Source organism: Manis pentadactyla, chromosome 4 (genome assembly GCF_030020395.1).
Source record: "Manis pentadactyla isolate mManPen7 chromosome 4, mManPen7.hap1, whole genome shotgun sequence".
Lineage (NCBI taxonomy): Eukaryota > Metazoa > Chordata > Mammalia > Pholidota > Manidae > Manis > Manis pentadactyla.
The window spans coordinates 146,032,440-146,176,618 of record NC_080022.1 but is presented as its reverse complement, the minus strand read 5'-3'; the positions used below and the strand labels follow the sequence as shown (position 1 = coordinate 146,176,618).

The 144,179-nt window shown below is 41.7% G+C and overlaps 3 protein-coding genes and 2 pseudogenes across 3 annotated transcripts; 2 read left to right on the top strand and 3 right to left on the bottom strand.

Annotated features, from left to right (window-relative positions):
* Positions 1–10,167: 10,167 nt before the first annotated feature.
* On the top strand, positions 10,168–16,056 carry LOC130683231 (acyl-coenzyme A thioesterase MBLAC2-like; annotated as a pseudogene).
* Positions 16,057–30,888: 14,832 nt separating this feature from the next.
* LOC130683679 (C-C motif chemokine 13-like) lies at positions 30,889–32,604 on the bottom strand. Its single transcript, XM_057501941.1, has 3 exons — positions 32,287–32,604; positions 31,605–31,718; positions 30,889–31,168 (listed from the first exon to the last, which is right to left on the bottom strand). The coding sequence occupies exons 1-3, from the start codon at positions 32,357–32,359 to the stop codon at positions 31,101–31,103; spliced, it is 255 nt and encodes an 84-aa protein (XP_057357924.1). The 5' UTR covers positions 32,360–32,604; the 3' UTR covers positions 30,889–31,100.
* An 8,182-nt stretch (positions 32,605–40,786) lies between these two features.
* Positions 40,787–42,823, bottom strand: LOC130683678 (C-C motif chemokine 8-like). The gene is made up of 3 exons (XM_057501940.1): positions 42,693–42,823; positions 41,767–41,884; positions 40,787–41,349 (listed from the first exon to the last, which is right to left on the bottom strand). The coding sequence occupies exons 1-3, from the start codon at positions 42,766–42,768 to the stop codon at positions 41,244–41,246; spliced, it is 300 nt and encodes a 99-aa protein (XP_057357923.1). The 5' UTR covers positions 42,769–42,823; the 3' UTR covers positions 40,787–41,243.
* Positions 42,824–63,326: 20,503 nt separating this feature from the next.
* On the bottom strand, positions 63,327–116,119 carry LOC130683230 (serine/threonine-protein kinase TAO1-like). The gene is given in 18 exon segments (XM_057499496.1): positions 63,327–64,158; positions 64,161–64,421; positions 74,294–74,476; positions 75,388–75,729; positions 77,014–77,217; positions 79,731–79,859; positions 87,934–88,158; positions 91,797–92,132; positions 93,968–94,084; positions 96,634–96,715; positions 98,297–98,390; positions 101,684–101,778; positions 104,208–104,321; positions 105,855–105,951; positions 106,518–106,563; positions 107,822–107,923; positions 110,497–110,568; positions 115,955–116,119. Coding segments are annotated over 18 exon segments (2,817 nt in total). The 5' UTR covers positions 116,087–116,119; the 3' UTR covers positions 63,327–63,972.
* Positions 116,120–118,915: 2,796 nt separating this feature from the next.
* Positions 118,916–131,245, top strand: LOC130683229 (transcription initiation factor TFIID subunit 10-like; annotated as a pseudogene).
* Positions 131,246–144,179: the final 12,934 nt, after the last annotated feature.

Sequence of the window (144,179 nt, the reverse complement as noted above, 5' to 3'; positions counted from 1 at the left end):
TCATGGATGGAGCTGAACCAGGTGGGGCCTCAGCTGGCTTATCAAGTGCCTCACCATTCCTACAGGGACAGTTATGGCCTAGAGAAGAAAATTCTCTGGATCCAAGATTAAATAATTATCACTAAATGTTTCTTTTTCCTTCTTATCTCTTACTGGTTTAAATCCAAAAAGCTCATATAGTGAAGAGCAAGTCTTTGTCCTCACAATCACTGCATCCTCCCCTGGTTGATAGTGTCTGGCAGAGCCTCCCAGAGGAATTTTACACATGGTCAAGTCAATATAAAAATCTGAGTGCATATGATTTCACATGAGTGGTTTCATGCTATAAACGCTATCCCATCCCTTACACTTAGCACTTAATATATTCTGGATATTATTCTACATAAGAACACATAAAGTGACCTTGTTCCTCTTAACAGTTTTAGGACATTCTAGCACAGAGGTAGTATGTGCTTAACCAGTTCCTGATTAATGGATATTTAGGTTGTTTCCAATCTTTTGCTATTACTAAAGCTTTCTTGAGTGTTCAAAAGATGATACATCTTTGGGTCTATGTACAGGGCTATCTAGAGGGAAAATCTGGGAATTTTTCCCCTTTAATTTTCCTATGGCCCTTCTCTGGATCAGAAATACAGTCCCTCTCTTCACCCAGAAAGCAGGCAATCAGGCGAAGGTTCTAGAGTGAGCGAAGAGTCCAGTCAGCCTTGAGACTCAGATGCCTGGCCCCCCAGTCCAGCACCGACTCTGCCCGAGTCCCTGTGGCCTCTGGTTCACCAGAGAAGCAGATGACAGTTTCTGAGATGGGGAAGGTGCAGGGGTGGGACTGGGGGAGGAAGGATGGTCACACCCAAACTGTTGATAAGTGGGGTATCAAGGGAGAGGCCCAGCCAGGGTGTGTAGGACCTGGGGAAGGACAGGCTAGTGACACAGAGCCCAGAAAGTGAATTTAGGTGTGAAAACAAAAGGCAGATGGCCATTTTTCTCTTTTTTCACTGTAACAGAACTTCCAGCTGGGGTCACAGCCAGCCAGAACAAAAATTACATTTTCCAGCCCCCAACTTGACCAGGCTCTGACTCCAGGCCTATAAAGAGATGTATCATGTGACAGCCTCCAGTATCCCCTGTTAGAAGGCAGGGGTGCACCCATTGCCCCCCTCTCCCCCATCCTGCCCTGCTTCTAGAGTGCAGATGCCCCCAGAGGCTGCAGGATACAGGCCACACCTTAGGGATGGTGGAGGGGGCAACTTTGAGGAGTGCAGCTCTCTTATAACCTGGACCTCAGGCCTCCAGACTTTTACTGAAGAGATCAAAGACTACTGTGCGTAAGCAGGGTTTCTGGATGAACTGAATCTTACTGATACAGAAGGCTGGCATGTTGAGTATGGTGAGTTCTGATGGTTATAACAGTGCATCTGTCCTGGGCTATCTGGGCACCCTTTGCTGGGTCACCTGTCAGAGGCATAAATGGAATCATGACAGTGCTGAGGGTGGGCCTGAGCAGTCGGGAATCCTGGGTCCTCACCTGGCTGTGCTGACCCCAGTAAGTTATGTGGCTTTGTGCAAATAATTCCCTTTCCCTGCCTGTGTTTCCTCATCTGGAAAATGAAAAAGTTTGAACCAGAAAATCTCTAAGATCCCGTCCCGCTGTGATGATCGTAGCTCTGGGTCAGACACATGCCCTGGATCTCTTTCCCTCCCCATCTCTGTCCTCCTAACTCCCCACGGCATCTCAGGGGTACCCACCTTGGCGCCATGGTCATATTTTCATCTGTCTTCTCCACTAAGTTCTCTGAGGTTGGCTCCTGGCCTTCATATACGCTTGTCTAGCTTCTGGAATAGAGCCTTGGGTGTAACGAGTACACATTTGTCCAATAGGTAACCTGTGGATATAAGACATGTGTGGCTCAAGATAGAAGGGAGACAGAGGTGTAGAGAAAGGTCTGACAGTGAAATCACCCTGCGGGTTCTGCTTCCCCTTGCATGGCTGGTCTGACAGCACCGGCCTCCCAGGGTAACGAGGTGGATCCCCTGGGTCCTGTGTAAAGGGGAAAGTGTGGTAGTCGGGCCACTCTGTCCCTGGCCAGCTGGGGACCTCAGCACTTGGATGAACTTCCCAGAACTTTCATTCTTTCCTTTCCTGAGGGAATATCATGCTGGCCCTTCAGGCTGCCTGCCTGGGTGAAGCCCCAGCATGCAGAGGGAGTGTGGGGGAAAGTCCATTTCCTTTCCTCCTGCATCCAAAGTAGACTTGCAACAGCCTGTCAGGGAGGGCAAAGACCCAGGGTGGCTTGCTTTCTCCAGTGGAGGGTTAGGGTCTGAAGCTGTTTCTGCCTCTGTAAATGGGGATGAAAGCATTCACACAGCAGGGGTGTTGAGAGAGTTAGTGAAAACTGTGCGCCCTGGCATACACCAGTAGGCTCTGTTCTTAGAGCTGTATTTTCTCCTCCCAACTACTCAGTGAGGTAAGTATCATCACCTCATCTCAGAGATGAGGAAACAAAGGCTTAGGAAGGTTAAGTCTCGCCTGCAGCCACACAGCTGGAGCAACAATCCTAGACACTGCATGCCTCACCCTGCTCCCCAGCCCAGGCTAGCCTCCTTTGGCCCTGTGGAAACGGGGAGGGAGAAGGGGGCTGAGGAGCAGAGCCCTTCCTCCCTCTGTGCTGTGAGGTGGAGGCAGAGCTGCGCCCACAGGGTTTGCTTGCCTGCACCTGCTGCTAAGTTTGGTCTCTGTGGCTCGGTCGCCCTCAGTCGCCCCTTCCTGTGAGGTCCTCCGGCCAGAGCCAATGCGGGGGATCCCACTGATTGCCCGGCTGGGAAGTTCCTAGCTGAGGGCTTCTCTCTCCATCCTTCCCAGTAGCTTAGCTCTCTCCCCCTCACCCCTCCCACCCTGGAGCTTCGTGGACGTCCTAGTGCCGATGTCAAAAAGGAAAGCACAGAGTGGGTGAGTGCCTTCCCCTGGGTTACACAGCAAGAAGGTCTCTGTGGGCAGTCAGCTCCTTGAGCAGAATGGGGCAGAAAAGGGTAAAGACCCCAGTCCCAGAATGTTCCCACCCATCTTGGCTCCATGCATCTCAGAATCTCTCTGCTGCCTGAGGAAATGCCCACCTTGGTTTTGCAGGAGGGGCTGGGCCTTTCTGGGCATCGGAACCTTCCTCCATGCCCCTTCCCCTCTCCCTCAGTGTTCCCAGCACCTCAGGCCCCGCCACCACAGGGAGACTGCAGCCTGCCTCCTGGTCTCTGCTCCACTCCGATCCCCACTAGGGGCTGCCATACACACAACATCCCACCATTACTCCATGCGGTCAGCAATATTATTATCTTCATTCTAGGAATGAGGACGCTGAGGTCCAGAGAGGCCTAATGCCACATCCAAGGCCCTGTAAGGTGTGGAGCGGGGCTCTGAGTGCGGGTCCTTAGGGCCCAGCCCAGGGCTGTCTCCACCACAGCTGCTTGGGGTGGGGGCAGCCACGCTTTCTTCCACTCTCCTGAGGCCTGGCGTTCCCTGTGAAGAACACAAGCCCCCCAGTCGACATAAATCGAGCACTGACTCTGTGCCAGGCTCAGCTCTAGCTCCTTCAATCTGCATAGCACGTATGTGACAGGCAGTGCTCCTTTCTATGGTTTATAGCCAGGGAAACTGAGGCCCAGAGAGACACCGACATGTCCAAGGTCACATATCTAGTAGTTGGCAGAAGTGTGCACTTGAACCTCGGATGACAGCCCCAATGCCTCAGGGACGTGCTACCTACCTGGAAGGGAAAGCAGGGATTCGAGAGTGCAATAAATCTGGGTTTGAATTTCCCCTCTGTGGCCGTCCAGCTGGTGAGGAATCTCTCACTGGGCATTCTAGATATGCCATGGGCAGAGGGGGGACCACCCCCTGCAATGCTGGGTTGTATTGAGGCAAGAGAGGCATCAGAGATAAAGCTTATTATAGTCTGGTACTGGGTGCAGGGTCTGGGATGAGTCAACCCAAGCTCCTTCTCTTTCTAGGCTTCAGCAAGGCCCTGTGGCCTTAGACCATGGGGGAAGGATCTTAGATCCAAGCTGCTGGAGTGAAGCAGACTCCTTCCTGAGTCCCACACAGCCTGCTCTTTGCAGCTCCCTTGTGCCTGCTGCATGGGCTGTGGGGGAGGCTGTGACTCTGGCCCCCTCTCTCTTTTCCAGCAGGACCGTAATCTCCTTCTCATTCTCTAGCACGCTGCCCATGGGTTTCCACCCTGGAAAGGCCCTTCTGCCTAAGCTCTTACCGGCCTCCTGTGGTTGATATGTGGACAGAGGTTTTGGGTGGGCACCTCTGTCTGAGTCACTGTCCCCCCACCGGCTCCCACTGACTGAATCAGCCATGGGTCCCTCTTGGTCTCCTTCCTGTCCTTACCTCCTGCCAAGGCGAGCTGCCCCTGGTCCACTTTGACAGCCTTGCTCTTCCTTCGCCAGCTGCTCGGAGACTCTGAGAGAGGGCAGGGTTCAAGGCCAAGCCACCACTCACTCTGAGCACCTCCTCAGAGCCAGGCACTGTGCTAAGTCCTTTCCATGCGTTATCTTATTTGACTCTCGCAACATCACTGTGTGTTCATGATCAGTTAGAACTGTTTCCTCTTAGAGGCTCAGGAAGTTAAGGAATTTGCCCCAGATCACGTAAGCGGCAAGTGTTGGAGCAGGACTCACACCCATGTCTGCTGACTCCAGATCCAAGCGTCTCATTCACATGGCCCTACGTGGTCATGAAGCAGACGGAAGGACAGACAGGAGTCCTTACAGCCGGGAGAGGCTGAATGTCCCTTTGCTCACTCAACTTTGGGGGAAAACACTTTGAGTCCAAAAACTGCCCTGGGATTTCCCAGAGCCCCAAGAGGGCCACCATGTGTGGGAGGGAGGTGAATCTTAAAGGGCCTGAGGCATTCTAAGAACTGCAGGCCACAAAACCTGGGGCCCACAGTGGCCTGGACTGTGCAGTGGGGCTGGGCTGCTCAGTCCCTAGCAAACCTTCACCAAGGGCCTTCTGTGCTCATGCCCTTTGGTGTTAAGGACCCCCAAGGAGTGGGGGAGACAGACATGGTGACAAGCATCAGCAGGACTGGGTAACAAGGGCTGGGATGGAGGCAGGCAAAGCAGGAACTCTGGTAGCTTGGAGGAAGGCTCTGAAGAAGAGCAAGGGCCCATTGTCCCCAAAGGCCACCAAATCTGGTGCAGTGTGATGGAAGGTCGCATGGACCTGGGTCCAGATCGAGACTCTGCTACTTCTGAGCTGGGGTATGCCCAGCAAATTTTCTCTGAGCCTTAGCTTTGCCATCTGTGAAGTGGGGATAATCATATCTACCTCTTTGGAGTGACTATTAAATAAGGTGCTGTTATAGAATGTCGAGAGGCATCAGATGGTACTCCCCTGCCTCCAGGCCCATCTTGCCCTGCCATCAAGCACATATGCACAGGAACACCAGCAGCCATGGGTGTTGTCAGTGTTAGTGGCCTGCTACTCACTTAGGTTAGACAGTATCTCTGCTCTGATCACATTGGGGTTTAGGGAAAAGAATGAGGATAATTTGGGACCATTCCCATAGCTATACTTAAAAGCAAAGCAAAGCAAAACAAAACAAAACCCCCCAAAAATAGAAAAAGGTGAGTGTCACAAAGTCTCTTGATGAGGAATTGGGAAATTTAAGTCCAAAAGATGCCACTTACCTCTCAAAACTGGCAGGCTTTACAGAGTAGGGCTGAGGACACAGATTCAGACCCAGACTGTCTAGGTCTGCTTCTGGGCCCTATAATCTACAAGCTGAGGGAACCTGGACACATTCTCTATGTTGCCCTGTGTCGGCCGTTATATTCTGTGGCTGTAGAATGGGGATCCTAATAGTATTATTAGAATCTTCCTCCTGGAGAACACACGAGGATAGAATGAGATCAGGTGTGCAGGGAGCGGAGCACACACCTTGGCACAGAGAAAGCTCTTGATAAATGTCAGCTGGTTTTGCTCTTGCTGCTTGGAAACCATGATCTAGCCTTGGAGCACGGCAGTGCTGGCAGGGACTCCAGGGCCGTCCAGATGCAAGGCTGTCACTGGGGGAGCTATGGGGTGTGTGGGTGCTCCAGGAGCCCCTCAGCAGAGCCCAGGGAGGGAGAGGGGGCAGCCCACCCAGCCTCTGCCACTGTCTCCAACTGTGTCATAGTTGGGGTTCCCCATAAGGGTTTTATGGATGCAAGTGTAGGGAGGAGAGAAGTTCTGCTGGTTTTCCAAAAGTTTGGAATATACAGATTTGTCCTAGTGATTCCCAACTCCCTCCATCCATGAGGACCTTTTGACTGTCTTTCCCCCATGGATCCCGTGATTTGAAGTTCCGTCTGCCCCCTGCATGTAGTTAGCAATGGTGTGTGAGCTTTGACATCTCATCAAGCCAGACTTTTGCAGAGACTTTTGACAACCCTTCGCCCTTCAGAGTCTGAGAAGAGATGGGCTCTGGGACAGGACCTGGCTCTCCTCCACTCCTTGCCCTGTGGGGCACACCCCGTCCCCTGATACCTTCTGTGGTCCATGTAACTTTCATAGTCATCCTTTCTTATGATCCCCACTTTAGCCTCAGAAAATAGAGGTGTGGAAGGGTGGTATGTGACCTGCTCAGTATCACTTGCCTGATAAATGGTTCTCAAAGTTCCAGCCTACTCAGGATTATCTATTTTCTACATGAAAAGTCTCCTCTGTGTAGCTATCTGCTTTTTCTGGCAAAAGGGCCCTAACTCCTCTAAATATTAAACTCATTAATTTGTCCATTCATTTGTGGAGACAGCTATGCAAGAAAGTGATGGTTAACAAGAAGCACAGATGGAAGGATTGTGTTAAACCATAAATGGTCTGTGTTTGATTTCATTCATGACATTGCCATCCGTGATCCCACAAAACAATGTATTCATACATACATGTAAGCAAAGTCCAAGGAATGCATGCTCAGAAACACAATGTCTGCAGCAAAACCTCAGATATAGGCACTCCACATGTGTGCTCTTTGAGGCATACACAGGTACCACACAGAGATGATACAGATACATATATGTATGCAGACACATACACATATACAACATGCAGGCACATACACGTACACACTATTGAAATGAATTTTTTTTGAAGTCGGTTTGACCACCTCTGTCTTTGGAAAGAAGAAGGGATCTGGGATTTATAAAAAGGAAAGTCACACCCATAATAGCATATGATTGCATTTTCGCTGTATTGGCGACTGGAGTGGGAAGAGTGGAATGATGTCGCCGGTGCTGAGGACCATTCTTTGTGAAACAGGTGTATTTATGCATTGCTACTGACAGAGTAAACTGTTATGCTCCTTTTGGAAACATTTTTCCTATATGTTCCAGTAGTCCTATTCATACCCTCTTTTCCTATAATTCCACTTCTAGAAATTTAATCTAAAGAAGAGCATCACATGACAAAAATGTCACTTATATAGAAAACTAGGCCCAACACTCTGATTGAGGAAATAGTGGTAGCCAGCCAAATCCCTGTAGTTAAATTACATCAAATCAGTTTGAAGGCCTGTTTTTCAGTCATCACAATGGCAATTTTGAAGATGAGGGGCATCACTGAAAATATTTACGATGAAGTCAGTGAGAAAAGGAAAGGATAAAATTGGGATGATATAAAGATTTCTCTACAAAGAGCTAAATAATGCAGAGTGAGAAACAAATAGTTCTTTGAGAGTGACATGACATCGATTTCTTCTGTGTGTTTAATGTTGTTATAATAATGATTTTAATTCTAAAAGCTTTTTGTAATATAAAAGATAAACTCAATCTGAGCCAGCCTGATGACAGTAGAGATTTAGCCCACTTGTGGATAATGGGATTAGCAACTCGTATGTATGAGGGGCTATATACACAGACATGTGCAGATGTAAGAATGGCATGTGCACATTTGACTTTGCCAGCCTCCCAGCCTGTAAGAGTCTTAAACGATACACCACGTATGAAGTGTCCATGGCATTTCACATGCCTAAGGCTCAGTCCTGTTATTTTTCCAATCCTGAAACTTGAATATTTTCAGGTGATCTCTACTTAACACCATGTCTGACCTTATACCAATCCTCCCAGATATGCCAATCTCTTTCCTACGTGATAAGATTATACTTGGTGGAAAAAGTTGTCTAGAATCAGTAGGACAAGACACCAAGTCTTTGACTTTCCATGACTAGCTCTGTGACCTTTGGCCAAAGTTGTAAGTATTCATTGAGAATTCACCCTGTTGGGTGCCAGGGTGGATTCTTCACGTCAGTGGTTCTCAAATTTTAGGAGCACTGGGAGCCCGGGGGTCAGCTAATACAGAGGTTGTGAATGCAGAGATTGCTGGGCCCCCCAAATTAAGACTCAGTATTTGTGGGGGGAGGTCCAAGAATTTGCATTTCTAACAAGTCCCCAGGTGGTATTGAGAGCCACTGCTCTACACATATTATCTCCTTGTTCAAAATAACCCAGCCAGTGAAGTACCTTAAATATTTCTCCTACTGACTAAGGGGATAGAGATCTTGAGTGACTCCACAAGCCTTTTAACCCTCTTTGCTTCACTGCATCTAAGAGTAACAAGATTATCTCCTTCTCTTTCAAGGACTGAAGGACAGAATGGGTGTGAAAGGGACAATCCAAATCCTAGTCAAGTTTGCTGTGCTGTGTATACCAACACACACACACTTCTGTTGTTGACTGCCTTCCTTCTTGAAATATGAACCATCTCCAGGTGTCAGGCCCCTGCTCTTTTTTCTTTGCAGTCGGTGAGAACGAACTGAGTCAGACGAAGCCTGCACAGCTTCTCCTGTTACCGGGGATCCTCAGTAAAGTGACAGCGTGCACCGCTAGTGACTCTGCAGATGCACCAGGCTTTGTGGTCTTGGGCCTATGACTCCACCCACCGTGCTGCCAGCCTGAGGTGGGTGGGGGGAGCACGCAGACAAGCAGAGGAAATGCCGGGCGTTTGATGAGGCCCTTGGCAACCTCTCTTTTCTTGTGGGAACCAGAGAGCAGGCTTGATTCAGCACCTCCTAGCTGAGCTCCTCCACCCCAAACCGTGTGATGTGGGGACTGCAGGGCTCTGGCGTCGGATGGGCCTGGGTTTGAATCTCAGAGCTATTTGTAACTGTGGGTCAGCCTCACAGCACATCTGTTTCCTCATCCATAGTTTGGAAATATGTAGTGTAGAAAATAACACTGGCCCTCCTTGGGTAATTGTGAGGGTTCAGGGAGCTAGTAAACGCAGAGAGTGTAGGGACCAAGGGCAGGCTGCCCCGACATGTGCCAGCTTGGCATTTAGAGATGTTGGAGCTGAAAATGTTCAAAGCCCATTGGACTCAGAAAGAAACTTTGACTTCTCATCTGCCTCCTTCCAGCTGAATACAAAGAATTTAGATGGCAGACCTGCTTCAGGAAGACAGCTGTCACCATAGTTAACTACTTTATAGTATGAACCAGGAATGGTAGACAGGGAGGAATTTAGCAAAGTCTGTTAAAATTCCTCTGAGCCCCATTGTTTCTGTACGGCCTGGCAAACGTTTGTTTACCATTTACTTTTTCATATTCCTGTAAACTGCCTTCCTTCCCTACCCTGGCCACTTCATCCAAAATGACATATATACGTCACTGTCCCTGACTGTCTTTAGAATCTCATGTCTATGGATTCCCCCTATGTACACCATTAAGCTTTTTTTTTTTTTCCTCCTGTTAATCTGTCCATTTGATTCTTAGACCACCGGAGAGAGAGCCTTTTAGCCCTTGGCAGACGCGGTAGTCGTCCAACAGGCTTGAGCAGGTTCTGCACCGGCTGGAGAGAGCGCATCGCGGCGTGCGGAGGGCGGGCGGGCTTGTGCCTCTGGGGCCTAGCTGCTGGCCTCTGCAGTCAGACCCCGGGGATGGGGAACGTGTCGACTTCCCCAGTGTGTCTGCAGTTTGCTGCAGTAGCCCCTGCGTTAACGCTCCCTCTCCTGCGGCTACAGATGCTGCACTGCTCCAGCGCCCCGGTGCGGACAGAGCCGCCGCTGCTCTCTGCGGTCCTGGAGAGCGCGTGAAGGCGCACACTCCGGGCAGCGTCTCCGTGCGTCCCCGTCACCGCAGTTCTCCTCCCACACCTCCCGCGTGCCCCGCCCCTCCTCGCTGTACGCCTTCTCCTTGGCTGCGGGCCGACAGCTCCGTACCGCCGCAGCACCTCGCTTCTGGACAGCCTACAGTTGGCACACAAGCCCACACCCACTTCGCCCAGCCGCAGCCCTGCCAAGCATGTCGGCGCTCGAGTGGTACGCTCAGAAGTCCCTGGGCGACGGCATCTTCTGGATTCAGGAACGCTTCTATGAGTCGGGCAACCGAGCCAACGTCTGGCTGGTACGTGGTTAGGAACAGGATGTGGTGATTGACACGGGCCTGGGGCTACGAAGCCTTCCGGAGTACCTGCACTCCTTCGGCCTCTTGCAGGACCGCGGCGTGAAAGAGGACGCTGCGTGCAGGCCGCTGCTGGCCGTGGCCACACACGTGCACTTTGACCACTCCGGCGGCCTCTACCAGTTCGACCGGGTGGCCGTGCACCACGCCGAGGCCGAGGCATTGGCTCGCGGGGACAACTTTGAGACCGTGACCTGGCTGTCCGGCAGTGAGGTGGTTCAGGCGCCCAGCCCTGGCTGGAGGGCCAGGCAGTTCCGAGTGCAGGCGGTGCAGCCCTCCCTCATCCTGCAGGATGGTAATGGGCCTTCCTGGGCGCTCGCGCTCTCATTAAGGGAGGGAATTGGGGAGAAACTGTACGAGGGATGCATGTTGCAGACGTTTGTGGCTGTAAGGGAACTTGTTTTGTCACAATGCAGAAACACCACTTACGTTTCTCCTTTCCCTGAGTAAAATCCCGCTTAACTGGAGCCAAGGCCATCCAGACTTCACTACCAGAAACCGGCTTTGGCACCTTGTAGCAATGCTGAGTACTGGAATGAAAGCCAGCCTCAACTCCCTAGTCCGTTTCCTGTGTAAGGTACAGTAGTAACAATACAGAGGCTTGTGAGTAGGCATTTCCTAGCCTTTTCCCCGAACACCTGTGTGATACTTCCATGCGCTTTTCTAGCAAGAAGACTTTTAAGGAAAAACGCCTAACGGAGAGTGCATGTCATGTTCTATGCTTTTGAGAATTGCTGACTTCATCCACTGTCAGCGGTCACTGCCGAGTATGAGCAGGTACCACCTGTAGGCTTAGAAAGCCATTAGAAAGCAGTGATTCCAGTCTGCTTGTGCATCCTCATCTTCCAGATAGGTTTGTGTTCTTGATGTTGCCTCATCAAAAAGCTTATCATTGAACATATGAAGTGCATGTCAGAGGCTTACAGTAGAACAGGTAATTTGGTCTGGTTGAAAGCAAGGCCTGACAAAGATTAATAAGAAGGTTATTTACAGTGATGGTGAAGTGCGTGGACTAATGTATAGGTGGTGGTGGGCCTCTGGCTCTGTGAAAGACAGGATGGGAATTAGAGAGAACTAATGGAATAAAATGAAGTAGAATAGGGCCCCAGCCCTCCCAATCTCATGCAGGCACTTAAATAATTAATCAAATAAGCCACAGCAGCAGTATTTGTATATTAACTTCCTTTTTTCTTTTTAGAGTGCATCTGTTGATTTCATTTTATCCTCACAACCTATTTGATGTAAGGCAGCTGACCCCCGATTAAATGGCTTGTCTAGAGTCCACAGAGCAAGATTTAGGACAAAAGCTAGGATTTGAACCAAGGCAGAGTAGATCAAGGCATGCAGATTGTACATATATCCTATTCCATAAATATATTATGGTAATTCTGAGTAGAATGTGAAACCACCTTCATTCCTTTCTATCTTAAAGCCATTTTAACTGCCAATTTAATTTAATTCATTAAAGTGTACCTCTAAAGAGGTAGAGAAATCCAGTTCCTGCAGTACAATAATGCTCACTTTATGACTGATCCATATGAAATAATTATTTTACAAAAATTATTTTATCTTACAGATAAGATCTTGATCACCTGAGATATAAAAAATAGAAAGGAATATTCCATACCTTATACCTCATCCAAAAAGTCTTTTCATTAAAATTTTAAATATAAAGATAAAAGAAAAATACTGGGTTAGATGAGAGTATTACATTACCTGACAATTTGAGATGATTACTGTATTTCTTAATAAAATTAATACTTCTAGAGGTAGGGTTTCCATGCATTTGGTGGGTATTCAGACTAAATTAATTCTGGCACTCTGACCAAAAAATGTTGACATTAGTGTTTAAGATATATTTAAATTGTCTAAAAAAATGACTTCTGATTTATTTACTTTTGCTCCTGTGCCAGCAATAGGATATTAATGGTGAAACAATGATAGGAATTACTTTTCTATAAGTGAAGCATCCAAGTAGGCCTGAATATCATGCCTGAGGTTTCATAGCCAGTTTGGGAAAAAGCTGGGACTAGAATCCAGGTTTCCTAAATCCCAGTTGATGAAAGAATGAAAGCATTTTAGAACTGTAAGGGGCCTGCAAACTACCTGTATGGTGCTTTAAGCCTTTGAAGGTGTGAAAAGAAACCTTAATATTTACCAGACACTTTGAAGGTGATAATACTGTGTTAAATTAGAAGTTGTTTTTCATTAGGAGCTAGAAGAACCTTGAAGGGTAGAGGGAAATTTTTTCTCCCCACAAGGGCAGAGCCTGACTCCCAGCAGAATAAGAAAAACAAAAAGCAGACGACAAACAAAAAAACACAGATGGGGACTGACTTTGCTGAATAACATGACTTGCTATGAGTTATAAACCAATTCAGTGCTTGGCATGTTGACCAATGAAATGAAATAAGAAAGCCCAGACACAGAACCACATATGTATGAAGCTGTGGTATGTGCATAGTTCATGTGTCACAGAAGTGGGCAACGGAGAGACTGTTCAGAAAACTGGGCCTGGCAAAATGGCCATCCATACGGAAGAAGAGATTACATTGTACCCTTACATTACACCGTATACAAAAATCAACTCCAGATGCTTAAATGTTAAATATAAGTCTTCAAAATGTTTAGAAAACCGTAATAGAAATATTTTTAAACTTTGAGGAAAGGAAAAAAATTCTTAAACAAGACAAAAAAAGTTGACTATACAAGCAAAGATTGATTAAAATGATTTTTTTTCTTAAAAAGACAACTTGAAAATAAGCTACAAATCAGAGAATATATACACAATAAACATATACTCAATAAACACACTAACAGAAGACAAGTATAAGAATGTATTAAAGGCTCTTTTTTATCTGTGGGAGACTATATTCTTATTTGAAATGATTCAGGACGTATTTCCCTACATCACTGGTTTTGGGGCTGGCCACTAACTTCCTTGAGCCCACAGAATGCGAGCAGATACGATGTGATACCCCAGCCTAGCGGAAGCTTTAAAAGCATTGCAAGTGTCTGCCGATCCTCTGTCTCCTGCACCCTTTGCCAGGAGAACGACATGTCCTAGTAAAACCTGTTCTTGTAGTGTGGTCCCAGGGATGGGAAGACAGAGCCAGACCCCAACCACAGGTTAGAGCAGAGAGGCAGTTGACTTGCATGCTTGAGAGAAAAAAAGAAATGTCCCTTGTTATAAGCCACTGATATTTCAGGTTGCTTATCACTGCAGCAAAAGCTGACCAAGAAGGAAACTAGTGCCTAGAATAAAATGTGTGGTTTTGGCTTTGAGGCTGAGTGGCCAGCAGCAAGGAAATTATTATAGGGGACTAGAAAAATGGCAAGCTATATAATGCAGTAGTGAAATACTTAGCAAAACTGTCACATATGATAATTTGGAAGGCAGAAAATATACCTACTGAATTTATGGCTCTGGAGAAATTTGGAGACAGAGTGTTTGTGTGAGTGGGTAGTTCCCAGCTACATTTCGGGTTGAAGATAGGGATGATAGCAGAAAACAACGGGCTTATTTGCAAGCAGAATCGAAAGGGAACACGGGAAGTCTGGAAATTATAGGGCTCACAGGGTTGGAAGGGGTAATCATCTGTCACTCCTAAACCTCTCCAGCCTGTAAAGTGTTCTCAAAATAGGACAACTTTAGGGGCAAAGATCTAAACAAAGGCAAGGCTTTGAGCAGGGGAGACCAAATTGAGGGCATGACTGTCACTCCCTTTGTTAAAACCTCTGATGAGATTAAAACAGCTCCAGGGAATCCCATCCATTGGGCAAAATGACTCCTGGGAAGCTCCCGTAAAGCCTGGTAGCGTAAAGCACCTGACATGTTATGTAGCGGGACAAAGAGCGGCATGTCTCAGTGAAATGTGAGTCTGGCTACTGACACCTCAAAAAAAAAAAGCTTTTGAGAGAGTTACACTGTCCAAAGTGCTGTCTGTCTAGATTAAATAAGACTGACTTTACAGGACACAAAATGATCTTGAGCCCCAGCATTCAACAGGCAGGAAGCAGGCTGATGATACTGATAAGAAAAACAAAGAAAATGTCAAAAAAAACGGTAGACATTTCACAGAAGAGGAAACACTTACGGCTGATAGACAGATGAAGAAATGTTCACCTCATTATTGGTCAGGGAAATGCCAAGCCAGACCAGAAAAGAGATCTCAAATTTGGTAATTTGGTAAGCAAAGATTGCAAACTCCGACAATACTAAGTGTTCAAGCTAATGCAGATCTATGTGATCAATATATTGTTGGTATTTTTATGCAACTAATTTGGAAAATCATTAGAACCATCTCATAACAGTAAATATTCTAAGTCGGCAATTTCATTTTTTTAAGAAGTCTTGCTTATACAAAAGTGTTTATAGCTGTATTGTTTACAGTGGTAAAAAGATGGAAAAAACTCAAAATCCCATCAAGAGAGTGGATGAGTAAATAGTACACTTAACCAATAGGATATTGTACAGCAGATGCAATGAATGAAACACAGGGCACTCGATCTGGTCATATATTAAGAAAATATTATTGGGCAAAAATAAGTGCCTACAATTATGGGCAGTATGATATCCTTTTAGTAATTTTTAAATAGCTACAGCAAAAAAATACACATTTTAGAAACACATGCAGATTAGAACTATGAACCAGATTAGAACTAAAGGTAAGCATGGGAATTCAGGGTGTTTGTTATCATGGGTTGAAGAAGTCAGGTGAAATAGAATGGAGGGAAGGTAGAACTAGAAGTAGATTATAGACAAGCTGCCAGCTTTCACTTTGAGCTGTGGTTCACATGGGTTTATGGTATTATTAAAAGAGGTAAAACTTTAAAAGAAGAAGTTGTTTTGGTTGTTTTTTAAAAGTCACAGATCATTAGAATTAAAAGCATCCTTAGGAGTCAGTTAGTTCTCTGCTCCCTTATTTTCCAAATGAGAAAATAGGCTGAGAACAGGGAGTGACTAACCGAAGTTACTCTGTTCTTGAGTGGCTCAGCCCAGCCGCTCCTGCTGTGATCCTCCCATCTCAGTACCAACATACCCAAGCCAGGGCTGCATCCTTCATTACTTCCCCCACATGAACCCACTTGTCAGTCCCGCTCTGCGGACACACCTGGGTCCACCACTTTGTACACCTTCTGCCAGCCGAAGCCATGAGCACCTCTTGCTTGGATCTCTGCTTTTGCCTCCTGAGTAGTCCTCTTACATTCTCTCTTGCTCCTCCCCAAACCTGTTCTCCACACAGCTGAGGGAGAAATGTTCTCTCTGATGAAACTTCTCGGCTGTCCTTCAAATGCACTTAGAACACAATTCAAATTCATCCTGGCCTACTCGGCTTCAGGTGAGCTGGGCCCTGCCTTCCTCTCATACTCATTTCCTGTCATTGCTGCCCTCACTGGCTTTCTTTCTCGACACTCCAGGCTGGTCTCTGCCTGCAGCAAATGCTGCCAGTACCCCGTCCAGGTCTCTCGGCCAGGCATTCCATCTCTGCACACCAACTGGATTCCGCCATGGAAGACTCTTCTGCCCATGAGCAGCCCTTGGCAATGATTGGCAGGAGCTTGAGGGTAACTGTCCCGGCTCCCTCACTCCTGGATGGGATCCCTCAGGTGCTCTACATGTTTGCCTAAGTGTCCCCTTGAGGCTCAGTTTGCGTCACCCACAGTTGCGTTGGCCTGATAACATATCCTTTATTAAGTCCTTTCCTTTCCTTGTTTTGTTCCCCACTCGCTTAATCATCCTTACTTCACTTTCCAAACAAACTGCTTTCACGTAGTTCTTTGCCTCAGGTCTTACTCAAAGGGTAGTGTAAGCTAAGATACCGCGTCAGGCCTTTGCACTCATGTTTTCTCTGCCTAGAATATTCTCCTCCCCTTCACATCTCCTTGTCATTCAGGTCTCAGCTCAAATGCCCCTCGGGTCTATCCCTTTGTTGTTATGCTCCCTCACTGACTTATTCTGGTTGAAATTATCTTGTTTACATAATTAACTTGAAAAGTTCTCTCTCTCCCCCAGGGTGTTATCTCCACAAGGGCAAGTAGTTTCCAGCACAAAGGAGAGTGCCTGCACATAGTAGGCATCCTTTAGATATTTGTTAACTTAATTAATGACTGATTTTGCTGGGAGGGATGTCGAATCCTGCATCAGCAGAACGATTTACAGTAGCTGTTTGTGTGTATGCATTTCTAATTGACACAGCAAATACTGGTCTGTAAATGGATACAGCTATTGTTTTTGAGTAGCTGATTCTCTTTAGTGGGTTTAATCTGCTTCCAACTACTTACAAGGGCTCACGATTGCTCTGCTAATTACAAATCCCGATAAACTCTCCATTAAAGTATAGCTTCTAAGTACCTTCCACCCGATAATACTGTTAGGAGGAATTACATATGGTTGAAAGTAAGAGAACCAGATTTATTTAATAACAGTCTTAACTTCAACTTGCCTTTCCGTCGATGTACCTGAATTAGTAAAACCACACTGTCTTTCTCTGCTTGTTTACCCACGTGAGATACTGATGGAGGTTTACCCTGGGGAATACAGATGTGGAACCAGGAAGAAATGCTCCGTGTGTGGTTCTTTGGAGAAAACTCACTTTTTTGTGTGCCTTGGCCCACCCCATGTTCACCTGGCATGAACCTGCTTTGACCTGGGACTCAAAGGGCACGTCCCTTTGCTGAGGGCATTCAGGCAGAGGCCTGTGGTGGGGGGGTCATGAGGCTTAGATTTCCTCATTTGTAAAACAGATTTATAATAATGACTCTATACTGTCGCTCTGGGCTGGAGGGGTTTCCCAGCTCCTGGCAAGTTCACTCTGGATTCTTTGAGACCTAAATACAACAACGGAATGTTGGGGGTGGGAGTAAAAGGTTTAAGTACCAAGTTTTATTCTCACCGTGGCAGGTCAAGTGCTAGAGTCTCCTCTGCATCTGGCAAGTCCATCTCTGTCTCTGTCTCTGTCTCTGTCTCTGCCTCCGCGCCAGCCTCTCCTCCACCCCTCTGCTCGACCCCAAGCACTGGGCGGAGCTCTTTATATAGCACCACAGGCAGCATTGGCTGATTGCCAACGGGTGTGTAAGCTCCAGCCTATGCAGTAAGCTGATTACATCATCAAGCAGATTAGGGTGAGCTGAGGATCCTGGCCATACAAACTTCCATTTTCCCTATACATACCCTGATGTGAATGTTGTGGGCTAAAGTGTCTGGGGACATCCAGGGGCAGGTATCTGCCCAGAGGCTGTGCAAAATACTAGTTCAGAAGTGGAGCCCGACTGCTTACGGCTGTTCCACCTGCCTGGTGGCTAGCTGAGTAATCTTGGGCAATTTCTCTGGGCCTCCATTTCCTCATCTGTAAAATGGGGGTATTGTCTCCTAATTCCAGAGCTTTGAGGAAAATTAGACAGGTTAACACATGTGAAGTGCTTAGAGCAGTGCCTGGCACACAGTGATGTTGGCTCTTAACTATTGTTATTCCACGGAGGGCTAGGGGAACATCAAGGTTAAGGGATGGATGGAGGGTAAGGAGCCTCTAACAAGTCCTAGAAGTAACAGCCATAGAGTTTGGAGGAAAACTAGGAGGATCGTGTGTCATAGAAGCCACAGCAAGAGGAAGTTTCCAGAAGGAAGGGTCAACAAGGTCAAGGGTGCTGAGAGGTCAGACAAGGTGACAGCCAAGGGTGCCATGGATTTAGCAAGAAAGAGGTCCCTGGTGACTTTAGCCATTGCAATTTTGGTGACATGTGAGGGACAGAGGCCAGTCTGCAGTATATTAAAAACATGGGAAGGGAGGAATTGGAGAGCATGGGGTGAAATATTTCAGTTGCTCGGCTGGAAAGGGATGCAACCAAGAAACAGCAGTGGCAGAGGGACAGTCAGGTCAGTAGCCGTCTGTTTTGCCAAACACACATTCCATCCAGCCATCATCTCCTATGAGACTCATGACCTCTGGTCAGCTAAGCAGGGGAAACGTTAGAATTCATAACTTATCCACGCAGACACTTATGTAAATAGAACTCAAGAGTGGCAGGGCTGGGACAGAAGCCAGGCTGCTCATTTCCTCTCTCTTTTCATGATGCCGGTACAACTGTTAAAGAAGGGACTGAGCAAGAGGGCGTGGGGTGCTCAGTGCCATCCACCTGCTTTATCACACCTGTATCTCAAAGGACCCATCTGTGGAAGGTGGATGGAGGAGGTGGCAGAGGAGGGTGGTGACAGGTTCCTTTAATGAAGGAGGACCTGACATCGGCTGGGTGCCCAACATGTTCATCCGATTAAATCACATATCCGGGGGTAGGCGAAATCTTTGGCTGAGATTTCTAGTTCTGGCTAGAAACAGGGGGGCAGGATGGACTCAGGTCAGTGGAAGGAACACCGTCTATTTTTCATATCTGCCCTCCTCCACAGTCCTTTCTCTGCCGTCTTACATCTGGCTGGCTGACAACAGCACTGGCCCTTGATTCTGCTGCAGGGCAGTTGGGGGTGTGTGACTTGAAAGAGGATGTGTCACTTAGAGCCGTGCTTGTGGGAAGTGAAATGCATCCTTCTGGCTCATTTGGGAAATGTCTTTATGTCAAGGACTTTGGAACAAGAAAACCGTAATGGTGTGATTTTGGAAAATCAGGGCAGAAGAGACCCAGTGTGGGCTGGAGGAGTGTCCAGGGAGTAAACTGATGGATGCCCATCCAACATGAAGCAGAAGCACGGCCGGAGGGCCGATGGGGCAGGACAGCCTTCATGGAGCACCGCCTGCGAGGTCTCTGCTGTTGCCATTCTGACATTCTTAGCTTTTGAATGCAGATCCCTCGTTTTCATTTTGCCCTGGAAGCTGGAAATGTTGTGAACTCTCCTGGTTGTGGGCACGGGCGGGTGGAACGCAGACTGCGGACTTTGGCTGGGTCTGGCAGGCAGCAGCCCTGACTTCTGATGCTCCCCATGTGAACTTGGCTCCTGAGACTCACCCACCTCTGAGCAAGCCAGGTGAGAAACAGGACTTGGCCGATTTGGAATCAACTCTTCAGAGCAGCTGTAAAGATGCCTCAGACAAACCTAGCAGGGAGGGAGGAAACACAGGAACCCTCAGAAACCGCAGTAGGTAAGCTGGGCTGTGCTGGAAGCCTTTGCACACATTTCCATGTTAACCTCACAGCGATCTTAAGATAGAGTCACTGTGAACCCAGGTTTAGAGGACATGACTCAGAGGTTTAGCAAGATGATTAGTATTTGCCAGGTGCTACAAACTGCCAACCTGGGCTAAAATGCAGGTGTCTAGACCTCAAGACCATGCTCTTTCCACCACACTAGAGGACAGAGGTGAAGGCCAGGAGACCTGGCTGTCTGGGTTCTGGTGGCTGGCACATCTGAGGCCCAGCTCCAGTCTTGAGGGGCAAGGAGTGTGAGTTCAGTGTGTGAATCTGTAGTTGATTCAGCTCACTTGAGCCCAGGAGGCCAGACCTGGCAATGGCAGCATTTCTGGGGTGTGCCAGCTCTGAACTGAGCCCTGGAACCAGGCCTGAAGACACAGAAAGAAGGGCATCCTAGCCTAGACCAGCCTGGGCTCCCATCTTGTGGGCACAGGATGCACTGGAAAATGGGCTGTGGGCCGAGGTGGGGCTCAGGCTGTTCACCTACCAATCCAGGAAGAGAAAGGCTCTTCAGAGGTCTTTTCCAGCAGCCTATGGGCATGTCACCTGAATCATAGGGGGGCTTGCTTTAGGTGGGCATATTTTGGAGTCAAATTACTGCTACTTCCTGCCCCTGCTTCCTTGCTCCACAGGGTGGAATTGTGGGGGCTTTTTTCTCACTGTTCCTTGCAAAGCCGGCACCATGCCCTGGCTTTCAGGTGGGGAACAGAAATCCCACAGGGCTTCCCACCATCCTAGGGGCCCTGACTTGCCCACCTTTCTCTGACCACAGCCCAGCTCTCCAGACAGGAGACATTGCCAGAAAATATCACAGAGGAAGAGCGCTGCCTGGGTGTTAAGAGGCAGAGCTGTCTTAAGGGCTCTGTCACTGGGTTCCATGTGACAACATATTTTTCCTTTCTGGGCCTCTGGCTCCTCATCTGTAATGTGAGAGGGCCCACCCCCCATTTGTCCTGCTCTGTGGGGACTGGGGTCCAAAGGGAGAAGGACAAAGGGCCGCCGGTGTCCTTCTGGTGCCAGTCTGTGCACACCCAACCTACACCGACTCCTCGGGTAACTCACAGTTGCTTGGCAAGGTGGACATTTTTGATTCGGGGCCAAACAGCTCAAGAACCACAAAACTGAATCTGCGACACTTCTGGATCCAAGCCCATGTCTTGGGCTTCTTTGAACATCTGGCTTCCTGGGTGTTAGAATCTAAGTTTTAGCTGGAAGCATTTTAAATGTGGCTTGGCTCTTAGGGTGGGGAGGGTCTAATGTCTCAGGGGTTGGGATCAGCCCTGTTAGGCTCTGTTGCCTTGATCCCCTTTGGAGAGGGAAGGGTGACCCACCCAGCAGGCTCCTTCAGCATCATAGGCCTGACTCCAGGGGCCAGTCACACAAGGGATGGCTGACGGGCTGTTTGGGGCATGGTTTGTGGGCAGGAGTCTACCTGCACGTGGAGGTCCAGACAGTCACTTAATGCCAAACCAGAGAGGGTCTTGGTGGTCATCCAGGCTAGGGGCTTCTGATGGAGGGAAGCAGTAGGGGTGGATTACCCGGGGAGGCTTTTCAAGATACCCCACTGCCCTGGATTTAGAGTACAGAGGTCCAGAGTGAGGTTTAAGCACATGTCTTTTAGTACAAGTTTCCCAAATGGTCCTAATAGGATCCCATTTCCAGGGAAACAGTCACTGATTTAGGCCACCTCCCAATCTTTAGGTGAGGACACTGAGGCCCAAGAGGGGGTGAAAGATGTGCTCAAAGGCCCACAGAAAATGAGCAGCGGGGCCCAGAGAGTCTGGCTCCTGATTCTCATGCTTTCTCCCCTGAAGAAACCCACCTCCTCACCTGTCAGCCCACCTAGACTCTTTCAAAATTCCCAGCCCGACTGCCTTCCCTTCATTCTGTCCCACAGCCTCTAGCATGAGCCCCTCAGTCCACACCACACATCTGGCCACAACCTTGTCCTGAGCAAAAGATTGCGTAGGGCCCTCCGCTGCCAGCAGGGTCAAGTCCCAGGGCCGGAGCCTAGAACCGGGATCCCGTGAGACCTGGCCCACGGTCCTCCTGGCTTCACTTCTGGCCACTCCCTGCGGGCCGGGATCCTTCCCCCGCACTGCAGCGACACCAGCCTCCACACTGGCTAGTCTCGTGCTATAAAACAATTGTTCGATTTTCCTTAAGAAATATGTCACGTTTGTTTTCACAAAAGCCTATAAGCAGGTGTCATTATTATCCCCATTTGGACATACAGCCCAGAGGTTAAGCAAGTGAAGTCACACAATACATACCAGGGGCTGGGGCCCCGAGCCAGGAGGTCTCCCCGGAGCCCACTCTCATAACCACGGCTCCCCATCCTCTCCACCCTGCCACTGGGGAAATCCCACCTTCAGCCTTCCAGGCCCAGTGGAAAGGCCATGCTGCACCCCAAAGAGCCCCCTCACACTGGGCATGCACCACCTCTGGCCTGCGCATTATGGCGTCCTTACCTGTCGCGCCCACTCCCTGGTTTGTGTGTTCGGTTCCCTCTCCAGGTCCTGGATCTTGTGGTCAGGTCTCTTTGACCTGACTGCCATGCCGGAGCTGGCACCAGTGGCCCTAGGAGTATGTTTGCTGAGTGAATGAGTGAAGGAATGAACTAATGATACCTGAGACCTGGCACCAGGATCCCGCACTGCAGTGCCCCCACCAGCACCCTCAGACACTGCAGGCAGCCTGGTCTCCACCGGGTGTGCGAGGCGCAGGAGACAGTGTAACATAATCAGGACTTGGGCCTGTGAGCAGCAGAGTATGTGGAAATCCTAACCAAGGGGCCACTTAGTCGATGCTCAATGAAACAGTACTCTGCTCCCCTATTCCCCTCAATCCTGGACCATCTGAGGCTTCATCACATGAATTCGGCTGCATAGCCATGTCCCCCATCTGGTCTCTTTCCTGTCTAATCTGGTGCTGCCCAGCTTTCTGTTGGCACCTGTGAGCACAGTGTCCTCTCTGGCCCCTTCCTTGGCACCTGGCCCCAGCTGCCTCCTGGAAGTGCAAGCCTAGCCCCCAGCACAGTGTCCCGGCTCCCCAGTGCCTTGGAATGCACAGCCCTGTCTTACGTTTTCCAGGGCCTCTTGCACTGCACAGCCATTGAGCTACTGGGCTGACAGCAACTCAGCCCATCGTGCTCGGTGAAGTGTGAATGTCTCGGCTGGGCTTACAAAGTTCTGCAGCATGTGGCCGACAGGGCTCTAGCTGCACGGCACTGCCACTGTGCCGCTCACTCGCGGGGGCCTCCCCGTGCCTTCCACCTGGTCTGCTTGTTCCATCTTTATCGGCCAACTTCCTGCAGGCTGCCCTGCCTGAGCTCCCAGGGTAAAGCAGGCTCGCGCTTCGGAGTAGGCACCCTGAACTATCATCACTGCTTGGGGGCCCGCACTCCTCCCTTGTCTGGGAGCTCCTGGAGGGCAGGAGTCCCTGTGTCGTGGTCTGCATTTCTGCCCCAGGAGTGCAGTGACTGTTGGCTGGAGAAGAAGGAAGAAGAGGCCTTAACATCACTATTGCTGTCCTCTGCCATGGATGAGAAGCAGAAGGCCTGGAGGTTAGGGGAGTCACACAGGCAGCAAGTGGCAGAATTAGGATGAGCTCCGGCCCAAATCCTGTGCTTGTTTATGCTGCACTCCACTGTCTCCAGCACCTCGCACACCTCGGTGGAGACCAAGCTGTGTGCAGTTTCCAAGAGTGCTGGTCGGGGTGCTGCTGTGCGGGATCCTGGGGCCAGGTCTCATTCCTGATGCATTCATTCATTTGTTCATTCCTTCACTCATTCACTCAGCAAACATCTTCTGAGGTCCAATGTGCCAGCCCCCGTGAATTTCTCTGTCCTGATCTGTAAGGATCAGGCTGAATTGTAACTGGCAAGCAAGCAGGGAAGGCCAGGCTCCAGTCCACACCAAGGCAAGAGGCCTGGGAACCCCTGGGACCTCTGGAGGAGAGGCTATCAAGTTGAATCTGTACCTGAGCTCTGCTTGGTCTCCACCAATCCTCAGTAAATTGGTGCGTGTTTCACAAAAGATGACTAATACAAAAACCCTTCTACAGGTACTTTCTGGTTTTCTAACTGCTAAGGAAAAGTGTGTTCATATGAATAATGGTTCAGCATGCATGCTGAGAGCAAATCTTGTTTATCAGTCCATCCTCTGCCGTTCTGACCCATCTCATGCAAGTCCACACGTATTTTTTGAGTTACTTTTGCCCTCACCTTTGTGCAGGGCCTAGAGAAGAAGAGGCCGAGTTGGGGTGGGGGAGATACCCCCAGGGAGCCCTGGGCTTCTGTGCAACAGGAGCCGTGCCTGGTCCTTCAGGTGCTGAGGGAGCTGAGGAGAGGGCGTGACTAAGTCTTCCTTCTCCCCCTTTTCCTGTCCTGGGCTCGTGATGGCAGAAGTAAAGGGGAGATAGGGGAGGTGATATCCTGGAGAGGCAGCCCCATCCCCTTCTTGAGTGAGCCAGGCTGCACCCCCAGGAGGCAGGGACGAGTGAAGTATTTCCTGAGTGGCCCTATTGGCCCAGCACCAGGTCCCAAGTGAGCCTAAAACACCGACAGTTACACTCAGCAGTTAAAGCACACACCTTTATCTCTTTTAACCAAAATGACAGTAGACGAATAAAAAAGACTCCAGCTGCAAGGACAAAGGGCAGTGACAATGGCGGGTTAGTGGTTCCATTACTTCCAGTCCTTTCGGGTGGCAGGAGCCGGTGGGATGGATGGGCATGGCTGGAGCAGAGCAGCAGGTGGTGAGGGCCCGGCTGAAGGAGCATCTCAGAGGCGGCCGCGTGGCAGTCTGATCACCAGTGTTCAAGTCCATCACCTCGTCTCTGCAGTGAATTCCCGTTATGACCTTGGGAAAGTCAGTTCCCTCCTTCTGAGATGCCTTTTTCCCATTTGTAATATAAACATATGTCGCATCTATATCTGTAAAATACACTGGATACCTGATTCTCATCTTCTGGTGCCTGAATTACCGGGGGTTTTTCCTCCTAACATGTGTAGGCACATATGTTTTGATTCTGATTCTGGAACAGGGCCAAAGCATTTGCATTTTTCTAAAAACTCTCCCAGGAAACTTTAAGAGCCGTTGTTGCAAATGGTTTTCAGGGATCTTTCAGCCCTGACGTGAGGTGTTAGGCTGGAGAATACACTGAAAAGAAGGGCTGCAGGGATACAAGGCCTGCATGTGGGTGACGCAGGGACAGGGGGTTTCCAAGGAGGCTGAATGACTATCTGTTGGAGAGAGCAGAAGGGGCTTTATGGAGACAGTGGCATTTGGAATGGGTAGAAAGTTCTCAGAGGAAGGCAACGAGGAGGGCCCCACAGGTGATAGAGTAGGAACAAAATCTTAGAGATAGGAAAGCGTGCAGCATTCTCAAGGGACTGCAAATATTCAAACATGCAGGAATCAGTGGAGACGTTGCATGAGGAGCCAATGAACACCAGGGTGAGCAGCTTGTACTTCATCCAACTGACAAGGGGAAGCCATGCAGGTTTTTGAGCCAGAGAATATGCCTTCGGAGCAGATCAGCCTAGCCAACCCTCTATGGTTATATGATGCATGTGGGCCTCATGACTTTAATACATGGATGCGGCCCAGCCAGTTATATTTTCTTGAGCACCTACTGTGTGCTATTTATTCCAAGCACTGCGTGCAGTGTCTTCACGACTTGGCCCTTCTGTAGCTGTATAGTCGCATCCCTCTCCAGCCACCTCCCACTCCTGTCACTCTCCTGACCTCACACTCCAGGTCTTTCTGACCTCTCAGAATGAATCTGCTCCTTGCTGCCTGTCTGTCCTGACATAAGCTCCTTCCTCTATTGTCACGCCCCCTCCCATGTCAGCCCATCTGCGGGAGACTCTGCTTAGACAGCATTCCCCTGGGAGGCCCCCAACACCTGTGGACAGTGCCCCGTTCTCTCTGCCTTCCACATATCCTCACAATGGATGGTTTTACTTGTTTATCTGAGTGTCAAAGGGCAGTGAGTCAAGGTCAGACACCACACCTCACTGGGAGCTGTCTTCCCTGGGCCCATCCAAGGACCTAGAACACTGTTGAAGTGTGGAGTGATTGAAAAACTAGAAATACCAAGTAGTGGGCCAGGCACTTGACACAGCAGATCTCATCTAATTCTTATCCACATCCTGAGACACATGTTACTATTTCCATTTTGCAGGGCTTGTGACTTGGGTGGGTTTCCTCAACCACTAATTTTTAGAACTGGGGTTCAAACACCGGTGTGTCTTGGTCCTGGTCCAAGGTTCTGCTGCTCTGCCATTTCCTGGGACAGTAGCTCCATCTCCGCATGGAAAGACGTGGGGTGGGAGAAGCCCCAAACAGGCCACTTCCTCTCACCCACCTCTCTCCCTGGCTCACTCAGCAGGGACAGCTCCTACTCGTTTTCTCAAGATCCTTATCTGCTCCTCCACTCAGGGAAGTTACCCCACACCTTGCACACCACCCAGGAGAGGTGGCAGGAGTTTTCCATGTGGTCACTGGACACGAATAACATTCTCTTCTCTCTGTGACTTCCCCACCTCTGCACAAGGTCTGGGAAACCCCACCGAGGCCTTCTAATAAAAAGCTCTGGCACTGCAGGATGGGTCAGGGGGAGCTCTTAGCTCCACCAGATGCATTGAGGCTGCTCCACAGGGGCCTGCGCCGCACTGCCCAAGATGAAGCTCGTCACTACGGCCCTGGCATGTCTGCTGCTGGCTACGATGTGGCCGCAGGATGTGGACAGCAAGAGCAGTGAGTGGGGCTGGAGGCACCTTGGGGAGGGCAGAGGTGCAGGCAGGCACTCTGGGGTTGGAGCGGACTCACTGCCTCCCTCTCCCCTCCTCTGGGAAGAATACTTGCAGGAGAGGCAGAATGGAGGACTTGGGTGGGGTGGGGCAGGGGCGCCAATCCGAGAACCGTGAGTCTGGGGCAAAGCCAGATGGCTGAGCTGCTAGCTTCAGCAAAAGGAAGCCCTGCCTCACCCAGGCCTTGCAGACTGATGGAGGGGAACTGGGAGGTTACGTAGGCCAAGCCTGAGGTCCAGAGCAGGGACTGGGTTTTGTTTCCACAGTGTAGCAGGCAGAGTTGGCAGTCAGGACTTGGGGCTGTAACAGCTGGCTCACCGTGGGCAAGTGACTAACTCTCAAATTCTGGGTTCTCCATCAGTGAAATGGGATCGATAATGCCCACCCCCCGAGGCTGTTGAGAGAATACTGACCTAATATGAGGCACACGAAAGGGGCTTTGTAAACAGTAGAACTAGGAGGAAGGAACCAGGATTGGAACGCAGTTCTCTGGGGTTGCGGGTGGGAGAGAGCGTGCTCACGGCTCACAGCACAGTGGCTGTGAGTGGGGCCCGGGGGCCCGGGGAGGAGGGCCTCGTGGAGAGGGAGTGGGGAGCTGCCTGCTGAGTGTGTGGACGCTGTTGCCTGTCATTCCATCAGTTTGAACTCCTTGAACAGTTCCTAATCCTGCCCCAGGTCCATGGATCACAGTTGCCCTGCATGTACCAGACTCACTAGGCCCCCAGAGTGTGGGGTCTAGAGCCCTTGAGCCCCAATATTGGGGTGGAACTATACACTCATGGTGGGCTGTCAGAACTGGAAGGGCTTTTAGAAATCGGTCTAGGAAGTCCTATTTCACAGATGGGAGTCTGTGCTCATCTTGATCAAGGCCACACAGCTCGTGTGTGGGGAGCAGGGATCTGAATTCCAGTGTCCCGACTCTCCCTGAATATAGAACTAGGTGGCTGGTGACACAGTGCTGCACCAGAGCCCCCTGGATGTGGTGGTCCCCAAGCCTGGGCCTGTCCCAGAAGGCATTTTTTTAAAACAAAGTCCTGGTTGAGAAATGGATGCAAACCATTTTTGTGCTTCTTTCCTAGTGATTGTGTCATCCTCCAACTGTTGTTACACATTTGTGGAGAAAAAGATTTCCCAGAAGAGAGTTCAGTGTTACAGAAACACCAGTTCCTCCTGCCCCTACCATGCTGGTATAATGTGAGTGGCCCTCCCTGTCAGCCCCCAACTCCCTCCTGCAGGGAACAGAAACCGGCCCACATGCAATTAGAATGGCAGACACGAGATGGAGCTATTCACCACCAGATTAAGGTTTCCAAACCCAGCCCGCGAGGCCGTCAAAACCTTGGGTGCAGAGCCGGGCTGGGCGCTTGGGGGAGCGCTGCGCTTCCTCGTAGGTGCCAGGAACTGGGCTCCCCCAAGTGACTTGCTTCTTGGAGCGCCAAGCTATCAAGAATTATATCTTAATACTTTGTACCCAGGGGAAGGAATTGTTTAAAATCTCCAGGAATTACTGCGTAGTGGAAAAAATAAGGGGTAGGGGTCACAATTAGTGCCTGCTTCTGGATTTGCCAACCTCTAGCCTTGGGCGACCGTGGGCACGTAACTCGCCTGCACCTTATTATCTGGACATTCCTCTGCATCTTTAGCTGGGGAGAGGCTTCAACATGAAGTTTGACTGACGTCGCTTACTCTTGCCACTCAGTGTCTTTAAGGCACTTTCAGTGTATTATTTCTGCTGAGTTTCTTGAGGCACACACTTTCATTATCATGAAAACTGAAGTTCAGGGAAGCAGAGAGATTTGTCTGAGCTCACTCAGATAATAAGGGCAGAGTTGGTCTATAGCTTAGATGATAGCCATATTTAGGAGGTGGGCAGTCCAGAAAAGAAACGCATGTACAAACACACACAGGGACCCCAAAGCAATGACTGAGGATCCCAGATGGACACAGACACATGAAAAGATGGAGCAGGAGTGGGGGCCCTCGGAGATATTCTAGGTGGAAATTTTCCGGGCTAGCTAACCCTCAGAATGTCTCCAGCCTTCACTCCACGCTTGTACACTGAACTGTGCTCTCCAGAAAAGGGGTTCAGGAAACTCAATTTGATAAGTTCCCCCTGAAGCTTGGGTGTCCCTCCCAATGTGTGAGCCACACGTCTCATGCAACGACTTCATTTTACAGGCCCAGAGAGGCAGCTTAGGGGCACCCAGCAGCGAGGAGTGGGAGGTGGGACTTGTGTGTGGCACCCAGGGGTGACTCAGATGACTCAGCTCTTTTGTTCTCTGCCCACAGAGTCGAGCTGAAGGGAGGCCAAAAGATCTGTGCCTTGAACACAGCCCGATGGATTAAGAATGTGTTAAAAGGGATAAAAACCTGCCCGTGAATGCACATGTGAGCAGATTCTTTTCCACCCTGGACTCCAGAGACCTCATGGTGTCACCTGTCCCTCCAGCCTCTAACCCCACATCAGTCCTTTTGCCCAACTTTGCCAGGTTGTGGAGGGTCTGCTTGGTCTTGATAAGCTATGTTGTTGCACTTTACATATTTAAATTTTGGAATCTTCATCTCCTGCTTCCCTGGACCTCTTGTACCACAGGAATTCCGGGGTGCAAATTTGATTGGCACTGGGGGCCCGGGGACAGGGGCAGGTGGGTGGGGGAGAGCGGGCACACTTGTTGGACTTGGTGCCAGTCCTCCTTGTCAATAGGATCCAATAAATGACTGACATCTCCCAGCTCACTGCCTTTGTCCTGGGGGGTGAGCGTGCATTCACAGCTGTGATGCAGATTCTCTGCTTCTGGGTTTGGCAGTGGGGGTAGGCTCAGTGAAGCAGCAGGCAGGGAGCTGGACTGAGTCCATGTCTGGGTGCAGGAGCCTCTCCCTCCCTTCCATGCCCAAAGGGGCTGTCATCCAAAAGTCACAGCTGCCCTAGCGGGAGGGGATCTTGTGAGTTCTTCTGCCTCTAAGATGTTGTTAGCCCCACTTGATAGATGAGGTGACTGAGGGCTGGAGAGGGACACCAACAGGCATGAGGATACAGAGCAAGTCAGGGAGAGATCTGGCACTCAAGCCCAGGGCTCCTGCTTCCCAGGCCAGAACTCCTTCCCATGTTCCAAACTGCCAAGTGACCACCTGACCCAGCAGGGCTCAGGTACCCTCTCTCCACTGGAAAGACCCTGCAGAGTTGGTTAGCAGGAGCTTGTCCTGGGAGGGAAGGGTCCTGGTGAGTGTGCAGGCCCAGGTGGGTCCTAGATCTTACAGAGGTGCCAACGCAGCTCATCCTCTCACCTGGGGAAAGGCAGCTTTGGGAAGAGCAGGAGAACCCTTCACGAGCAGGAAGACGAGGCCCTGTCCCTTCCAGAGGGACAGTCAAAGGCTTTAGCTTGTATAATGCATGACTCTAGGGAGACTAGCAAAGGAGGGAAGTAAATTCTGGATCTCAGGACTGGCACCCTTTAAAGGCCAGTGTGCTGGCTTTAGGGGAGAAATTCCCTGCTTTGCCCCATTTCCTCTTGCCTGGACTATTGTAGTAGGGTGCTCTCAGTTCTCCCTTGACAGCTTTATCCTGCCCATGGCCACAGGCTTCTCTTCTCGGCCTCCCCTGCCCTGGCATCCCCCTGCCCTCCTGATGGCTCCAAAGCCTTCAGTACATACCTCCTGCCTTCAGAACTAACTCCAAACTCCCCATCTTGGTATTGCAGTTCCTCTAAAACCATGCCTCAACCTTCCTTTCTAAGCAACTCTAACGTTTCCGTTCTGGAGCCCGAAGTGACGAAATGGGGATTTTTCCTCCAGGCCTCCTCCTCACTTTTCTATTCTGCACCTCTTCTAGAGAATCTTTGCTATGACTATGCTGTGCTATCCTCCAAGGCCAGTTGTGCCCAAGTCCCACCCTCTCTCTCAAGTCCAGGGCTAACTAGGACTGGGGCATCTAGTGGTCCCCTGGGGGTCAGGTGCACGTAATGTCTGTATTACTCTGGGGACTGCTCAGTGCCGGGAGGCATATGGGTAGAGGCCAGTTAGAAGCTGATGCTAGCGACTGGAACACTCGTTCTAGAATATGCTGGGATGGCAAGCCAGGCCTTCCCTGACACATTCAGAGGAGCCCAGGTTGGCCACTGGAAAGGCCTCGCTATATCCTCATTCCTCTGGCGCCCCTGCCATCCACCTGCACCTCGGAGCACTGCTTACTGGTCGGGCTAAGAAACACTGTTAGAGATTTTAAACAAAGTGTATTTTCTGCAAAGAGTCAGCAGGCTTATGAATTGCATTCTTCTGTTACATATTTAGTAACACCTTCCAATCACAAGGCACTCTCCTCCCTAGACTGCCTTCATCTCCATGATCCTCAGGGAATGCTCACAACCCCTGGAAAGTTAAGCAGGAGGGAGACCTGCTCCCTCCAGGGGAAAGATCTGGGGCTCATCAAGGAACCAATTGGCTTGAGCTCTTGCTTTTTTTTTTTTAAAAAAAAGATCACCAGTATTCAAAATAAACACCAAACCAGCAACAATTCAAATACTATTAAATATTACTTATGACATAGTACGTTTTATATCCCAAACAGAAACCACCCTACTTGAAAATGACAGCAAAATTAGTCCAGGGTATAGACAGGAAGGCTGGAGGAGAATAAACAGTCATTTCTCATACTCCAGCTTCGTCTCAGGGGTTGGTCGAGTTCTAGTCTTCTGGGTATGAGATTGTTGATCTAGGTGTTTCATGTAATTCTGGACCCACATCTCCTTTGGGGAGACACAGATGTCCTTGCCCAGTTTCGTTCTGAGGCTGAGGGTGAAGGAGTGCCATACAGTTAGATGGAGCTCTTTGAGGGTTTTACCTAAGAGATGACTCACTGGATTCCAAAACCTGCTTGGCCCACATGCTGTAGGTAAGGGGGCCACCCTGGGACAAGAGGAAGTAGGGGTGTGGGAAGAAGGGGCCTGTGGAGGTAGTTGCCATTTTTGCCACCCTAGGAGGAGCTGGCCTGGCATCTGCCAAAGCGGCGTGGGGGTGTGAGCTAGGCTGTTTAGGGAGTGAGGTGGCCCTCTCTGGGCCAGTTTATGATGTAATAATAGATGGCTTTGGATTACATAGTCTGGGTAGATCTTATCCTCTGATATAAGATCCCAAATTAGTCTGACGTCTGTCTTCTGGGGCAGAACTTTGAATTGGAGGTGGGGAGGGAAGGGGAGGGGGGAAGGAGGTCGGGTTTTCTACCCACATGACAGCTTCTGGGGACATTGGCTGCTGGTGATTCGATAGCTCTTCAACTTCTGCAAGGGGATCCTCTTATTATTAAATGTAAAACAGCAAGTGGACAGGGCAATGAGTGCATCTAGAAATAAAGTCACAAAGAAAAGGCCTTTTAGGAAGTGCTTGGGTTTCCTCAGCATGAATGCAGCAGGACGTGTCTGTGGGGGAAGGAAAGCAAAGAGTTAGGAATGGATCTGATGTGCCCCAGGTCCAGTGCTTCCACCCCGGTCCCGAGGCAGGGTGGGACCTGGAACATGTGGCTTAAGATTTTGAAGTCCCTTCTCTCAGCGGCACGGTGGGGATGCCTCACTGCTGAGCAGGAGAGGCCAGTGTGACAGGTCCTGGATATGGCCCCCAATCTGCAGAGTTTGGGAAGATCAACTGGAGTCAAAGAAAAGGCCCTGGATTTGGAGAGGGCAGCTTAGGTTTTATTCTGGTTCTGGGATGACTGCAGGTGTGGGGGTAGGACCCCTCCTAGGCCCCACCTGGGCTTCAGCTGTCTGTCTATAAAATTAGATGTGTTAAGTGCAGCTCTGAGGATCCCTGGTGCTCTGATAGGCTCAGAAGTGGGACAGTTTGACTTAGGCCTTCCAAAAAGGAGAGAGAAATGGAAGAAGAGGGAGGGAAAGAAGGAGAGAGACGGAGCTTACCTGGCTGAGCGAGCATCTGGGTGCTGAAGGTGGCTGTTGTGAGCAGCAGGCACAGAAGCGCTGCAGAGACCATCAGGTCGGAGGCTGGGCGTGGGACCTTCAGGGCGAGATGGGTTCTGAGGTTGGCTCAGCCTGTCTGCTCCTCCAGCTGCTCTGCCTGCCTTTTATAGGAAGCAGTCGGTGGGGGAGCTCCCAGAGGGATGGACAGGGTCATGGTCAAGTCCAGATGGAGAGGGGTCCTGAATTTGCTGAGCTGGAGGCTGGGCTTCCAAGGAGTTTTCCAGGAAATGCAGGCGGGAAGCTGTGGGCTGCAGCAGGGCGGGCACGGTTTCCTTCCAGCTGCCCAGGCCAGAGGAAGCGGGAACACAGATGTGCCGTCACCACCCCAGGCAGTGATCCAAGGAGCTGTTCCATGGCCTTGCTTTCTCCAAAACGAAAAACAACCCCCGTAGAGAAAGAGCACTGTGCAAGGGCTTCACACAGTTTGTATTTAGTCCTGACAAGGTGTCCCCCATTATCGCCACACCCATTTACAGATGAAGACGCTGACAGTAAATAACTTGTCCAAAGTCTCTTGGGGAGTGAGTGGTGACAAGGGAAGAGAGAGCCGGTGTGCTTACATATGAGTACAGGCGACTTCACGCTTGCATTGAGCTGCAGAACCCTCTTTCCACCCAAGTTTTATGAGGAAGTCCAATGCTTGAGACAAATCAAAGACACATTCTGATGACAGGGGCTCCTCACATAACATGCTTGTGCGATGTCCCCTTCTGCCTCTCAGGCCCATGGAGATAGAGTTGAAAAGCACTGATTTGCCCAGGCTCCTTGTTTTCCAGAAGCACTATTGAGTTTCTAGAGCTGTTGGCAGGAGGGGGTGGGAGAGAAGGGCAAGGACGTGGTTCCTTGCTTCTGTGACTGGCTCCCTCCTGTGACGGATGTGTGCCCTAGCCAAGAATGGGGGCTGCAGTGGGCATGGTGGGAGGCCAGGAACAGCGGTGGACTCCCACTGGAAACCTACAGGGCCCTCTGCCTGAGTGACCCACTCCCCGTCTCAGTCCCGGCTCCCAGACTTGGCTCACTTCTTGCACCTGCCTGGAATACCCTCCCCTCGGTTTTCCATTCTGGTGAATCCTTTCACTCTGGCAAAACTCCAGTGAGAGTAAAAGCAAGGAAATAAAGAGCTACGATGAGCGAAATAGAAAGTGACATATATTAGAAAGGCTGGACAAATCCCAAAGTTGATTCTTTGGCCAGTCAATAGTGAAGCTAGCGCTCTCTTGAGACTGACCATGAAAATAGACAACAGTAGAAATAGAAGAGGGTGTCACCACTCAGCCTGCAGACACCAAAAAGAAAATGAGAACCTTATGCCAATAACCAGAATTTGGATGAAATGGATGAATTTCTAAAAAAATATAATTTACTATATTGCAGGAAAAAATGAAAGAGCAAGTCACTCTAAAACTATTAAAGAAATTGGATCAGCAATTGAAGATCACTCTGAAAACATTCAAGAGTTCTAACAGCTGGCTTTTCCAAGCATTCCAAGAACTCAATTCCAACTTCACACAGTCTCTTCCAGAGTATATCAAGAGTGTACACTCTTCAGATTGTTTTATTTATGAGTCCTACATAATTTTGATACAAAAACTTGTCAAGAACCACATGAGAAAAGACTGCAAGCTGTCCTTCCAGATGCATTCTATTCTCGCCCATCCTCTTTTCGGGAAGCCAACCTGTGTGGATCACGTTAATGGGACTGCAGGTCTTCTAGCTTCAGGTTGGGCTCGGACACTGGGAGCCTCTCAGGCACTGGAGAGGGAGAAGAGAACAGCTGAAGCACCCATTTCTCTGCTATTCCTCCTGGATGCAGCCCTCAACCAATGGCTTTCTCATCTAAGTGGCCTTTTTCATCTAGTTTCGGGGAACCAGTGCCTGTACTTTAGGGGTGGTCACCACACTGTTACTAGCCTCTGAGGACTGAAGCACCCCTCTGGTTTCTTTACACCCAGACCACATCTTGGTAAATAGGCTCTTAGGACACCTTCCTCAAATCATTCAAGTGTTACCTATTTCTTTCCAGGATCGTGACCAACATAGGTTTAGGTACTGGAAATGGCTCCTGGAAGTAGACCTTCTAAGGGGAAAATGGAAGTTCCTATGGCCAGGATCCTCACCCAACCCTAAACTACTTGATGATGTAATTGGCTTACTGCTTCACACCCAGAGGCAATAAGCTATTATTGACTGAGTCACTATATAAAGAGCTGTGCCCAGTGCTCTGGGTAGAGGCAGAGATGGAGGAGCATTGTGGACCTGCAGACTGCTGGATGCAGACATGATTCTTGTGCTCAACCTATCACCAGGAGAATAAAGCACAGGTATAAATCCTTTTACCCCAAGAACATTCCATTGTCATTTCTCAGTCTCACCGAATCCATAGTGAACTTGCCTGGGGCTGAAACCTTCAAGCAAGACACCTTCCAAACAGGGTTCTGGGGTTGGGTTGCTTATATGTTTTAGAAGCACCACAGTGGCATCTGTTAGCATCATGAATACTTAAGCTGTTACCAGTAGTTGTACAGCAGACTGTGTTTTGACAAGCCCTCAAGATGATTGTGATGTGCACTAAAGTTTGAGGATCATGGAATTACAGCATATCCCCTGGCCTTCTCTGATCTAAAATGAAGCCTCCAGAGAGCTCTTAAGGATGCTGCTCTTTCATCAAGGCCTCATCAAAGCATCCCTTAATGCCTTGGTAAAGGAAGTGTGTCTGGCCTTTCCTGGGAGTGCATCTTGCATACAATAGATCCAACCAAACAGATCCACTTTCCTGAGCCTTTGGACTCCTTCCTAACATCCCAGGGATGTTTCAGCATTTCAACTTCATTAACCGTAGGCTTATTTTCCAGTCTAGACTCCAATCAGCCAATCTAGCTGAACATTAACATCACTCCCAGGCACTAGTGCCAACACATTAAATCCTGAATCCTGGGCAAATATGCCCATGTCAATGAATTTGACCAATTGCACCTTGTATATTATTCTTACCTCGGATCTTCCTCCAAACTGAGTAGGTGAGACATTCAACCCACACATATGTAAGGGCTCCTGTCTGTCCTTCCCTCTGCTTCAGGACCTAATATCTCATGGGAAAGTGTGTTTAAGAGCCTGTAATCTGGGTTCAATCAGACATGGGTTCTAGTCCCATATCCACCATTTACTGATTATGTGATTTGGAGGAAACTGCTTGGTTCTGTTAGAGGAAACTGATGGCTAATTATTCCGGCCTTGTGATGTGAGAATTGAATAAGACAATGTGTAGAAAGTACCCAGCACAGGGCCAATGACATCCATTTCTGACCAGTTCCCAGCTGATGCTCATGCCTCTGGTCAGGCTCATGCCACTGTTGTAATGGAGCTGGTTTGGATCTCAGTGGGAGGAATGGGATCCGGGGGTTGCAGAGGCTGGACGATGGTGCTTACCAGGCAGCAGAGACAAAGTGGGCACAATTACTCCGAGGAGCCCCAGGACTGGAGTGCCAGTAAGTGTTTTGATCAGCAGGAATCTGTGACCGTGATTATGGGCTCCCTAGGCATGAGATAGATGAGGTGCTTACTAAGATACTGCTTCACTTTAGCAGAAAATTCTAGGTTTCATGGGCAGAAACCTAATGTAAGTCTATAGAACAGAATCATGGCCTTTCACCCAGTTACTAGATTTAAGCCAGTTCATAGATCCGGAGTGCCCAGAAGGGTGGGACCCAGTTCCCTTTTAGGAAGGACCATGCAATGCTAGGTTGCCAGATAAAATATAGGACACTTAATTAAATTTGAATTTCAGATTAACAATGAATACATTTTTAGTATAATTATACCCTTGGCAATATTTTTGCTAAATCTAGAAACTCACAGGTTTATACTGTAAATCTTCCCCAAGCCTTCCCCAGAGGAACCTGCTGCCATATAACCAGGGTGACTCTGCACTGGGGAAAGAAATACTGAGACCTGGGATTATCTGATATTGGCTTTAAATGGATGGTATTCTCTGGATCCCTGAAAATCCGGTCAACCCACCACTCAGAGTGAGAGTTTATGGAGGTTCTATACCAGTTGCTCAGTTATGCCAGGGCAGAGCTCAGCTAGCTCTTCTCCGGCTCAGTCACCTTTATACAATATAAGTCTCCTAGAACTATAGAATCCTGTGATTTTGGAACCATTAAGTTGCTGTGGCATCCTGCAACGTGCCTGTAGCCAGGGGAAATCTTAGTTCCCTGCTGTCTTAGATGAGAACATGTAAAGTTGGCTTCACTTGACAATGTGGTTTTCAGAGGCTTGTTTACCCACTGAAGTCTGTTCTCATGATTTTTCGGGAAGCCCTGATGTGTAACAGATTAAAAGTAAAATTGCTCAGGGAAGCAGAGCTGGGCCACCTAGTGCTTAACACTTCTCCCTGTCCATCTCACTGTACTCTTCAGGGTTCTAAGGATTATTGAGCCACAGCAACCTTTGAACTTTATAGAATGGATACCCGACCACTGGAGTGGCTGATGGAAAGGGAGGGGGCCAGCACTGACTGGCCTTCTCTGCCCTCAGACTCGGTCTCTCCAGAGAAAGGCAAAGACTGCAGAGGAAGAGGATACTGTCATTTTGACCCTGGAGGAGGAAAGTCCATCTACCAGCCCTGAAAACAGTGCAAGACTGCTTGCCTTCCTTCTTGCTTCTGACCACCTTCTCTCCCAGATCCATGTTTGCTTCTAATAGCTCATCCCCAGTAACATTCTTCTCATCTGGCCCAAACAGGAATTACTCGAGGCCTGGCTTACATTGTGTGTCACTCACATAGGCTTCCAGCTGATGCCAAATCTTTCTCTGAAATGGTTAAAAAAATTTTTCTTTAACAGAAAACAAAAGCACTAATAAAAAAGGAACATATTGATAAATGGACTATATTAAAATTAGGAAGCTGTTTTCATCAAAAGGCATCTTTAAGGGTGTGAAAAGGAAAATCACAGATTATGAGAAGATACTTCAGTTAACACACTTGACCAAAGATTCCCATTCAGAATATAAAAAATGCTTCTAATACATGAGAAAAAGATGCCAATCTAAAAAATCTTAAAAAATGGACAAAAGACAACATGGACTAGGACCCAATAAAGGAAGATATAGAATAAACATTTGAATAGATGCTCAACTGCACTAGTCATGAGTAAAAGGTCAACTTAAACCACAATTATCTGGATTACATGCAACTATCCTCATAATCAGAATGGCTAATTTATAAAGAATGACAGTATGAAATGTTGCAGTACCAAATGTGGAACAACTCTACCTCTCATACACTGCTGGTGGAGTGAATGTAAATTGGTGCAACAGCTTTGGAAAATATTTGGCAGTATTTTGGAAAATTATTGGGTGGTTGAACGTATGCTCAACTTGCACATATCTATGATCCATGTATGTAGTTCAATCTGTCAATTATCTATCTATCCATGTATCTATTATCTACCTTTAAAACCTTGAGTTCACATCAATACCTCCAGTTTCAGGCCAACACAATAGTATTTTTTCTAGCCTTCCAACATTCCATTTTTCCTCTATGGAAACTTCTCCAACAGCAAGTGACTTGGCATCCATTATCTTCAACACTTTTACTTATTTACTAAATTCCTCTCCATGTCACCATTTCAGTAGCTATGTGGCTGACTCAGTCCCAGTTCTGTTGGTCCTGACTTGTAAGCCACCCTCATACCCAGTCCGGCCAAATATGCTGGTTGAGTCCATGGTCTTGGCCCCACCGTTGGCCCCAAAGGGCTCACTGGTCTGATCCCCATCCCAGCCCCAGTGCTGGTGAATGCATCCACCCAATGCCCAACTGAATTGCTGGCCCCGACCAATGAATTTGCCCAGTGATATCCAGAGATTGACCAAGAGGAAGGAGAACAAATGTTGACTGTATCAAACAATGAATCAGTAAGACAGAGCCTGAGACAAGGACCAGTGTGTAGATAGTTTCATTTGGTAATTGTCCCCAGGGATCAGGACTAAGAATGAGATGGAGAAGGTGGAGAGGCCAACACAAGTATACATAGTCAAGGTCAGCATCACGGGCAACGGGAGGGATTCTCCTAGGACTACCTGAGAAGCCTACAGATGGCTCCCAGAGTCAGCCTGCGGGAGGATGGGCGGCAGAAGTCTTCACTTCTCCATCCTTCACTGGTGGAAGGTGGTCACCCAGAGAGTTCCCTCCCCAAAACATCTGAGTCTCATGATGTGCCTGCCAAGCCAACCCCTGACCCTAGATGGCACCCAAAGCAAGAAGCGAGGAGACACAGAGAGCAGATGTCAAGAGAGTGAAGTGAGTCGTAGCCTGTAGCAAACCATCTGCCTGAGCCAAGGGCAAAACCAGAGGTGAGCCCAGGAGAGTGCCTGTCGGCTTCAAGTGACTTTCCCAGTTCCTGCTCCCCTTGACAAGGGGATGAATCGGACTCACAGATATGAACCAGTCAACGTAAGGGTGTTGATTTTCAAAACACCAATATTCTAATTAAAGCACATAAAACAATAATGTAAATGAAATGACACATTAGTTAGGACATTGGTGTTTAATGTAATTAAACAATGTTCATTGTGATTTGAAATATAATGGCATAATGCCAGAGTGCAGATAGCTGGGCAAAGCTCAGAGCAAACAAATGGGCCATGGCCTGGTGTCAGTTTGGAGTGAGTCTTCATGCCTTGGATTTGTGGTCCAGCTGCTTCATGAAACCCTGGGTCCAGATCTCATGGCCAGCTGGGCCTTGAGGCTGTGGAAAAGAGTAGTTGGAACTGGATAGAGCCTTTTGTGGCTGGGAAGTGTTCCTCTTACCCAGCGGACACTTAGCTGCCTTATTGTTCTTGGGCTTGGGTCACTCTGCTGGCTTTTAGTGGAAAGCTTATCTCCAGGCAGTTGACATATCTGACTTACAGGTTTAAGGCAACTGGCTGGCTCGGTGGTTTGAGTCACAAGCACTTTACCTCCCCACCTTACTCTAGCCAACGGGCTTGACCAAGTTTCCAAGAGATGTGGTTCTGGAGCTGGAGGGGGCTTGTAAGGTCACCTGCCAGATCCCCTCACTTCCTGCCTGTGACGCAGCATTAGCTCCAACCTTGCGCGGCATCTTAACACCAGAGAGAGATGCGCCGGAAGTGACAGTGAGCGTCAGGATCAGTTCTGGGATCAGAACCCGTCTCCCGCCTTGCCATGCTTCCCAGCGAACTGGAATTGTGGCATCTCTCCCTGTGACCACAGTGACAGGCGCTGAGGAGCTGGATCAGCAGGGCAATGATCCTCTTTCCCTTAGAGTGAGGGGTGTGGCCTTTGGGCCTCAGAATGGTGGCCCCATGTCTCAAAAAGAAGCCAGCAATGCTCAGAAAATACAAAGGAATCCTGACTTTAAGAGTCAGTTAAGGAAAGGAGGTCCCATGCCTTCAAATCAATGCTTGAGAGTTTTTAGGATTTAGGGGTTAGTTTTTAGGAGTTGGGGGCACAGTAATGGAGATTGACTCATTCTGTGCCTCAAGGACATCTGCCCCGTCCGTGGTTGCTTTGTGAGATCTTCCTAGAAGGATGTATGTCCCGGGTCAATTGTTCTCCCCTTTCTGTAACATTTGACTTACCGCTCTGTCTGGCCTATTCTTCCCAGCTTTACCCTCATGACTCATGACCCCCCTGTTCCAGAGCCCCTGCCTCTCCCCCGCACCATTTCAGTGGCCTGCTCTCTCTCGGCCCTCCCTCCCACACTCCACCCTGTCCTCAGACACCAGGTTACTCCTCCTGATGCCCACCTCTGCCCATGGCCCTTCTTTCTTGCCTAGCAAACCTCTTACCCACTGACTTCTGAATCTGAAATTCAAGAGCCCCTGAAATCTGGCTCCAGCCATTATTTCTAAACCCCAAACTCCTCCATCTTCGCATAGTACGGCCAGATGGAGTTCCTTCCTCCAGCCTACAACCTTCCTCTCCCTCCTGCACCAGCTCTGAAGAACACTTTCTATTTGCCACTGCATTGCACAGACCAGTCCTATTAAAGACTCATCTTCAATGAAAAGCCTTAAGTGGGCTTCTAGGTGATAGACATCTAATTTCCCCTTAGATTTGGCTTCACTCCTCGGATATTACAGGTTTGAGAATTAGTTAGATGGAGACAACCTGGGGTCATGGAGAAAAGTGTGAAGACTCCTGCAAGAGATCAAGAGAGAGCCTGGGCAAAGAGGTGTGGCGAGAAAAGAAATGGGCTTCAAGCTCCTATTGAATAAAGGCAGGTGGTATTAGGGGCTGGAGCCAACGGGCTGAACAGCCTGGTCTGTCCTGCTAGATTCTCCATGAACCACAGTTGTATCCAAAAGACTTCTTAGAGGCTGGCTTCCAAGCCCTGAATTGCCAGCCATTGCTGCCTTCCTCCCTGCCCGGTTTAATGTTACCCCATGAAAAATAAGACCAAGTTGTTTAAAACTATGTATTTTTTCTCTTAGAAAATTCCACAGTCGTCTAATAATAATAATTTCAACAACAACACTGCACAGTACACCTTTGACATACAGGAGCCCTGATTTCCTAAGAATACAGACGTGTTTTCCTCTGATGACCCACAGAGGGTCTTACAGCACTACGGACAGGTGTGGAGAAACAGTGACATCACGCCATGAACTTAACTGTTTTCACAGAAGAGAAAACATATCACCGGACTTTGTATTTCACATTCATTAGGATTTATGGCAGGTACAGTCAAAACATCAATAATTTAAATATAATTAAATATAATTTAAGGAATATTGTTCCTTTAATTATTAAACGAAGTACCTCTTTTTGGATATTGTAATAAAATAATATCGCTCTGCACCTAGGCAAGGCAGGGGAGAATAAAGAGAATTTTCCTCAGGCTCTGACTGTCTCTCAGTCCAGGTATGAGGGTTCAAGGCTTCAGCATTTGGGACTTTCGGTCCAGATGCTTCATGGACTCCCGGACCCATTTCTGCTTGGTGTCAGCACAGACCTCCTTGCTCAGTTTAGTCTTGAAACTGTGAGGGGAGAGGGCACAGTTAGATGGAGTGCATTGAGGATTTTGCCCCTTGGCCCCTAAACCTGATCAGCCCTTGCTCCCTGGGTGACGGGCTTGGATTAGGACCAAAGTAAGTGGGGGTGGGGGATATGGGAGGTAGAGGCCACAGAAAGCAGCTCTGCTCTTGTTGATCCAGGGAAAGCCCCCCAGGCTCCTGGCTGGAGGAATTTGGGTGATCTGATCAAGCCCCCAGAAGGGGACCACAGAGTATGGACTCCTTCTGTGGGCTTTGTTTCTCTATGGGGTAAAGGGCTTTTTGCATTAGGTGGTATATTTTTCTGACTCGTTTGGATGTGCATCCTGACGTCTTTCCCTTGTATAGAACCCCAAAGTCTGACAACTTTTGGCTGTGGGCACCAGGGGATGTTCTACTTACATCACAGCCTCCTGGGGACACTGGCTGCTGGTGATTCGGCTGTAACTCTCCAGCCTCTGCATGGGGACCTTCTTACTGACCACACCGAAGCAGCAGGTAATCGGGATGGACACAGAATCTGCAAAACATTTCACAAAAAATGAGTGATATATGATGTTTCGTAAGCATGCATTTCTAAGGGAAGGAGGAGAAGGTGGGAGAAGACAAACACATGAGCTCTGTCTAGGACCCACCACTCCCACGTTCAGTGCCTTATTCTGATCCCACAGATAAAATGTTGCCCTTGAGCTGGTTTCCTCTATTGAACTATGGGGCCCCTAATTGTTGACAGGGATGGAGAAATCTTGAGTAACAAGGCGAATCACTAGAAGGTCTCCTGATCCCAAACCTCTGACACTGAGCCTAAGTTCTAAGACCTTGTTTCCCAGCTTCTCATACCCATGGGTTTTAGAGCCAACCTGTGTCACATGCTGAGATGCCTCTGGGTCCTTCCCTCCTTACACAGCCACTGTTCTGGAAGCTACACTGGACTATAATCCAAAATATGAAACCTCAAGCAATTGTTTATTCCTCTCCACTACTGCCTGAAATGTCCTTCACATCCCTGATGAGAAATGGTGCTTCCTTCTGTGACACATTCCCATGCAATGTGAGTGCCATTGAGATGGTGGCTGCATTCAGTGTCTCTTCCCAAAGCTGGTGCCAGGACTGATCGTGGGGACCAGCCCCAGCAGCCTGGGTGTCTGGCTCTGGCTCTGGCCTGACTAGCTGTGACACGGTGGCTCTTCTTATTTCCCATCTTAGTCTCATTTTCTTCGGCTTTGCCATGTAGCCTATGCAGCAGGCACGGGGTGACTCCTGCTGGGAGCTAGTATCTGCCCAGATGTCAGTTCAGACGTTAAGCCTTAGGAAGAGAGGAGCCTTACCCGGCTGAGCGAGCACCTGGGCGCTGAAGGTGGCTGCTGTGAGCATCAGGCACAGCAGGACAGCAGAGCCCTTCATGCTGGAGGGTGAGCACGGGAGCTGCAGCTGAGAGTGGGAGGTTTCAGGGTTGGTCTCAGCCGCTCTGCTGCTCTGGTGGCTCTGGCCATTTTGCCCGCCTTTTATTGGGAGCAGAGAGCGTGGGCAGGGTCCTGATCAACGAAGGATGAAGTAAGACCCTGAGTATGCTGAGTAGGCACCAAGCTGGGGTGATTTCCCAACACCGAGAGAGGGACGCTCTGCAGTTTCTATCATTTTCTTAGACTATGTGGAGCAGCGGTGGAAGGGTATGTGACTGTGTCCAGCAAAGTATAGGAAGTAACCTCAATGGACTCTTAAGGACAGTGATTTCTTTGAAATGGAAAATGATCTGTCAGAAAGGAAGAATGGAAGCTAAGGTCGTAGTGGAGTACCGAGAACCGAGGGCCTGACCCTCCCCAGGACCCAGGAGGCCCACGATGGCACCTTTTGTCTTAGCACTCTCTATCAGACTCTAGTCCCTTCCATCCTACAGTCAGGCTCCTTTAGAAGCCCACACAGGTGGCTTGCAGGAACCTGGGCAGAATGGGAGAATGCAGGAATCTTCAAGTCTCAGTGCCCTGGAATCTTGTGGCATGCAGCCTAAGAATGACAGCACGTGCTGATCGTGTGGGATGGTGGTTTCCAAATATTTATTCAGGCATTCAAGTTTCTCTCCAAGTGAAATCATATAAAGAAGCTAATATTTCATGCAGATCCAGGTAGAAATGGTTTATCTGAAAAATGCCTCCCAATTCCCTTCGTTCACACACAGTGGAGCAGGGAATGGGGGCTCAAAGGGAAGAAGTTAGGTTTGCAAATCACTGACCTTTTCTACTTTCCTCCTCTACGTATCTACCATTATAGAATATAGAAGTTCTACTGCCCTAAAATCCCCTGTTTTCAACCTGTACATCCTTTCTCTTCTCCCCCACCCCAAATCTCTGGCTATGACTGATCTTTTTACTGTCTCTGTAGGTTTTCTTTTTCTACAATATCATATAGTTTGGAATTATGGAGTACATAGCCTTTTCAGACTGACTTATTTCACTAAGAAATAATTCATTTAAGGTTGCATGGTGTCTTTTCATGGTCTGATAGCTCAGTTCTTTTTACTGTTGAATAATATTCTATTCTGTGTATGTATCACAACTTGTTTATCCATTTGTCTATTGAGGGACGCCTTGGTTGCTTCCAGTTTGGGGAAATTATGAATAAAGCTGCTATAAGCATTCATGTGCAGAATTTTGTGTGGACATAAAATTTCAACTTATTTGGGTAAATACCCAAGAATGTGACTACTGGATCATATGGTAAGGACTATGTTTAGCTTTGTAAGTTGCCAAATGGGCCTCCATTTTGCATTCACTGCTAGCAGTAAATAAGAATTCCTGTTGCTCCACATCTTTGTCAGCATATGCTATTATCATTTTTTTATATTAACCATTCCAGTAGGTGGGTAGTGATATCGCATTGTTTTGATTTGCAATTTCCTAATGACATGATATTGAACATATTTTCATATGCTTACTTTCCATTTGCATATCTTCTGTGAGATGTCTTTGGTGAGATCTTCCACCTGTTTTTAAATAATGTTGTTTGTTTTCTTGTTCTGGAGTTTTAAGAGGTCTTTGTGTATTTTGGATACAAGTCCTTGAAAGGGTATGTGTTTTACAAAGATATTCTCCCAGCCTGTGTCCTGTCTTATTCCCCAGTGGTGTTTTTCACAGAGTAGACATTTGAAGAAGTCCAGCTAATCAGTTATTTCTTTCATGAACTATACTTTTGGTGTTGTATCTATAAAGTCATCACAAACCCAAGGTCACTTAGGTTTTCTCTTGTTATATTCCAGAAGTTTTATAGTTTTGAATTTTACATTTAGGCCTTTGATCCATTTTGAGTTAATTTTTGTGACAGGTGTAAGGTCTGTGTCTAAACCCATTTTTTTTTTTTTGCATGTGTTTGTCAAGTCGTTCCAGAACCATTTGTTGAAAAGATTATTCTTTCTCTATTGATTTGCTTTTGCTCCTCTCTAAAAAACAGCTGCCTATATCCATGTGGGTCTTTTTTTTTTTTTTTTTTACCAATACCACATTATTTTGGTTAGCATAACTTTAAAGTAAATCTTGAAGCTGGATAGTGTCAGTTCCCTTTGTTCTCCAGTAGTGTGATAGCTAGTCTGGCTGTTTTGCCTTTCCACATAAGTCTTAGGATCAGTTTGTTAATATACACAAAATAACTGGGTGGGCTTTTAATTGGGATTCCATTGCATGTATAGATCAAGTTGGGAAGAACTGATATGTTGACAATATTGACTCTTCCTATGCATTAACTGGAATATTTCCCCATTTATTTAGCTCTTTATTCTTTCTTCAAAGTTTTATAGCTTTCATCATATTGATGTTGTACATATTTTCTTGGATTCACTCCTGAGTACTTTTTGGTGCTAATATAAATCGTATTGTGTTATCAGTTTCAGGTTGCAATTATTCATTGTTGGTATATTGGAAAGTAATTGCATTTTATATATTAACCTTGTATCCTGTAACATTGATATAATTACTTATTAGTTGCAGGAGTTTTTTTTTTTTTCTTATTTTTCTACAACGACAAGTGTGTCTTCCACAAAGACAGTTTTATTTCTTTCTTCCAAATCTGTAAATATTTTATTCCTTTGTCCTGTCTTATTGCATTAGCTGGGATTTCCAGTATGATGTTGAACAGGAATGCTGAGAGGAGACGTCCACATGTTGTTCCCAATGTGATGTGTTATTTAGAATTGTTTAACCTCCAAATATTTTGGGATTACCCAGCCATCTTTCTGTTATTGATTTCTACTTTAATTTCACTTTGATCTGAAAGTAGACATTGCACAATTTCTATTATTTTAAAGATTTTAAGCTGTTTTATTACCCAGTATGTGGTCTATGTTGGTAAATGTTCTATGTGATCTTGAGAAGAAATTGTATTTGTTTTGTTGGATGAAGTAGTCTATGGATGTCAGATCCAGATGATTGCTTGTACATATATTCTTTTGGCTTTTCCTGTTGGATCTGCCCACTACTGATAGAGGTGTGTGGAAGTCTTCAATGTGATAGTTGGATTTGGTATCTGACATTAATTTTGGTAAATTCTCAGCCATTATTGCTTAAGATATTTCTTCTGTTCCTTTCTCTTTTCCATAATCCTTTTGGTATTCCCATCCCATGTATGTTATACCTTTTGCAATTGCCCCACGGTTCTTAAGTATTCTGCTTCATTTTTTTTCCCATTCCATTTTCCCTTTGCATTTCAATTTGGAAAGTTTCTAATGACATATCTCCAAGCGCACTGATTCTTTCCTTAGCTGTGTCCACTCTCCTGGTAGGCTTGTTGTTTATTTTTGTTGCAATGTATTTGATTTCTAGCCTTTTGTTTTGGTTCTTTATTAGTGTTTTCATCTGTATGCTCATATTTGTCTGTTCTTGCACATTGTCCAATTTTTCCATTGGAGCCCTTAGAACAATAATCATGATTATTTTTAAGTCTGGGTATGATGATTCCAAAATCTCTGCCATTTGGTTCTGTTGCTTGCCTTTTGCTTTCAGACTGTTTTATCCTAATCTATGGCTTCTTTTCTTTTTTTTTTTTTTTTGAGTCTTCAAATTCATAAACACATAGGTCACTTCATTTATTTAGTATTTAGGTCTTGATTTTTTTTTTTTGTAGATAATTATTTTTTATTGAAGGGTAGTTGACACACAGTATTACATTACATTAGTTTCAGGTGTACAACATAGTGATTCAACATTTGTATACATGACAATTCTGGGTACCAGCTATCACCATACCAAGCTGTTACAATATCTTGATTATATTCATTACATCCCGGTTACTTATTATTTTACCATTGGAAGTGTGTACTGTATTTTTTTGTTGTTGTTGTTTTGTTTTGTTTTGTTTGTGAGGGCATCTCTCATATTTATTGATCAAATGGTTGTTAACAACAATAGAATTCTGTATAGGGGAGCCAATGCTCAATGCACAATCATTAATCCACCCCAAGCCTAATTTTCGTCAGTCTCCAATCTTCTGAGGCATAACGAACAAGTTCTTACATGGAGAACAAATTCTTACATAGTGAATAAGTTCTTACATGGTGAACAGTACAAGGGCATATGGCTTATTTTCTTAACAGTGTCTTTCACAGAACAAAACTTTTTAGTGTAATAAAATCTAATTTATCATTTTTTTCTTTCATAGATCTTTCTTTTGGTATTATATTTAAAATTTCATCATCAAACCCAAGGTTGTATATTGTCTTTTCAATGAACATTTCTATATTTTCCACAAGTTATTTATTATTCCCCAATAATCCTGAATGCTAAAGGTACCATAGGATTCCGTATATAAATGCACCATAATTAATTTAAGCATTTGTCCACAGCTGGGAATTATACAATTTCCATTCACAATAATAAACAATACTTGTGAGATAGCTGATGTAACATTATCATTAATATCTATATTCAATTCCACAGCTAAGAGATTATCAGATAAAATGTGTGCATATCATAAAGATTCTAGAGTTTGACAGAATTGAAAATAGAATTGACACATTGGAAAATGGACATTTGAAAATTCTGCATCTTCACTAAAAATGTGAATTTATTATTCTTAGAAATATTTGAAAGTTGCTAAGGGATGGTGTTTATCTTGTTAAACGGTAAAACTAGGGGTTAACATCCAAAATATATGAAGAACTCACATGCCTCAACACCCAAAAAAACAACTATTCTGATTAAAAAATGGGCAGAGGGATGAACAGACACTTCTCCAAAGAAGAAATTCAGATGGCCAACTGGCACATGAAAAGATGCTACACATTGCAAATTATCAGGGAAATGCAAATTAAAACCACAATGAGATATCACCTCATACCAGTTAGGATAGCCAACATCGAAAAGACAAGGAACAACAAATGCTGGCGAGGATGTGAGGAAAGGGGAACCCTCCTACACTGCTGGTGGGAATGTAAACTAGTTCAACCATTGTGGAAAGCAATATGGAAGTTCCTCAAAAAACTAAAAATAGAAATAACGTTTGATACAGAAATTCCACTCCTAGGAATTTATCCAAAGAATACAAGATCCCAGATTCAAAAAGACGTATGCACCCCTATGTTTATCGCAGAACTATTTACAATAGCCAAGAAATGGAAGCAACCTAAGTGTCCATCAGTAGATGAATGGATAAAGAAGATGTGGTACATATACACAGTGGAATATTATTCGGCCATAAGAAGAAATCAAATCCTACCATTTGCAACAAAATGGATGGAACTAGAGGGTATTATGCTCAGTGAAATAAGCCAGGTGGAGAAATACAAGTACCAAATGATTTCCTTTATTTGTTGAGTATAACAATGAAGCAAAACTGAAGGAACAAAGCAGCAGCAAACTCACAGACTCCAAGAAGGGAACAGAGGTTACCAAAGGCTGTTGGAGGGGAGAGTGGATGGGGAGGGAAGGAGAAGGGGAGTGAGGGGTATTATAATTGGTGCACATGGTGTGTGAGGGGGTCACAGAGAAAACAGTGTAGCACAGAGAAGACAAGTAGTGACTCTGTGGCATCTTACTATTCTGATGCCACAGAGGACAGTGACTACAATGGGGTGGGGTGGGGATTTAATAATATGGGTGAACGTAGTAACCACAATGCTTTTCATGTGAAACCTTTACAAGAGCGTATATCAATGATATGTTAATAACAAAAAAAAGCGAAACTAACCAGTGGAATAGTGGTTTCCTTTGTGGTTTTGACATCATGAGGGAGTCTTTTGAGAAGGAGGAATGTTCTATATTTAAAGTGGAGCTTAAATAGTTGTCTATATGCAAAGTTCATGAAATTGTGTACTTAAACTTTCTACACTCTATATAAATTATACTTCAATATAAAGTAAGTAAAATAAGAAGGCAAAGCTTTATTTTGCTTACATTTCAATTTATTTGCTTTTTATGTGTATGTTGGTTTATTTTTTTCTTGTGATAAAGGCTTCGTTTTCTTATATCAGATGGACTTTTATTTTTCATATTGATTCACAAGAGATTTTTGAACATTTACTTCATGCATTTCCATTTATTGCAAATATTGTGTGAACTTGTAACAGTAAAGAATTTGCAAAGCGTGGGCTGCATCAGTGTCATCAGGATTTCTTCTGGCCAAAAGGGAAGTTGAACTCTTTGGGTGGTGGCTTTTTAATCACTTTGGGGACAGTCCCTCTTCCAGGTGTCCCATGTAGCACTGCTCCCTGTGCAGGTATGTTCGCTAAAAGGCCAAGCTTGCATCAATTATGCATCAGAAATAAAGTCACTTTCTTACAGAATGCCCTCCAGAGCTCATTAATGTCTCCTCTGAGCTGCCTTCATGCGGAAAGTTCATCTCTAAGCAGATGACAAATATGTGAATCATAGTTATTGGGAGTCAAAAAGGTTTTTCAAATGATCCCTTTTAGTGGGAAATGATATTTAGAAAACAAGATCTAGGCATTAAGCATCCTTTGCCTCTACTCTAACTTGAAAGAAAATAGGGTTTTTAATAGTAACTCTACAAATTTTACAGTGTTGAGAAAATCTGACTCACACATAGTAGGCACTCAATAAACATTTACTGAATAAAATGAATGGAATTAATAAATCAAGGTAGAATGACTCTGCAAAGTGTTCAAGACCAAAGACCAAACTTAGTTAAATTTGGCAACAGTCAGGAGGCTGAGGCCAGTACACATTACATGGGAAACAACAAAGATGAATTTTGGGGCAGGAAAGCAGTCATATTTCAGCCCCTGGGGGAGAGGAGAAAAGGTACATCTGAGAAGGCAAGCTCTTGGAGAATAAGAGGGATGGTATTGATGCCGGGGTTCTTGTTTGCGGAGTCAAAGAATGAACTTAGCAAACAGTCAAGGTAGGAGAGCCAGGGAGAGGCTTTCATTGAGAGATACAGTGAGAGGTCAGAGCTCCTGGCTCACGCCAGGAGGGGACAAGAGAGCCCATGGTGGTGCTCTAGGGGTTTTATAGGCAGTTAAATATTTTGGGGAATTTGATAAAGGGCTTAGGGGTGTGGACTTGTTAAGTGGTCCCTGAATATTTCAAATTAACTTAACACAAGAAATTTACTTCTTTGATTTCTCTCTGAGATACTGGTGTCTCGGTCTGGGAGCATATCAAACAAGACTGCCTGCCCAGCCCCCAAGGTGGGCTGAGATATTGTCTGTTTGCTAAAGAGTAAGTTAAGAATCTTACTTCTTAACTTCCTGGGTATTAAAATGCAATCTTATTTTTAAGATGGAATCCTTCCTGCCTTTTACTATGTTGTTTATGGCTGGGCTTGCTTGCCATTAATTGCCCATATTGCAAATGATCTTACCAGGTCTGAAGGAGGAAAAACAGCACATAGGCCTGGGCCTTTTAGCATGCTAAAGTGAATCTTACACATGATTACAAATGATTAGCGTAATAAAAAACATGGGCTACTTTCCTTTATCTGGAGAATATTAACTGATATTACTGAAGAATGACTCTAGAGGTTAATGTTCAACACAGAGTTTTGGTAGGGGGCTTCCCTGCTCTGACTGTAATTATCTTGCTTTGCCTTTTCCGGAGGCCCTCCCCCTACTCTGACTGCACCCACGGTCCCTGTCTCACTGCTATGAACCAGAAGAGTGGAATGTTTGGGGGCTTAGAGAGGATGTGGGGGTCAGATCCTGGAGCTGACACAACGAGGGGCACCAGGGCCCTAGTTCTACCAGGAGTGCAGAGATCCCAGTCGGTAAATCACTTTGATTATCCAATTCCCCTCTCTTGTTTTGTTTTTAAACTGAATTCAAGAAATCCCAACATAAAACGTTAAAATGAAACTTTAGGTCATGCAAAATCCTGTCTAGCTGCTTGGCCGTGCTGTTTAAGGAAGTGGCTATTCTGCCTCTTTTTTTTCCTCTTGGTGTCTTCCAATCAGCAGCTTCCTAAAGCAGCTTTGAGAACACCCCCCACCCCCCCACCCTCCGCCCCCGACCCAGCTCAGTGGTTGTGAAGCGTAGCCTGAGGTCAGAAACAAGTGTCTGTGAATAGAGGGCAAGAGAGGGTATTTTGCTGTGGAGCTAGATCTGGGTTCTTACTTCTTACGTGGTTCTAGAGGAATGTGATTACATGAGACCACATCGTGGGTATCACAACCTCTGCTTTTGTGTTTCAGCTCTGTCCCAAATATCCTCAATGGTCACAAAACTATAGGATGCACTGGAAGAGACGTTTGTATTTAATTTATTCAACCCTTTCCCTTTACAAGCGAGAGAAAGAATTATAAAGGTGAAACCATTTGTCAAGGCAGTGCAGCTGCTCCATAACAAGCCAGGACTGGCGAGTGGCTGTGTCAGGACAAAAGCCATTATGAGATTCCAGGTTAGATGATAAGAAGCAGACAGAAGCTACAGTAAGGGGCCCAGAAGCCTCAGAGACTATCCAACACATCTTTTCCTCAGATCTCCCTGTAATATCATGATGGGCAGCTATTAGTAAGAGAGGCCTTAACCCACTCCAGCAGAATGACTCAGAATCCTTAGAGGTGATGCCTCAACTCACGCTCCAGGTCAAACGATGGCCAGTTTGGGAGCCACTACCTTTGTTCAAATTCCTCATTTACAGATTTGTAAATTGAGGCCCAGGGTGGGAGAATGATGTGCCCAGAGTCCCTCTGACAACTTAGTAAAGAACTAAAACCAGAGCTCAGAGATGCAATCACCATGCCCATTTATGCACTAGGCCCCTTTGCTTGGTCCCTGGCGGGACAGGCCCTAGAAGCTCTAATGTTTTGTGCCTGAAAATTCATGTTACAGGGAGAAGCAATTGTGAGCCCAGTGGGAATGTAAATAATTTCACAAAGGATTACTGATACGTCTCCCATGGGTTGCACGAGCAGATTCTCTTTTGGCTTGGGGACATGTAGTTTATTCCACCAAGCCCTGGCATCATCTTGCCCCACTCAATGCCTAATATTTGTGTGGCACAGAGCACTTTCTGAGACTCAGGAAATTATCTCCTAATGTCTGTTGTTCTTGTTCTTTATAACTTCATGGAAAAAACTGGAATGTTAGGATAAACTTCTCAGTGGTGTTGGGGGATACCGGGTAGGTGCAAGGAGGAGAGGTAGGCAGGGTTGCTCGACTTAATGGGGCAAGTCCACACTATTATGAGAACTTTGTGTTGATGGCAGCAGGCAGGCTGTTCAGTTGCTCCTGCCCTTTTGGGGTGTCATTGGGGTGTGGATGGAAGCCTCCTGGCCTGCTCTGAGGTCATGTGGGGTCATTTGTTGTGATCCTGGGTTTTTGGCTGGCTTGGTAGTGTGGACTCTAGGCACTGCCTCACCCTGCTCTGTCTCCTCTGGTGGCTGTGGAACAGTGTGGAACAGCATGGCACAGCATATCATAGGTTGTTCTTAGCCATCTTCCAGTAGTTTCCTCACTATAACTGAGTGGAGGGCTCTGGTTCTGCTCTAGTCTTTATTCACTTGGGCTGTTAGATTTCTTTCATCAGGAATATGCCTGGTCACCAAGGCAGGTCAAAGAGACATGGAGATTCTTATATTAACTCTCAAAGGCCTCTGCCTGGAGTGACATATGTCACTTCTGCTTATGTTTTATTGATCAAAGTGGGTCAGACATCTTGCCTGTCTTCAAGATGGCCTGGGAATATAATCCAGCCATTCTGAATAAGAACTGGAAATATCAGCTGGGATTTCTAGTCCCCACTGCATGCTCTATGTTATCCATATTGGTTTACTAACTGTTAAGCATTGTAAAGAAGCCACAGTTTTACGTGATATTCCTCGATTAAACAATTTCTAATATTTCATGTTCAAAATAGCCCACTCCTTTTTAGAAAAGACTTTTATGTTAACTCAAGGCCGAGTGGTGAGTCTAAATAGTTTCATCATATTTAGGGCACTCCCATAGCATTCTAAATTAAGCTGTGTTATTTTTGCTCCCCCACCCCGCTGCATAATTGACTTTACCTAAATGTCAAGGAACTATATTAATGACTACCATGTCACGTTATCTACATCAACTCAGTAAAAGGAGGAAATTATTACAAAGCCCTTAATGGATGCAGATGTTCCTTAGGGCAATGCTTTTATTTCATTTATGAAGTCACGATTACACTTAGGAAGGCTAAGAGCCTCCAGGTTACACACTGCAAGAAGTCATTGTGCTATGAAATGTTCTTTATCACATGCAAAATAGTCACTGTTTACATCAGTGTTCTTTTAAGTTTTGACCAGTCTATCTGATGTAATACTATATATTATACTCCAGAACATTCTGAACCAAAATGTTCTATTATCTTTATGTCAGAACAACTGTTTTTTTTTTAAATTTTTAATAATACCTTGTTTATTAAGTAAGACCTCATAGTTATTATGTTGGCTAGAAGCCAGTTTTAGGGGCTTTGATTCCTTCCTCTTTTTAATTTAATTTAATTTTTGAGAGGGCACCTCTCATATTTATTGATCAAATGGTTGTTTAAGAACAACTGGTTTTTATTCTACATTTTTAAAGATAAGAGTGTGTAACATTAAGTAGATGGTAGAAACTTTAGGCCAGAATAGTAAACATTCATGTATTCTAGCACAGGAACGACTGGAAAGCTGTGCATCTCTCCAGGCGCCGCCCGCTTGGGCGCCCAGCCCCGGGGCTCCCGGCCTGAGCACCTTGGGGAAGTGACCTCGTTCTCCGCCTGCAGCTGCCAGGCCAGCCTCATTCCGCACTGGGAATCTCCGGTAAGAAACTGTGACTGCAGCGTACAGCTCCAGAATGGGCAGCTTTAGCTCTGTGGTGTTTAATTCTATTGCTTTTCTCATTGCAGTCTCCGAGGTTGCGCTAATCACACCCAATCAGAGGAGAGGGGCCTCGGGTGCTTACGGAGGGGAGGGGAGGGAGAAGGGAACGGGGAGGGAGGGGACAGGGGGAGGGGTGGGAGGGGAGGGAAGGGGGAGGGAGGGGACAGGGGGAGGGGTGGGAGGGGAGGGAAGGGGGAGGGAGGGGACAGGGGGAGGGGTGGGAGGGGAGGGAAGGGGGAGGGAGGGGACAGGGGGAGGGGTGGGAGGGGAGGGAAGGGGGAGGGGAGGGGAAGGGAAGGGGAGGTGGGGGAAGAGGAAACTGCAGCCGGGTTCAGGTGGGTTTCATTTGAGGAAGGCCTTCCTTTCTTTCACTTACTGGAAACGTTGTGAGGATTTGTGACACTTCTAAGAACTTCTGAAATGTTTCCCTGGCATTTCCCCTAACTCAGAATAAGATGCCAGAAGAACTTCCAGTGATTTTTGAATGGTGGCACCCTTATTGTAGGAAACATAAAAATACACCAAATGCCTAAAGGAAAGGACTGAGTACATCTGCATTTAGGGTGACTGGTTCTTTCTGAGGAAGCCTGGAATTACTCGCTTTTGGCATTAGAAGTCCAGCGTCCCAGGAAATCCCTCAGTCCTGGGTAAACTGGGGTGGTTGGCCATCTTATCTGCATCTTAAATACTAAGATTGAATCTGGCTATTTTTACTTATTTTATCCCTTTCTTCTCTCTTCATTGCACTATGTGTATGTATACATGCATAAATTTATGTATATTGTGTTTTTTATATCACCCTTATGCATATATGTGGTGTATACATATACACACAGACATAAGGAACATTTGTTGATATTTGTATCTTTTATCACTTCACATTGATCTTTCAAGTCTTGAATTGCTTGATATTTTTCAATTGCTTGAATTGTAAAGGCTTCATATATATACCACATATATACCATAGTTAAAGCATGTGGTGTCCATCGTGACAAAACTCCCAGGCCAGATGAATACACCGTTGAATTTTATCAGACATTTAGAGAAGACATAATACCCATTCTCCTTAAACTTTTTTAAAAAATAGAAGAGGAGGGAATACTTCCAAACCCATTCTATGAAGCCAGCATCACTCTACTACCAAAACCATACAAATACCCCTCCAAAAAAGAAAATTACAGACCAATATCCCTGATGAACATAGGTGCAAAAATACTCAACAAAATATTAACAAATTGAATTAAAAAATACATAGAGAGGATCATACACCATGGTCAAGTGGGATTCATCTCAGGGATGCAGCATTGGTACAACATTCAAAAATGCATCAACATCATCAACCACATCAACAAAAGGACAAAAACCACATGATCATCTCCATAGATGCTAGAAAAAGCATTCGACAAAATTCAACATCCATTCAGAAAAAACTCTAAACAAAATGGGTATAGAGGGAAAGTACCTCAACATAATAAAGCCCATATATGACAAAACCACAGTCAACATCATACTTAACAGCAAGAAGCTGAAAGCTTTTCACCTAAGATTGGGAACAAGATAGGGATGCCCACTCTCCCCAGTTATTCAACATAGTACTGGAGGTCCTAGCCACAGCAATCAGACAACACAGGGAAATAAAAGGCATCCAGATCGGTAAAGAAGAAGTGAAACTGTCACTATTTGCATACAACATGACATTGTACATAAAAAACCCTAAGGAATCCACTCCAAAACTACTAGAACTAATATCTGAATTCAGCAAAGTTGAAGGGTACAAAATTAGTACACAGAAATCTGTCGCATTCCTATACACTAACGATGAACTAGCAGAAAGAGAAATCAGGAAAACAATTCCATTCACAATTGCATCAAAAAGAATAAAATACCTAGGAATAAACCTAACCAAGGAAGTGAAAGACCTATACCTTGAAAACTACAAGACACTCTTAAGAGGAATTAAAGAGGACACTAACAAATGGAAAATAATCCCATGCTCTTGGCTAGGAAGAATTATTATTGTCAAAACAGCCACCCTGCCTAAAGCAATCTACAGATTGAATGCAATCCCTATCAAAATACCAACAGCATTCTTCAACAAACTGGAACAAATAGTTCACAAATTCATATGGAACAACAAAAGACCATGAATAGCCAAAGCAATCCTGAGAAGGAAGAATAAAGCGGGGGTATCTCGCTTCCAACTTCAAGCTCTACTACAAAGCCACAGTAATCAAGATAATTTGGTATGGGCACAAGAACCGACCCACAGACCAGTGGAACAGAATAGGGAGTCCAGATATTTATCCAAGCATATATGGTCAATTAGTATACAATAAAGGAGCCATGGACATACAATAGGGAAATGACAGCCTCTTCAACAGTTGGTGTTGGCTACCACCAACAGGACAGCTACATGTAAGAGAATAAAACTGGATCATTGTCTAACCCCATACACAAACGTAAATTCAAAATGGATCAAAGACCTGAATGTAAGTCATAAAACCATAAAACTCTTAGAAAAGAACATAGGGAAAAATCTCTTGGATATAAACATGAGCAACTTCTTCATGACAATATCTCCCTGGGCAAGGGAAACAAAAGCAAAAATGAACAAGGGGGACTATATCAAGCTGAAAAGCTTCTGTACAGCAAAGGGCACCATCAATAGAATAAAAAGGCATCCTACAGTATGGGAGAATATATTCGTAAATGACAGATCTGATAAAGGGTTGACATCCAAAATATATAATGAGCTCATGCATCTCAACAAACAAAAAGCAAATAATCCAATGAAAAAATGGGCACAGGATCTGAATAGACACTTCTCCAAAGAAGAAATTCAGATGGCCAACAGGCACATGAAAATATGCTCCACATCCCTAGTCATGAGAGAAATGCAAATTAAAACCACAATGACATATCACCTCACACCAGTAAGGATCGCTACCATCCAAAAGACAAACAACAAATGTTGGCATGGATGTGGAGAAAGTGGAACTATCCTACGCTGCTCGTGGGTATGTAAATTAGTTCAACCATTGTGGAAAGCAGTATGGAGATTCCACAAAAAACTCAAAATAGAAATGCCATTTGACCTAGGCGTTCCACTCCTAGAAATTTACCCTAAGAATGCAGGAGCCCAGTTTTAAAAAGACATATGCACCTCTATGTTTATCACAGCACTACTTACAATAGCCAAGAAATGGAAGCAACCTATGTGTCCAACAGTAGATGAATGGATAAAGAAGATGTGGTACATAGACACAATTTGATATTATTCAACCATAAGAAGAAAACAAATCCTACCATTTGCAACAGCATGGATGGAGCTAGAGGGTGTTATGCTCATTGAAATAAGCCAGGCAGAAAAAGATAAGTATCAAATGATTTCACTCATCTGTGGAGTATAGGAACAAAGAAAACACTGAAGGAACAAAAGAGCAGCAGACTCACAGAACCCAAGAATGGACTGTTACCAAAAGGAAAGGGACTGGGGAGGATGGGTGGGAAGGGAGGGATGAGGGGAAAAAAAGCCGGGGGTGGGGGCATTACTATGAGCATTCATAATGTAGCGGGATCATGGAGAGGGCTCTACAACATAGAGAAGACAAGTAGGGATTCTACAGCATCTTACTATGCTTATGGACAGTGAATGTAATGGGGTATGGAGGGAACTTGGTGGGTGGGAGTCTAGTAAGATAATGTTCCTCATGTAATTGTAACTTAATGTTACCAAAAAAAAGAAATTAGAGATTGGAAATATGTTACTAATAGAAGCTATCTTTGAACAGGAAGATAATAGATGATAACCAATTTATTATTTTGGATAGAGTATTCTTGGTTCAAGGCCCTTCTGTTTCATTAAATATATCATGCCATTCTCTTCTGGCCTGTAAGGTTTCTGTTGAGAAGCTTGATGATAGCCTGATGGGTTTTCCTTTGTAGGTGATCTTTTTCTCTCTCTGGCTGCTTTTAATACCCTGTTCTTGTCTGTAATGCTTCTCTGTATTCCTGTTCTCTGATTTCTATTCCATTAACAGTTTCTTCCACTTCATCCAGTCTGCTCTTAATTCCTTCCATTATTTGTTTCATTCCTCTTACTGCCCTCTGGAATTAATCCCTTAGCTCTTGCATATTTCTCTGCAGCTCCATCAGCATGGTCATGACTTTTATTTTGAATTCTTTTTCAGCAAGATTGGTTAGTTCATTCTCACCACACCCTCTATCTGGTGTTTGAGTGATTTTGGACTGAATCACATACTTCTGCCTTTCCTTGGTGATGGAATTGATTGCTGGCATGTGGCGTGTGTGTCAGCTAAGAGCACAAAGTCCCTTCCTGCTTGCTGATCGCCTTGCCCATCTCTGCTGTCTGTGCAGGTTACCTGCACACAGGTAGCAGCCTCTGGTTTAATTCCCTGAGCTGTCATGGGCAGGGTGGTCCTCGGGATTGCCTAGGGCACTGGCAGGAGTTGCAGGCAATCTGCATGTGTTTGCTGCAAGAGCAGAGCCCCTACATGCCTTCTGGACTTTGCACTGGATTCCTCTGCCTGTGTCAGTCAACAGGGTGCAGGGGGAAGCTTCTGGGTTAATACTCTGAGCTGCCCTGGGCAGGGGGCCTTTTGGATGGCTTAGGGCACTGTGGGGGTTGCAGGTGAGCAGCACGTGCTCGCTGTGAGAATAAGCCCCTTTGTGCCTTCCAGCTCTGCACTGTCTCTCTGCTGTCTGTGCCCGGAAGCTGCACACAAGGGCAGCCTCTGGGTCTGGCCTGGTTAGCTGCTTGCTGGGAGAAGACTGTGTGGTTGCTGTGGGCAGGGTTGCTCCCCGGCTGCTCTGCAGCAATGGCGGGTCAGCCAGTTTGCTTGCAGTGCTGGCAAGGGGCAATCAATGGCAGGCTGCTTATCACTATGAGGGGCTTCAGAGCTGCATTGCCACCCAGGGGATTAGGGCACCTGAAGTTCCTTAAAATTCCCAGCCTGCTGGGATGAGTGTGCCAGGACGATTTTGTCCACCTGTTAAACCCTTGTCCCTTTAAGAATTTTTTAAAAATTAATGAATTAATTTTTTGGTATCATTAATATACAATAACATGAACAACATTGTAGTTACTAGATTCCCCCCATTATCAAGTTCCCACCACATACCCCATTACAGTCACTCTCCACCAGCATATTAAGATGCTATATAATCACTGCTTGTCTTCTCTGTGCTATACTGCCTTCCCCATGACCCCCCCATTATGTGTGCTAATCATGAGGCCCCTTTGTCCCCTTATCCCTCCCTTCCCACCTACCCTCCCCAGTCCCTTTCCCTTTGGTAACTGTTAGTCCATTCTTGGATTCTGTGAGTTTGCTGCTGTTTTGTTCCTTCAGTTTTTTTCTTTGTTCTTATGCTCCCCAGATGAGTGAAATCATTTGATAGCTGTCCCTCTCCACCTGGCTCACCTTTAAGACTTTTAAAGTGCCCGCTTTTCTTTTGTCCCAGGGCAGCCGGCTGTGGGGACCTATTTGCAGTCTTAGTCTCGGATTTTACTTTTCTTTTTCTCTAATATCCATTACACCATGCAATGTGGCCGTGCTCCCAGCGCAGATTACTAGGGTTGGTCATTTAGCAGTACTGTGCTTCCACTCCCTCCCCACTCTGACTCTTTTCCTCCCATGGGTGAGCTGGGGTGGGGGTGCGTGCTCAGGTCCCGCCGGGTCATGGCTTTGTATCTTACCCTTTTAATGAGATGCTGAGTCCTTGTAGATGTAGATGTAGCCTGGCTGTTGTACTGTATCTTCTGGGCTCTCTCTTAGGAATAGCTGTATTTGCTGTATTTTCAAAATATATATGGTTTGGGGAGGAGATTTCCACCACCCTACCCACACTGCCATCTTGAGAAGCTCCTCTTCACCGCTGAATTTTATCAAACATTTAGTGAATACCTAATACCCAACCTCCTTAAAGTTTTCCAAAAAGTAGAAGAGGAGGGAATACTCCCAAACTCTTTCTCTGAGGCCAGCATCACTCTAATACCAAAACCAGGTAAAGACACCACAAAAAAAGAAAATTATAGACCAGTATCCCCGGTTTGGGTCAGGCCGTTAAACACTACAATTGGACATCTAAGAGCTTTGCCATGAAATTTAAATTAGTCATTGAGAAAGAGGGCAGCTGCTTTGACAGGAAGCTCCATCCTGGCCTCGCAAACAACAACGAAGCAGTTTAAAGAGGCGAGATGTTTACCAAAAGCCATATCCTAAGGCTTGGTATGGGGAGTTCCTGGGGTTACAGTTTGAGGTTTGGATAATCTTAACCTAGCCTTGTTCTTATAGAGCAAATGAAAAGAAAATGAACTATCCAAGAATCTAAATTGAAATGCAAATAACACTCAGTTGTCTTAGGCAGGTTATTCTGTCCTGGAGAAATTACCTAGCTCCTCCTCCCCACATTCCTCACCTAACATTCTTTCACCATTTCTGATCAGGAGAAATAACAAAAAAATGAAATCCAAAGAAGCCATTCTACTGCTGGGTAACAGCCTCTGCATAAGGCTTGATGAGGAAGAATGTCTGACACCCGGCCCCCCTCCCCCAGCACCTGGTGCAGTGGGGATTTCATTAATTAGGGTCTCCTGTCCCATGTGCAGGACCGCAGGATTATGCAGAACTGCCAGCAAAGTGGAAGCAGCCCCGTGGTGTTTTAACACCCCTCACCTCCCCCCTCCCCACCCTGCTGAAAGGGCCCCTAAGGACTAAATCTGGATCATGCCTCTAGGCCAGATACCATGGGACTCTGATTTTTTAAGATAATATCTTTTGGAGAAATTATGGTTGGTTTCCTTTCCTTTTTCATAGGAAAGCAAGCTTGCAGGGGGTGGGTACACAGACATATACCTTTTCGGGTATAGTCTTGAAGCTCTCAGAACAGCAGAACAGCCCTCGTCCAGGTTCCACTAATTCCCTTGGACCCACAGCACTAACACCTAAGCCCTCAACTATTTCTCCTCCGTGGCCCTTGGGCTCACAGGCTATCTCAGGAAGCTGCTTCTTTCTCATCTCCTCATTACTTGATGGCATCACTACTTTTTCAGTCCCCTTTGGCCAAGAAAGTACAGTTCCTATTCAAGCAGGCTTGGGTGACCATGTCCTTTAGTCTAGCAGTGAAGGAATCACCTGAATTGGCTCTGCTTTGGTTAATAGCAAATCACATGACACCAGTTAGAGAAACCCCAGCTACACTTTTCTGAGAGAATGTGAGTCCCTCCTTGACCAGAGTAAGATACAAGTTTGAGGAAGCAAGGAACAGACAAACCCAAAGTACCACTGACTTGGAGTTTTCCAGGTAGTGAGTCTTCAGCGATCCTCTCAGGCCTCATTTGCCACCTCTTGGTCTCCTCATTACTCATAAACACCTCCAGGCGGTGAGGGGGAACACTCCAGTGATGTAATTAAAGGAGGCATTACTTCTGAAGTAGAGACTGGGTCCTCTGTCTACACCAATGAATCAGAATGCAGGAAGCAGACAGCTGCCTCTGCAGGCTTCTTTGAGTTCTGCTGAGTTCTGATTTCTGATACCTAAGTGTCTTGCCAATGGGTTTCAGTCCTGGGCAAGTTCACTATGGATTCAATGTGACCAAAGAGATTGACAGCAATACGTTCTTGGGGTGAAAGGGTTATTCCCAACTTTATTCCCAGGTGGCAGGTCAGTCCCTAAAGTCCTGTTCACTCAGAGTGAGTCTGCATGCAGCAAGTCGGTCTCTGCCTCTGGGCCTCTCAGCCTGCACAGCCATCCTCTGGGCCTGTCTGTCCACACAGCCATCCTCTGGGCCCCTCTGTCCACACAGCTGTCCTCTGGGCCTCTCTGCATAGTCGTCCCACACAGCCATCCTCTGGGCCTCTGTCCTCAGTGCTGCCACCATTCCAGCCTCTGCTCTGCTCTCCTGCAGCCTTGCAGCCCTGCCACTGTGTCACACCCAGAACACTGGGCAGGGTTCTTCATATAGAGTCAACAGCCATGTATTGCCCACAGGTGTGCAGTGAGCTAGTCAACCAACGCCAGGTGAGAATCCTCGCCACAGGAACTCTCATTTTATCCACACTAAGGCTGCTAAGTGATAATTTAACTCTCTCAAAAATATAGTATTTTATATACTTATACATAGGTTTCCAGGGTGAGTTGGCCAAAGATGGTAGTATGAAAAACATATCACCAGATCCTTGCTTTGAGATTTGTCATCTCTCTGTGCCACTTGGCACAGATCATGGGAGGACATGTGTGGGGAAATAAGGTGGCCTAGATTAGATATAAGTTCTCTTCTCATCTGAGAGCCGGTGAACTGAAATAATGCTGTTGAGCTCAGTGGGTTTAAAATTGTCTGGTTGGTTTATGGGCTTGAAGATCAGATCACAGACCTGATCCAGATCCTGGGAGTTGGGAGATGACATAAAGATTTTAATTAAGATAACTCTGCTAAAGTGATGAGAGAGTAATTTAAAATAACCAATAATCTTGCATTAAAGTGTCCAGGAAGAGCTAAAAGTTTGAAAAGTGGAATTTCATGAAAACAAAGAATAAAAGACACCAATGCATCAAAAAATAAACATCTCTAGCCTTTCAGTCATCCTGTGTAATCAGAGAGTACCTTGCCCTAGTGTTTATCACTAGTGTGGCTGAGAAAAAATCTCCAACTCGTTCGCCTCTGAATAATATATAAATTACAGTTTCCCTGCAATGATGGCATGTCATTATTTTTTGAATGCCCAGAAAGAAATGTTCTGTCTGTCCTCTGAAGCTCTGTGTGCTGAGCCATGCTCGCCCACCTGTGGAGCTGGCAGAGCCCCCTGTCCACCCTCCATCCTCTAGGTGCTGCTTTGTAGATCTAGCCTCTGTGCCCAACATTAACCAGTAGCGGCTCTGTTTAATCAACAACCTGGCCTCCTGCTCTGGGCTAATAATTTGCCAGCAAGCTCAAAATTCCCTGATTATCAATGGTATCTATGTAGAGATATTTTCCAGAGGGCAATTAGTAACTTGTGTGGGGGATAGAGCACTGAGGTAGTTTGGAGATGTGGCTTCTAGTTTCTACTTCATCTGACTCATGACCTTGGGAAAGTTATTTCATGAGTTGTTCCCTATGAAAAGACTGAGACTGTGAATAGACCTTAATTTGGTCTGTTAGAATATAATGAAACAGTCAAAGTAGCTAGATCCTGTTCTCCGAGTCTATTAAAGACTTCTATGATGAAATGGCATCTACTTTCTGATCCGAATCTATTCTCCAGTTCTTACAAAGCCAGACGTCCCAGTTATTAATTCCATTGCAAAGTTGGGAAGGGCCTGCAAGATGGGCATCTCTGAGGCTCTCAGGCTGGGCCCTGGGCTGCCCACTGTACACTCCCCACACACAGACACACACACTCTGAGAACCATAATATGGCTGATGAGTCTCACACTGGTTCATTTGTTCCAGCCAGAAACCACCTGTTTTCCTATTTCTTTTGAATCATGGTCAGAGAAGCTGTGCTTAAGGTCTCACAACTAGTATTGATGGGGCTGAAGATGACCCAGATCAGTGCTGTGAAGCAATTCCCACAAAACGTGTGACCCCCTGAAGCACCTCAATCTCACCATGCCTCAAAGAAGGCACAATTGAATGGACCAAAAAAAAAAGTCCCTGACAAACTTGCAGCATTGAGAAAAAGAATTAGGTTGTCTTCTCTCTGAAAAAGTCAATGCAACCCTTTAGTGTTCATGGATTTCTACTTTTTTTCCTACTTCAAATGAGGCCAATTTAATAAACAAAAGTCAGACAAAATACATTTATTTAATAAACAAAATACATTGGTGAGGGGATACAGGTGTTTCCATAATAACTTGTTCTGGCACATGCTCCCTGCTGTGAGTGGCTCATAAGAATCTGGGTGGGGTATACGGAGAAAGGCTTTAGATCTTTTCACAAATTTCTTAGGATAGAGTTGCCCAAAGGTGATGATGACTCAGGCCACTGCTGAATTCTGTTTTTGCAGTTTTCAGAAAATACCCTATCTAACCAGTTTCTTTTTCCTACGTGCATTATGTGTGTGTGTGTGTGTGTCTGCATATTTGATAAATACACATACACACCAATTCCCCTTTTCATAAAATTTCCCCAAAAGTTAAAAACAAAAAACACAAAACCCAACAGCTAAATACTATGACATCCCAATTAGTAAACACAAAACAAAACGCTTTACAAAAATGAGTAAAATATACCACATGCACTCAGCTTCCACACGGTATTAGCCAAGTGAGGAGGCTGCTGGGGTGATGTCTGTAGTGGCGGCCAGCTCAGCGGAATTGCCATTCTCAGTTATTAAGTTACGTGTAAGACATGTGTGACCCACTGGATGTTTGTGAAGTGACGCTCGTGCTTCTGCTCATGCCCTGTTCGGTCCATCCCCCGGCAGCTGTCCGCCTCAGAGCCTGAGGGCCATTGCCAACTCCCATACTGCTACCTCGGGGTACCCAAGGCATTGGCGTGGAATGGTGACCTCCATGACTAGGGACCCACCTTGCATTGGATGGCCGCAGGCTTGTGGTGGGCCACCTATGGGATGCCCCGAGTGAGGTCCTGGACCCCCAGTTGGACTGTGAGGCAAATCAGAAGCTCTGGAGGAGCTGTGGCTGAATGCGTCAGGGGCAAGGTTACTAAAACCTAGTCTTTCGCTTTCAGACTTGAAAGCGTTCAATTGTGTTGCTCGACGCTCCAGCAGGCTTTGTATTCGTTCCGTAGATTCATTCTGAAACGTCAGTACCTCTTCTTCTATCTGTTGTGGTTTGGGGGGGGAAGCAAAAAGAAAGCTCATTTATTTTAAAAAATCTATAAACTACAGAAGCAATAATTATTGTGGTTTAAAGTGAATCATAAAATGTCCACTCAGGCTATTTTAAAGGATGTACATTTAAAAATCAAAGAGATGTACTGTAGGAATCATATATAACTTATATTGCTAAAATATATAAAAACAAGTTCTTAAAAGCAAAGGTCTTAACCTCTATTAAAATAATAAATGAAGGCAATTATCATCAATGGCTACTAAATCCACTAGGTAAAAACAATGAAAAAGAAAATGTATAAGGAAAATCTAGCCTTATTAGACATACCATCATGTCAGTCTAATAAAATAAATATGGTATTGGTGTAGGAACCAGCAATTAGTAAAACAGAAACAGAATGAAGCTTGTAAGTTTTTAATGCAGAACGAAAGCACTAATTAATTTAATGGGAAAAACAACACAGGCACAAGTGGCCAACCACCTGGAAAAGAATAAAAATGGAACCTCATCTGATACCATATTCCACACAGATCAGAGCATTAAGGGATTAAGAGTGTAAGTGAAGGCACTGAACAAACAAAAACTATAAAGTTTCCATTAGAAAGTAAGGACACTCTATGTACTTAGAAATTAGTGGTTGGGTAGCCATCACAATCAGTTCTGGACAACTCACAGGCTTACAAATACATACAGCTGACTATAAATTTTTTTAATGTGAAAAAATACATAATAAAGTCAATGACAATGGGAAGAAGCTGATGGAGAACTTGTTAATGAATGAGAATACCTGAACCCACTCATCAAATATCACTTCAAAGTGGGACAACTAGACATTATACATCTTTTGATGTGATGCAAAAGGAAGTGTAACAGAGTAACCCTTACGAAAATTCCTCACCAAAATTTTTAAAAGGAAAAAAACTTTTTAATATAATCATGCCCCTAGATCTAATTACCAGATTACAGGAAATATAAAGTAAAGAGGAATGCATTGAATGACACCATGAGGTTGGAATCAGCCAAATCCAAAGGTGAGAATTCCTACAGAGCAAATGACCCAGTCCACAATAATACAAGAAAGGGCAGGGGAGACCGAAAGGCTTAAAAGACAATCAAATGCAATGTCTAGACCGTGTTTGGGCCCCAGTCTAAATAAACCAAGAAGACATTTTTTAGATACAAAGGAAAATTTAAGTATGGACTGAGTATTAGGTAATCTTAAACATTTATTATAATTTTGTTAGTTAACACAGTGGAATTATGACTATGTTAAAGTAAAAGAGTCCTTATTTCCTTATCTGTGTTTGGAGTGAAATGATTCTATGCTGGGATTTGCTTTAAAATATTCCAGATACTCTGCCCCATATTCTGCCCCCCTAAAAAGCTGCATGTGGAGTGGGGAAACACATGAAATATTAGCAAGATACTGGTAACTGTTGAAGTTGGGTAATGAGTATTTGGGGACTTCATTGTACTAATTCTTAATAATTCCACTAATATTTTTGTGTATGTTTGAAAATTTCCATGACACAAAGATTTTTAAAAATAGGAAATAAAGAGTATTTTAAATAAATATTCAATTAGGTTTCAAGATATTTGAGGACTTAAACCAATAGTCATTGTTCTCTACAGAAACCTAGCTCAACGGATATGTTTAATTTTTGTGTATTTTTTTTTTACTAAGTTATCACTGATATACAATCTTATGAAGGTTTCACATGAGCAACATTGTGGTGACAAAATTCACCCATATTATCACGTCCCCTCTTATATGTCATTTTTTAAAGTGCCCTTTATAAAAAACACAATTTAGCATGGAAACACATGCAAATAAAAAACTACCACATAATGTGATCAGAAGTAATAACAGATTTATAAGGTGAAGCAGAAATACAAAGGGATGGAGTAAGTCACTGTATAGGGGAAGAAGAGTAGGGCAAAGAAGTCTTCTCAGAGAGGGTGACAGAGACTGGATTCTGAAGGAAAAGCACAAGTTTACCAGAAGACAAGGGAAGGGAAAGATATTTTCAGCAGAGGGAACATGGGCAAAGGCATGCAAAATGATAAAATGTGTGTGGGGAATTACAAATAGGACTTTGGTAGGGTGAATTTGAAAATTATTAAACTCTAAGTGCTCAAGTGTTACAAAGGTTTAAAGAGGGCATTTCGTAATGAAGGTTGAAAGAGAACTTAGATTAGACACAATGCTTCTTTTAAGGGAAAGGTATTAAATTGTCTGTGGTGACTTCTGAGTGGTGGGATTAAAGACATTTTAATTTCTATTTGTTTCTCTATAATTGCCAAATTTAAAAAAATGTGTATTTGTAAAATAACTTTTCTACTCTTTAATATCTACATATAAAATACCCAATTCATATAGAATTAAATTAATATATCTGCAAGGATTCAAATAACTTCAAATTTTTCTTTTAAATATTTTTCTTTCTTTTCTATTTTAAATTTTCAAAACTCCATTTATTAAGAACATTTAATTCAAAGGACCTAATAAATGATAGGCTTGTACTGAGGATTTAACTAATTTGAATGCCTTGTATATTATTTGAAGGAAACTCATGATAAAAATGTTAAACACATTAATGCTTATCCACTTTTATTCAGTAAGCACAGCTTCAATTTTGTTTTGAATTAGTTTTGTCATTTAAGAAACTCAGAATATTTTTCAATAAAAATTAAAACTAATTAAGAAGGGTGGTTTCACTGAATATAAGACTTCTGAGACTTCTCTCCTAACCTATCTTTTCTGAAATCAAATGTGATATTTTTGTGTGAATACTTTCAGTTTGAAATGTCCTATAAGATATTCCAATTGTCAGTTCTTATTTAAAAACTACCAACCATGTTATTGATACTAAGTGAAATATTCAGGAAAAATTAAAGGAAATGATAAAACAAAGAAAAGCCTATTTATACTTGGAAATACTGCCACTTTTTATGCATGTATGAAATTCACATAGAATTTTAACGTTTATAGTTATGTTGTCATTTTGCTGAAATTTAATGTAAATGAAGCACAAGAAAAGTTGCAGTAAGACCTCATGTGAGCCTCAACTGAGTCTTACTCTGCTGGTGACCTGGAGGACAGTTCTTGGTTCATTTGGAGGCTCAAAGCAATCTTCAAACAGAATTATTATTCATCTAGAAACAACTAACATTCTCTCTGGTTCCACCTCTATTTTCAGATGACTGTTTCTTATCTGTACAATCAGTAAGCACAAAGTACAGAAAATATAGATGTTACGATGTTTACAAATCATACCATGGGTGTATCACGGCCTTGGGAGTAACCAACTGGCTGACCCCAAACTGCTTTATATTCATGCACTTCACTTGAAATGTAAACATGAGCCCTAAAAATCAAGTAGCAACTCAAAGCACTGTAGATTTATTCCACTGTTTCTTTTATTATTTTTAATACTAAATGACCTTATGCATGTCCATTATCAAAATAATGTAAACCATCACAACCAGTCTCCTATATTAATATAGCCACTATAAGCATTAGTTCAATTCACTTTAAGTGTGATTTGTCTTTATTTTATTCAACACCTCATAAGCATTTTCCCCATTATTACTATCTTTGTAGCCATCATTTAAATGGTTGAGTAAGATTTTAAGTGGCTTGGTCATGAGCACTTAATTATTTTAGATGGTTAGGTGTTTTAAACCATTATAAATGATGCCATAATTAACATATTTATGCATATTGCTTTTACTGTATTCAGGATTTCTTTTCTCTAAATTCTTTGCTTAACATTTTCAAAGATCAATACATACTTCCAAATTGCTTTCCAAAATGCACTAACAATGTATGAGAGTTCCACTGCACTTCTGGCAATGCTATCAGCTCTATGCCAACATTTTACCTGGTTTTGTAGAACATAAAGGCCTTAGTTCATATATTGAAATAAGACTACACCTAAGATACTTATTAGCACTCTTTAACTGAGCCACTAGGTGGAGCTACAAATACAAATAAAACTACCAATATTTCTCTCTCAACACTGTTACAGAAATAGTATAGGTTTTTCTTTTAGTGATAATTTTGAAGCATAAGAGATGGAACTTTAGATTAAATTTCAAATATGCAAGTTGAAATCAGGCAGATTTATGAATTCTGTACATGGGACAACTACATTTTTCTAAAAATTTATATGTGTTTCAATCTGCCCATCTTGAACGAGAAACATAATTGAGATCAATTTCAGAGGCAAGTAACTGTCAAAGGAGCCAGTAATAAAGACAGCTGAGCCAGCGAAATAGCAACACCTTAAGACCATATTTTCTTAATATAAATGAGGTATTCTACTTTTATCACAAGAACTGTAGAAAACAGAGGAAAATCTATGGGCCAATTAATAGTCCAGAAGCAATGACAATTTTTAATAGACAGAACCCTTAGGCACATGGTAACTTACAAGGGACCAATGCACCTAAGACCATACCAGCTGCTGAGAACTTATGGCTCAGGAATTCTGGAACATAACATTCAATCCTGGATACAACTGATATTCTACTACTACTCAAAACAAATGTCTTTCCTCTCTTTCTTTCTCTAAATCTTCTGCCCATTATTCTTTCTCCAAACACACACAGACATAGAGCCTCAGTACCTTAAAAGATACAAGTGAATTTAGGGATTCTTGTTCTAATGTATATGACAGAATAAGTAAAAAAAAATAAAGATACATCTAGAAATAATATTTTCAGCCTAACTCTTCATCTGTGTAAAACTGGTTTTACCTTGTTTTCTAGTAATCTACCAATCTGTACAGTGCCAGACCAAGGATGAATGAATAAAGTATATTCCTAATCCTTATTCCTTGTCTCTCCCAAGCAATTACTAAAGTTTTTTCCTTTACTATCCAACTTTTTCTCCAATTTATTTAGGTAAGAACAAAAGTTTTTTGATTACTGCTTCAATTTACTTGCTCGTAATTGGTTTGTTTAAATTTTGTGTTTCTTCCTTTGTCAGTCTTGGAAGGTTGTATTTTTCTCAGAAGTTGTCCATTTCTTCTAGGAATCCATATGTTAGCATATAGGTTTTCATAGTATTCTCTAATAATTCTTTGTATTTCTGTGGTGTCTGTCGTGATTTCTCCTTTCTCATTTCTGATTCTGTTGATGTGTGTTGATTCTCTTTTTCTCTTAATAAGTTTGGCTAGAGGCTTATCTATTTTGTTTATTTTCTCAAAGAACCAGCTCTTGGTTTCATTGATTTTTTCTATTGTTTAATTCTTCTCAATTTTATTTATGTCTTCTCTGATCTTTATTATGTCCCTCCTTTTACTGACTTTAGGCCTCATTTGTTCTTCTTTTTCCAATTTCAATAATTGTGAAATTAGACTATTCATTTGGGATTGTTCTTCCTTCCTTAAGTATGCCTGGATTGCTATATACTTTTCTTTGCTGTGTCCCACAGAAGTTGGGGCTTTGTGTTGTTGTTGTCATTTGTTTCCATATATTCCTTGATCTCTATTTTAATTTGTTCGTTGACCCATTGATTATTTAGGAGCATGTTGTTAAGCCTTCATGTGTTTGTGAGCCTTTTTGTTTTCTTTGTACAATTTATTTCTAGTTTTATACCTTTGTGGTCTGGGAAGTTGGTTGGTAGAATTTCAATCTTTTTGAATTTACTGAGGCACATTTTGCGGCCTAGTGTGTAGTCTATTCTGGAGAATGTTCCATGTGCCCTTGAGAAGAATGTGCATCCTGTTGCTTTTGGATGTAGAGTTCTACAGATGTCTATTAGGTCCATCTGTTCTAGTGTGTTGTTCAGTGCCTCTGTGTCCTTACTTATTTTCTGTCCGGTGGATCCATCCTTTGGAGTGAGTGGCGTGTTGAAGTCTCCTAAAATGAATGCATTGCATTCTATTTCCTCCTTTAGTTCTGTTAGTATTTGTTTCACATATGTTGGTGCTCCTGTGTTGGGTGCATATATATTTATAATGGTTATATCCTCTTGTTGGACTGAGCCCTTTATCATTATGTAATGTCCTTCTTTATCTCTTGTTACTTTCTTTGTTTTGAAATCTATTTTGTCTGATACTAGTACTGCAACACCTGCTTTTTTCCCCCTGTTGTTTGCGTGAAATATCTTTTTCCATCCCTTGACATTTAGTCTGTGCATGTCTTTGGGTCTGAGGTGCGTCTCTTGTAAGCAGCATATAGATGGGTCTTGCTTTTTTATCCATTCTATTACTCTGTGTCTTTTGATTGGTGCATACAGTCCATTTACATGTAGGGTGATTATTGAAAGATATGTACTTATTGCCATTGCTGGCTTTACATTCATGGTTACTAAAGGTTCAAGGTTAGCTTCTTTGGTATCTTACTGTCTAACTTAACTCGCTTATTGAGCTGTTATAAACACTGTCTGGTGATTCTTTATTTCTCTCCCTTCTTATTCCTCCTCCTCCATTCTTTATATGTTGGTTGTTTTATTCTGTGCTCTTTTGTGTTTCCTCTGGTGACATCTATTTAGTCTTAGGAGTGCTCCCACCTAGAGCAGTCCCTCTAAAATACCTGTAGAGGTGGTTTGTGGGAGGCAAATGCACTCCACTTTTGCTTGTCTGGGAATTGTTTAATCCCTCCTTCATATTTAAATGATAATTGTGCTGGATACACAGTATTCTTGGTTCAAGGCCCTTCTGTTTCATTGCATTAAATATATCATGCCATTCTCTTCTGGCCTGTAAGGTTTCTGTTGAGAAGTCTGATGATAGCCTGATGGGTTTTCCTTTGTAGGTGACCTTTTTCCTCTCTCTAGCTGCCTTTAAAACTCTGTCCTTGTCCTTGATCTTTGCCATTTTAATTATTATGTGTCTTGGTGTTGTCCTCTTTGGGTCCCTTCTATTGGGAGTTCAGTGTGCTTCTGTAGTCTGAGCAACTATTTCCTATCCCAGTTTGGGGAAGTTTTTAGCAATTATTTCTTCAAAGACACTTTCTATCCCTTTTTCTCTTCTTCTTCTTCTTCTGGTACCCCTATAATGTGGATATTGTTCCTTTTGGTTGGTCACACAGTTCTCTTAATATTCTTTCATTCCTGGAGATCCTTTTATCTCTCTCTGTGTCAGCTTCTCTGCATTCCTGTTCTCTGATTTCTATTTCATTAATGGCCTCTTGCACGTCATCTGCTCTTAAGTCCTTCCAGAGATTGTTTCATTTCTGTAATCTCCCTCCAGACTTTATCCCTTAGCTCTTGCATATTTCTCTGAAGATCCATCTGCATGGTTATGACCTTTATTTTGAATTCTTTTTCAGGAAGATTGGTTAGGTTTACTCCTTCTCAGGGGTTGTCTCTGTTAGTTTGGTCTGGATCAAATTCTTCTGCTTTTTCATGGCGATAGAGGTAGTTGTGTGGAGCTGGCGCATGTGATGGCTGGGAGAACGTCCCTTCTTGCTGGTTTGTGGCCTTCCTCTCCTGGGAGAACAGTGACCCCTAGTGGCTTGTGCTGGGCAGCTGCTCGAAGACAGGGTGTCTGATTCTTGCTGAGCTGCTGTGGATGAAGCTCTTCCCAGTTGCTCTGGGCATGGCCACTGCCTCTATGGTGGAGTTGCGCCAGAGGGGGAACGGGCCGGAGGCTGTTTATCAAAATGAGGGGCCTCCGTGCTGCGCAGGTGGTTGGGGCACCCGGAGTTCCCTGGGATTCCCAGTTACTGGGCCGATTGTGCTGGGGCGCTTCCATCCAGCTGTGAAGCCCCTGTCCCTTTAAGATTTTCAAAGGGCACTCGCTTTTCTTTGTCCCAGGGGTGCCAGCAGTGGGGACCCACTCACAGGTCTTCCTGTCCTGTTTCCCTAGCATCCAGCACACCACACACTGTGTGTCTGTGCTGCAGTGCAGATGGCTGGGGCTGGCTATTTAGCAGTCCTGGGCTCCCTCTCCCTCCCCGCTCTGACTCCTCTCCTCCTGCCAGGAGCTGGGGTGAGGGGCGCTCGGGTCGCACATGGCTGTAGCGTGTATCTCACTCCCTTTGTGAGACACTGGGTTCTCGCAGGTTGTGGATGTAGTCTGGCTTTTGCCCTGTGTCTTCTGGTCTCTCTTTTAGGAATAGTTGTATTTGTTGTATTTTCAATAATATATATGGTTTTGACTGGAACAAATAGTTCAAAAATTCATATGGAACTACCAAATACCCCAAATAGCCAAAGCAATCCTGAGAAGGAAAAGTAAAGTCGGGGGTATCTTGCTCCCCAACTTCAAGCTCTACTACAAAGCCACAGTAATCAAGACAATTTGGTACCGGCACAAGAACAGAGCCACAGACCAGTGGAACAGAATAGAGACTCCAAACATTAACCCAAACATATATGGTCAATTAATATATGATAAAGGAGCCATGGACATACAATGGGGAAATGACAGTCTCTTCAACAGCTGGTGTTGGCAAAACTGGACAGGTACATATAAGAGAATGAAACTGGATCATTGTCTAACCCCATACACAAAAGTAAATTTGAAGTGGATCAAAGATCTGAATGTAAGTCATGAAACTATAAAACTCTCAGAAAAAAACATAGGCAAAAATCTCTTGGACAGAAACATGAGCGACTTCTTTATGAACATATCTCCCCAGGCAAGGGAAACAAAAGCAAAACTGAACAGGTGGGACTATATCAAGCTGAAAAGCTTCTGTACAGCAAAGGACACCATCAATAGATTGAAAAGGTCCCTACAGTATGGGAGAATATATTCATAAATGAGAGATCCGATAAAGGGTTGACATCCAAATATAAAGAGCTCACATGCCTCAACAAAAAAAAGCAAATAATCCAATTAAAAATGGGCAGAGGAGCTGAATAAACAGTTCTCTAAAGAAGAAATTCAGATGGCCAACAGACACATGAAAAGATGTTCCACATTGCTTATCATCAGAGAAATGCAAATTAAAACCACAATGAGATATCACCTCACACCAGTAAGGAATATCACCATCCAAAAGACAAACAACAACAAATGTTGGCGAGGTTGCGGAGTAAGGGGAACCCTCCTACACTGCTGGTGGGAATTTAAATTAGTTCAAGCATTGTGGAAGGCAGTATGGAGGGTTCCTCGAAATGCTTAAAATAGAAATACCGTTTGACCCAGCAGTTCCACTCCTAGGAATTTACCCTAAGAATGCAGCAGCCCAGTTTGAAAAAGACAGATGCACCCCTATGTTATCGCAGCACTATTTACAACAGCCAGGAAATGGAAGCAACCTAAGTGTCCATCAGTAGTTGAATGGATAAAGAAGAGGTGGTACATATACACAATGGAATATTATTCAGCCATAGGAAGAAAACAAATCCTACCATTTGCAACAACATGGGTGGAGCTAGAGGGTATTATGCTCAGTGAAATAAGCCAGGCAGAGAAATACAAGTACCAAATGATTTCACTCATATGTGGAGTATAAGAACAAAGAAAAACTGAAGGAACAAAACAGCAGAATCACAGAACCCAAGAATGGACTAACAGTTACCAAAGGGAAAGGGACTGGGGAGGATGGCTGGCAAGGGAGGGTAAGGGTGGGGAAAAGAAAGGGAGCATTACAATTAGTATGTATAATATGGGGGGGTACAGGGCAGGCTCTACAACACAGAGAAGACAAGTAGTGATTTTACAGCATCTTACTACGCTGATGGACAGTGACTGTGAAGGTGCCTGTGGGGGGGACTTGGTGAAGGGGGGATCCTAGTAAACATAATGTTCTTCATGTAATTGTAGATTAATGATACCAAATATGTATGTGTGTATATATATATATATATATATGGTTTTGGGAGGAGATTTCCACTGCTCTACTCATGCCGCCATCTTGACTCCACCTCCCCACAATTACTTTTTTCTATTACTTATACCTGTTGTTGTATGAGTGCCCTGCGGTAGGAGACCCTCTGTTCAAGCTCCCGAAGCTCTCGATCATCTTGTGCCTCAGCCTGCAGCTTGATTTTGCTGTGATATGCATTCAGCAGCTCCAGTTTCTGCTGCAGCTGCATTTTCAAAACCTGGCACTCTGCCTCCTGTGCTTCATCCAAATGCAGCTGAAAGAGAGAAAGAAAACAGATATATCCTCCTATGAGCTATGAGCTATCTTTTCATGACGTCTGGAAAGGAGGAGGTGTAAGTTAAGACAGACTACTCTTCTATAGGGCACAGCTGTTCTCGCTTACATCTTGGAGTAAACATCTCCGAAAAAAGGAAAACATAGTACCAATGATGGCATTATAAGGATAAAGCTATCATAAGCTACTTGGATGATGCCTAAATAATCATTATTTTTTTAAAGAAAAATATAGATTCTGATTGATATAAGACTCTGAATCTTTTCTCTCCAGTGGAAATAACTATAGAACAGGGACAAGCATGCTACAGCTTATGGGCCAAATCTGAACAGCTACCTGATTTTTGTTTTTGTTTTTCAACAGCCCACTAATTAGGAATGGTTTTTACAATCTGAAATGGACATATTTTAAATGGCAATGTAAATACCCACATAATAACCCCAATTTTTCCTCCTGGCCCACAAAGCCTAAAATATTTACTATCTGGCCAATTAAGAAAATATCCGTAAACTTAACATAGCAGATATTTTGTATCTGCACTCAAATGGAACCACCTGGATTCCCAATCAAGTACTACTTTTCAAACTCTGCTTAACAAAGCTGCTTCTCCAATCTTGATATGCTGCTGGTGTATGTACTAAACCCCTGCAAGGCACCAGCAGAGAGCCTATGGAGAACCTCATGTCCAAGTGTATCAAAGAGGATTATATATACATCATGCATATTTCCAAGCAATGCTGAGAACAAGAAGAATATGGACCAGCAGCACTATTTCCCAAGGTGCCGCAGAGTTTTCATTTCCACCTTAATATTTTAATTGTTGGGATTTTATTAATGTGGTGGAAGGAAAGGGGCACTATATTTGTTTTGCCTAAGTAAAATAAACTTACGGCTTGAGTGGAGAGCATTTCACGAATGCTGTGGTCACACTGCTCAGCTAAGATGGCTAACTTCCGGGTCTGCTCCTCCTTAAGCCGTTTCAGAACAGCTTTGCGCTCACTCTTTGGTGTAGATTCCCGTAAGAGTTTTCTTAAAGCTTTGTACTGTCTGGTTTGGATTTTACAGGTGTCCTGGAACTGCTTTTTGATTTGGAGTTTTTTAGACTGTAAAGAAAAGAAACAAGACATATAATTTTTAACATATGGCATTTGGTATAGCTTATGCTTACATGAAAAGGCTAGAATAGAAAAGAAGAGGAAACAAAAACTCAGATCATAAGGTGACAGGTACCTCTATACTTGGGTCAAACCATTGGATTCCATGCAATTTTATAACAAACTCTAAAACATAAGAATACCAAGAACTTCATTTATCATAGTACTTCAGGCAACATTTATTTTGTTTTTAATTTAGTGAAGTGAGTAAATATTAAAATTACCTTTGATAACTGTGTATATAGATGGCAGAAAATTATATTTCTTTTCATGCACTTAGTATATATAAAATAATTTTACTGGCCAGTCAGTATTTTATCAGATCTCTGAAGCAGAAAATAAGTATATTTACTCTGTTCCTTGTCTAAGACATTTTGCTCCAATTTCTTTTAATGACAATCTCAACTGTAAATATAGTCTGTGATGGACCCCATAAAAGTAGGGTACTAGTAACTGACTGATACTGTTATTGCAATTGTCTTTTCCTTACGATACTGAACTAGGTAGAAACTACTTCATAAGGGTTTACTCTTTAGCACCATGAGCAAAAACCTGAAAGTTAACTAATCTTTCAAAGGTCAAAGAAAAGTTATGAGGCAAGGGAAGGGACAACAACCCTTCTTGCGGTAATGATAACAGACATGAACTACATAAGCAGTTTTGAGATAAAATAATTTGGGTTCAGAAACAGAAAAACTCTGGCTTTAAATCACAGGTTAATTTTTCATTGTTTTCATTGGCATAAGTTTCTACATATGCCCAATGAATAATTTCATGATTATAAAAATATGTTAAATGGTAGTATATATCTTCATGGCACCCATTTTGGATGAAAAGACATAAATTATCCAATTAATTTTCTCACATTTAAAAATTAATACTTCTTTCACTCATGGATTTGATATTTATTAAATATTTACTTAATACATATTTATTGAATACCTGTTATGGGCCAGCCACTAGGTATAAGGCCTGGAGATATCTATCCACTGGATATAAAAGCCCGGAACAGAACCTGGGAATTCATATAATTTCCATTCTCCTTGGGGAGAGAGAGATCCCCCGAAAAAAGTGTGCATATGTGTGTGTGTGTGTGTGTGTGTGTGTGTGTGTGTGTGTGTGAGAGAGAGAGAGAGAGAGAGAGAGAGAGAGGGAGGAGTGCAAGAATATTTAAAGAAGGAGAAGGATTTGGTGATCAGAATTGGGGAGATATGAAGTGAGGGAGAAGGTGAACCGTGTGGGTTGGGTTTCCAGGGAAGAAGGACTTAGGCAAAGGGAAGCAGAAGCGCTCTCAGGCCTTGAGGGTGGGATGTGACTGACATCTTTTCAGGAAGATTCTGATTTCACACCAGTTAAACAAACCTCCATGACGAGGTCCTGCTCCAAGTTACAGCGCCCAAGGAATATCTTTCTTTGGAAGCGACGGCATTGCAGCCCTAGGCACTGTCTCTGATGTTGAAGAAGATCAGTCTTTTCCGCGGCTCGGAGATGCTGGATGTTCTCTATCTGCTTTGACAGCCATTCCTGTTTTTCTTTCCTTGGGGCGCTCCGGCTTTCATTCAGCGCCTGGCAAGATCAAAAACAACTGAGTTCAAAATACATAAAAATTAACTACATGAATATATTATTTGGCAGCTGGTAATCTTCAGTAAAAGTACTTAATTTGTGCCCTCTCTCAAGGGCAGGCAGGGCGATGACCTTAAGGAGGTAGGTAGTATTTTTCCATTTCTTGAGTTATCCATGAAGTAGGACAAGAAAAGAGAAAACATACACTAGAAAACATGCATACTTTTTAGCTTTGCACAGCCATATTTATGATGGCTCGTCGCTTTGAAAGCACACAATGATTGGTGAATGAAGTAAAGCATCTTTCTTTAAATCCCTCCCCAAAAGGGGAAGAAGGCAGTGCTTTCAAGTAAAAATCACACACGAATTAAAATCAAGGTTAAAATATAGTTATGTCTCACTTCTTGATTTTCAACAATAGAAATGCTAAGTTTTTGGCAAAGTTAAGGATGGGTTCAGTATAAAAGACTTTGGAAATTAAATGGAAAATCAAGAAAACTATAGGAAAATAGAGACCTTTTAGAATGGATTTAATATTCAGCACTATAACCACGGTACAAGGCAAGACCAATGTTTTTCTACAGCATTTTAAATATCATCTCACAAACTACCTAAAAAAAATTTATTTATACTGGACAAGATGAGAATGTTGACAATACATTCAATGATACAAACCCGAGGATGCTAATTAATACTAGTATATTTCAACCTAAAATGCATCAACCTTGTAGAGAATATAAATCAGCCATCTTTCCTAGGTCTAAGATGACTTTTCAGAGACTATTAACCTTATGGTTCTTCATCTGTTATTCAAGAAAGAAACCAATTATTCATTACTTTCATTAATAAGATATTCAAACACATAAAAATAAAAAGCTCATAAGCTTGTAGTTCTCAACTTACAGATGTCAGTGATAAGACAGGGATAATACAGGCATGTACACAAAGCTCACTTGGCTGTTTTTCAAAATCTTTTGCCAAGGAAACTCCCCACCCACCAAGACTCTAGTATGTCCCTTCCTCTATACCGATAATAATCATTCTAAATGAACACACACACACACAAATACACAAAACTACCCTCTAAAAGAAAATGAACTTATTAGTTAGACTATGAATTATATGCTTGAAGGATTATCTAAATCAACACATTCATTTATAAAACGAAAAGCTCATTTCACTAAGAAACAACTATAGAACTGCATTTTGTTGGTATTTATTTACAGTTGGGAATCCTATTTACCATCTTTTCAAATTCCATGTTCTAGTACTGAGTTTAGCTTTTAGATTACAGTAATGGGAATACATACCAGGTTATACTCTTTCGAGTCAGAAAAATCTTATCAATGAACCTCACTTGGCAGGATATATATAGCAAGGCTTTGTGCCACCAATATGTCCTTAATAAGACTTGAATATCTAATTATAGGTCAAATTCCTACACATACAAAAGCACTGTACCAAAGATATTATGGTTATATTATCAAGATTAATTTATCTGTGTGCTAATAATTTATTACATGGGCTAAAAATTTCAGCCCATCAGTTTGTAAGAGGGGGTGTAACTGGAGAAGTCTTGGTGGGTGGGGAATTTCCTTGGCAAGAGATTTTGAAAAACATAGCCAAATGATTCTTTGTGTGTATGCCTGTATTATCTCTGTCTTCTCATTGACATCTTTAAGTTGAGAACTACAACTTTATATGATTTTTTTATATTTATGTGTTTGAGTATCTTATCAACAAAACTAATAAAGAATTGGTTTCTTTCTTGAATAACAGGTAAAGAACCATAAGGTTAATATTCTCTGAAAAATCACCTTAGACCTGGGAAAGATGGTTGATTTATATTCTCTGCAATATAATAAATATGCAATAGCTGACACATATCATTTTCATGTCCTGACCACTATCCTGAATAATAATCCCCTTTCAGAAATTGCCTTGGAACAACCATGGCTTTCCTCAAAGTTAGAGTACATCTGCGATAAAAAGAAGTTCAAGAAAGCAGCACATAAAGGGCAAATACACATGAAATCATGTAACCACAAAGACATGATTAGCATGCTTTCCTATTAAAGAAAATGGGATGAGCAGAAATGCCTCTTATCCTTATTCTGTGTTAAAATCAGAATAAGAACAAATTATTGTAATCTGAGCCCAAAGTAAGAAGGTATGATTTACTTTTAAAGGAAGAAATGTATGGCTCTTTTTCACAGCTAAAGTATTTTTATTTCTAGTGACTCAGTTACTCAGTAAGTGCTTAGGAAAGCTATTATAAATAATAGCTTCATAAAATAATTTAAATGTTCAAGAGATCACTCTTTCTAGATCCCACTCAACTGAGGATATCAGCCATTGAGAATAGGTTATAATCAATGTCCTCACTTAAACTGATATATAGTTAGTGGCCACAAACAAAAGAAAAATTTATGCTAATGGTTCTATGAGTAGATCACTATTGAATATAATCAGTAAGCGGGTAAGTGGCTTGAAAAGTTCTATAAAGTAAATACCTTCTTAAGCTGTTCCTTCTGAAGTTTATATTCTCTCTTCTGGGACTTCAGAAAGCTGTTCAGTTCTTTCTTCTGCTGGGCCTGTAGATGTTGCTTAAATTTTTCCTCCTCTTTGGGCATCACTTCAGCCTATAGCAAAATTTTTTAATGGATCAAATTAGCTCAGCAGATAAGTTCAAAGCAGCCGTTTAATACACATTAGCAAGGATACTTCCTCCCACCTAAGAATATAACATCAGTATAATCATTACCAAAGCAAGAATATCCAGTAAATTATTAAGTATTACTCAGCATCCTTATTTGAATTTCAGAGAACCAATAAAATGGAACTCATCTTTAAAATGCTGATCTTTTACAGGGTCAGTGTTTTCACCTTCTTTCCCCCATACTGGAGTATGCTGCCTGACACCCCTCCAATAAAGCAAAACAAATGTAATTAACTTATGACCTTTTACCTAGCTTGACTTGTATGTTAAATAATGTAATACATTCATCTTCAAATTAATCCCTGACTTTTAATTTGTATTTTAAGTAATATGAAAATGTTAAATATTAAATCCCAGTATAATATTATCTTATTTCTGATGATATATGCAATAGTTGACCCATAAACAATGTGGAGATTAGGGGTGTTGACTCCCAACACAGTAAAAAATATCCTCATATAACTTTTCACTCCCCAAAAACTTAACACAGCATGCTGCTGACTGGAAACCTTACTAACAACAGGAACAGATATTCACACATATTCTGTGTGTTGTATAAATTATATACTGCATTCTTACAATAAAGAAAGCTAGAAAAAAGAAAATGATCTTTCAAACCATCTCTCAAAACATTTTCCAAGATGTTTATTGAAAAGCAATACGTGTATAAATGAGCCCGTGCAGTCCAAACCTATGTTATTCAAGGGTGAAGTATACATATTCATTGCAGAACATTTAGGAAATACAGAAACACACAAAGAAGAAAAATCTTGTATGATTTTACCAGCCAGAGACAACCAATATTAACATTTTGGTGCGGATCCTTCCTAATTTTTTCTAGGCATATATAGACATAGATATAAATATATAAAATGAATCTAAAATCATATTGCACATCATGTTTCATGAATTGCTTTCCTAAACATGTTAGTATCTACCACTTTACAAATTATTCAAGAAAGTAAACACCAAACACGATTCTAAATATTTTTACATTCTCTCACCAAATTATTTCAAAATCAAATATTCATTTACACCAGAAATTATTTTGCTAAATTCTCTATTACTGTGAGAGAGTGATTCTTCTTTTTTTGCAGGGAAGGGTGAGCAGGGTAGCTATAAATGCCTCAGGGTGGACTAGCCAGACATATTTGAAGATATAGTGTAAGTTTATTGAGAAGTTTACATTTTACTTGACAACTGTGATGATCAAAATAAATTGAAACAAATGGGAAAGCAAGGAAATTAGAAGACAAGTTTTCACATAACTCCTAAAAAAATGCAACTTTATCATATAGTCGAATGATACTTATTTGCAGTAAACAAATGGGCTAAATCTGGATCTGAAACCCTCTTAATCCCTCTTACTTCAACATTCTCTGTATATTATAGTACTCTTCAATTCTTCTGATATAAAAATGCTACTATAAATTTAAGTCCAAAAAGTATACAGAGAATGATGAATGATTTCTGAAACCGAAATTAAATACTGATTTATCAAACTCCTCATATAACCAAAGTGTCCAAGGCCTAGAGCAGAATACTTAATGACTTTTTTTTAGTAAGTTATCATTGATATACACTCTTATGAAGGTTTCACACGAAAACCAATGTGGTTACTACATTCACCCATATCAAGTCCCTGCTCAAAACCCCACTGCAGTCACTGTCCATCAGTGTTGTAAGATGCCACAGTCACTACATGCCTTTTCTGTGCTACACTGTCTTCCCCATGATCCCCCCCACACCATGTGTGCTAATCATAATAGCCTCAATCCCCTTCTCGCTCCCTCCCCAACCACCCTCTCACACCCCTCTCCTTTGATAACCGCTAGTCGCTTCTCAGAGTTTGTGAGTCTGCTGCTGTTTTGTTCCTTCAGTTTTGCTTCATTGTTATACTCCACAAATGAGGGAAATCATTTGGTATTTGTCTTTCTCTCCCTGACTTATTTCACTGAGCATAATACCCTCTAGCTCCATCCATGTTGTTGCAAACGGTAGGATTTGTTTTCTTTGTATGGCTGAAAAATATTCTGTTGTGTATATGTACCACTTCTTCTCTATCCATCCATCAACTAGTGGACACTTAGGTTGCTTCCATATCATGGCTATTGTAAATAGTGCTACAATAAACATAGGGGTGCATATGTCTTTTTGAATCTGACAGCTTGTTTTCTCTGGGTAAATTCCTAGGAGTGGAATTCCCAGACTAAATGGAATTTCTATTTTCAGTTTTTGGAGGAACCTCCATATTGCTATCCACAATGCTTGAACCAGTTTACATTCCCACCAGCAGTGTAGGAGGAATCCCCTTTCTCCACATCCTAGCCACCATAATTGCTCATAGTTTTTTCTATGTTGGTCATACTAACTGGTGTGAGGTGATAGCTCATTGTGCTTTTAAAATTAGTGATGTGGAGCATCTTTCCAAGTGCCTGTTGCCCATCTGGATTTCTTCTTTGGAGAAGTGTCTGTTCATATCCTGTGCCCATTTTTTAATCAGGTTATTTGCTTTTTGGGTGTTGAGGCATGTAAGCTCTTTACATATTTTGGATGTTAATCATTTGTCAAATATGTCATTTACAAATATATTCTCCCATACTGTCGGATGCCTTTTTGTTCTGCTGATGGTGTCCTTTGCTATACAGAACCTTGATGTAGTCCCATTTGTTCATTTTTGCTTTTGTTTCCCTTGCCCAAGGAGATTGTTCAGGAAAAAGCTGCTCATGTTTATGTTCAGGAGATTTTTGCATATGTTGTCTTCTAAGAGTTTTATGGTTTCATGACTTACATTCATGTCTTTGATCCATTTTGAGTTTACTTTCATGTATGGGGTAAGACAATAATCCAGTTTCATTCTCTTGCATGTAGCTGTCCAGTTTTGCCAACACCAGTTGTTGAAGACACTGTTGTTTCCCCACTGTATGTCCATGGCTCCTTTATCATATATTTACTGACCATATGTGCTTGGGTTTTTATCTGGGATCCCTAGTGTGTTCCACTGGTCTGTGGGTCTGTTCTCGTGCCAGTACCAAATTGTCTTTGCAGTAGAGCTTGAAGTCAGGGACCATAATCCCCCACCTGCTTTATTCTTCCTTCTCATGATTCCTTTGGCTATTTGGGGTCTTCCGTGGTACCATATGAATTTTAGAACTATGTGATCTAGTTCATTGAAGAATGCTGTTGGCATTTTGCTAGGCACTGCATTGAATTAGTAGATTGCTTCAGGCAGGATGGCCATTTTGACAGTATTAAATCTTCCTTTCCATGTTTATTGGTATCTTCTTTCTCTCGACTGTCTTGTAGTTTTCAGGGTATAGGTCTTTCACTTTCTTCATTTGTTTTTATCCCTAGGTATTTTATTCTTATTGATGCAATTGTGAATGGAATTGTTTTCCTGATTTCTCTTTCTGCTAGTTAATCATTAGTGTATAGGAATGCAACAGATTTCTCTGTATTAGCTTTGTATCCTCCCACTTTGCTGAATTCAGTTATTAGTTCTAGTAGGGTAGGGGTGGATTCTTCAGGGATTTTTATGTATGATATCATGTAATCTCAAACAGTGACAGTTTAACTTCTTCTTTTCCAATCTGGATAACTTTTATTTCTTTGTGTTGTCTGATTGCCATGGCTAGGACCTCCAGTACTATGTTGAATAAAAGTGGGGAGAGTGGGCATCCTTGTCTTCTTTCTGATCTTAGAGGAAAAGCTTTCAGCTTCCCACCGTTAAGTATGATGTTGGCTGTGGGTTTGTCATATATGGCCTTTATTATGTTGAGTTACTTGCCCTCTATACTCATTTTGTTGAGATTTTTTACCATGAATGGATGCTGAATGTTGTTGAATGCTTTTTCAGCTTCTATGGAGATGGTCATGTGGTTTTTGTCTTTGTTTTTGTCAATGTGGTGGATGACGCTGATGGATGTCTGAATGTTGTACCATCCTTGCATCCGTGGAATAAATCATATTTGATCATGATAGACGATGTGGTTGGTATATTTTTTAATTTGATTTTGTTGAGTATTTTTGCACCTAGGTTCACAGGGGTATTGGTCTCTAATTTTCTTTTTTGTGGGGTATTTGCCTAGTTTTGGTATTAGAGTGATGCTGGCTTCATAGAATGAGGTGGAAGTATTCCCTCCTCTTCTACTCTTTGGAAAACTTTAAGGAGGATGGGTATTAGGTCTTCACTAAATGTTCGATAAAATTCAGCAGTGAAGCCATCTGGTGCACGAGTTTTACTCTTAGGTAGTTTTTTGATTACCAGTTCAGTTTTGCTGCAGGTAATTGGTCTGTTCAGATTTTCTGTTTCTTTCTGGGTCAGCCATGGAAGGTTGTACTTTTCTTGAATGTTGTCCATTTCTTCTAGGTTATCCAGTTTTTTAGCATACAATTTTTCATAGTATTCTCTTCTAATTCTTTGTATTTCTGTGGTGTCTGTAGTGATTTTCCTTTTCATTTCTGATACTCTTTATGTTTACTCTCTATTTTTTCTTGATAAGTCTGGCTAGGGGTTTATCTATTTTGCTTATTTTCTCAAAAAACCAGCTCCTGCTTTCATTGATTCTATTGTTTTAATCTTCTCAATTTATTTAAGCGAGCTGTAATCTTTATTATGTCCCTCCTTCTACTGACTTGGGCCTCATTTGTTCTTCTTTGTCTAGGTTTTTTAATTGTGAGTTTAGACTGTTCATATGGAATTTTTCTTCTTTCCTCAGGAAGGCCCATATTGCAATAAACTTCCTTCTTAGCACGGCCTTTGCTGCATACCACAGATTTTTGTGGTGTTGAATTAGTGTTGTCATTTGCCTCCATATATTGCTTGATCTGTTTTTATTTGGTCATTGATCCACTGATTATTTAGGAGCATGTTGTGAAGCCTCCATGTGTTTGTGGGCTTTTTCACTTTCTTTGAGTAATTTATTTCTAGGTTCATACCTTTGTGGTCTGAGAAGCTGGTTGGTAGAATTTCAATATTTTTGAATTTACTGAGACTCCTTTTTGTGGCCTAGTACATGATCTATTCTGGAAAATGTTCCATGTGCACCTGAGAAGAATGTGTATACTGTGGCTTTTTGGTGGAGCATTCTGTAGATATCAGTTAGGTCCATCTGTTCTAAAGTGTTGTTCAGTGCCTCTGTCATGTTACTTGATTTGTCCTTTGGAGTGAGTGGTGTGTTGAAGTCTCCTAAAATGAATGCATTGCATTCTATTTCCCCTTTTAATTCTGTTAGTATTTGTTTCACACAAGTAGGTAATCCTGTGTTGGGTGCATAGATATTTATAATGGTTATATATCCTCTTGTTGGACTGACCCCTTTATCATTCTGTAATGTCGTTCTTTGTCTCTTACTTTCTGTGTTTTGAAGTCTATTTTGTCTGACACAAGTACTGCAACTCCTGCTTTTTTCTCCCTATTAGATGCATGAAATATCATTTCCCATCCCTTTACTTTCAGTCTGTGTATGTCTTTGGGTTTGAAGTGAGTCTCTTGTAGGCAGCATATAGACGGTTCTTCTTCTGTTATCCACTCAGTGACTCTATGTCTTTTGATTGGTGCATTCAGACCATTTACATTTATAGTGATTATCGATAATTATGTACTTATTGCCTTTGCAGGCTTTAGATTTGTGGTTACCAAAGGTTCAAGGGTAACTTCCTTACTATCTAAGAGTCTAACTAAACTCACTTACTATGCTATTACAAACACAATCCAAAGGTTTTTTTTTTCCTCTTTTTTCTTCCTCCTCCATTCTTTATATATTAGGTATCATATTCTGTACTCTTTGTCTACCCTTCACCTACTTTGTGGTAGTTGATTTAATTCTGCATTTGCTCAGTAATTAATTTTTCTCCTTTCTTTACTGTGCTTTCATGACCTCTGGTGACAGCTGTTTAGCCTTAGGTACACTTCCACCTATAGCAGTCCCTCCAAAATACACTGTAGAGACAGTTTGTGGGAGGTAAATTCTCTCAGCTTTTGCTTTTCTGGAAATTGTTGAATCCCTCCTTTAACTTTAAATGATAATCTTTCCAGGTAGAGTATTCTTGCTTCTGCTTCATTGCATTAAATATATCATGCCACTCCCTTCTGGCCTGTAAGGTTTCAGCTGCATAGTCTGATGATAGCCTGATTTGTTTTCCTTTGTATATGATCTTTTTACTCTCTGTGCCTTCTTTTAATACTCTGTCCTTATCCTTGATCTTTGCCATTTTAATTATTATATGTTTTGGTGTTGTCTTCCTTGGGTCCCCTGTGTTGGGAGATCTGTGCACCTCCATGGCCTGAGAGACTATCTCCTTCCCCAGACTGGGGAAGTTTTCAGCAATTACCTCCTCAAAGACACTTTCCCTTTTACTCTCTCTTCTTCTTCTGGTACCCCTATAGTACAAATATTGTTCCATTTGCATTGGTCACACAGTTCTCTCAATATTCTTTCATTCCTAAAGATCCTTTTTTCTGTGCCTCAGCTTCGTTGTATTCCTCTTCTCTACTGTCTTTTTCATTTATTGTCTCCTCTATCATATCTAATCTGCTTTTAAATCCCCCTATTGTATTCCATAATGAATGGATCTCTGCCTTGAATTCGTTCCTGAGTTCTTGAATATTTTTCTGTACCTCTATGAGCATGTTTATGACTTCTTTTTAAAATGTCTTTCAGGAAGGTTGATGAGTTCATTTTCACTTGATTCTTTTTCTGGCATTTTTGGGATCAGGGGTTGAACCTGAGAAGAATGTGTATCCTGTGGCTTTTTGGTGGACTATTCTGTAGATATCTGTTAGGTCCATCTGTTCTAAAGCGTTTCATCCCTTTGATGTTCCTTATCTATATGTGGCACCCTCTATTACTCAGAAGGTCTACTCTCTGGAGCTGCTTAGCCCATGGAGGGAAGTCGGGGGTCGCAGGGGAGTGGTGCTGGTCACTGGGGGTTGGGAAGAGCTGTTTCCTGCTTCCTGGCTACTGTGCCTCTCTCCACAGCCAGACCAGTGGGCCGAACACACAGGTGTAACCCTGTATGCTTTGCATTTGTAGCTGCTGTAGGCAGGGCTTCCCTCTGGCTGGACTGACACCAGGGCAGGGGCAGCTGGTTTGCAAGCCAGTGCCAGCTGTCTGGAAGGTGCAGCAGGCTGCGTATCATGGTGGAAGGCCTCGGAGCTGGGTAGCCAGCCTGGGGGATGTAGCGCCTGAGGTTTCTGAAAAGTTCCCAATCTGCTGGGCAGAGTGTACCTGGACAATTTTGTCTACCTGTCCTTTTTCCTGAGCAGCTAGCCCTATGTAATCCTTGCCCCTTTAGTAGTCCTCTCACTGTTAGGAAGTCTCTCATACTGCCTGCCTTTCTTTTGTCCCAGAGCAGCCAGATATGGATCCCCATTTTCCACAAGCAGCTGGAATCTCAGTCTCTCCAAGTGTTCCTCCTGTCTTAGCTTTCCAACCCCACTAACTGCCAGAGCACCATGCAATGTGGGTTTGTGCTCCCACAGCACTGCAGCTCTCCAGGGCTGGGTGTTCAGCCGTCCCAGGCCTCCACCCATCCCCACTCCATTTCTCTTCCTTCTGCCAGTGAGTTGGGGTGGGGGAAGAGTGTGGGTCCCTCCAGATCACGGCTTTCATATGTTACCTTTTAGAGGTTTGTTTTTTCTCCAGGTGTAAGCAGTCTTTTTTCCTGTTGATCTTTTAGGGTTAGTTGTATTAACTATATTTTTGTATTATATGTGGTTTTGGGAGGAGGCCTGTCACCTGTCACGTCATCATCTTCAATCTGATCTACCTGACTTAACCACTGTTACACGATAAAACTATCAAGTCATCAATCCCATATCTACAGGTTCCCAGACTCAGCACTGGAAATTTTACCTATTATATAAATATTTCTCCCTTTCCTCAACTGATTTGCTTGGTTCTGGGGAACAGACACCCTAATAGCAAAATGCCATCTTGGTTAATTTGAAATAGTCACAAGTTAGAATAAATACATTAGTAATACTGATCAGCTACCTCTTTTTCCAGAGCAGCCTGATGTTTCTTGATAAGTTTCGCCATTTCTGCCGCAAAGTTGTTACACTGAGTTTCAAAATCTTTTTCTAATCTGAAACGATGTTCATCCATCTCAGCCTTTAGCTTGTTTTCCAGAGTCACCAGCTTTCTTCGATGTTGCCGCCTCATTTCGATGTAACAAAACATTTGTTCTCTAGGCTCCTGTCCTTGTATTTGCCTTGTAACCTACAGCAATGGAGAGGAAAGAGTGAAATAAAGCAAAACCTTTTTCTTTCAAAACCATCTTGGACCAGTCCACTATCAACTAAGCAGGTAATTCATGTAGGAGAACCCAGTCAACAGCTTCTAATAAAATTTCATCTGAAGAAGCAGACAAACTAGCTGGTTCTAAAATTTAAATGGGAATGTAAAAGACCTAGAATAGCCAAAATTTTGAGGGGGAATAAAAAGTTGGAAGACGTAAACTTCAGTAATCAAAACACTGGTACTGGTATAAGGACAGACTGAATAGAGCAAAGGTACACAGTAAAATCTGGAAACCGACCCACATATATTCAGTCAATTGATGTGCTACCAAAAAGTCAAGTTAATTCAAAGAGGAAAGGAAAGTGTTTTTAACAAACCCTGCTGTAACAACTGGTTCTCTGTATTCAAAGTGAATCAATGCTCAATCATTCTATATACAGAAATTGATTTGAAAAGAATGACTTGACCTAAACCTAAAATCCAGAATCATACAGCAGAAGAAAACACAGAATATTGTCATGACCTTGGGGCAGCAAATATTTCTTGGAAAGGACACAAAAAACACTGATTATAATGAAAAAATGTACCAACTGCATTCTCAAACAGAGACAAAATTCATAATGTAAGATTAATCATGTAAAGTGAACAACTGAGTAGCATTTTGTATATTCATGATGTTCTGCAACCACTGCCCTTAGTATAAAGAAAAAAATGTACAAACTGGATTCTTAAATAGAGGCAAAATTCACACAATGTATGATTAATCATTTAATGTGAGGAATTCAGTAGCATTTAGTATATTCATGATGTTCTGCAATGACTGCCCGTGTCTAGTTACAAAGCATATTTAACACCTCAGGAGGAAACAGAAAACCCTGTATGTGTTAAGCACGTGCTCCCCATTCTCCCCTTCTCGTCACCACCAATCTATCTTTTGTCTACGGATTGATCTATTTTAGATGTTTCATATACTATGTGACCTGTTGTATCTGGCTTCTTTCACCTAGCATGTTTCTAAGGTTCATCCATATTGTATAGCATGTATTAGTACTACATTCCTTTTTATAGGTGATTAATATTCCACGGTATGCACATACCCTAATTTGTTTATACATTTATTTGTTGCTGGACCTCTGGGTTATTTCCACATTTTGGCTATTGTGAATACTGCTGTTATGAACATTTGTGTATATGCATTTGCTTAAGTACCTGCTTTCAATTGTTTTGGGTGTATATCTAGGAGTAGAATTTCTGGGTCATGGGGAAATGCTATGTTTAACTTTTTGAGAAATCGTCAAGTGTTTTCCACAGCAGCTCACATTTTACATTCCTACCAGAAATACAGAGCAGGAGTTCCAATTTCTCCATGTGCTCCCTAATTGTTATTTTCCATTTTTGTTTTTGCTCTTCTCTTTTCATAGCTAGCCATCCAACAAAACAGCAGCAGACTCACAGAGTCCAAGAAGGGACTAGCAGTCACCAAAGGAAGGGGGTGGGAAGGGTGGGTGGGGAGGGAGGGAGAAGAGGATTAAGGGGCATTATGATTAACACACATAGTGTAGAAGGGGGAGACGGGAAGGCAGTAATAGCACGGAGAAGACAAGCAGTGACTCTATAGCATCTTACTACGCTGATGGACAATGACTTCAATTGGTGTTAGCAGGGGACTCAATAATATGCATGAATGTAGTAACCAATGTTGCTCATGTGAAACCTTCATAAGATTGTGTATCAATGATACCTTAACAAAAAAACAAAATAGTTAGCCATCCTAGTGGCTGTAAGGTGGTACCTCATTGTGGTTTTGATTTGTGTTTCCCTAATAACTACTTATATTGAGCATCTTTTCATGTGCTTCTTGGCCATTTGTATATATTCTTTGGATAAATGTCTATTCAGGTCATTAACACATTTAAAAAAATTGAGGTACAGTTGATATATTAATCCTAATAATATTTTGGTAGAGTCTTTAGGGCTTTCTCTATGTACTATCGGGTCATCTCCAAACAGTGACAGTTTTGTTTCACTTCTTCCTTACCAGTGTGGATGCCTTTTATTTCTTTTTCTTGCCTGATTAATGTAGCTAGGACTTCCAACACTCTGTTGAATAAAAGTGTTGTGAGTAGGCATCCTTGTCTTATTCCCGATTTTAGAGGAAGCTTTTTTATGGCCTTTACTCATTTTTAATGGGTTGTTTAAATTGGATTTTAAAACTAAAAAGTTTTAATTTATTACAGATGGAGAAAAAATATTTGCAAGACATATCTGAGATATAATACTTGTACCCAGAGTATATAACAACTCCTACTAATCAGTATTAAAAGATGAACACCGGAATAAGAAAACAGACAAAAGACTTAAGAAAACACTTCACTGAAGAGATACACAAATGGACAATAAACACATGAAAAGGTGATTCTGGTGCCATCGTCAGTCATAGGGAATTGCAAAAACAACTATCATGAGATTCCATTTCATTCCCACTGGAACAGCTAAAATAAAAAAGACTGACAAACCAAATGCTGGAGAATATGTGAACCAATTGCAACTCTTATACATTGTTAATGGGGATGTGAAACAGTACAACCATTTTGGAAAGCTGCTTGACAGTTTCTTATGAAGTCCAACATACATATGCCCTATGACTCAGCAATATTACCCTATGTATTTGTCATAGAAATTAATACATCATGTTCACATAAAGACATGTACAATGTTTATAGTATCTTAGTATGCTGATGGACAGTGACTGTAATGGGGTATGTGGTGGGGATTTGATAATAGGGGGAGTCTAGTAACCATAACGTTGCTCATGTAATTGTACATTAATGATACCAAAATAAAAAGAATAAAAGTATTTATTTCATTTTCCACTTGCCCCTTAGCAACCTCTCATCTACTTTCTATGAATATGACTATTTTAGATATTTCATATAAGTGGAATTCTAATAACATTTTCCCTTTTGTGTCTGGCTTATATCACTTAGCATGTTTTCAAGGTTCACTCACATTGTAGCATACATTAGAATGCCATTTCTTTTCACAGCTGAATAATATTCCATTATATGTATATATTATGGTTTGTTCATCCATTCATGTGTTGATGAACACTTGGGTTGGTTCCATCTTTTAGCTATTGTGCCCAGTAACTTTTTGGTAATATTGAAAATAGTGAAGTTAAAAAGGAAGCATTTCCATCAATTGCAAAAAGGAGTTACCTGACCTTCAAATGTTTTCAAGAAAATTTAAAATCTTACACGTGAAAGTGTAGCAAACATCCGTATTTCCTAAACCAAGAAGGTGTAATTTTCTACAGTTACACTGTTTTACTTAAAAAATGTAAACATTATGGAAAATGCAAAAATCACTTTTGATTGTCACCCACCTTAACCCTTTCTCCACTTCCCAAAGGCAACCATTATCATTAATATCGTGTTGTATACTTACTATTTTTAAATACCTTCATTTTCATCTATGTAACTTCAGATAATACATTATATGGCATTTCTTTCTCTCTTTCTTTTAAGATTTAAAAAATATTCTTTTTGCATTCCAAAACATGTTCCCTAAATGCAGACATTAAACTGGGAATTTAAAAGCCTTTTGCCACTTTAAAATAAGTTGCCTAAAATTATGTTCCAAACTTCTGAAACATCAAAGGAAAAAAAAACCCAAACTCTTAGACTAACCAGACTAAGAAAATTAGTTACCAAATTTGAAATTTTTTTCACTGAAATCCAAATACTCACAGGTTTTAAATCGATGACAGAACTACTAGGCGTGACTGGGTGGTTTCCCTCCATCATGTCTAGCTCTCTCTCATCATCTGAGGCATCTGGAAAACTGCTGACACTAGTGCTTTGACTACTGGCCCCGCTGGACATACTGGGAACAGCCTGATGACTTTCAACACTATTCACTGTCCCTTTCCATCCAACACAGTAATCTAGTTCCTGAGGGAAAAGAGCATTAGATTCAAATATCTTTATCTCCTAAATACTTGATTATTAGCACCTAGCACACTGCTTGGCACACACAGTCTTTAGAAAGTTGGTGGTTTATTTTGAGAAATTCCTTGTATTTGCCAAGACCAGGAAGTTTATCAATTGTTAGTTGACAGATAAAAAAAGTGACCAAAAAGCAAATACCAAAAAGCCCAACCATGTCAATTCCAAGTTATTTCCAAAGTGTAGTCTTTTTCTATAATTTTTGACATTAGTTTGAAATCCATTTCTACTACACATCTCACGGGGTATACACAGGGACGCTGCTCATTTCTCAATGATTCCAATGGTGAAAACAAACACCAACCTTTTTTTTTAATCCTATAAACATCACTTTTACTTATTTTTTATTGAAGCCTTTTATATTTCTTTTCTTCTCAGAATATAGTCTTTAGCCTAAACTTTTTCCACTAAGTAATTTAATATTAATTCCTATCTATTTCTGTGTAAAATTAAAAATTGTATATTTAATCATAATTAGAAGACTATTCTGAACAAATCCGGCAAGCTTTGGTATCTGGGCCCCAATATTATAGTCTTACCATACCAAAATTATTTAAGATAAGCAGAATAATAAATACAGACCCATGGTATATAGAGGGTCTTTTCTTACATCCACAGCCTAAAAAAGTTGCTGTTATTCTAATGTTTAATGACATTAGGATTTTATTAATTTCACTTTACTGAAGTATTTCGTATACCTAAAATAGCCCCAATTTTCTAGTGACTACTGTTAGATCTAAAAGGCAATATCAAAAACACCAAAACTGTATGCAAGAGAGTCTTTTATTTTATAGTTCATTAATCATATAGTGCTTTTAAAAAGAAAAGTAACTACTACTCCTGTTTTCAGAATGCAGGGATCTTTCTCAGTAGAAAGCAATAAAAAAGAATCAAAGCTTTGGCATTGTGACATGAGCAAAGAAGAAAACAGAAAACACTTAGACTAAAAAAGATAGCTCCACAAATAATAAACTTTATATTTTCCTTGTGAGAAAGTTCTATAACATTTCTCCAGCAAATTTGGAAACATGGCAAAATGGAAAGAACTTGGTCTCAGGAGTCATATATGAATCCGAACACATATGCTTCTACAGTAATAAGTTAGTTAACCACTCTGAGCCTTACTTTACTCACCTATAAAATGAGTATTTTAGAACCATGTAGAGGAATGAATCCCTGTACACAACTGAAAAGAATCAAGTGTTCTTAGTAACAGAATAAGAATGCTTGGTAATTTTTTTCCCTCAGGATAAGTTTAGTTAAGTTACATGTTTATTTTATTTACTTATTTATTTTTAAAGAAGCAAGAAATTTCCAATTTAATAAACACTTATCAAACATTATATAAAAGGCACTGGGGGAAAGGTTTATACAATAACCAAGATAAGGACAATGGTTGGTAATTCTAATGACTTCTGTGTGAGCACCGTCAACTTCCAAAGCCTGTAATTTCAAATACTTCCAGAAGCATGTCCCAAGCCATCAGACAATCAGGAAAAAAGTGCCCCGTAGCCCAGAATTTTGAGAGGGACTAGATTAAATAAAAGTTAAACAGGTTTCTTTAATAGACTTCACAGAGCTTTACTATGCTAATGTGCACCACCAAGAGGATGGTTTAAAGAATGGAAAACCTTTTTCCCCATCTGGGTGGAACCTTAGAGAATCACTGTTAAGGCACAATTTGGAATCCATTGATATAAAAGATTCTTGGCAAGAAAAGTTGCATAAGGAAAGAAGTCAATAAAGAGACCCCAATACTTGAGCCATTTCTAAGTTATTACCTCTTCTTCCTGTGACTCTACTGCTGGTCCATTATGCGCCTCCTGGGAAAGCACCTTTGTCCTCTGAATAAGATCGATTAACACTGTTTCAGGGCGCTCCCGACGAACAAACATGTGCTGGTTAAGAGTAGAAGGCAAAAGTCAGGTTGAGACCTACATATTTTTTCATTCAGAACAAATGAATCCCTTCTTAGACCCTAGAGTTACTATCCTAAATAATGATAGATAATGCATGTAATCTGTAGCTACCTAGTTCTGTTATGCTTTTTACTTCTTATATTTATAAAATTTAATTTACATGTATACACTCTGTGCCTACATAACATCCCCCGTACTTTTTATGAAAACTTTGAACATGACACCTTTGTTGGCCAACTGAAAATGCAGAGTTGAAATAATCAAGAGTCTAAGTAAACATTAAGAATTAAGTCCAATTACATCCCTAAGTAAACGCTCACAAATTCTTAGAACTGATTTCATAGAGGAGACATGTTCAGTTCTGAATTACATTAGATTTCAACAGGAATGTATTCAGTGATGGTGAATTACGTAACATACCACTTGGGTATTTCGGGTTCCTTTATGTTGCTTAAATGACACTTCATAAAACACTAGCAGTTGATTAAAAGACATGTATCAGTGATTTTTACCATTAATACTTAATACAGCTTAACATTATCAAATACAGAAAAGTAGAAAGAACAATTCTGCCATAAGATTATCATTGTTACTTTTGGTATTTTTTGGATATTTATTTCTTCTCAGAAATTTTCTGTGTATAGATTTTGTTTTGTAGTTAGCACGGATTGCAGAAAGATGCCTTGTGCACTGGAGTTCATGAGATAATCTTGAATTCTTTTAAGACTTCTACCTCCTTTACTAGCTCAAATTTATTTCTTCTCTGAAGAGTTGTAACTATATATTATTCTCTTTTCATTGCTGTAAGTATTATACTATTTCAACTCATAAACATAATGCCTACAGACTACTTCATCAAATGTTCATGCCAAAATTACATAACCGTTATTCTAATTCTGGATAATTATTTTCAATTTTGCATTCTGAGACAAATAGCTTCATACAGTAAGTCACTTTTTTCCATCTTAGTTTTTTTCCTTATGACAGACTGTAACAGAAATGTGATCAGGCCAAAGTGAAGGATGCACTTGATAGATACTTCCTATCACTTCCAATAAGGTCAATATACAAAATGGACCAGGTAAGTGAATATATATATGCATGTTTGGGATCTGATCACCCAAGGCCAAGTATCCACTCCTGGAGGGTTGGGTTATTACCGAAAGGGCTTCTTCTACCTTCATTTGGCAAATGTAAGAAGCCAGTCATGTTCTTCCTTTTCCTGAGCCTTAGCTTGGTATGTACCACTATTTATGATATTTGGTCTTTTTTTAATCCGAGAATAATATATCTTATAATTCTAAGTTAGTTAACAGTTTTCTATGAATGGATCGTGCTTATTTTTCACTAACATAATTCGCAGCTCTACTAAACCTTTTGTTGCTACCGTGAATACCTATTTTTTGGGCTTTCGTTTGAGACTGTAAGTGTGCTTATGGCCTAGAATTCCCGAAGTGTTACTGAAACTTTATACTGCTCTTCTACATACTGTAGTTGCAAATAACCTTACTGAATATGTACATGATCCTTTCAGTATCCTTGCATCTTGAACTGTGTGTTGGTGAAAATAAACTGAACTTCTTTAAAATTCTAAAACATTCATGCAGAAATTCTTATTTTCTAGTGAAAAATCCACAAAATTCCTTAGGGTCACAAAGAGATAGAGTTAACTGCTACTCAATAATGCCTTATCTAGATGTTTTGAAAACTATATTAAATTGAATAATACTATTATTGCTATTAATAAGATATCAACCTCAAAATGAAATAAATATATCTTGTAATTCTGTTATTTAACAGTTTTCTACAAATGCATCCTGCTTATTTTTCACTAACATAACTCATAGCTATAGTAAACCTTTTGTTGCTATTGTGAATACTTATTTTTGAGAACAGAAAGCATATACTAGTAATTTATTTAAATTAGGTAACCAAGCCTACTGAAAAATGAATAGAATTCACATTACTTTTAAAATATTTTCATTGCTATGTTAGAAAAACATGTTTCTCAAAAGGAAATAAAAATGTGATATCCATTTTTAGCAGTTCTTTTGAAATCTCCTTTCTCCCACAGTATTTACGTAAATGTATTACACATCATTTCTCTTACTTTCATATTATTTTATATATGACAGATGGATATATCAAGTGTGGTACATACAAAAATTAAATCCAAAGTTAAACTATGTTTTGCCAATTCTGAAATGCCATGGTTCCACATGAATTAAAATTTATAGTTGTAACTCATGAATATATGCTTGCACATATAAAAATTAAGCCATTTAATACGACTGAATTGAATATTTAACTATATATTCTATTCAGACATGGTGAAAGCAGTTAATTTTGAAAAACAAATGAAAAAACTTAGTAACTTAGAAACCAAAGTTTCCAAGAAAGAAGAGTATTATGAAATTAGTATTTTAGCAACAACTGGTACCGTACTTAATACTGATTCAGAATCAAAGAAGAATAAAACACATTCTTTAAAACAATTTCTTAGGTGTACAAAACAGAGTATAACTGACCTTTAAAAGTTTCTGTGATGTAGGACGATCTTGAGGGATTTTCTGGAGGCAAGAATCTACAAAGTGTCGAAAATGATAAGACCTATTGAAAGGAAAGTATCAAGTGAACATATTGCTATTTCCTTTAAAAACATATCCACAAATCAAGGCATGTGCCTATAGGTGGGAGGGAGAATAGAAATGATTAAAAACAAAGCAGACAAAATACACTATATATTTCATCATGTAAGTCTATAAAAAGTTATGCAAAGTAACTAATGAATCTTTACCATTTCCCAAAGATAAATTTGCACACATTATTTTAAAATCCTGCTCTCACATACTTAAGTATCACAACTCATTCTACGTTGAGGTGAATTAGGGAAGTCAATCATTTTCCTTTTCACATTCAAATCTAAGATAATATTCTTCTTAGTTTTTTTTTCTTTTCCCTAGCCACGTCTCTTTCTTGCTTGACCCTTGGATCATCTTCCATATAGCATGTTTCAGAACATCACGCTATTTGTTTTGGAAGGAACATTTTTTATACCTATGTTTTTAGCATCCTTGAGCAAATGGATAAAAGTTCCAGAAAATAGTAAGATTTTTTAAAATTAGAATTCTGTAACATACTATCATATAGTGTTAATGATGAGAGTTCAGTAAGGCAGTAGGTAAAAAATACTCCATCAATATTTGTCATCAATAGTCAAATAAGATTTTTAATTCTTTTATACAAGATTGTCATCAATATTCAAATAAGATTTAATTCTTTTATACAAGAATTCTTTTTTGAATCCCCAAGTATCAGCCAGTGTAAAGACAGCCTGTGTTTAGTGTATCTATTATTTAGAAGTACCATAATAAACTCTTTGTGAGGATTTCTTCAAAACATCTCTACAGAAGGAGCAAACACCTGTGAACGTGCCTTAATTCCGTAATGATAAAAAATAAATTTTTGCTAATTTATGCATTTTACTTGTGAATTTTAAAGTATTTGTTAAGTATGGTAGGTAGTCCCCTAGAACTTTTCAAATGCTACATACACCTGAAGAATTTCCCATTAAAATTTTCTATCACTGATAAAAATCCTTGTTTCCTAAAATCATCCGTTTTCAATAAACTTCTTTACATGAATAACAGTATTATCAAAGAAGCACTAGGAGATGCAACATCAAAGTACATTCTGAATAATAAATAATGACAATTAGAATGATCCAAAAATTATCAATTATCTGGTAACTCTGATAAATTATCTAATCATTTTTACCTATGTTTTATACCATATCAATTATAAACCATTCCCCAATTAAATATCTGTACAGGTTGTGGCAATCTATATATTGCAGTTATAAAATGTGAATCTTTAAATCATGCTATTTATTACGTAATTAGGGTTGTATGTGTTGCTAAGGTACAAAAAATATATTAATTTTTATACAAAAGCCATACTTTTTGCTCCCATGTAGCATCATGTATCTTTTATTTCTAAACTGAGTTACTTATATGCTATGAAAAATAGAGGTAATAAAGGATATACATGATGTATGGATAAAATTAAGCTATTTTAATATTTCTTCAGGTTATATACACTTCACCTCATTGAAATGAAATCACTTTGATAACATTATGAAAAATATTTAAATTTTACCGTGTGAACAATACATCTCTCAGCCATACTCACCATTCAGTAGACTGTAGTGTAGGGGATTCACTTCTGATTATGCGACTGAAGACACTTACTGAACTATTACTCTGTAAAGGAGGCTTCATTTCCGCTGTAAAAGAAAGAAAAGTTCCTGTTAAAATATGTGCCTGTTATACAGGAGAATGGAAGTACTGTTAGTTTTTTTTTTTAAATAAACCCAAACTTAGCAAAAAAGTTGAAAGTAGAGTTCAGAGAACTTATTCAAGGGAGTCCAATAGAGAGGAAATTGCAGCCCTGATGCACATCATCTCTAAATAGTGTATTTTCCAATAAGCAAGAACATTCTAAGAGAACCTAGTACATTCATTAAATCAGACCATTGATATGAATACATGACTATTATCTAATCCTCAAACTCCATTGTAGTTTCAATCAAGTGTCCCAATAATGTCCTTTGTAGCAAAAATGAGCTTCAACCATCTGCATCCTTCAAGGAAATAGTCCATTTTTTCTAAGTTTTAAACTTACATAAAATTGTTCATAAAATTTCCCTATAATCCTTTCAATATGTGTAAAATCTGGAGTCATGTCCCCTGTCATTCCTGATATTGGTCGTTTGTGTCTTCTTTCTGCTCAATCTAGCTAGAGGTTTATTAATTTCATTACTTTTCCCAAAGAACTAATTTGTGATCTCATTGATGTTCTCTACTGCTTTCATTTTCTCTGCTTTGATCTTTTGTGGGTCTCTTTATTTCTGCTTACTGTGGATTGAATTTGCCTTCTTTTTCTAGTCTTAAGGTGACAGTTGAAGTCATGACCTTGACAATTTACAAGTATAATTTTGACTCTCAAATGTCCCTCAGTTTGGCTTTGTGCTGTTACTAAATTTCGTTTCAACATCTCTGGCAGGAATATCACAGTAGCAAATACCACACTTTTCTCAGTGTATTCTGTGATGTAGTTCATGGTTTCAGATGGTCTTGTTATTGATGGTGTTCACTTTGATCACTTACGGCCATTCCACAAGTTTTCATAGTAAAGTTTCACTTTTTTCCTTTGTAAAATATCCTTTGTATTGTCTCTGACAATAAGAGACCTCACTCTGATTATCCTTAATATATGTGATGAATCTCCCCTGTACATAGCCAGTCTCCCATCTTGGCCACCACCCTTTCCGCTTTTCCCCATCAAGTTTTCAAACCCCATTCCAAGTCTGTCTACTTCATCCACTCAGTTTCTGACACCCCATCCAAACTGGATCACTTTCTGCGGTGAGGCCCTCCTCATCAGTCCTCAGGAGGGAAGCCCCCTTCCTTTCAGTCAGGCACCGCCATGTGTCAGGTTTACCCACCCCAAAATGTGGACCTGCTCCTTGGCCTCTGACACCCCATGCTGGGCTACTTCCAGGTATGAGTGCTTCGGTTACCCCACCAGGACTCTGATCTCCAAACGTGACTGCCGCCCTTCCTGCATAGGTTCTGCTTCCACTTACAAGGCACTCTGTCTGTGGGAACTCCCTCCTCTCCTCACAGCACTCTGACACGCCACTCCGGGCTACCATGACTCAGCAGGTGACGTGGACACCTGCTTTATACTGTCCTCCCAACAGCTTTAAGAATGACTAGTTTGGTCCAGGAAGGGGAAGGGATTACTGAAGAAATTGTTAATAAATAAAATAACTTGTGTTTCTACTGTGATTTATTAAAGTATTCAAAAATTCTAAATGGTGTACCATCAATATATCAGACCAGAGGATGATTTTTGATTCTGTCGTTTACCATAAACCTGACCATCTCAATTCAGTCAAAGAACACTGCACTTCGCTAAAAACCATAGAGATTTACTCAATCTAAACTGTGGGAGCCTTCAGTGGATTCAAAGGACATTTTACATTTCAATTATTTTTTTAATTAAAGTATCCTTGATATTCAATCTTATATTGATTTCAAGTATACAACACAGTGGTCCTACAGTCACCCATATTAAATCCTCAACCCCCCCCCACTGCAGTTACTGTCAACATAGGAAAATGTTACAGAAGCAGTGCTTTTATTTTCCATGCTATACTACTATCCCTGTGACCAATTTATGACTGAAAATTTTTGTGCCCTTTTATTCCCCTCACCGTCAACTACTCACCCCAACCCCTCCCCCATAGTAGCTTTCTTCTTTCTCAGAATTGCTTTGTTCTTTCTCAGAACTGCTTTGGCTATATGGGGTCTTTTGTCGTTCCACATGAATTTTAGAACTATTTGTTCTAGCTCATTGAAAAATACTATTGGTATTTTGATAGGTATTGCACTGACTCTGTAAATTGCTTTGGGCAGGATGGCCATTTTGATGATATTAATTCTTCCTATCCATGAACATGGGATTATTTCCATTTATTGGTTAGTTTCTCTCGTGAAGAAAGTATAGGTCTTTCACCTCCTTGGTTAGGTTTATTCCTAGCTATTTTATTCTTTTTGATGCAGTTTTAAATAGAATTGTTTTCCTGTTTTCTGTTTCTGCTAGTTTGTTGTTAGTATATAGGAATGCAACAGATTTCTGTGTATTAATTTTGTATCCTGCAACTTTGCTGAATTTGGTTATTAGTTCTAACCATTTTTTGGTGGAGTCTTTAGGGTTTTCTATATGTAATAATATCATGTCATCTGTAGACAGTGATAGTTTTACTTCTTCCTTCCTGATCTGTATACCTTTTGTTTCTTTTTCTTATCTAATTGCTTTGAATGTTATTTCCAATACTCTGTTGAATAAAAGTGGTGAGGGGATATCCTTGTCTTGTTCCCAATCTTAGAGGAAAAACTTTTACCTTTTGGCTACTAGGTAGGATATTAGCAGTGGGATTGCCATTTATGGACTTAGTTATGTTGAGCTATGTTCCCTTTATACTTATGCTAAGAGTTTTTATCACAAATGGATGCTGAATTTAGTCAAATGCTTTTCTGTGTCTAATGAGATAATCATGATTTTCAGCCTTCATTTTGTTAATGTGGTGGATCACACTGATCTACAGATAGTGATCCATATTTGCACCCCTGGGATATGTCACAGTTAATCATGATATATTATCTTTTTAGTGTATTGAATGCTTTACAGACCCTTCATACATGGTAAATCTATAACCATAGACATATTCTAGGTGTTTAACAAATACTCATTAAATGTTAGACACAGATACCTCAAAATTAATACCACATTATAAACTATTTTAGACCTAATTTAATACAGCAAATATAATACACCTAACCTAATATATATATATATATATATATAGCCAAATAACCAATGTGACAATTTTAATAGATTTATTGCTCCCCTTAAACACTGACATAAAAATAAAAATTTGTAATTTTGTACAGAAATTGAGGTAAAACATTGATCAAAACTTACTACACAGTAATAAAGAGCAATGCTTACCTAGTTCAATACATGTTATTCCAAGAGACCAAATATCTACTTCGGTACCATATTGTTGTTCTTCATCCTTGGCTAAAATTACTTCTGGGGCCATCCTAAAACATAAAATGTCCAAGTATACTATTCTTTAAAAACATAATGACCGTCTCCATGGAGAACACCTGTGTGAATTCCACATGATATAACTGGACAAAAGAATTCTTGTAAAGGGAAATAAATGCATTACAGGTTGTGAGGTAAATATTTACCATTGCATATACAGTGCTAGACTTATTCTTACCATTTGTCATGATCATGTAACAGCGTCCTGGAGGAAAGATTCCCCAGAGCAGGGTTGTATTCTGCATCAACTCAAGTTTGCAGATTCTAATATTGTATATCCTTTATGCCAGTGATTCTCAAACATTTTCATTTTAGTATCTTATTACAAAAGTCTAAGTTTTGCTTGAAAGAGGGCATTTTATCACGGCACTTGTTTCCTTGAAGTAAACCAGCTCACTACATTTAGCTGAGAAAATATCTGCCACAATAAGCAACAACGAATAAGCAGTTTGTCAGTCTTTTTTGCAAATAGGAGTAGTGTTCTGTGATAAAAGTGGCTACGACAGCCACTCATAACTAAATAAATCATACAATTATTAACTTTATAGGTGTCTTGGTTATAAAATGAAATGCTCATTCACATCTTCAGCTAGACTCTAATGTTCTCACTGGTATGCTTCACCTTATACTTCCTTTGTACTTGTTGTTAAGCACAGACAGACATTTAGAACAGTTTCTGACTGCTTAGTAAGATTGTCACCAGGCGTATGTGTGTTCCTCTGTGTAAAAACATGTAAATATGTACACAGTGCTGTGTTCCTAATATACTATATACAAATTCATACATATGTAACTTCCAATTGCCAATAATAGAGGGCTTCTAATGTGTTAAGATGTTGAAGTAAGCTTGGGGAGTCAGTAAGTTCAACAAAGTTAAAAAAGTAGTTTTGTTTTTAATGCACAACTTTCCAGCTCCTTTCTAGTATAAAACATTGATCACTGACTTGTGAAAGGGGACCACGAAAAAGAATGATTTCTCCAAAGAACCCTTTTTTTATACAGGGGAAGAGGATTCTATCTAAACTAGGGTTCAACATAAGAAAGTTTTGGTCATACAGAACAGTAGCCTTCAACCTTTTTATTTTCTTACTTCCAATGAATTTATTTTAAAAATGTATCTGCTTGTACATTTTTGAGTTGGTATCGAAATTTTATAAACTTAGTTGCAAAGGATATAGTGTACACATATGTATATACATTATTTTGTATATGTGCTTTACAGATATGTACAACTTGGAGCTGAGGACCTAGCTCATTCAATTCATTAAAAACACTGCTGTATAATAACCTAATTAGCAAACCCAGTCTGCATGGTCATATCAACCATTCAAATCAGAATTATTTTCTATCAGGAAATGCCAAACTTCATTTTTCAATGTAAATAACATGTTAATGTGTCCTCATGGCAATTGTCCCAGTTATAAATGAGGTAATTTATGATCCACTAGAAAAGAAGATGGGAGGGAAGATAATTGGGGAAAAGAAAGAGCAAGGAGTAAAAGGAAGTGAAGAGAGATGACTGTGAAGGCAGAAGGCCCTTGCCAAAACTTTGTGTCCTAACTCTTCAATATTTCTGATGCTATATACTCTAGATGTTATGTATTCTCAAGTTGTCCCTCTGGTGATGGTTTGAGGCTTTTAATCCTCAGAACAATGCATCATTCTACTATTCAGGATGGGTGAGAAGCCTTTCTTTAACAAAATGGGAGTTGGGAGATTTGAAAGGTAAGTGGAGAAGATGATGCAGTAGACCTAAGACACCTCTCAACATATACAGAGAGAAAACACCTTTGGAAGTTGAAGATGTGGAAAATTATTCCCTTCAGGCTTGCTGACATTAATATGGAATTATTTATGAATTAAGTTAGATGATGTCTAGAACTCGTTTCAAATAACTGGAGGTGGAGGGAGGGCAAGAGGAGCAAGTACACAGGGCAGCTGGGCCCCGGGGTAGTGCTGTTAGGCTGAGCTGACCGCTGTGTGAGCCTCCCTTATATTTTTGTCTATTTCCCTGTATACTTGAAATTCTCCAGAATAAAAAAATTTTTTTATATTTGTAATTAGCTACCAGTCTTCAGATACTCTTATTCAGAGATACTGACACACAGTAAGTATAAATCTAAAGAAAATTTCCATTTAGCACTTCTATCCTCTCCCTTCTTAAATATTTAAATGTTTTCACTCCTACACCCAATACATGATGTAGATGATAAGAGGAAAGAAACATTGGGGGGACTAATGAAACAATAGGAGATACAAGGGCAGCACTCCAAATCTATATCTGAAACTAACTGTAGTGCTTAGAATAATGTCTAAAGCAGCACTGTATTTCCAAGAAAAAAGATAAAGCATCTGAAAAAAGTATAACCACACACTGCCTATTTCAATTATGGGGATCAATACCAGACAGGACTATTCTTACCAATTCGGCGTTCCCACAAAAGAACTGGCACGAGAGGCCATGGAAGCCAATCCAAAGTCAGCAAGTTTCACCTGGCCTTGTTCTGTCAGAAGGATATTTGCTGCTTTGATATCTCTGGGTTTAAAGAACACAGAAAATTATTTGTCTTTCCATCATAAGATTATACTGAAAATGATAAAAATCATATAAAATTTTATAAAACACAGAAGGAGAAATCAGAATAATGAAGGCCTTTGATAATCTCTCAGTATGAGATAATGAGAATTAAGATCCAAATTAAGAAGTGAGATACACAGAATTTCTGTAAGTATATAGTAACAATTTTCTAAAAGAGAAGATAAAATAGCAGTAGAAACAGAAGAAAAAATTAGGTAATTAATAGCACATACTCTATATTTGAGTTCCTGTTCATTGGTACAAATAATGGTTTTAAAAATTCAGCTGAAAATTCTTATGTAACTGTAAGATTTCTGAGTATACCCTTAACATTAAAATGGAAAAAAAAGAACCTCATTCCCTAAATTTGTTTTTTTTAATTACTCATATCATTCCAAACTTTAGCATAGTTCTCCTACCTAAATATGAAATGAAAACTGAAACACATGGATAAGGTAATATCAATGATCCCAAATTTACTTTTAAGCTCTTTCTAAATCAACAATGTACAAGTGAACTAAGAAAATTATAATGGAATTATACGCCCAATGGGTACCATACATTCAAAAAAAATAAATTTCTAAGCACTTGTCAATTCATACTACATAGTACTATAATGGATATAATAGTAAGTCAATCTATTTTCTTCCATTTGATTTTGTTAACAAATGGTTGGTTCTTTGAAGTTGAGAAGACCTTAGGTTTTACTTCCAACTCTTCGATTCTCTTACTTACTATGCATGTGGATTTCTCTTGGACCTTAGTATTCTCATCTAAAAAACTGATAACCCATTAATTTGCAATGACTCTACTATATAAGTTTACTATGTATTGTCTAGTTCTCATAGATAATTTTAAAAATGCTAGCTTCCTTCTAAAACCAGGGAAAACCAATACCAATGCTAAAAATGTAGTTTATGATGGTTTAATCTTTAAATTACTATTCACTATCAAGGATTATCAAGGATTATCTCAAAAGCATAGAGTCTTAAGTAGCTTTCACTTGTCTCTGTCATGGAATCAAATCTGGCATTATGAGTCACTAGGAGGACAAAAGATCTATCTAGGTTAGTTCTAGTCTAATCCATCTTGCTTGTAAGCTTTGGGAAGTTAGTCACAAATTGGGGCATCAGTTTCTTCATCTGTAAAATGAAAAAAGTAAGAATACATCATCCCAATCGTCTTTTCCGCTTCACAAATTAAATTATTCTATAATTAAATTTCTATCACAAATCTATAAAGTGCACATACTTCACACAGCCTGGCAGCATGTGTAGAAAAAGATAAAAATTATCCTCAACAAAGAGATCAAATAAATTAGTATATTCTTTTTAAGACATGGATAACCTAAAAAAAATATGAGTTTGTAAAACTCCAGAATACTTTTATTTACCTAAAACAAATAAAGCTTTCAGGATTAATAAATTCTAGGTCTGATAAATTCAATAAGCCATTTGCTTATTGACATATGATCATTTTTAAAGTACTTACCTATGGATCATGGCATGAGAATGTAAGTAGGCTAAGCCCTGGAGAGCACCATGTGTAATTGCTGCTATTTCCATTTCTTGTAATGGCTTTTTGTGAACTTAAAATAAGAATTCATTTAAAAATGATTATTCTATAGAACATTTCTATTTAAAAATATATATACACATATCTAATATATGGGGAAATCTTTAAAAACTAACATTTAGCAAGAAGGAACTTTTTGCTTTCCAAGATAATAAAACAAGGCAGTTTAACTTTATAACAAGTGTGCAGTTGTGCCTATTTGTTATAGTTCACAGGCAATTTTCCTCAAAGTTAACAAACAACATTTAACAATTATTTTGTGATTATAAAAACAATGAAAGAGAAGCTTTCCCTTTTTATATTCCTACATATCTTCATTCTGAACAGAAGGAACAAATCAAATTTAATGATAAAGAATGCAGAAAAATGCCTGTTAAATCATAATGAACGAAAACTCATCTGTATGCTGAAACATAATATTTAATGAGGACAGTGCACACCACGCTGAGACTCTAGAAAAGACAAAGGTTTTCACTCTTCCTGAAGAGTTTTAACATTATTAAAAAAATCTCTTACTGCACAAATTCTCATTTTATTATACTAATATTTCTCTTTTCTTAATAAATAAAGGAAACTTACCTTTCAGGAAATCTGAAACAGATCTTATACAATATTCCATTACAAGCTACATGGGAAAAAATGATAAAAACATTAAAATACACTATTAAAACTAAAAGATTCTATATGAGATAAAACAAATTCACCAAGGAGATCGAGAAGACACTTTGAAGTAACAAACTCTAGTTATCAATTACCTTTAATTACACATTTTTGGAACTTGTTAAATGCATACATGAAGTTAAGCCAATACTACATTAATCTTTTATAATGCCAACATAGAACTGCTTGCAGATGTGTGTTTCACATAATTACCAACCAAAGCTATAAAGGAATATACATATTCTATTAATATTAACCTATAGTAGCAATACTGGTATTGTTAGGAAACAGAAAATTATCCTCTGGTACTATATATACAAAGTTTAGGTTACAGTTTAAATCTTTCCTATAAAGCCAACACAGAGCACCTCTTATGTGCAAGGTATTTTATATATATTAACTAATTTAATCCTCATAACCACATTTGGAAGTAGACCCTATTATCATCCTTGTTTTACAGATGGAGAAACCTGAAAGACAGGGAGGCAGTCTACCCTGTCGGCCACTGTTTTTTCTTTAACCACAGCCTCAAATTTTGGAGTACCATCACCACTAAATTAAACCAAACATTACAAATCTAAATCTAAGTTCAGTATATTAAAATGATAATCAGCAATAGCTTATTAAAAGTAAAAGGTCATTCCTGTTGAAAGAAAATTTATCGTTCCTCTTAAAAGACATAATTACTATGCCTATACTGTTCTAAGATTACTACCTTATCTTAGTTTTAACAATGGGGCAAAATTAATTTCCATTTTCTACAATAAAATGTCTCAATTTTCTACCTTTAGGATCATTCAGCCAAAGAATCACAATCAGTTCAGATTCCTTCAGGATTCACCACCAATATTCCACACAAGATCCTTGTGGTTAAATAGTTTACAATACATTTATGTCAAAAATATATGCTGATTTTCATCCTTGAGTGATAGGATTGTTCTCAACAAATGTCTGATAAAGCATTTGAAGAATGATACCGCTAACATACATCAGAACATTTTCCCATGCACGTAATGATCAGGTGAATCTCTGAAGTAAACTGGCAAAAGTTCTATTATCTCCTACTGCCCAAGAGTTCCAGGAAAAGCTGCTCCTCCTTTCTCGGTATGAACTAACATTTCAAGGTGCTTGTGCATGGCTTTACACAACTATTTTGAGACATTTTTGAATTAATTATAAACTAAATCTACTAAAATTACAGCAAGGGGAGAACAGATACCTACCCATGCTGTGTGCTCACTTAAATAGCAGCCTTTGTATTCTATAATGTTGGGATGTTTTAATATTTGTAGAAACCTGACTTCCTTAATAATGTCCTGCCATTTCTATGGGGAGAAAAAAAGAATACAGGAAATAATTAGGAACAGTTCCTTTTCCTTAGAAAGCTATACAAGTAAAAAAGTAATTATTAGATCAATATGTTAATAAGAACATACAACTTTGTTTCATTTGTAATATTTAAATGTCAAACTAATACATTTTAAAGAACTTACATCCGTATAGTTTACAACTCAATTACATAAAATTCATTCCAGGTAGGACATATTTTTATTCTCATAAAATTTATTACCAATGAGTCTTATCAAAATTTTACAACCACACACTAAGCCTGTTGAAAACTATATACTATATTTAGTGGTTTTTCTTCAAAAGTTCAACCTCTCCCTTCTTTGGTGCAGCTTTATTGTTGCATAATTTACATACCTTAAGTTCAGCTTTTGTGTTTTTGGCTTATATTGTCTACCAAATGTTAAGTTTTTCCTGCTGTTTAAACTCAAATCAAGTAATTACCTAAATTCCTTGCACATATTCTAAAATGCTAGTGAACACTTAGGTTATAACAGAGGGAAGTTCCCAGAAAAACCAAGCAGCATGAAAACATTTTCCTACAGGATTTTACGAACAGCCTTCCCATTGATGCCTACTAGTAAATAACAGATGAACCTTCAGCAATTAAAGCTGCTCTATGACAACTTCAGAAACTTAGGCCATATCCTAACTATAGTTACTTCTAAGAAGCAATCAGGGAACTCTGAAAATACAGGTACTTGGGCCCATACCCAGAGACTCTAGAAGCTTAGTAGATGTGGGATGGGAACTTGGAATCTGTATTTTGTTCTTGTTTCAGCTTTTCCAAGCTTTACCACTCACTTGTATCCTATTTCTAAAGGTAGGGGAACTAGAATACAGAACTTTAAGAAATGTTTTGTACTAGAATTTAAGATCCTATATCTCCTATGTTATTTCATAAGCCCTCAACAAAATAGAGCAGAAGATATTCACAGTGTAAAATGTGTAAGCTGGAAGATGCTAAGTTTAAAAAGTGTTTCATGGGCTTTACATTTCAAATTTGAATGATCTGGGAGGCAAACTCTCAAAACAAAACAAAACAAAATTAAAACATGTATTCTTCAATGTAAAAAACACTTCCAGGAAGGATACAATATTAGATGAGAGAAGATGCTGCCCTAGGTGAAACTTTTTGTTCTAGGTGTGACTAATTAAACAGACTCCAACACAAGTTGGCTAGGAAAGCTAGTTTTAAAGTTATGCTATGGAATGGCAAATAAAATTACAGTAAACTTGTAAAAAAATGGACTTTTTAAAGGGGTTTTAGAAATTATTAAGAGTTTTTTTAGGTATCAACATAAAGGAACAGTGATCAATCACAACAGTGTTATCAACCCCATAAGTGTGATTATCACAAAAAACAAGATTGACCACAAAATAGGGATTCCAGAAATATACAAAACCAAAACCTTTAAAAATTAAAGACTGATCCAGCAATACCCTGAGATATTAAGTAAAAGCAGGGACTCAAAGAAATATTTGTGTACCTATGCTCACAGCAGCATTATTCACAATGACCAAGGGGCAGAAGCAACTAAGGGTCCGTTTACAGATGATGGATGGGCAAAATGTGGTGTTTTTACACAGACACAAACACACACAGGCACAAACACACACAACAACATGGATGAACTTTGAGTGCACTATAGTAAGTGAAACAAGCCGTCACAAAAGGACAAATAGTGCATAATTTCAATTACATGAGATAGCTAAAGGAGTCAAATTCAGAGAGAGAGAAAGTAGAAAGGTGATTTCCAGGGGCTGCGGGGAGAGGGAATGAGGAGTTATTGTTTGATGGGTGTAGAATATCACTTTTGCAAAGTGAAAGAGTTCTGCAGATGGATGGTGGTGTTGGTTGCACAGCAATGTGAATGTCCTTAACGCCACTGAACTTACACTTAAAGTGATTAAGATGGTAAATTTGTTTTGTGTACTTTACCACAATTAAAAATAATTAAATTTTTGAAGAATTCAAGAAACAGATAACACTTAGGAAGTAGACATTTTATAAACTTATGCAATTAAGAACTAATCAGAATACTGAAGAACAAAAGTACATGCAATACAGTATCAATCATTTTATTTTTCAGATTATTACCACTGCCTTATTTTTCAGACTAGATATATGCTGCCTGATGATTATTTGAAACAGCCATTAGATAATTTCTCTACCATTAAAAATTTATATCCAGTATACTTACTGTCAAATGTACCTTATTCTAGTTTACTTTCTTAGACATGATAATCCCTCTACTATAGAATAAACTGCTAAACAACAATTTAAAAAATTAAACTCGTGTCAGCAGCACATATCTAAAACAATTAAAAGTAAGGGACACAGTTGGGAGGTTTCTAGAATGTCAGGAATGTTTACAGCTCTAGGTACAATTTAAATGGGCACACTGAGTCTGTGGAAGAAAATTCACTGAGATATACACTTAATATTTGTATATTTTTCAACATTTTTTGAAAAAATTCCCACCTATCCCCAATTTAAAACGGTATGGGTTCTTTAACATGCCAATACAAACACATATATTTCACCTACCTTCGTAGACTGCATTCCAGTATAAGATAATTTCTTGATAGCCACCACTTCATTGGTGCGCACATCTCGTGCCTAAAAAAGACAGAAGAGCATTGTAAAAATTATCAGATTAAATCTGGGAAATCATTTCTCGGAGAATAAAAGTATTTATAAACTACCATGTCAAAAAAGATATCAAAACTGCTTTTAAAGAACATTAAAAAATAACTCAATAGATACAAAAAACATCAAATTATCAAGGAGCTGGTACTTTAGAAATAAAAATAATGAATGTTCATCTTTGAATGAGCTAGTTGAGAGGAAAAATATAGAAAGTTGAATAGAACTGTCAACAAACAAAAAAATGACTAGTACATACAAGTCTATGCTAGGCCTATAAACTTCAAAATTTCAATGAAATGGACAATTCTCTAGGAAAGAACTACTAAAATTGATCTAGAGAAGAACATTTGAGTAAAACAGTGGTGGCAGACTGAAAAGAATACTAATTGTCTTTAAAATAGTTGTGAGTGGAAAAGTTTCACCAGGGAACTTCCCAGGATAAAAGGGGAGAAAAAAGGAAAGCTATCCCATTAATTTTATGGAGGCAGTCTAACCCAGCAACTAAACCCTCACCAGCAGCACAAAATAGAAACTTAGGTACCAATTTGACTTATAAATTTAGACAAGGGAACTCAAAATAAAATTTTAAAATGAAATATTACAGGGCATTAAAACAATATTTCACTTGGAAAAATACATTACCACAGAAATGCAAAATTTTGATACAGGAAAACATTTCAGAATTTGCCATATGTTTTTACAAATCAAAGGGGAAAAATATATACTTATATATGTAAATGCTCAATAAATGCTGAAAATGCCGAAAAGGCCCAACTCCAAATGTATTCAATGCAGGGAAGACCAAACTCTTAGAAAACCCACACGGGAAAGGTAATTCCTCAACATGATAAACTATTAACTAGAATTAAGACAAGACAGCTAAAATGCTACCACAATTAGTATTTACCACTGTTCTGGAAATTTTGATAAAAAAATAAAAGCATAACAGAAACATAAAAGTTAACTCTTTAGAAACTAAGAGCCAAGTTCTCATTACATGTTTAAAAAAAAAAGATTATATATAAAGAGGGCACAAGAGGATAGCTGCAAAATATTTCAAATGAGTTCAGTAAAAAGGGTTAATCATCTCTAGTCATCTGTGGGAGAATTCATCTTCAATTCAGTCTTTAATGAATTCCCAAAGATAAAATGTTTTAAATTTAAAATTAGATTATGGTGATAGCTACAAAATTCTAACTTACTAAAAATCTATGCAATGCACACTTAAAATTGGTGGACTTAGAGTATGGAATTTAAATCTCAAAAAAACTGTTAAAAAATTACACAAGCACATATGTCAATTACACCTAAATAGAGTTCCTTAAAATATATATATATATTTTTAAGTGGGTTCTGGGAACAACTAATGACATTCCAATTTCAATTACTGGCAGACTGGTTAATGAAAACATGCACCACTTACCATAATGGCTGAGGTGGATCTATCCGCATAAAATCTTGAATATGAATTTATTTTTCCAAAATGTTCTCTACTCATCTATTTGTGAGTCCCTTGATTTTAGTCAATAGGTCTAACCAGCTATATTCTTTTCTAACAGTTTTAATGAGATACAATTTACATACCACACATTTCACCCATTTGAATGTGTGTAATTCTATAGCTTTTAGTACACTGACAGATACAGGGCAATACTGATTGATATGACAGATACATGCAATTTACTGATAACTACAATTTTAGAACGTTCATTACCTCAAAAAGAAGCTCCAAATTGTTTCATTTAAAAATGATTAAAATGGTAAATTTTATATTATGTGTATCTTACCTCAAATTTTTTCCCAATTAAAAAAAAAAAGAAACAAAACCCCACACCCTTTAGCTATCACTCTCCTATCCCTTTTCCTCACCCCTTCAGCCCTAAGGAACAACTAACCTACTTTCTGTGTCTCTGGAGATTTGCCCATTCTGTACACTTTGGAACCATATAATATACAGTCTTTTGTGACTGGCTTCTTTCACTTAGTATAATTTTTCAAGACTTGTGACAAGTGAATGTTGAGCATCTTTTCATGTGCTTTTTGGTCATTTGTACATCTTTGGAGAAATGTCAATTCAGATCCTTTGCACATTTAAAAATTGGGTTGCCTTTTTATTATTGAGTTGTAAGAGTTCTTTATATGTTCTAGACACAAGTCCCTTAGCAGACATATGATTTCAAATAATTTCTCTTATTCTGTTGGTTGTCTTTGCACTGTTTTGAAGCATAGAAGTTTTACATTTTGATCAAATCCAATACCTATGTTTTTCTTTTGTTCATGCTTTTATTGTCATTTCTGAGAATCCTTTGACAAAACCAAGGTCATGCAGTTTTACCCTAAGAGGTTTATAGTTGTAACTGTTATATTTAGGTCTTTGATACAATTTAATGTTCATATATGGTAAGAGGTAAGGGTCCAATTTCATTGTTTTGCTAAAGAGCTACCTTTCTAATTAGCACAAGATAAAGTTCAAAAGTGGGTATACTGAATGCAGTGTAGTATCCTGGAGTAGATTCCAGAACAGAAAAGAGCACACAGACTGGGAAAATCTGAATAAAGTATGTAGTTTAGTTAATAGTATCCGTGTATCAATGTTGATTTCTTAGTTTTGATTAAGGTGCTGTGGTTATGAAACTTATAAACTTTAAAGGATTTGGGTGAAGATTATAGGGTAAAACTTTACTATTATTGCAAAATCTGCAAATCTAGTCTTACTTTAAAACAGTACATTAAAGTCATGGTAATTTATTAAAATCCAAACTCATTAGATTACATTAAAATTAAATCAGATTAAGATGAGATTACTTTTGCCTATCACACACACACACAAAAAAAAAAAACCCACAGAAAAATATTTAATGTCCACAGTCATGTTTCTCTCTCCCTTCAGGATTACAAATTGTGCTTACTCATCATGTTTTATACATCTCCTCTAATCTGGAACAATTTGCTCAACCCTTCCTTGTCTTTTATAACACTGGCAGTTGCTGAGACTACACAGCAGCACTTACCTTACTAAATTTGTGTTTGTCTGAAGCTTTTACAAGATTAGATTCTGGTTACACATCTCTGGCTGAAATACTACATGAGTTATATTGTATCCTTTTCAGGGTATCATATCTGGACACATACAATGTCTGTTCATCACTGGTTACTAATTTTCATCACCCACTCAAGGTATTTGACTGTTTCTTTCCAATGTATATAGTTATACCCCTGTTTCCTACTTTGTATCTAACAAGCAATCCGTGCAGAGATACTTTTAAACTATATAAATACCCTGCTCATCAAACTTTCCCCCGAGGTTTAGCAACCACTGAAGATTCTACCCAAAACAATCTTTGCAATGATTGCTGCAATCTTCAAAATGCTGGTTTTTCCCAACTCTACCATTCCCTTCACATGTATCAGTCAGCATTCTATTATAAAGAAAAGCCCTCCCTTTCCAACTATCTATCCTTCCTTCATCTATCATGGAAATTAGGAATTCCTATTTTATTCAATGGGTTATAATCAATAGATGTTTATGTTGATGCTCAAATTGTTCCAGATCTGGCCAGTGGGAGCACCTTCAAGCTGGTTCTAGCATCCTCTTGAAAGGGCCCCCTTTTTTTTAAAGCACTTTTTAACCTTCTGGTACAAGATATTCTAGAGCTTATCTTTAATGATCCTTGTCCCCACAATAGAATGAACCATTACTCCAAGAGCTCTTGATCCATGTAGTGAGGAATTCAAGATCTGAGTGCTAAGTGTGCTTGTTGCTACTGGGATATCAATGCAACTAGAATCTTACAGAAGAGAGAGCTAGGAAATATATATGTCATACAATTAGTTCATATTAATGCCACAAATTCCTATCCAATACCTGTCTAGTCCCACATGGTTCTTCCTTACTTTTGCCAATTTCCTATTTCTATCATTCTTTCAGTTAGGATCTGACTCCAAATGACATCAAAATTACTCACTGCTCAATCTTGAATCACACAGTTTCAGAACTGTCACACCCATACCAATATGAAACAAATTTACTGAGAAGAGTTCAAGATTTTCTTGCAGTTTCCTCTTCCCAAGGAGACAGAGGGTATAAAGTTAAAATACTGTGTATGAAAGTTACTCATATTAGTTTTGGTTTTTACTCCAATGTGGTTATAGCCCAAATACAGTTGGATTCATAGTTCCTGCTTGCCTTTTCATGACTCCCCCCATAGATAATGACTTAATTTTAACTTTTAACTCTATAGAATATTTATTATCAAAAGAGGTAAAACAAGTTATCATTCTGTCCTCTATCTACTTCTTTCTAGTACCCACAGTATCACTATTCTGTATCTTGAATTGTTGTTGTATGGCATATAACTTGTCTAATTTCATCGACTTATACATTTAATATATCTGTATTTACTGTATACAAATTATACTTAATAAAGTAAGTCAATTTAAAAACACTACTGACACACATTGAAGGGCTACATGACAGGGATTTTTTCAACAGGGTTCTCTTATTGGGCCCATTTCTAAGAGTCTGTATATTTTTTTCCTTTATTATTCTATATTTCTCCACATTAGTATTAAGGAGAACAACAGGAGAAGTGTACATTCAGACAAAACTGTAGCACAGAAAAAAGGTTGTTTATGAAATACCTGTTTCTGAGTGCCTCTTCCCTTATTCTGTGTCCAACTCAGAAATCAACAAACATAACCTACACCACACACACACATAAAGCATGTGTACACAAAAATATTCTGAAGGATGTTTATCTAAATTTTAACAGCAGCTCTCCTTGGGTAGGAAGATTACAGAGGGGATTTCTACTACCTTATTTTTACCTCTAATTTACAAATGGGAAATAAATAAAAAGTTCAAATTGTTACAAATTTGGAACACATTTTCTCTATGGAAATAATATTTCAAATTGTTGTTTTATTCTTAAGGTACCCATTAAAACTAAAAAAGCTAAATCTGTAATACTACCAAAATATTAAACATCTATACAAAACTTGTTGCTGAGGGAAAAAAAGCAGTCTTAATAGGAAGAAATAATGAATGAATAATAATGAAATGTGTGTACGGGACTTTATGTAAGTCAGTATTTTGCAATATTTGAATCAATAGCAATGTAAGTCATAAAACTGCTAAAGTAGTGTAAACAACATGGAAATTAAAGCAGAATATCTTTCCCATTTTTTTCAATAATCTAAGAAGCTCAATAAATAAAATGATCTTTTCATATACACCTAATGCAAGTGACTGTAAAATAGACTATTGCCTATATCTCTTTGTATTACAGATTTTTGCTCTTCCAGGACTGGATATTAAATAAACGCTGGTCACTGACATTAAGCCTTTAACACTTACAGAGTACACTGCTCCAAAGCTCCCATGGCCAACTTCTCTGAGATCTGTGAAGAGCTTCTCTGGATCTTCTTTGGAGAAGAGCTCTGCAGTTTCAGGGTCCTTCAGGCCCTCTGTTGGGATAGTTGACGGCATCCTGCTGGGCAATCAGCTGTCTGATTCTAATGGTATAGCGCTAGCCCAATCCTTGGTTCATCCATATGAATGAAGCCACTTTGGCATAAACTATTGTAGAGAAATAAGAAAAGAAAAAAGGAAAATCAAAAGTTGCTAAGAATAATTAGTATAACATCATTTTCTGACTACATATATAAAATTATCTTAGACGTGGAATTTCACTGAAAAGAAGTGTTGCCTACTAGGGCAGGAGTCTTAAACCCGGCTCATCATCACAATCACCTACGCTGCTTTAAAAAAAAAAAGATTCCCACTATACATAGTATGTAAGTACATACTATACATACACTTCTAAAACTTAGATAAATCTTTATGTCCTGGAAGGCTTTCTGTATCAGTACTTAAAGATTTATCTAACTCTGATGCAATAAGCTCATCAGCAAAAGAGGTAAATATAGTAGGAAGACCATTAAAAACATGCCCAACAACTCAAAATGTACCAATATGTTTCTGACAACAGGAAGATTCCCACCTATTAATGACCTTCAAATGCAAGAAAATAAGGCAATAGATTTAATTTGGTAAATTAAATCAGTAAGATTTCTTTTCCTTTCAGATACCACATGGCAGTGTTTAATCAACTTTAACACAGACATTCCTAAGAAAACTGAAATGCGAGAAAATAATGAATTTAACATAGACAGATAACTGTTTCCTTCATAACCTGATTCACATTAAAATATGGCCTCATCAAATCTGCTTCCTTACATAAGTAGATACACTACAGAATTCCTGGTGGTTCTGATAGCAGTTCCTTTATATCAGATTACCAAATTTTAAAAATGACTGCCATAAATGAGAGGCTTCAGAACCTGGTTCTAGAATGACACTGCTTACATAGGAATTCTGGCAACAATTATTTACCAGCTATGAATTTGGGTAGCCTCATTTTCCAAATCTATAAAATGAAAGAAATAACCTACCTCCTAGGGTAGCTGTGAGGGTTAAATGAATTGATAAATGTTAAGTACAGACTAGTACTCAGGAACAACGAGCAGTACATTAAATGTTAGTTATCATGACCTCCTTAAATGTACCAATTAAAATGAAAAACTCCAAAATTGATTTCATTAAACTCATAAGGGAAAATAAAGCTCTAGCCAGTTTTTTCCATGTCCAAAGCATATTTTTTAAATTTTTAAATGTTTAAAATTTTTTTAAATTTCAGAAATTTTTTAAACTAAAGAAAAATTCTTAAGTCTGTCTCATTTTTAGTGAAGTCAACTGAACCAATTATAATGCTTGCTATTAAACTTCTAACTACATAAAACACATTTACATATCTTTTGCTCCTCCCTAAATTAATACTACATTGCAGTAAAAACTCAAATCATTAGTTTGTATTCCTTTTCTAACATATTTTCAAAGCTGCCCCATATTCTACACTTTTACCAATCTCTCTGCTCTGGAAGTTAGTTCCCTGGAACAGAGCTTCAATTACAATTCTTCCAAGAATATGTGACCACAGGAAAGTCACTTAACTTATCACTTCTAAAATGAGGAGACTGAAATAAATTCTATATAAACTCTTACTATTCGATTAATATACCTGTGACAAACAAAAAGCCTTCTATGTTACTTAAGAGCTTATTTAAGAACTCTGAATTATCAAATTATAGTACCTTTATTACAAGCATTATTTTACATAAAAATTTGTAAGTACCTGAATGATTTGCATCCTCTTTTCTATGTGCCTAAGAAACTCCCATTCAAAATCTTTCAAAATTTAGATTAAAGGTAATGTTTGTGAAGTTTTAATTTCAGTAGGACGAGCTGGTCACTGTCCCTTCATGCTCCAAAACATCCTTCAGCATTTACTACACCACAAGTATCCCTCTGCTCTAGACAAGTAGGCACAGTGTGACTCATTCATCTTTGCATTACCTTTGTACATCCTACACACTACCTCTTACAGTTAATATACAGATATTTGTTGGACTAAATGATTACTTAATTCTTCTTCCTACAGCCCCTTAAAAGAAATTTAAGAAATTTTGCTCAAATTTGAGAAAAATAAAATAGAATGTTTTTAAAACTACAACACAAACTCTGATTAGGAGACTATCCAAACACCTTTTAGCAAATTTTTTTAATCCACAAAAGACTAACTCATTAAAAAATTTCTATGTCAAAAAATTTGAGTCAAACACAACAACAGAAACATCCACATTAAGGGTTAATATTCCTCAACTATATATACATATCATTCAAATCATTCACAAAGTACCGAATCCAACAATATATAAATGGCCAAAGGATATCAATATTCCATAAGCAGGTAATATAAACAATTGGACAGAGAAGTCAAAACCTGAAATATAATGGGTGTAGTCATGAGTTTTCTGATTCCGCTTTCCTCTATCTCCTGGCTTTGACCAAAGAGTTGCCTGAGTAACTATTTTGATAGTGCTGATGACAAGAAAACCCTTAAAAGGAATCCTGCTCTTCTGTCCCAAAGGGGACCCTGTGATCTTCAGGTTGTGAGGAAATATGCCGTTTTTCCCCTTTTCTTTTTTTCTGAGCCACAGACATGCAGTGCCAAAGGAACAGAACAGCCCTGTGAGAAAAACCTCACTCTCAGGCCAGGAAAGCTAGGAAACAGGGTCTCTGTCATTCACAAAGGATGAGGGGAACTGTCATTGTGTTTTTTCTCATTTTCTCTCTTCCTTCTGCACTTTAAGCAAGAACAGTCCCAGTTATGGGGGAGCTGTACAAGGCAGAAGTCTAAACGCGTCTGTGTCTTTCTGATCAAAGTAACTGGGAAAAGGCCACTGGAAACTGAAGATTATGGAGGAAATCATGGAGAAGAAAACAACTGGAAAAGACAACCCCATTCTGGGTATGAAGTAATACAAATAACAACTTGTGTTTGTTGAAAATAGACTCTGAAAGTATAGCAAAGACTATGAGAAAGAGAACTAATAATGGATGACATATACTACTGCCTAAGTCCTAGGCTATCACTGAGAGACATAGCACAGAGCAAATGCAAAGAGCTCGGAAAGTTTTGAAAACAGAACTAGTATTAGAAGCACCACATACAGAAAGTGAGACAGAACATGTCATCTAAAACAAACAAATCATGATTGGACTAACACCAGTAAGAATGGCTAGCATTGAAAATACTAAGAACAATAAATGCTGGTGAGGATGCAGAGAAAGGGGAGCCCTCGTACACTGCTGGTTGAATGAAAGCTAGTTCAACCATTATGGAAAGCAATATGGAGGTTCTTCAAAAAACTAAAAATAGAAATACCATTTGACCCGGGAATCCACTCCTTGGAGTTTACCCAAAGAATGCAAGTTCTCAGATTGAAAAAGACATATGCACCCCTAAGTTTATCGCAGCACTTTTTTACAATACCGAGGATATTGAAGCAACCTAAGTGTCCATCCGTAGATGAATGGATAAAGAAGATGTGGTACATATATACAATGCAATACTACGTAGCCATAAGAAATGAATCGTACCATCTGGCAACATGGATGGAGATGGAAGACATTATGCTCAGTGAAATAAGCCAGGCGGAGAAAGACAAATGAAAAATGATTTCCCTCATTTGTGGAGGATAACAGTGAAGCAAAACAGAAGGAACAAAATAGTAGCAGAATCAGAGAGTCCAAGAAGGAACTAGTGGTTACCGAAGCAGAGGGGTGCGGGGGGAAGGGAGAAGGGGACAGAGGGGTATTATGTTTAGTACACATGGCGTGGGGGATCACGGGGAGAACAGTGTACCACAGAGAAGGCACATAGTGGATCTGTGGCATCTTGCTGCCCTGATGGACAGCGACTGCATGGGGGTATGGGTGAGGACTTGATAATATGGGTAAATGTAGTAACCACATTGGTTTTTCATGTGAAACCTTCATAAGGTTGTATATCAATCATACCTTACTGAAAATGAAAAGTAAGTAAGTAAACAAATGAAACAAATCAACCTTCTTGAGAAGATGCAAACATGACTCAGAAATGACAATATCATATTCAAAATGGCCAGAATAAAATTCAAACTTTACTCCACATGCTGAAACAAACAACACACACACACACACACACACACAACCGCACAATGTGACAAATTATCAAGGGGAAGAAAGGACAGAAGTTTATTTTGAGATGCCTCATGCTGGAATTATCATACAAAGACTTTAAAGCAGCTGTTATAAGCATAGTAAATGTGCTAATGGTTAGCACTCTTGAAAAACCTGGAAAGACAAGTTCTTAGCAGAAAAATACAAACTATAAGAGAAGATCCACATGGAAAAATTTAGGAAAAATATAATTAAAAGAAAATGCATGGCTCAACCACTGAGCAGAGATGATAGAAGAGTCTGTAAACTTGAAGATAATAAAGCAATAGAAATTACCTACACTGAAGAAAAGGGAGGAAAAAACATTGGAGAAAATGAATACATCCTTAGAAACTTGTGGGACAGTATCAATTTGTTTAAATTTCACATTATAGGAGTTATATAAAGGAAAAGAAAATTTAATTATTTTAGAGAAAACAATTCTTACTAAAAGAAGAAAAGATCACAGATTTGACACAAACATAAATTTAGAGATTCAAGACACTCAGCAAGACCCAAACAGAGCAAATTCAAAGAGTTTAGGTCTGAGAAGGCCTAAACTCAAAATCAGTAACAAACAGTCAGGCCTGATAAGGCCTAAACATGTCATAATGCTGAAAACCAAAGATAAACTAAAATTTGAATGATTACAGATTTCTCATGAAATACAATGGAGGCCACAGAATGTGGAATAATATCTTTCAAGTGAGGAAAGAAAAGAACTGCCAACCCAGAAGAGAATCCTTTATCTAAGCAAAAGTCTTGTGGAATGAATGCAAAAAAAGTAGAGAGAGAGAGACAAAGACACAGATGATGGAAAGCTAAGAGAATCTGACCTCCATTAAGGGAAATGTGAAATATTAAACAAAAGAAAGCTAAAGGCTATATTAATACCAGACAAAATATATAGAGCTTCAGAGCTATGAAAATTACAAGGAGTAAAGAGGGAGCTTACATAATGTTATGAGTCCATTCATCAAATTCTAAATGTACACTCACCTGACAAAAGAGCTTCAAATTACATGAAGGAAAAATTGATACAACTGAAAAGAGAAAAGTCTGTAACTCGAACACCACCACCATAGACCAACACCACCAACCAACAGGACCTAATGACATTCAGGTATGTCACCTGGACACAACACAACGGGCATTCTTTTCAAGTGTGCATTATGACATTCACTGTGACATCATACCTTGGGCCATAAAACTAATCTTAACAAGTGAGAAATTTCAATTCATACAAAACATTTTCTGATAAGAGGGTAATAAACTTAAAATCAGTAACAAAACAGTCAAAAGCAAAACAACCTCAAGTTTGGAAATTGCATACACTTCTAAGTAACCCATGGGTCAATAAAGATATTTCAAGGGAAAAGAGAAAATAATATGAATTGTGTGAAAATAAAAATATAACATCAAGTTTACAGGATTCTTACTCAGAAATTAAGGCACTAAGCCATAGTAGAAAAAAACTCCAATGAATAATCTAAGCTCCCGTCTTAAAATCTAGTAAGAGAAAAGCAAACAAAACCAAAACTAAATATAGAAGGACATACGAAAGACAGAATAGAAATCAATGAAACTAAACGACAAAATCAGGAAAATCAAAGCTAGTTTTCTGCAGAGAGACAAAAGTCAGTACAACTGAAAGAACGCTGCCAAAGGGGAGGGGTGTGGGAGGGCGGGTGGGAGGGAGGGAGAAGGGGATTGAGGGGTATTATGTTTAGTACACATGGCGTGGGGGATCACGGGGAGAACAGTGTACCACAGAGAAGGCACATAGTGGACCTGTGGCATCTTGCTGCCCTGATGGACAGCGACTGCATGGGGGTATGGGTGAGGACTTGATAATATGGGTAAATGTAGTAACCACATTGGTTTTTCATGTGAAACCTTCATAAGGTTGTATATCAATCATACCTTACTGAAAATTAAAAGTAAGTACGGAAAAAAAACAAATCAACCTTCTTGAGAAGATGCAAACATGACTCAGAAATGACAATATCATATTCAAAATGGCCAGAATAAAATTCAAACTTTACTCCACATGCTGAAACAAACAACACACACACACACACACACACACACACACACAACCGCACAATGTGACAAATTATCAAGGGGAAGAAAGGACAGATGTTTATTTTGAGATGCCTCATGCTGGAATTATCATACAAAGACTTTAAAGCAGCTGTTATAAGCATAGTAAATGTGCTATTGGTTAGCACTCTTGAAAAACCTGGAAAGACAAGTTCTTAGCAGAAAAATACAAACTATAAGAGAAGATCCACATGGGAAAATTTAGGACTGAAAAATATAATTAAAAGAAATTGCATGGGCTCAACCACTGAACAGAGATGATAGTAGAGTCTGTAAACTTGAAGATAATAAAGCAATAGAAATTACCTACACTGAAGAAAAGGGAGGAAAAAACATTGGAGAAAATGAATACATCCTTAGAAACTTGTGGGACAGTATCAATTTGTCTAAATTTCACATTATAGGTGTTATATAAAGGAAAAGAAAATTTAATTATTTTAGAGAAAACAATTCTCACTAAAAGAAGAAAAGATCACAGATTTGACAGAAACATAAATTTAGAGATTCAAGACACTCAGCAAGTCCCAAACAGAGCAAATTCAAAGAGTTTAGGTCTGAGAAGGCCTAAACTCAAAATCAGTAACAAACAGTCAGGCCTGATAAGGCCTAAACATGTCATAATGCTGAAAACCAAAGATAAACTAAAATTTGAATGATTACAGATTTCTCATGAAATACAATGGAGGCCACAGAATGTGGAATAATATCTTTCAAGTGAGGAAAGAAAAGAACTGCCAACCCAGAAGAGAATCCTTTATCTAAGCAAAAGTCTTGTGGAATGAATGCAAAAAAAGTACAGAGAGAGACAGAGAGAGAGACAAAGACACAGATGATGGAAAGCTAAGAGAATCTGACCTCCATTAAGGGAAATGTGAAACATTAAACAAAAGAAACCTAAAGGCTATAGTAATACCAGACAAAATATTCAGAGCTTCAGAGCTATGAAAATTACAAGGAGTAAAGAGGGAACTTACATAATGTTATGAATCCATTCATCAAATTCTAAATGTACACTCACCTGACAAAAGAGCTTCAAATTACAGGAAGGAAAAATTGATACAACTGAAAAGAGAAAAGTCTGTAACTCGAACACCACCACCATAGACCAACACCACCAACCAACAGGACCGAATGACATTCAGGTATGTCACCTGGCCACAACACAGCGGGAATTCTTTTCAAGTGTGCATTATGACATTCACTGTGACATCATACCTTGGGCCATAAAACTAATCTTAACAAGTGAAAAATTTCAATTCATACAAAACGTTTTCTGATAAGAGGGTAATAAACTTAAAATCAGTTACAAAACAGTCAAAAGCAAAACAACCTCAAGTTTGGAAATTGCATACACTTCTAAGTAAACCATGGGTCAATAAAGATATTTCCAGGAAAAAGAGAAAATAATATGAATTGTGTGAAAATAAAAATATAACATCAGGTTTACAGGATTCTTACTCAGAAATTAAGGCACTAAACCATAGTAGAAAAAAAACTCCAATGAATAATCTAAGCTCTCGTCTTAAAATCTATTAAGAGAAAAGCAAACAAAACCAAAACTAAATATAGAAGGACATACGAAAGACAGAATAGAAATCAATGAAACTAAACGACAAAATCAGTAAAATCAAAGCTAGTTTTTTGCAGAGAAACAAAAGTGAGTACAACTGAAAGAACGCTGCCAAAGGGGAGGGGTGTGGGAGGGCGGGTGGGAGGGAGGGAGAAGGGGATTGAGGGGTATTATGTTTACTACACATGGCGTGGGGGATCACGGGGAGAACAGTGTACCACAGAGAAGGCACATAGTGGATCTGTGGCATCTTGCTGCCCTGATGGACAGCGACTGCATGGGGGTATGGGTGAGGACTTGATAATATGGGTAAATGTAGTAACCACATTGGTTTTTCATGTGAAACCTTCATAAGGTTGTATATCAATCATACCTTACTGAAAATTAAAAGTAAGTACGGAAAAAAAACAAATCAACCTTCTTGAGAAGATGCAAACATGACTCAGAAATGACAATATCATATTCAAAATGGCCAGAATAAAATTCAAACTTTACTCCACATGCTGAAACAAACAACACACACACACACACACACACACACACACACAACCGCACAATGTGACAAATTATCAAGGGGAAGAAAGGACAGATGTTTATTTTGAGATGCCTCATGCTGGAATTATCATACAAAGACTTTAAAGCAGCTGTTATAAGCATAGTAAATGTGCTATTGGTTAGCACTCTTGAAAAACCTGGAAAGACAAGTTCTTAGCAGAAAAATACAAACTATAAGAGAAGATCCACATGGGAAAATTTAGGACTGAAAAATATAATTAAAAGAAATTGCATGGGCTCAACCACTGAACAGAGATGATAGTAGAGTCTGTAAACTTGAAGATAATAAAGCAATAGAAATTACCTACACTGAAGAAAAGGGAGGAAAAAACATTGGAGAAAATGAATACATCCTTAGAAACTTGTGGGACAGTATCAATTTGTCTAAATTTCACATTATAGGTGTTATATAAAGGAAAAGAAAATTTAATTATTTTAGAGAAAACAATTCTCACTAAAAGAAGAAAAGATCACAGATTTGACAGAAACATAAATTTAGAGATTCAAGACACTCAGCAAGTCCCAAACAGAGCAAATTCAAAGAGTTTAGGTCTGAGAAGGCCTAAACTCAAAATCAGTAACAAACAGTCAGGCCTGATAAGGCCTAAACATGTCATAATGCTGAAAACCAAAGATAAACTAAAATTTGAATGATTACAGATTTCTCATGAAATACAATGGAGGCCACAGAATGTGGAATAATATCTTTCAAGTGAGGAAAGAAAAGAACTGCCAACCCAGAAGAGAATCCTTTATCTAAGCAAAAGTCTTGTGGAATGAATGCAAAAAAAGTACAGAGAGAGACAGAGAGAGAGACAAAGACACAGATGATGGAAAGCTAAGAGAATCTGACCTCCATTAAGGGAAATGTGAAACATTAAACAAAAGAAACCTAAAGGCTATAGTAATACCAGACAAAATATTCAGAGCTTCAGAGCTATGAAAATTACAAGGAGTAAAGAGGGAACTTACATAATGTTATGAATCCATTCATCAAATTCTAAATGTACACTCACCTGACAAAAGAGCTTCAAATTACAGGAAGGAAAAATTGATACAACTGAAAAGAGAAAAGTCTGTAACTCGAACACCACCACCATAGACCAACACCACCAACCAACAGGACCGAATGACATTCAGGTATGTCACCTGGCCACAACACAGCGGGAATTCTTTTCAAGTGTGCATTATGACATTCACTGTGACATCATACCTTGGGCCATAAAACTAATCTTAACAAGTGAAAAATTTCAATTCATACAAAACGTTTTCTGATAAGAGGGTAATAAACTTAAAATCAGTTACAAAACAGTCAAAAGCAAAACAACCTCAAGTTTGGAAATTGCATACACTTCTAAGTAAACCATGGGTCAATAAAGATATTTCCAGGAAAAAGAGAAAATAATATGAATTGTGTGAAAATAAAAATATAACATCAGGTTTACAGGATTCTTACTCAGAAATTAAGGCACTAAACCATAGTAGAAAAAAAACTCCAATGAATAATCTAAGCTCTCGTCTTAAAATCTATTAAGAGAAAAGCAAACAAAACCAAAACTAAATATAGAAGGACATACGAAAGACAGAATAGAAATCAATGAAACTAAACGACAAAATCAGTAAAATCAAAGCTAGTTTTTTGCAGAGAAACAAAAGTGAGTACAACTGAAAGAACGCTGCCAAAGGGGAGGGGTGTGGGAGGGCGGGTGGGAGGGAGGGAGAAGGGGATTGAGGGGTATTATGTTTACTACACATGGCGTGGGGGATCACGGGGAGAACAGTGTACCACAGAGAAGGCACATAGTGGATCTGTGGCATCTTGCTGCCCTGATGGACAGCGACTGCATGGGGGTATGGGTGAGGACTTGATAATATGGGTAAATGTAGTAACCACATTGGTTTTTCATGTGAAACCTTCATAAGGTTGTATATCAATCATACCTTACTGAAAATTAAAAGTAAGTACGGAAAAAAAACAAATCAACCTTCTTGAGAAGATGCAAACATGACTCAGAAATGACAATATCATATTCAAAATGCCCAGAATAAAATTCAAACTTTACTCCACATGCTGAAACAAACAACACACACACACACACACACACACACACACACACACACACACACACACAACCGCACAATGTGACAAATTATCAAGGGGAAGAAAGGACAGATGTTTATTTTGAGATGCCTCATGCTGGAATTATCATACAAAGACTTTAAAGCAGCTGTTATAAGCATAGTAAATGTGCTATTGGTTAGCACTCTTGAAAAACCTGGAAAGACAAGTTCTTAGCAGAAAAATACAAACTATAAGAGAAGATCCACATGGGAAAATTTAGGACTGAAAAATATAATTAAAAGAAATTGCATGGGCTCAACCACTGAACAGAGATGATAGTAGAGTCTGTAAACTTGAAGATAATAAAGCAATAGAAATTACCTACACTGAAGAAAAGAGAGGAAAAAACATTGGAGAAAATGAATACATCCTTAGAAACTTGTGGGACAGTATCAATTTGTCTAAATTTCACATTATAGGTGTTATATAAAGGAAAAGAAAATTTAATTATTTTAGAGAAAACAATTCTCACTAAAAGAAGAAAAGATCACAGATTTGACAGAAACATAAATTTAGAGATTCAAGACACTCAGCAAGTCCCAAACAGAGCAAATTCAAAGAGTTTAGGTCTGAGAAGGCCTAAACTCAAAATCAGTAACAAACAGTCAGGCCTGATAAGGCCTAAACATGTCATAATGCTGAAAACCAAAGATAAACTAAAATTTGAATGATTACAGATTTCTCATGAAATACAATGGAGGCCACAGAATGTGGAATAATATCTTTCAAGTGAGGAAAGAAAAGAACTGCCAACCCAGAAGAGAATCCTTTATCTAAGCAAAAGTCTTGTGGAATGAATGCAAAAAAAGTACAGAGAGAGAGAGAGAGAGAGAGAGAGAGAGACAAAGACACAGATGATGGAAAGCTAAGAGAATCTGACCTCCATTAAGGGAAATGTGAAACATTAAACAAAAGAAACCTAAAGGCTATAGTAATACCAGACAAAATATTCAGAGCTTCAGAGCTATGAAAATTACAAGGAGTAAAGAGGGACATTACATAATGTTATGAGTCCATTCATCAAATTCTAAATGTACACTCACCTGACAAAAGAGCTTCAAATTACAGGAAGGAAAAATTGATACAACTGAAAAGAGAAAAGTCTGTAACTCGAACACCACCACCATAGACCAACACCACCAACCAACAGGACCGAATGACATTCAGGTATGTCACCTGGCCACAACGGGCATTCTTTTCAAGTGTGCATTAGGACATTCACTGTGACATCATACCTTGGGCCATAAAACTAATCTTAACAAGTGAGAAATTTCAATTCATACAAAACATTTTCTGATAAGAGGGTAATAAACTTAAAATCAGTAACAAAACAGTCAAAAGCAAAACAACCTCAAGTTTGGAAATTGCATACACTTCTAAGTGACCCATGGGTCAATAAAGATATTTCAAGGGAAAAGAGAAAATAATATGAATTGTGTGAAAATAAAAATATAACATCAAGTTTACAGGATTCTTACTCAGAAATTAAGGCACTAAACCATAGTAGAAAAAAACTCCAATGAATAATCTAAGCTCCCGTCTTAAAATCTAGTCAGAGAAAAGCAAACAAAACCAAAACTAAATATAGAAGGACATACGAAAGACAGAATAAAATCAATGAAACTAAACGACAAAATCAGGAAAATCAAAGCTAGTTTTCTGCAGAGAGACAAAAGTCAGTACAACTGAAAGAACGCTGCCAAAGGGGAGGGGTGTGGGAGGGCGGGTGGGAGGGAGGGAGAAGGGGATTGAGGGGTATTATGTTTAGTACACATGGCGTGGGGGATCACGGGGAGAACAGTGTACCACAGAGAAGGCACATAGTGGACCTGTGGCATCTTGCTGCCCTGATGGACAGCGACTGCATGGGGGTATGGGTGAGGACTTGATAATATGGGTAAATGTAGTAACCACATTGGTTTTTCATGTGAAACCTTCATAAGGTTGTATATCAATCATACCTTACTGAAAATTAAAAGTAAGTAAGTAAAGAAATAAAACAAATCAACCTTCTTGAGAAGATGCAAACATGACTCAGAAATGACAATATCATATTCAAAATGCCCAGAATAAAATTCAAACTTTACTCCACATGCTGAAACAAACAAAACACACACACACACACACACACACACACACACACACACACACACACACACACACACACACACACACACAACCGCACAATGTGACAAATTATCAAGGGGAAGAAAGGACAGATGTTTATTTTGAGATGCCTCATGCTGGAATTATCATACAAAGACTTTAAAGCAGCTGTTATAAGCATAGTAAATGTGCTTTTGGTTAGCACTCTTGAAAAACCTGGAAAGACAAGTTCTTAGCAGAAAAATACAAACTATAAGAGAAGATCCACATGGGAAAATTTAGAACTGAAAAATATAATTAAAAGAAATTGCATGGGCTCAACCACTGAACAGAGATGAAAGAAGAGTCTGTAAACTTGAAGATAATAAAGCAATAGAAATTACCTACACTGAAGAAAAGAGAGGAAAAAACATTGGAGAAAATGAATACATCCTTAGAAACTTGTGGGACAGTATCAATTTGTCTAAATTTCACATTATATGTGTTATATAAAGGAAAAGAAAATTTAATTATTTTAGAGAAAACAATTCTTACTAAAAGAAGAAAAGATCACAGATTTGACAAAAACATAAATTTAGAGATTCAAAACACTCAGCAAGTCCAAAACAAAGCAAATTCAAAGAGTTTAGGTCTGAGAAGGCCTAAACTCAAAATCAGTAACAAACAGTCAGGCCTGATGAGGCCTAAACATGTCATGATGCTGAAAACCAAAGATAAACTAAAATTTGAATGATTACAGATTTCTCATGAAATACAAAGGAGGCCACAGAATGTTGAATAATATCTTTAAAGGGAGGAAAGGAAAGAACTGCCAACCCAGAAGAGAATCCTTCATCTAAGCAAAAGTCTTGTGGAATGAATGTAAAAAGAAAAAATAGAGAGAGAGAGAGAGAGAGAGAGAGAGACAAAGACACAGACACAGATGATGGAAAGATAACAGAATCTGACCTCCATTAAGGGAAATGTGAAATATTAAACAAAAGACAGCTAAAGGCTATATTAATACCAGACAAAATATTCAGAGCTTCAGAGCTATGAAAATTACAAGGAGTAAAGAGGGACTTTACATAATGTTATGAGTTCATTCATCAAATTCTAAATGTACACTCACCTGACAAAAGAGCTTCAAATTACATGAAGGAAAAATTGATACAACTGAAAAGAGAAACGTCTGTAACTCGAATACCACCACCATAGACCAACACCACCACCCAACAGGACCGAATGACATTCAGGTATGTCACCTGGCGGCCACAACACAACGGGCATTCTTTTCAAGTGTGCATTATGACATTCACTGTGACATCATACCTTGGGCCATAAAACTAATCTTAACAAGTGAAAAATTTCAATTCATACAAAACATTTTCTGATAAGAGGGTAATAAACTTAAAATCAGTAACAAAACAGTCAAAAGCAAAACAACCTCAAGTTTGGAAATTGCATACACTTCTAAGTAACCCATGGGTCAATAAAGATATTTCAAGGGAAAAGAGAAAATAATATGAATTGTGTGAAAATAAAAATATAACATAAAATTTACAGGATTCTTACTCAGAAATTAAGGCACTAAGTCATAGTAGAAAAAGACTCCAAAGAACAATGCAAGCTCCCATCTTAAAATCTAGAAAGAGAAAAGCAAATAAAACCAAAACTAAATATAGAAGGACATACTAAAGACAGAATAGAAATCAATGAAACTAAACAACAAAATCAGTAAAATGAAAGCTAGTTTTTTGCAGAGAAACAAAAGTCAGTACAACTGAAAGAACGGTACCAAGCTAACCAAAGAAAACAAGAGCAAACTTCCCAAAAGAGGGGATATTACTATATCCCTAAAGACATTAAAAGGATACGGAAATACAATGAACACCTCTAAACTCCTAAATTTGACAAAATAGCTGAAATGGGCAAATTACTTGGTTGTGCTAGTTATTAACTACCAGAACTCACTCAAGAAGAAATAGAAAGCTGCCTCCTGCACCCAGATGACAAACCGTAGCGGCTCAGGCTCAGACTGCAAAGAAGCACTGGCTTCTACTGCCTGTGCCCCTCAGCACGGCCCTCAGTGCACTGCTGCAAAAAGGAACAAGGCCAGCCCCACAGTGACAGCAGGGGTGTCTGCGGCTGGAGGCGAGCAGGGGGCATAGGAAGCACGGCAGTGCAGGCTGGAGAGCTGGCCGAGCGGAGCGGGGAAGCCATCATTGGGCGGTGCAGCGTCCTCAGAGGGGGCCACTCTCAACACTGCCAATGGAGCGGTGAGGCCAATGGTACCCAGCACACCTCTAGTGGACTTCCTGATTGCAGCTGAAGGATTCCATATCTATATTCCCAGATGTATTGACTGGATACTGCTGCACCATGCTGGCTTTGAGGCCGTGAACGCACATGTAATTCAGCTCATCTCCCTAGCTGCCCATCAATTCATCTCAGATATTGCCCATGATGCCCTGCAACAACACAAAATGAAAGGCACAGCCTCTGGCACCTCCCAAAGCAAAGGCAAAGGCCGCAAGTACATTTAACTATGGAAGACTTGACCCCGGCCCTCAGTGAGTATGACATCAGTGTAAAGAAGCTACACTACTGACAGGATTGGTTTAAAGATGGTGGCAGGAGAGGTGAGACAGAGGCTCCTCCCAAAACCACATATATTATGAACATATAATACAACTAATCCTGAAAGAGCAACAGGAAAGAAGAATCTCTAGGAATGAAAAAATATTGAGAGAACTGTGTGACCAATCCAAACAGAATAATGTTCGTATTATAGGGGTACCAGAGGAAGAAGAGAAATAAAAAAGGGAAAGTGTCTTTGAGGGGGTAATTGCTGAAAACATCCCCAATCTGGGGATAGTGATAGTCTCTCAGGCAATGGAGGTGCACAGTTCTCACAACACAAGGGACCCAAGGAAGACAACACCAAGACATATAATAATTAAAACGGCAAAGATCAAGGATAAGGACAGACTATCAAAAGCAGCCAAAGAGACTAAAAAGATCACATGCAAAGGAAAACCCATCAGGCTATCATCAGAACTTCTCAGCAGAAACCTTACAGGCCAGAAGGGAGTGGCAGGATACATTTAACGCAATGAAGCGGTAGGAGGGGGCTAGGCCTCTGGTCCCTTCCATCCGACTGCCAACGTGGATAAAAGGGCCTCTCTGCTCACAGAGTGGGAGCAGAACAGAAACAAGCAGACAAGCCCCTGCTGCTAACTAAAGGCCTCCAGGGCCCCCACTGGAGACCGTCTCAGAGGCCAGGCCTGCCATGAAGTCTGAGGAGGGAGGGAGGAGGGAGGGGTAGCAGAGGAGGATCACAGGAGGCGGCCAGGGAGGGGTGCAGAAAGGAAGGTCTGGAGTCAGCAAAGGCGGCAGAGAAAGAGCAGGGCAGCCAAGGGAAGAAATAAAAGCTGTAGAGAGTGTTGGGGCCGCCAAAGGGAATAGGAAGGGCGTTTTACAAATATATCAGGGGGAAGAAATCCTTGAGAGCCTCCTGGCCCATTAATAAATGAGAAGGGAAATAAAATTAATGATGATGATAAAAATGGCTGAGCTGCTGAAGTGCTTTGTAAAATTGGTCTTTAACAAGGAAAAGAAAAAAAATCCAAGGGATGGGCAATTAGAAAGGGACAGAAGCCTTGTCAATATAGTTGATGAAAGGTAGGAAAGAGAATACTCAGAACAATTGGATAATGCCTACCCAGTCCAAATCACCATGTCCGGATAGAGGCCTTAGGGGCTGAGGGGACTAAACCCTTGGCAGGTATTTTAATTTATATGTATGTATATATATTTTTTGAGGAGGGAGGCAGAATCAGTGAAAATCCAAGAGCTTGGGGCCAAAGAGGGAGCGCAAAGGACGCCATATGTCAAGCTCGAGCTCGCGCACTAGGCCTGGCGCCTTGCGTTGCACGTGTTGTCATTTGACCCCCTGGCGGCCCTGTGTGGTTCCCTGATGAACACATTTTACAGGCAAGGAAATGGAGCCTCTGAGTTCATGTGGCTCTTCAAGATTATTCAGCTAGCAAACGGTGGTGGCAGAATTTGAACCCATGTCTTTCTGATTCCAAAGAAGATTCCTTTCCCTTCCACCAGCTGCTTCCTTTAACTCTCAATATTTGATTCCACACGTCGGAGAGAAATTCACCTACCTGTCAGTGACCCGCTGCTGGTAATCATCCTTCGTCCTGAGGCCCCGGGATTCGGATGATGTAGAGAGAGGCTGTCTGATTTTCGCACGGAGATGTTTAGGGAGGATTTCGGAGTTGGTATGTTGAGGAGAAAGAAATAGGGGGGATGTTGAGGAAGTGGGCCTGAGGGTAACGGACGTCCGAGCCATCAGGAACGGTCAGGTTCACAAAGTCCGAAGTCCTTAAGGATCACGCCGACGGGAGACGGCGCCTGGGTGGGAGGGGCTTCCTTGGTGGGCGGGGCTTCCCAAGGCAACAGCGTGTGTTGGACCCACAGCCAGGCCTGAGCAACAAGGCTGTTTTCTATGCTTCTTGGCCAAGCCCATTATTTGCCCTTGTCTCTGACTTCTGTCTTTTGGCATCTAAAAACTGGCCTTGACTTTGATTCTCAGCTTTGGTTCTGTCCCCTTCTTTCTGCTTTTGTGCCATAACCCGTGGCTCACATCAGTGGCTTCTTTAATCTCAAATCTCATCTCTGTTGCTGTTTTGTTAACTCTGGTGCTCTGGCGGGGGTGGCTTCAGAGGGTGGGGATGATGGTTGGAGAGGTCTGTAGAACTAGTCTCTCTCCTGCCCCATTGTCATTCTGGGGTCCTGTGCATAGTGTGCTGGGAATCCCTTTGTGATGGATTAATTATTTACTCCCTTCATCTAACCCTTGCCATGGCTTCATTATATATGGAGTTTATGTCCCTGTTTCCTGACTTCAGACTTCACCACATGACTTGCTTTGCTCAATGAGATGTTAGCAATGTGCCAAAATCAAGGACTTGAAATGTGCTTGTGTGGTTGGGTGTGTTCTCTTGCACCCGTGCCACTGCCACGAGATGAGCATGCCCCAGCTAGCCCACTAGTGTAGGATGGATGAGAGACACTTGGAGCAGAGCCCCCCAGCCAACCCCCAGTCTTTCAGGGAGAAACAGAGCTGCCCCAACTGCTGTGGCTTGAAGCAAATTGCTCAACTGAACTTAGACCAGCCAAATTTCAGCTGACCTGAATATTCTCGAAAATAAATGCTTACTATCCTATCCCATTGAGATTTTGTGCTGGTTTTGTTATGCCGCAAGAGCTTACTGAAAGACAGCTGTATCACAGTGTGCTCTGAGAGATCAGTTCCTATCTAAAATTCCTTTTTACCTCCATTTATTAAAAGTAACAACAAATCACTAAGCACCCACTATGTACCCATTCCCAAGTTAGGCATGATGTGTTTAGAAGTTTTGTTTCCTGTCTTTGAGGAGTTCAGCTTAGCAGATGATTACAAAATACGATCTCAGTGACAACTTCTTGGAGGAAAAAGATCTCTGTCTAGTCTTGGAGGAGGAAGAAATGGAAGAAAGGTGATCAAAGCAGAAAGTAGGGCATGCCCAAAGATATAAGGGCATGGAATAAGCTGGTACGTTTGTGGGACCCGACTTCCTCTTTGTGCTGGCAGGTTAACCTCAGCATGGAGAGGCAGGCAGAGCCCAGGTCCAGCTCTGAAATTTTACAAGCCCCTGATCAAATGTTTTTATAAACACTGCATCAACAATGGTAATTTATTACCAGATGATGAAGTCCAAGGATACTCCATTAAATTAAAAAGTGGCACAAGATGTGATAAAACTCAAAGAAACTTAAAGGGAATAAAAGATTCCCGGTACTGCTGCAGAAGCAATAAACAAACAGCATAATCCAGAAATGCCAAAGGCACGGAGGTAATTACACACCGACACCTGCTCCCGGAAGTCAGGCTGGGGTCTGGGAGGCCCGGAAGAGGGCTGCTGACAGCGAGAGCAGGCCCCAGCCCTGACCTCGCCCCACCATACCCAGACCCCTCCGGAGAGGGAGGCACTTCCCTCCGCTTTCCCAGCGTCCCTTCCCTGAGGTTCCTGAGGAGCCCCACTTCCTGCAGCAGGGTGGCTGGGGGGAGGCGAGCAGCGTCTCTGGCCATATGGCAGCGAGCATGGCCTCTCCTCTAGTCCCCCCCTCTAGGTGTGGGGAGCCCAGCCCACGTGTGTGTGATTTCAGAGTTAATCTGTCCGCACTAATTAAACATTGACAGCTGTGAAATATTCACGGGGCACCTTGGCTGACAGGTTACTGTCTCAGGCTCTGAGGGCCGCAGCTCTGCTGATGGGTGCTCCCGACTCTCTCTCATCTAGATGTTTCCAGCTGCTGTGCAGGGTGGCCTTACCTGATAGGAATCTCTCAGCCCCTGGGTCACAGGTGACCTCTCCCCCAGGCCTGGGGCTCCCAGGGTGGCACGGAGAGAATCTGGCCTGGAGGCCAGGAAAGAGGGCTTAACTCAGGGTCGCCGAGAGGCCAGGCAGCATGTCCTCCTGTTGGGACTCCTGAGAGCTTCTTTCCTTTGCAGGCTTCTGTCAGCAGCTCCCAGGCTGGGCTCTGTGAAGGGGCTGGGAGAGAGTCGGCCACCAGATAGAGTGTCTGCTCCCATGAGAGCCCAGTCTGATGTGGGGAGCTGGTCCTGCAAAGGGCCTGGAGTGGGGAGGGGTGGGCTTGTGTGCGGGGAGCAGAGGGGTCCAGGAGGACGCCAGCCAGTCGGGGGAAGGGGGACATTCAGGGCAGCCTATGTAGACTGTGACTTCAGGCGGAAGCCCGAGAGGCAAGCAGGGATCAGGTAAGTCAGTACAAGGGGGTCTGCCCGGAAGGCCTCCTGTCAAGAGCAGGGCGTGAGTGGAGGCCGGGACCAGAGCAGGAGCAGGGCTCCCAGTGCAAGGCGCTCGGGGCAGGGTGGGAGAAGTCAGCATCGCCCGTAGGGATGAGGCTGCACGCTCGCAGGCCCACCAAGGCGTCCAGGCTGCCTTCCATGTCTCTCACCCTCTAGGTCCCTTCATCCGTCCACCTCTGCTCCAAGTCCCGTCTGAGGCTCTTCCTGCTCTCCCAGCTGGTCCCAGACCCCTGCTTCCCAAATGACTGGTCACCTCCACCTTCCACCTCCTGTGGGACAGGAGGGGCTGAGGAGGGGAGGGCCAGGAGGGCCAGGGTCAGAGCACAGGTCATGTCCGGAGGCTGGTGGGGAGCACCAGGAAGGAACTCTTGCTCGCTAGTTGGAGAGCCCGCTCATCGCTGTGTTTTCTTCCGGAGTGGCACATGGCCCTGAAGTGGGGGCCAGTATCTTCTTAGCCCCAGCATCCCTGATGTCTTGAGGAGTGGCTTGTCTCCAGGCAAAGGCAGGGAGCAGATAAGGTCACACCTGTCAGTCAGCATCTAGTCACAGGCCATATGCCAGTGGCTCCCCAGAACCAAAAGGAGGTGTCTGGGGTCCTCCATGCCCTCACTTTCCCTCCAGGCTATGGGTTCCATTTCAGTGCAGGGCCTGGGAGTCTGAGAGGGCCACCTGCCTCCTGCATGGACAGTTCTAGGGGGTGGGGTCCATGTGACCCAGGAGGCATTACCTGAATGACAGGTGTCAGCATTCTCTTGAGCGCTGAGAACATGCCCTTACTGTACTGGGCCCCTCAGGCTGGGTCCCCACGGCTACGACCCCGAGGCTGGATCCCGAGCCTGGACCCCTGAGACTGCCTGGCACCAGGGACTGGCAAAAGGCACCGCACTGAGCTTTGGGCCCCAGGGAATCTGAGACTCCGGGAAGCTTCCCTTTGGACAATACAAAGGACCGCAGTACTGACAATCCCAACAGTAACTTGTTTTGTTCAGAGCAGGCCATTGTGTTAAGCACTTTGCAGGCATGATTTCATTGAACCCTCATTCAACCCTACCAGCTAGGTAGTTTTATGACCCACATTTCAGAGAAAAGGAAATGGAGGATCAGAGAGGTTGAAAAGCTATTCAGAATCACACAGGAACAGGTGGTGCTGGCATCTGAACCCAGGTGGTCTGACTCTAGAATCCACACCCTCAATTCTATGCCAGTGGTTTTCAAACTTTTCCAAGACAAAAATCACCTGGAAACCTGGTAGAGCGCAGACTGCAGACTTCTCTTCACCCGCTGAACCCAAATCCCCAGGGAAGGGCCTGGGCAGCAGATGGGCCTGGTGGGACCTCCACTGTGCTGGTGCCCTGGGGCTGCTGTTCTTGTCCCCTGGGGATGGAGAGAAGGCTGGTGGGGGAGGTTAGGAACAGAAACCCCTGCCTGAGGACCCCGACTGCTTCAATGTTTAGCAAAGCTTTCTTTAATACACCAGCCTTATTTGGAGCTGCTCATGCAGGTGGGAAGGAATTTGTGTTTCCCTTGGGCCAGAGCTAAAAAGCAGAGGTACTAAGCACTGAGCTGCCCTGATGATGGTGGTGGCAGCAGAAACCAGAGCAGGGGACAAGGGGAGGAGGGGCCCCAGGGCCTAATGTGGGGCCTATTGTTTGGCCACCCACCCACTCTGGGAAAGGAGTCAGACAGCTGTGCTGGAATGTCTCTCTCTAGCTGTGAGGCCTCAGGTAAGCGACACATCGCCTCTGAGTTTCAACATTCCTATCTGCAAAATGGGCTAATAAAATCACTTACCCAACAGTGTTCTAAGCACCACATGAGCGATGGGAAGCGCATGGCGCAGACAGCAGCTACTCTTCCGTAGCACTTACCACACGGCAGCCACTGTTCAACGTGCTTTACGCATACTAAGTCCCCATTCCTCTAGCAGCCCTACCAGGCTGTTATGATGACTGTCCTCAGTTTCCAGGTATGAAACCACAGCCTAGAGATATTAATGTGCTTATCTGTGGTCTCACAGGCAGGACAGAGTCAAGCAGAGCCCACTCTGTTGGGCCTTATAGTTTATCCTCCTAATCCATCATAGGCATCCAATAAATGTGCCTCTCATGCCTTCCGCTTCGCCCAAACTTCGGGGAGATTCAGTGCTCTGTGTTGGACAAAGGCGCCTCTGCTGCGGGCCATCTCTTTTTAGGAGAACCCGCTGGCCTGAAAGCAGATTTCTCCTCGGTCAGCTCAGGGCTCTTCCACGGAGGACTTGCCCTCATCCCCTCAAGTCCTTAACTCACTCTCACTGCACAACTATTTAATGAGCACTTACCCCGTGCCCTGCCCTGGGGACATAACAGTGGACACTAGCTGTGACCCTAGTGAGACCACAAGGGGGGGACAAAGAAAGGGAATAAACAAGAAACTAACCAAAATGACGTCGTGGTAAGTAGTTACAGCCGTGGGGTGAACTAAGTGGAAATGGCAGGACAGAGACGCCTCCAGGTGCGTTTGAGCCATGACCTGAGTGAGTGACGTGGGGATGGAGAAGAGCGAGCCCAAGGGCTCGGATGGGGCAATGGGAGGCTGGAGTGGCCATCTGCCGGGGTGGAGAAAGACTGGGGTTTGGCCCAGAGGTGGGGGGATGTCAGGAGCTCAGGTTTGGCTGCACTGTTACCCATGCCTATTAATTAGATCTCTGAATGGAGGTGTCGGTAAGCAGTTGGAATAGATTCATAAATTTGGGGAAATTTCTGGATCAGAAATGTGGCTTTGGGAGTTATCAGCATGTAGATGGTATTTAAAATTAGGCACCGAATGAGAGCCCAGGATGGAGAATAGAAAAGAATAGAGGTCTGAGAAGTGAGTCCTGCGGGGTAAGAATATTTACAGGGCAGGGAGGTGATGAGGAACCAGCTAAGGGGACTGGGGCCTTCCTTGTCACCGCAGCCCCCAGAGCCATGGGGGCCCTGGGCCCCCAGAGTTGGGGTCTCCCTGATCTGTGCCTTTCCCGCCTCCAGCTCTGTGCTTTCAGCAGGCCTTTCCCGCCCTCCAGTGGTCACGACTGGGAACGCACCCAAGGGTGCTAGCGAGTTAGACATTTCTGGGGTTCTTCTGGGTCATTCTAACTCATTCATTCCGTAGGCAGTTTGTACTAAGCACCTACTCTGCGCGGGGCACTGACCAGTGCAGAAGAGAATAAAATGCTCTCTTGGAATTCACGGCATAAAGGACAAAAACTCATTGGTAAGACAGTGGTTCTCCCTGGGGGTGCTCTTGGTAATGTCTGGAAACATTTTTTCAGTTGTCACAACTGGGTAGAGGCGGTGAGTTGTTACTGGAATCTAGTGGGCAGAGGCCAAGGATCTGCAAAAGATTCTATAATGCACAGGACATACTCCTATAACCAAGAATGTTCTGGCCCCAAATGTCACTAAGTGCGGAGGTTGAGAAGCCCTGAGCAAAGTCACTGTGTCAGGCACTGTAATACAGGTGCTAACCAACTGTTTGGGTGCAGAGGAGAGAGTAATTCTCCTGTCTCTTGGAGGCAGGGAGGGTTTCACTTCGCAGAGGATGTGTGGTTTCAACTTGCCTGGAAGGATGAGTAGGCCTTTGCCAGGTAGAAAGGGGAGACGTTAGAAAACTGATGGGAACATGGTAAGATTATGTTACAAAAGGACCTGGCCTTGGGGTGACCGCAGGCCCAGGTGCATCTGGGACAGCCCAGTCAATGCAAGGTGCTCCAGCACGATTGTCCACAGAGCTCCCTTCCACTCTTAAAGGTGTCCCAGTTCGGGTGATAGATTATGGTCACCCTAGACTCAGCAGGCTCAATGTGGCTGGAATGGGGGCTAGGGGACAAATGGGAGCTGGGTCAGAGGGCCTTGTACAGTAAAGCAGAGGGGCTGGGCTTTAGCAGGGAGCAGTGGGGACCCACTGGTGGTTGCAAGCAGGAGTCTTGTCTCAGGAGACCAGAGTAGAGGCTGCTGTAAGGTCCAGGGTAGGGAGGAAGAGAGTCAGTGAGAGTGGCGCCCCCTTCTCAGCGCCCCTGAGAATCCCAGTTCTGGGTGAGGGCTGGAGAGAACATGACCAGGGGCTCCACACACAGTGAACAAACAGAAACCCACCCAGCCAGAGCCACAGGGCGTCCCTCCGCTTCTGGCAGGCCCCCTCCCTGCCTGTCCCAGGCAGAGAGCTGCCTGGGTGGATGCGGAAGCAGGGCCCAGGGGCGCTGGGTGCCGACCTGAGCTCTGCTACTGCTAAGCTACGAGACCTCGGCTGGTCACAGCTTCTCTGGCTTTGGTTTCTCCATTTGCATGAGGAGCGGGTGGACCCTGTCACCTCTAAGGGCCTTCTACTCGTCACCTATGTTCTTACACATTCTACTCCCGGGCTCGTCCCTGGAGGTGGAGTCTGCAGCCAGACAGCCCCCATTCTGGAGCTTTGTGTTCTGATCAGCCTGTGGGACCACTCCCCCTTTCCAGCACTCGGGTCTTTCATGAAATGGGGACAATTCCATCCACTTGGGGAAGGCAGCCCTTCGGCATGTATATCAGGCTCTCAGCTGGGGCATCCCAAGGGGCACACGCTGGGACCTGTGGTTGTGAAGTCCCAAGACACTCCTGCTGGGCCCGTGTCCATCGGAGTAGCTCCAGGGTTCCTGTCTGCTCAGCCATGTTTCTGGAGAGCCAGTAAACAGGCTTTGCCACAGGAAAACTGGAAAGAGCACAGCCTGGAGAGCCATCAGAGAGAATGCTGTCTTGCTATTTACAGACAGCCTAACTCAAGGGCTGAGATGACAACAGACGGGCCAAGCCAGGGCTGAGCGGGGAAGGGCTTTCTAACAAGACAAACTGCTGTCTGCGTACAGCAGCCCAAGGGCAGGGCAGAGCCAGTGGGCACCCACATCGGCAGCACTGAGGTTCAGAGAGGAAGTCATTCAGCAAGTGTATGGCTGAGCATTTGGGTGAACCTGGGCATTCTGACTGCTGTTTGCTGTGTTCCTGGGACATCTATTCGGATGCCTTTTCTTTGATAGAGGAGGATGCTGGGGTCTAGAGAGACAAAGAGATTTGCCACAGGTCATCTAGCTACTGAGAGGAACTCCTGAGACCAGATCTGACTGCTTTGCGAGGATCCTCTGCCTCTAGCTGGGCAAAGGGTTAGAGAGGTCCCTCATCTGTCCCTTTTTTCTGAAACTGATTGTGTGTGGGGGGCTGTGGGGTTGTCCTCTCTATATATATCAATGAACATCACACAATACTTCCTTCCATTTAAAAAACCATGAAGAGAATTTAGAAAATAATGCAAAGGTAAAAGAAAAATGGTCCCACCATCCAAGCTTCAACTTTTGGGTACATTTACATTCTTTGTTTGCCCTGTTCACACAGTTGAATTCATATTGATTCTACAATTTTTTTTCCTTTTCACAGAGTTGAATTCATATTGACTCTACAGTTTCATGCCCTGATTTCACTCACACCATCATAAGAACTTCCCATGTTATTACACACACTTCATAAATGTCATTTTTGAAGGCAGCAAACTCAGTGGACCAGCCCCTGGTTTTTGGACATTTAGACTGTCTCCAAGTTTTCAAAGTTACACATAATGCTTCAAAGAGCAGTTTTGTGTAGGATGGTTTTGAATATTTAGGATGATTTTCTTGGGCTGGAATTTTAGGGACGTTACTGATATGCACACCAGCTGCTCCTGTGGTTGGCTCTTCCATGGTTGGCCAGCCTTGGGGACCCAGGCAAAAGGCTAACAGGTCCCCTTTCCTCTTTCTGTGGTCTTTCTCAAAGTCATTGCTGGTTTCCTATTCTTATTACTCCTTTGTTATTTCTCAAGACTCTCCACTAAAACCCATCACGTTAGCCAGGACCCTCTATCAGTTGAGAGTGAAGAAAAAAATCACATCTCAAACACTATTGATAAAAAATGGATTATATTGGTTCAATACACTGAAAAACCACTCACTTCAGGTATAGCTGGATCCAGGCACTTAGGCATTGGGATCAGGACCTGGATTTTCACTGCTTCCCAGCCAGGTTCTGTGGCTCCATCTTCAGGCCCCCATGCCAGCATTAGTTGCAGCCTTCCCGATTCTAGATCTGCAGCAGAGAGCAAGATTTTCTCCCTGGGAGCTCCTACCTAAACTTCACTGTGATTGGACTAACTTGAGTTGCTTGTTCCCTCCTGCACTAATCACTGTCACCAGAGCTGTGGCCTGACCTTAAGCTTAGAGAACACGGATAGCATGCTTTGCGCCTGGGACAGGGGTTGGCTCTACTTGTCCCTGAGCCCTTAAACTAGGAATGGTGATCCCTGCAAAACATGCTTGGGGTATAGATTATCACAAGAAAAGGGAGTGGATGCTGGAATGGGGAGCACAAAACAATAGATGGCATTCTGTTCTGGGAAAGGATCTTCTCTCAGAAGCTTAGCATTTTAGACCTGAAGTGTCCTCCAAACACATGCCCCTGCTATCCCAGACAAAGAGGAGCCCCTGTGGCAACCTTTCTGAGAGATAGCCATTCCAATTCTGCTTGCATCCCCCTCCTGATAGGCAGCTCACTACTGTCAGGCCAACCTGTCCACCCTGGGACAGCTGTAACCATAAGGGGATTAGTTCTCCTCTACACTGAATGTCCACATCTGTCTAACTGTGCAACCATGACACCAGCCCTGTGGACCCGCCTGAAAGGCCCTCATATATGTATAAACTGGAATCATAGCCATCCCGGGTCTCGTCTTCTCTCGACTGCACAGCCCCTAGACTTTGTTGTTTGTAACACGGCTTCCTGTCTCTGCCATGATTGGCCTCCTGGGATGTGCCCCTATAAGTCAGCATAAAGTCAAGAACTGACCTCGAGACTGGGATCTGATACAAGTACACAAATTCATGGCTTTTGGGGAAGTCTTTAGTAAACGACCCAGGTTTCCTCTTTAAAAAGCTGCCCAGCTGTGGGGAGAGTTGGTTCCAGTCTAGGTATCCCAGTTGTTCCTTCCCTTGTGGCTCATGTGAATTACTCTTTTAACCAGTTTCAGGGCCCTAAAAGCGAAAGTAACAAGCCCAGCCATGTGTTACTTAAAAGGAGATTTATTACATTTAACTAAAAGGATCCTTCTTTTCTGGGAAGAGAACTCTGTGTGCCAGCCACTGGCTGCGTGGCCTCCCCACAAGCCCCTGTTTCTGCCTCTACTGCCCTGGCACTCAGAACTGGTCTCTGCCCTTGGGACAGCATCCAACACATTATGGATCCTGCAGAGCATAGCCCAGATAGCACGTGGACGCATCATTCTGTCTTGGCGACCCTGCAGCATTTTGTGCAACTTTGTGTTTTCCTTTCTGTAGCCCCAGAGTGCTGCCATTCAAAGAGCACCAACTCTCCCTTGTTGGGTGGCCTTCAGCACATGATATCACCATTCCTTCAATTAGCAAAAGCAAGCAAGGAGTCAGTGAAATCATCCCTCGGCTGTATTGGGTCAGAGTCAAGGCTGGGTGGCTGCAGTTTCCAACTCCATTTGCTACTATCTGAGTGGGTTAGGGTAATGCTTGATGCTCTAACAAATAAACCCCAAATTGTACAGTGCCTCGGATATGACAGAAGCTATTTCTTCCCTCTGTTACAGGACTGGTGCGTGATGAGGTCAGCAGGAGACCATTCTTCATGTCATCTCTGGGTCCCAAGCTCCCGGATGCTCTGCCATCTTCAACTAAGGGTTTCCAAGGGCACCCAGGGGGCATCTCAATTTCAGGCAGCTGGAGAGCAGCACTAGCAGAGAGGAGTGTCACTGGCAGTTGCGTATGGGGCAGTTTCACAAGCAGCATGTATTTCTGCTCATCTCCCATGGGCTAGAGCAGAACTTAATCACAAAGCTGCATACGACTACAGGAGAGACTGGGAAATACAGTCTAGCGATGGGCTAAGAGCAGGACGTAGATTTTGGTGAGCATGGAGCAGTCTTTGCCATGTAATCCCAATCTAAATAAGACTGGACCATTTGAAGAGGAAGCAGAGGAAATGGGTGCACATCAGCAGAGGGAGGGCAACCAGACTCTGTTGTTGGTGACCTCCCGCTAAGACTCCCCTCCAGCCACCCCTAAAACCCTGGTTCTGTCTGTGCCCTTGATTAGCTACCATGACCCACTCCCAGGGCAAAGGCAAGGGGCCCTGTGTGTGCAGGAGCCCCAGAGAGGGTTTCTCGGATCACTGCCTTCTACTCTTTGCTTCTCACACACATACCACGTATGATTTAAAGACATGATAGAATCATCTGGATACATTTTGAAACTTCAGCTAAATTGCTTGGGCTGTGTGGAGGTTTGTTGAGCAAGAGAAATTGTGATTTGTAGCATGGAGACAGATGGAGACTTGGGGGTGGATTTCTGAGAATGCGGTGTCAGGGATGTAGAGCAACTCCTGACTTCCGTCAACAACACCCCAGCTGCCATTGCACCATCTTCTCAGCTCACTTCATATGAGCATTCCTTTTCAAAGGATCATCTCAGGCTCAAGTGTCTTTCACAGGCTCTCAGCCAGCTCACTTGGCTCTAATTGCTCCCTTGTTGTTCAAGTTGAAGATCTTCTTCTGCTTCATGACAGCTTCCACAAGAGGGGGCCCTCTTCTCAGGCAGGCCCCACTCACCCCCAATGTGGTCCAATAGGGCCCT

Bases quoted from the DNA above. Each gene is read 5' to 3' on its own strand.
- LOC130683678 (XM_057501940.1), bottom strand. From the start codon at position 42,768: ATGAAGGGCTCTGCTGTCCTGCTGTGCCTGATGCTCACAGCAGCCACC. The intron at 41,885-42,692 runs GTAAGGCTCCTC...AATGTTTTGCAG, and splicing joins CCAGGTGCTCGCTCAGCCGG to ATTCTGTGTCCATCCCGATT. The intron at 41,350-41,766 runs GTAAGTAGAACA...CTCCCCTCACAG, and splicing joins TGTCCCCAGGAGGCTGTGAT to TTTCAAGACTAAACTGAGCA.
- LOC130683679 (XM_057501941.1), bottom strand. From the start codon at position 32,359: ATGGTCTCTGCAGCGCTTCTGTGCCTGCTGCTCACAACAGCCACCTTC. The intron at 31,719-32,286 runs GTAAGCTCCGTC...CTTTATTTCTAG, and splicing joins CCAGATGCTCGCTCAGCCAG to ATGCACTCATTGCCCTGTCC. The intron at 31,169-31,604 runs GTGGGTAGAAAA...CTTCACCCTCAG, and splicing joins ATGTCCCCAGAAGCTGTCAT to CCTCAGAACGAAACTGGGCA.